This window comes from Rhinolophus hipposideros, assembly GCF_964194185.1.
Source record: "Rhinolophus hipposideros genome assembly, chromosome: 19".
Lineage (NCBI taxonomy): Eukaryota > Metazoa > Chordata > Mammalia > Chiroptera > Rhinolophidae > Rhinolophus > Rhinolophus hipposideros.
The window spans coordinates 1,343,303-1,476,431 of NC_138065.1; the positions used below are offsets into that span (position 1 = coordinate 1,343,303).

Sequence of the window (133,129 nt, forward strand, 5' to 3'; positions counted from 1 at the left end):
AGACAGAACCTCCTTTTGTTTCTGAGAGCCCCACACCTGGTAGGTTCTCAGTAATTGTGAGGCACACTGTCCGGTCCCCTAGGAAACGTCATCGCCTTTTACGGAGTCTCAAGCCTCACTGAAATGGCTCCCTCATCACACGACAAACTCGAACACTCTACTACCTGGCTGAAGGCAAAGCGGGCCTGTGGAGGCCCCGAGAGCTCTGGGCGCTGGAAAGCAAAGGTGCACATGAGCTCTCTCCAGTCTTCATGGCTTCCATCTGCCCCGCCCTGCACCTCCTGGGGAAGGATACCAGAACCACTGGCTCACACTGTCCATCTCACATACTGTCTGACTTCCCTGGTTCCAATCTGGGGCTGCTGGAGTGAAGGCTGCCCCTCCACTTCTCCAGAAGCCTCAGCTAAACCTCTTCTCTCTGAAGGCCTGAGACCAGGTGGAGCTGGCCCTTCCCAAGATGGAGTCAGGCAGAAGCCCCGACCCCCAGCCAGCACCTGGACGACGTTAGCTGCTGCTGGTTGCAACCTGCTACAGCATCAATAACCAAGTTTATTAATGGTCTTAATTAGCAACTGCCGACAAGAAGCCCAGAGTTAATTTCAGCAATGATGGAGGCTTGCCGGGCGTGGAAGGAAGGGTAGACTCGCAGACCCTGTACAATGCTGCGTCCGGCTGCAGCAGAGGCCAGCCTGAGTGGCTGCAGAGATGGGCAGAAGGGGCACCCTGCCCCCCACCGGCTCCCACACCAGGGTTCCTTGACCCCCCACGATGCAGCCACCTCATATGGTGTTGGGACAAAATGAGGCGTGAGAAATTGTGGGGCGGGGGAGGTACGGTGGGGGGGACACCTCTGTCTGAGCCTCAGAGTCAGAACTCAGACTGCAGCCCGTGGGACGATGGCGGGTCTGTGAAAGCCAGGGTGAAATGAGCTAGAAGGGGATTGGGAACAAGCCCCCCAGTGTCCTGGACACACATTCCTTGCTCTGAGGAGACGGAGATGGATGGTGCTGAGCTGGGAAGGAGGGGACCCTGGACCGCGCCAGGGGGCAGGGAGCTTCTCCAGCTGAGGGCTCTGCTGCCTTGAGCAGCAGGGTGGGAAAGTGAGTTTAGACCATGCAGTCCCAACAAAGCCCACTGCCTCTCTTGGCCTCAGAACCGCGCTAGGCCGGCCTGGGTCCTGCTTAGAGACCCGGAGACCAGCCAGAGCAGACCTAGGGGGCCCTGGAAATCCAGGCCAAAGAGAGAGGACTGCCTCCAGGGCAGGGAGCTCTGGCCCACCCTCCTCTATGAACTGCCCAGAGCCAGTGCTCTTGGGGTTGGCGTGAGGGGTTGTGCTCTGGGGTTCAGGCCTTGCGTGTAGACCTGTGAGGACGTGGGTTTGGCTTCTTTCTGAGGTGGCTCTCGAGGTCTCCGGGTGAGTTCATAGGAGGCTGGGTGGCCCTAGGTCACAATGCTTTGCCTCAGAGACCCGGACAAGACAGCAGTTGGGGAGGAGCAGCAGGAGGGTGGGGAGTGAGGGTGGGCGGGGCTCCCGCTGTTAATGCCTCAGCCTGTGTCCCCTGACTCCAACTTTCCTCTCACCTGATAGTCTCCCAAATGCTATCCCAGGAAGCCAAGCTCCACTGCCCCCCACCCCCACCTCAACTCCCTCATGAAGGCCAGGAGGGAGGGAGGGGAAGTGTGCCATGTTGGTGGAAAGCTGGGCCAGCCCAGAAATGAAAGGCCTGGGAGGCAGCCAGAACGCTGCCTCCTGGAGGACCGCCGGCCCCCAGCACCTTCTCTCTCCTCCCTGGGACCGCAGACCTGAGCTTCCGGGACAGTCCTTACTTTCCTGATGCCCCGATTGACTTTGCCATTGCCCTGCCCCCCACCATGCTGAGCCCTGGGCATCCCTGCACCGTCTCCAAAACGGCTTGTCACCGGAGTGGCCTCAGCCCTTGACCTATGTTCTCATGGGCGTTTAGGAAAAAGGGCCTCCCTCGGCTCCCTCACTGTGTGGGTTCTCAAGTCCGTTTCCTGGAGCTCAGCCTGTAGCGTCCAAGATCAGAGCCCGAGTTCCCAGCTGCAAGGGACTCTGCTCCAGCACAGAGCTGCATTGCCCACTGTCCAGCTATCCTCCTCCAGGGTTGGACCAGTACCACCTGTCCAGTGGACACGGGCTCTGGGCCGAGGGTGGAGGGATGCCCAGCTTTCACTTGTGGGAGGGATGTCATGTGGCACCCCCACACACTTTACATCATTGGGCACATTTATTTCAGTCCTGCCAGGGCTGGCCTTTCTCCTGGTAAAACGCCAGGCTCCTTAACTGGTGGTGGACCCAGGGTCAGGCAGGGAGGCCTGGCCTGGGCCTGGGCTCGGAAGTCAGAGAGGATCCCTACCTAAGATGTCTGTCGGGTAACTCTGGGGACACCAGGAGTACTTCCCTCAGGGCTCTGCAAGGGAACTGCTCCAGAGACACGGTGGGAGTCCATTGGCTGAATGTGCTGTGCAAAAATGGACGGAGATTGGGGAGGGGCGTGGTTCACAGGTAGGGAGCGTGGGAACAGCACCCGCTCCCGGCCAGAGGCAGAGCCTCCGAGAGACGCACTGGCTTGTGCGTCGGGCAAGCTGGGAGCCCTGCACGGTCTGACCCCACGTCAAGGCTCTTTGGGGAGAGGGGTAGCTATGGAGGGGACAGGTGACCAGCCCTCGCGGGCCCCAGGGCCGGGTGTGGGTCACCTTTGCCTCCCTCCCCGGGCCGGCGGACTGCGCTGGCAGTCAGGCGGTGCAGACAATGGCGCTCTGTCCCTGCGGCGGGCGCTCGGCCGGCCGCTCATCCCGAGGCGGTGACCGCCTCCCCCACCCCGCCCGCCCGGCCGTCAGCCCCTTTCAGGCGGCGGCGGGGATTCTCACAGGCCGTTGGCATTTGCATAGTCGGCTCGCCGCCGGGAGACATTGGCCCGCATTGTTCCCTGAGGTTCCCGGCGGGCGCATGGGCCGGGACGCGGGGCAGCGCGGGGACCCGGCTGCGGGCCAGACAAAGGAGGGGGGCGCAGGGCCGGAGGCGGCGGGTGGGGAGACCCTGACAGTGGGAGAGAAATATCGGGGTGAGGCGGGGGGACGCGGCTGCCGGGTGTGTCTGCGGGGACGGCCACCGCCCCCCACTTCGGACACCCACGCCGTGTCTAATTCCTCCTCCCGCTGGGGCCGCCTCCAGCCGTGATGTGAATCCCAATGGTGGGGGTGGGTCTCAGGCCTTTCCCAGGCGCCGGTCCTCCAGAGGTCACAGGAGCAGCTCCTAGCTGCCCGCCAAGGGGGCTCTGGCCACACAGGCGCAGAAGCAACCTGAGGCCCCTGGGGAGCCCCCGTCCAGCTGTCTGGGCAGGTCCTGTCGCCCACACACACTTGTGCCAAGCCAGGACACTGGCCACTTCCAGAGCCCTGCTCTCAGTGCCTCCGGCTCTGCGGGCTTCCCACTGACCCCGGTGCAGCCTGTCTCCCCCCATCAGTGGGGCCCCATGTGCTTGTCCATCATTGTCCCCAGAGCTCAGGCATTGGGGCTGGACAGAGAGTTCATGAGTGGCCGAGTGGCCAATTGTCCTGCACTGAGAGGAATAATGGTGGTGATCGGAGGGGCTGTCCCTGAGGGGTGAGGAAGGAGCCATTGTCACCCTGTTGACCCAGCCTGAATGGATGGGCCACCATGTTGGGGACCAACGGTGCTGAGTCAGGAACAACGGAGGGGACCAGGGAGAAGCTCGGTCCTGGTTCACAGAGGGCTCCAAGGGTACCTGTCTTTCCTGCCCTCTGGGCTCCCTGGTTGAAAGCAATGATGGGGTGAGCACCCCATACCCAGCCCAGAAATGATGGCTCAGTGCAATTCACAGAACGGTGTATGGACAGCATACCAGGGTGCTGGCATTCGAGGTAAAGTTGGGGGAGGGAGAGAAGGAAATGCAGAGTGAAAAACCAAGGGCCTGTTTTAGGAGAGTTCAGCTCGGACAGTCCCCTGAGCCGTGGGGGCCAGAGCTCAGCAACTTCTCCCAGGTCACGGGACGACTCCTGTGGGTGACAGAGCTTGGAACTACCTGGCTACAGGAGATGGAAGACCATCTGGTCTGTCCTTTCACAGGGACCTCTTGGTGGGCGGTCCTGGGAACTGCGCCCCCCTCAGGGCTCAGTTGCCCCTTCTCCAGGAAGCCTCCCTGGATTCAGACGTGAGCAGCCCGGGCAGGAGCAGCCCATTTTTTCAGGCCTGGAGGAGGAGGTTTTGTTGTGGTGAAGGAGGAACCCACAGTGGAGAGGGTCAGGTCAGGGAAATGGTGGGGGAATGAGGAAGTGAATCTTCTCAGCTTTCCAGGGCAGAATGAGTTGGGGCAGGCAGGGTCTCATCCTGTCCTGGAATCTCCCCTTGCAGGTGCTTGGGGGGCTCTGGGGCGGAGCAGGTCAGCAGGACTGGGAGCTGAGGCCCCAGAAGGTTGAATAGAGCTGGGGCCTCAGCTCTCCCAAACTCCCTCCCTCCCAGCAGGGGAGCTCGGACAGGGAACCTCTTTGCAATATCCACAGTCAGCCTTCTGCCTCAGCACCAGGATGTCCCTGACATATCCAACCCAGCCAGCACTGGGCCGGGAGGCTGCGGAGGAAGGAGAGCACTGGGGGGGGGGGAGCATAGTGGGGCTCTGGGCAGGGGTGGTTCCCACTCAGCACTTGTCCTTCTGCCCTCCCCCAACTCTGTGCTTGGCCTCTTTGCCAACTGAACTCAGTCCCTCCAAACACAGTGAGAGCGGGGCCTGATGGGACACCTGTCTCCATCCCAGGGCCAGGCCCGGGAAATCCCTCCACTGCCTCCTTGGGTTCCTAGGTCTGAATGGGTTTTGGTCTTGAGGAAGAAAGTTCTGTGGTCATGCTCAACTTCTGCCAGAAACCTGGGGGAAGGACGGGAGAGGGCAGGGCGGGGTCCCACTCCTTCCCTGGCAAAGAGGCTCCCAGCCTCCTGGAGGGACGTCTCTGTTGCGTGAGATCTGAAGCTCCTAGTGCCCACCTGAAATGTAGTGGTGGCATGAATGGTGAGGATCAGAGCTAAAGAAGAATGGAAGGCGCTTAGGCTATAGGAAGGACTTCCATTCTTGATAGAGGCTGGAGCTGCAGGAAAGCCACATCTTCCTCTGCTGGGTCTGGAGTGCCCTCTGGTGGTCAGATGACTTGAGGTCGTTGGAGGCCCTGGGCCTGTCCTTCCCCCATCTTTTTTCAGAGCTAACTCTCGGGGCTGGTCCACACCTCAGACTCGGGACAGGGATAAAAGGTGGTGCCTGGGCGCTGGCTGCTTCCAGCCTCTGAGGAATCAGTGGCAAAGAACTCCTTATGCCACTCAGGTCCTGCGGGGGCCCTCTTCCCACTCTGCTTAGAAGCCACCCAAGTTGAGGGTCAGAACGGCAGTGGCTCTGGAAAAGGAAGAACTTTGCAGCAGCCCAAGCTGTCCCATAACAGACACAGGCTTTCTAGGAGAGAGTGAGCTCCCTGTCTCCAGGCAGGCAAGCCCAGGCTAGTAACCCACCTGGGTAGAACACAGCATCCTTGAGAGAGCTCCACGGACCCAGGGAGGAGGGATGTCCCCACCCTGAGGTTCTAATGCCATGAGTTAGAGGGTGAGAGGAACTTCCCAAGTTCCCAGTGCACGCACGCGCGCGCGCGCGCACACACACACACACACACAGGCAGAGTCCTTGGTGACAGTGGGGTTTATCGCCCTGGCTCTCCCGTGGCTGTGTGACATTGGACCAGGGGGTCAGCTGTCACTCGGTGCCTCACTTGTAGATGGGGCGTGGGGGTAGGGGGTGAGTGGCAGTGAGGCTGCTGGGAGGTCCCTCCCCCCGCCCACCAAGGCCAGTTACAGCCCTGCTCTGGCAGCTTCTCCCAGAGCCGCATAAGGAAGGGAGGCTCCTTCTGGCTGGTGACTTCTTCCCGCAGCAGGTGGGATGGGAACTAGAAAAGGGATTCCCAATGGTCGCCAGTGTTCATCTTCTAAAAGGGGAGCGTCCTCTCCAGGGCTGGAAGCAAGTTAGGCCTGAGTGTCCAGTTCCTCCGCCCTCAGAGGTCCCTGGGCTTCATCCTCTTGCTCCTGGGGCACCTAAAGGGCAGGGTGGGAAAGTAGGTGGAAGGGTAGGTCCAGGGCACTGGGGGCCACAGCTCAGGGGTGAACCCCACAGGACCATGAGCAAGCAAGGAAGGGAAGAGGCAGCTGGGTCATAGGAGGTGAGGCAGGGGAGGGTGAGGGGCTCTGAGGGCCTGAGGGGCTGCAGCGTGGTCTCACCTCCCAGTACATCTGGTCCTCGTAACACTGGGAGTCTGGGGGGGCATCCAGGAAGGGCAGCCTCAGGAGGAACCCTGGTGGTGGGTGGGAAGGGAGGGTGTGTGAGGCTTTCGGTCACCCCCAGTGCCACAGGGCAGCCCTGGGGCGAGTGTGATGCCTAGCCCAGGCACGTCACAGCTGTATTTGTTGAGCACCTACTGTGTCCCCAGCCCTATGCAACGCGCTTGACAAGCATTGCCTTCTGGAGTAATCACAGCAACCCTGAAGGTGAACTGACCCCCACATTACAGAGAAGGAACTAGGGCTCAGAGAAGTTAAGCAACACACTCAAATTTGCAGAGCTGGTAACACACCAAAGAATGATTCCGTCATGAACCATATCCGCGGAGCTCTCTTTGGCCTCCTTTCCAGGAGGGGAGCAGAAAGTGTTTATTGAATGAATAAGTAATTAGATAAATGAACAAACGGAACCTTGTTTGGGAATGACAACGTCACGTTAAGGACAAGGGGGTGAAGACAACCACAGGTTTTATTTTGAAGGCGAAAAGGACTAAGGCCAGACAGCAGGCAGCACTGAGCAGTGGGCAGTCTGCCTCAGTTGCAGGTTCTGCAGTCCAGTGGTGAGCCAGGCCCCTTGGCTCCCTGGCCCTGTCCCCACCAAACACAGATAGCTCTGCACCTGTTCAGCGCCTCAGCCTGAGGTTGGACTGCCCTCTAGTGGGAGGAGGGAGCAGCGCAGGGAAACCTCAGCCCCCAGCGGGCTCCCACTTGCGTTTGGCGCCAGGAGGGAGCGAGTGTCCACCTGACCCTCCCCACCTGGAGTCGGTTACCCCTGAACCCTACAACCCCACCCTGCACAGGCACCAAGTAGGCGCTCGATAAATAACTGAGTAAAGGAATGCCAGGGAGTGGGGTCCCGTGGCCCTTCCTCTGGAGAACCCCTTCCTGTCTTCTGCCCTCCCTGGAGCTCCTGCCAGCCCCCAACCCCCGTCAAGGTCACTTACCTCCAAGGCTCCCACCCACAGAGGCAAACAGCAGTGTGACAAACAGCCCGAAGAGCTGGTACATGGCCTGAGATCTGGCACTGCGCCGGCCCTCAGCTACGAGTGGAAACACGCTCTGTAGGCTGCAGGAAGGTTGTGGGGACATAGGGGTGGCACGTGGAGCCAACAGAGTGGCCTCAGGGGTCTCAGGGGAGCCCCCAGGCTGAGTCTCGTCCCTGGGCCTTTGCTCCAGTCAGGTCCACAGCCTGGAACCCCCTCCCACCCTCATGGGACAGCAGACACCCACACACTTTTCAAGACTCAGTTTGAGGGTCCCCTTTGCCTGCCCTCTCCTCTGAGCCCTGATGTGCAAACATGGATCGTAAGGGTCATTATCTCTTACTGACCCTTAGTAACATTATGGATGAATGAGTGAAGATAGACACTGCTTTGGTTGGTAGTGCACAAAGTGGGGAGAGAGGGAGGGGGTCACTCCAGGGCACAGTGACTTCAGGGTGGGGGTGGGGGAACTCACCCATCTCCGTAAGCTTCATGGGTGGCCAGCCCAGCCACAAGGACCCCCAGAAGGGCTCCCAGGACCCCCGGCATCCCATGGAGGTTATGGACGCCACACGTGTCTTGAACTTTGAATTTTGACTCAAGGACGGGCTGGAGTAAGGAGAATAATAAAGAGTCCTGCGTGCCCCTCCTCCCCCCCCAAGGGCCTGCTGGGGAGGTGAGAGAAAAGGCCCTGAAGACCCGTTTTGCCCAGGGCTAGAGAGGCAGCTGTACCGTGAAGAACTTGTACCCCAGCGTGGAGACAGTGCCAGCCAGGAAGCCAGCTGCCAGAGCCCCAAAGGGTGTCAGCATCATTTCACTTGACGTCCCCACCACAACCCCTCCGGCCAGTGCTGCATTCTGGATGTGGACCTAAGGAAGCAGGGGAGAGCAAGGCATTGGAGGCCCTTTCACGTCGTCACACCCACACCTAACCCAGCACAGTGGGCACCAGGCTCCCGGAAGCCTCTCCACCATCCAACCTCTAACTTTCCCGCTGTCGCCTCACTGCCTCTCGCTCTGACCCCTCCATGTGCCTGAACCCTTACCTGTTCCCCTGGAGAATCCGCCTGGCGGGGTGTCGGAGCTCGCCCCCCTCCCGGGGCCTCCCTCTGTCCTCCCAGGGCCCATACCATGTCCAGCTGCCCATGCCCCCCGACAAGGGCTGACAGGGCGAAGGTGCTGAGGGTGCTGGCGCTCAGGGAGTAGTACGTGTTGAGGGCCGTGCGGTGCTGCCCGTCCCCCAGCGTGGTGGGCGCAGAGTTGAAGCTAGGCCAGAATATCCACAGAAAGATGGTCCCTAGACGGCGGGCAGGCAGAGTGAGAGGAAGTGAGTGGCTCCCCCACGAGCTACCAGCCGTGGGCCTGCGGGCAAGTCATCTCCTCTCAGCGGCCTCAGTGTCCTCGTCTGTAAAGTGGGGATAGTAACACCTCCTTCACAAAGGGAGGACGAAAGGAGGGGTTGCAGGTGACGTGCACAGCCCAAGGCCGAGCATAGTAAGTGCTCTACAAACAGTCGCACTGGCAGCCCTGGCAAAAAAGGGAGCTAGAGATTGGAAACCACAGAGGCTGAGAGTCTAAGTATCAGGAAAGGAAAGAAGAAGAAAAGGCCAAGTGCACGGCATGGCAGGTCCTGAGCGGGGTACTTGACATCTGTGTCAGGAAAGGAATTGGTTTTAGAACCTCGCCGACCTCTGAGAGGGTGGACCCTGCAGTGTGCAGGAGAAGGCTCTGTCTGCGAGCCCCGGATGGGCCAGGGGTAAGAAGTGGGGGCTCTGTGGGCCCTATTGCCTATGTGAGGTACTCAGGTCAATCCTGGAGGGAGAGGGAGGGGCAGCCAGGACACAAGGTGAGGGGCAGGCTGGGACCCTGTAGGGTGGGGCAGCATGGCAAGGGGGCTGGAGGGACAGCCCCTTCGTCCTGAATGGTCCTTGGTGTGCCACGGAACTTCTCCTGCACCCCGCCATCTGCTCTGCAGTAGAACCCACACACTCACACAGCAGTGCTCTGACGGGAGGGCTTGAGACGGATCAAGGAAAGGCCGGTGTCCTGCGGGAAGGTGCTGGGAGGCAGAGGAGAGCTGAGAATGCAGGAATCTTGGGGAAGCCTTTGGACTTGAAGCCAAACTTATCTGGGTCTCAAAGGGCAAGGAGGCCTCAGCTGCCCTAGGGTTCTGTGTGCTCTATTTCACAGCAAGCGCGGAGCAAGAAATACAAAACCAGCCTCTCTTTTTAGTGTAAGAACAGGCCCTCGGTCGCTATTCAATACTGCCCATGAAAAAATCAATCACCTGTTTCCTGTTTGCGAAGGTAGAGAGGGGAACACAGGCCAGGGTGCAGGTAGGTGCTTAGAAGAAACAGCCGGTGGTGCCGGTCACACCCTACTGCTCCTCGGGCAACCACGACCTCCACCCCCAACCCGGGTGCAGGGGCTTCTGGGAAAAGGGCCTGGGAGGAAGCATGAGGACAAAGGCCTGGGGGTAAGCGATGGGAGCAGCTGAGAGCAAGTGGGAGGGAGGAGAGGAGGGTGAGGGCCTTATGCCAGGCTAGGAGCCTGCTTTCTCACTTGTGGTGGGCCCTGGAGGGTTTTGATGGCCCCTGGGGATGGGTCTCGGGCCTGTGCATACCCAGGGCTGACTTCTAAGAACCCGTCTAAAGCTGTTGAGAAGGAGCACAGATCCGGGCTCTCACAGGAGAGTCCACATGGGAAAGGTGCTCCCTGCCAGAAGCCCAAGGACCACAGGCAGCACCCTGCGACCTGGCCTGGAGATGGCCCACCTCAGGGGTGCCTGGGACCGGCCCCCAGCCCACCCCACCTTGGAGGCCTCACCAATCATGGCAAAGAGGTCGGAATGGTAGATGGAGCCCTGGCGATGTTTGCTCTTCTCCAGCTGCGGCCTGTAGAGGACCCGTGACAGGACCAGCCCAAAGTAGGCGCCGAAGGTGTGGATGGTCATGGAGCCTCCTGCATCCCTCACCTGGGGGCCCAGAGCTGAGATGCAGGGCAGCCCCCCTAGGCCTGGCTTCCCCCAGCCCTTGTCCCAACCCCTCCAGACTCACCTCCAGGAGACTAAGCAGCACAAATTCATTGATGCCAAACAGTGCCACCTCCAGCAGCGCCATGAGCAGCAGCTGGGCGGGCCCTGTCTTGCCCAGGACAGCCCCAAAAGAGATGAGCACAGCGCCCGCACAGAAGTCAGCATTGATCATGCTGGGGGGGGGACAGTGGAGGGGATGAGAGGGGGCCAAGACAGGGGGCGGGGGAGCCCCCACCCCCCACCCGCCTAAGCACCTCCCTCGTAGGCCGGCAGGGTCACCTCGCCTTTTGTAGATGGGGAAACCCAGTGTCTGGGAGGTTCTGGGAAGCAGGGAACGAAGCCCATCGCAGGTGGAACAACCGGTCTTGAACCGGGAGCTCCCCAGACCTTGCCCCTCCCGTGAAGCTGTCTACCCTCCCAAGAACTGGTGAGTAACAGGGGTCTGAAAACGGGGAGGTGTGGCTGAGTGTGCCGTCGGTCGGGCAAGAACGGGCAGGGCACCTACAAGAAGTAACTGCCGGCTGGGAAGCCTGTGCCAGGAGCAGACGTGAAGGGCAGGCCTCAGGCTGGGTCCTGAGGGCAGCGGCCTCCCAGCTAGACCCGGGGCGGGGGCGAGGGGGCGCTGCTGCCCACCTGTCCACGCCGACATGGATGTGGCCATTGTGGAATGAGTGCAGGAAGCCCTGGACGAGCGTGGACCACTGCAGGGCCAAGGCGGCCAGGAGGAAGGTGAAGCCCACACTGCTGAAGCCGTAGCGCTGCAGGAAGGCCATGAGGAAGCCGAAGCCCACGAATACCATGGTGTGCACGTCCTGGAAGCCTGTGGGCACGGCAGCTGCTCTGGGCACCGCCACCAACCCAGCAGCCACCCTGCTCGGCCCCCAGCTCTCATCAGCCAGGGCCGCCTTCAGGCTGGAGCCCAGCCTGTCAATCTCCCCAGGCGTGGCGGGGCCTCCCAGCCGGGCCACCTGTGCAGAGCTGGCCAGCTCGGGGCAGCGGGACCCAGACCATCCCCGCTGTCCCCACGGCAGAGCAAGGGAGTAGGACCTTCTGCTCTCTGCGCTGGCGCCCTCCCTTGCCCTATCCTGGGGAGAAGTCCGACCTGTCTCTCTCCTCCTGCAGGCCCTGTCCTGCCCTGCTCAGAATTCTCGTCCCCTCCAGGCCTCTCTTCAATTTTCCCTTTCTGCTGGAAAGTCCTTCTTTGTGTCTGACCTCCATTCCTCATACTTCAGAATCTATACCTCTCCATTTGGAGGATTTTACATTTAAAGAAAATAATTTACAGACTAGCTTTAATTTGTTAGCAGAGATTACCTCAGGGAGAAGGAATTGAAGGGAGGGGAAGGCCTGCTCCCTCCACCCACCCCCCAAACACCCACACCCACAAACACTCCAGGGCAAATGATGCCCTTGGAGTTATGCAACTTGGCACCTCTGGGAAGGAGGGTTTCACTTCTTACTCTGTTTCCTTCTATAGTTTGACTTTTTTAATTTTATAGGTGAATTACTTGAATTTTTTCAAGTGTCAGTGGGATTTTTGGGCAGGGAGATTTGGGGTCTTTTCCGTTTGCTTTCTATTCTGTGCCACTGTGCGGGGAAAAAAAGTAAGCAAACAAAAATAATGTACAGTGATACTGACGATGTGATTAATACAAATGATTTGCTTCAGTATGGTTCTGTCCCCCTCCCCACCTACTTGTAAACAGGGCTTGAAACAGCCTCCGTGCTGTTCGGCCCACACTTGGGTCTGTATGTAGGAAGTACCACGTGCTATATATGTATCTTTGCTGTAACTGAAAACACCAAAGAAAGAGGACCATGAGGGCACTTCCTGCATTTGTTGTAAATAAGTTATTGAGAAACAGGGCCATCTATGACCCGAAACGTGCCCCTTGTAGAGCTGCACACAAGAAATTTCTCTTGGAACAAAGTGCTAGGAAATGTCACTTCCCCCGAGGAACCGGTCTGCTTTCCCGCACTCATGTGACAGATGTTTACTAAACACTGGTACATCAGGCTCTGGGAATGTAGCTGTCATCAAGTAGCCACGGTCCCTGCCCTCACGGGGAGGGCATGGAAGACACACATCAAAAAAGCAAAGAGTGCATATGCGAGGCTTCCTTGGTTCTGATGAGAACACAGAAATGATCATATTTCCTTTTTTACTTTGGCTGCCTGGAAGCTCAGAGCTGCACTGGAATCTCAATTGCAGGCCCTTACCGTGGTCATTCCTTATGTTCTACTTCTCTGCCTTCCTTTCCTTATACTCGTGTTTTTGTTGTAAATGACCTCAGATCTCTTGTAGAAAGAGGCAGGTGGTCATAAAGGAAACAAAATTATGGTCATCATTTTTTAACCTGGTGTTTTGACAGACGAGATTTTCAGGGTTTCACAAGGGCCAGATTTTATTTGAATTACTCAAAAGAGAAAGAAACTGTTTGAACACAATTTCCAAGAAAAAGCACATCTGCTCATAAATAATGAAGTCTTTTTCACAGGCACCTCAGAAGTATACAAAAGAATTGGTCATCATTTTTTGTTTAACCTGAAGAAGCACCCACAAGCCCAAAAGTTATTATATTATTGAACTTTAGAACGTAATCCATAACTTGGAGAGAAGCAAACTCTTATGCTTTTTTGTGCTGTGTATGGAATGAGTTTGCAAGTCCCTGGCAGAGGGTTGGGTGCGTGCTGGAACTGGAGGTCTGCAGCTCACAGCAGCCAAGGGCGGAGAGGCTCTAGCGGCCCACTGGCCTCCCTAAATGTCCCCAACACTGCCCCTTCTTCAGCCCTGCTCTCTACCCACACCACCCAGACTTCTCTTCCTGATCAGAGGGCAGCGGCTGTGCCCACTCTGGCCCCGATCCCATCTCCTGGGCACAGGGACAGGTGAAGCCGCGGCTCATCAAAGCCCTGGGCTCCCAGATCTTAAAACCCAATAGAAAAGAAGAAGCATCACTTAAAAGTTAGCCCACAGCCTAAGTTCTTTTAGGCCTTACTGCCTGACTTCCTTTCTCCTTGTGCAAATAACAAAAGGCGTGCCATGTCTGTTCTTTTGCTCAAGGACAGCAAGATAACACAGGGGGCCAGGTCATAGGGCTCCATGCCCACTACTTGCCGAAACCCACCTGGGTTTGTTTGGACTCAAAACTCAATCCCTTGGCCTTTCAACTGGAGTCTAAACATCAGAAAACCTCCCCCCCTCCCACACCCGGAACGTTCCATACAGACACTCTCCATGGGCTCTTCAGAAGCAGGGAGGGGATACGATGACCCCTCGTAGCCCCTTCAGGGGTGCCCTGTGGGGGCAGGATGGAGTCCGGTTGGAGGAAAGAGAAAAGCCTTCTAGAGCCACCTATTGACTTTGAACAAGCCGCTTAAGCTCTCTGAGCCTCAGTTTCCTCTTCTGTAAAGCGGGGTATAAGAAGAGCAGGGACATGGAGTGGTGAGCTGGGGAGGGTGCCCCACCCCTCCCCCACCTGCCTTTAAGGGGACAGATGGGCTGTGTTCTCCTGGCAGAGGTCACAAGCCACCCAGATCCTTGCCACATCCCCCTTCCTCACCTGTTCCGAGAAGATCCCGATTCTGCTATCCTAAACCCCTCTCCTGGTGAGTAAGGTTTCAGAGGTGTATAGAAAAGGACCTGCCAGGCGGCCAGATGGCTCAGTGGTTACAGTGCAGTGTTCATAACACCAAGATTGCTGGTTCGAGTCCCACATGGGCCAGTGAGCTGCACCTCCCCCCCCGCCCCCCCCCCACCCGCCACAGCTAGATTGAAAACAATAGCTTGACATAGAGCTGATTGGTCCTGGAAAAACACACTCTTCCCAATATTCCCCAATTAAAATAATAAAAGGACCTGCTCATATTTTTCTTCTGAGAACCCTTTCTCATGTTTCCTCTTATGGCCCCTGTGACCCTGGGCTTTTCCCTTCCTTCTTATTTTCCATTACTCGCCTCATGGGGTAGGAAGCTTGCATGTGAGGGAAAGGCCGCAGATGGGTCAAGAGACCTGGTTCCAGCCTGGCTAACTTGCTGTGTGATCTTGGGCAGCCACATGCCCTCTCTGGTTCTCTGCATGTCTGAGAGGAGCAGACTGGATGGGCTGAGAGCCCTTCCTACATAACGACAGAACAACAGGCCCTCAGAGCAGCCATGCCCTTGGCATGGGCTAGTGCCCCAGCACAGCAGCAGATGCAGAGCTGCCTTTCATCTCCCAAATCAAAGGGTGCCGCTACACCCACTTTGGCCCCGATCCCTTCCCCTGGGCACAGGGACAGGCGAAGACGCAGGTCATCAAAGGCTCCCGGGACCTCACCCTTCCATCCTCCCCAACCTTCCCCCACACCAGGGTTCCAAGTCCACAGGGGTGGATACCTAGGGCAGAAAACGAGGGAGGACTCCCACCGCCATTCCTCTTACTGCAATCCAGGGCGGACAGCTGTGTCCAAGGAGAGCCCACCATGGCGGCAGAGGGGTGAGAGGCTGGCAGGTTGCAGGGAGACTTTGAAACAAGCAAGGTTTGGAGGCCTTGCCTGAGACTCAGGGGAGAAGCAAGTGGGGGTTCGTGGCAGGCAGCCAGGTCAGGCCCTTGGAGAGGAGCTTACTTCTCTCAGCCTGTGGACTGTTCCTCCCAACTCCCTATGTCTCTGGACAAAGCACGACCCCACGAGTCTGCCATCCCAGTTTCCACGGCTCACTTTGTCCAGCGGGGCTGGGGTAAGAGATGGGGAGGGAGGCGCTGTCGCTCACTCCGCCCAGGATGGCTGGGGGTTCTGGTGCTTCGTGCCCAGGTACAAACCTCCATCTCACCCTCTAGGTCCTCAGCACTGTGAGCTCCCTTTTTCAGGCTGGGGCTGGGACAGGGGACAGCTTGCTGCCAGCTCTGCATACAGAAAGTAGGGTAATAATGGCCTGGGATTTTTTTTACTGGCGACTCTTACACTCTGGGCCTTGTTTGAATGTATATTCTTTAAACTGAGGCATCCTTCTCCCCATTGCCCAGATGGGGAAAACTGAGGCTTAGAGAAGACCTGCCAAGCGCTTGTGATGAAGTCTGGGAGATCTGGAGTCCTTAGTTCCAGCTGCGCAGGGCCTGAGTCACAAAGTTGGGCCCCCAACCTAGAAGGAGAGGCTCTGTCCCCAGCAGGGCCTTGTCAGCAGGCAGGTGAATTGTGGGGCAAGGAGCTTGCGATGTCTGAGTCCCAATTCCAGCTCTGTCACTCAGGAAACGGGTGATCAGGAGCAAGTCACAACCCCTTTGAGCCTCAGCTTCCTCCCCTGTGAAATGGGCTGATGACCTTGCCATGCCTCCTTCTCAGGGCTGGGGGCTGCTGCTCTGAGGTTGGCTGGTAGGTAGTTGCATCATTTTTTCTCTGACTCTGGGAGGGCGGGTGGTGTTGGAAGACTGGGGAAGAGATGCCTGTCGTCGCTAATACCTGCCATTACGGCCTGCTGCACCCCACTCCCTAACCCCCATTCTCTTTCCTGTGGTCAGGGTGCAGGCCCCAGGTAAAGTCTCCGGAGCAGCCCAGCAAAGCCCAATTAGGCCAACTGGGAGGTGGGGCACGGGAGCAGTTAAAGCTGGGCTGGGGCTTCCCATCTGGGTTTGAACCCCAGCTCCCTCAGTTCTGACAGCGTGACCTTGAGCCAGCCACTTAACATCTCCGAGTCTCAGTTTCCCCACCTTTGTCTTCTTCATAGACTAAATGCGATAAGGCATGTGCCGCCCCCAGCACAATGCCTGGACCGTGGCAGACACCGAAAGCGTGTTATATTAAGTCGGGCACCTTCATCTCAGAGCCAGAGGGTTAACCACGGAGGGCTAGACCTGGGCACCCAAACGCTCCCTCCCAAGACACCGGGGAGCTTGGGGTCTTTGCTCCCCGAGCGCCCTCACCCGCACTCACTTGGGTAGCGAAAGTAAAATTCATTGTCCGCGTTACTGTGGTTGCCCCAGTGCCAGAGGGCAGCGTCGGTTTCGTGGTTGTAGCGGACAAACACCGCAAAGAGGATGGCGGTGGCGACCTGGACGAGGAGGCACAGCAGGGGCAGCAGCAGTCGCCGGCCCGCGGCGCGGCGTGGGGACCCGGCCATGGGACGGAGGCTACGAGTCTCGGGCTCCGGCTCTGGGCTCGCGGCGCGCGGCAGACACTCCGGGGCGGGCGCAGCAGGTTTCACCGGAGCCAGGCCCCGCCCACGCGGAGGCCCCGCCCACGCGGAGGCCCCGCCCACGCGGAGGCCCCGCCCACGCGGAGGCCCCGCCCACGCGGGGACGCCCTCCGCTGCTCCCAGCTCCAGCCCGCAAAGAGGGCCCGAGACCTCAGGTGGGGCAAGGACGGGGAGGGCCGGGGGCGCTCGGACACCCGGGTCCTGTCTCTCTTGGCCCAGCTGACCCTGTTCCGGTTGGTCCCGCTCCTTGGGAGTGACCCTGGAAAGGCACCCCGTGTTCTGCCTGCTGAGGCACAGCGGCGACCTGGCCGGTGCGGGAGACCAAGGGGGTCGACCTGCCCCCCCCAAAAAAACGGTGTTAGTTTAGAGCGTGTTTCCCAAGGACTAAGCGGCCCTTAAAGGCCCGGCCTGGCCCCTCCAGGGTTAACGCAAGAGAGAGTTAGTTGAGGAGTTACTCAACCTTTTCCCAGCTGAAAAGCGAGATGGAGGATGTTGATAAAGAGCCGGCTCTCAGGGCGTTGATGGTTAACCCGGCCCCGGGCGGGCCCCGGGCGGCAGCCTCCGGAGGTCTGAGCCTCAGCTGTCCAGCTGCACCCCGCTCCAAGCCTGCTCAGCCTCCCCACCCCCAGCCCGCACCCCACCACAGTCCCAAAGGCCCGGCAGGGGCTGTGCCGACCCCTGAGGTCCCTGGGCCACCCAGTGTGGATAGGAGGGCTTGGGCTGCCCCCACAGCTGGAAAGAAGGGAGGCGAGGTGGGAGGAGGGTCTTCTCACTTGGGGTTGAGTCTCTTGTCACCTAGTAAGATCTGCATCCCCGGAGTCTTGGGGGACAGTCACCAGGAGGCACTTCCTGTGAGCTGAGCTTGGAACACGAGCCCAGAGAGCCCTCACTCCAGGAGCCTCTGTCCAGTTGGGAGACAGACAGGAGGGAATTGATTACTATTGGGGTAAGTGTGTGGCCTTGGGAAGTCCACAGGCTGTGGCGGCCCAGGAGAGACGCTGCAGAACCCACAGGAGTGGGGATGGCGGAGGGATGGAGATGGAGCATTGCCTCCTGTGAGGTCATGTCTGCAGGCGGTCTAGGAGGGCACCCCTGGAATTGGGCAAGTGAAGACAGAAGAGGGGCCTTTAAAGAAGGGAAGCCTGGCTGTGTGAGTGACAGTCCAGTGTACTCAGGAACTGGGGCTGGGGCGGGAAGGCTAGAAAGGCCTTGGAGACCTGCTGAGGCACATGGCCTGACCTAGAGGCTGCTGGGCCACCCGAGGGCTCCACACAGGTGGAGGGCCTGGCACAGCTGGTCCTGCCATCCGCAGACCACAAGGCGGTTAGAGGAGAAAAGCTGAAGGCCAGTCTCTACATTGCTGCCTCTGTCAGAGGGAGCTGTGATGTGGGAGGGGCTTGGGGGTGTTTGCAAAGCTGTCCCAGGCCCCTGCCTGAGTGGAGAGCTGCCGTTCCCAGGAGATGTGGTCCAGGCTCAGAGGGGCCAGCCACTCCCCAGAGCAGGTGCAGAGTGGGGCTCCTTCTAGGAACCGATCGCCCCTTCTCAGGAACGCGCAGGGCCCGAGGTGACCCTGCCTTCACCTTGCTTTCCCTTCTGGCCTTTCCCCAGTTCACCTCCTCCCTTCATGGGCTTCAGCTCCGGCCCAGCGTGGGTTCTGGGGTCAGCTGCACTCCAGCTGCCCAGCTTCCTGACCTAGGGCCCAGCCAGCGAGGCATGGGCGGGCCTGGGTCGGCCTTTGGTAGTGCTGCTCCCAACAGGCCAAGTGGGCTCCCTAGTCCCTGCTGGCCCCTGGCCCCTGGCCCACAGGCTGTCTCTACTTGGTCACCAGGACAGCTGTTTTCCAGCTCCTTCTGAGGAGTGGTGGGGGCAGTGGGAGTCTGGTCAAGTGCTTGGGTAATGATTCTTGGATCATTCAGCATCTGGGTATCCCCCCAGGCTCGGTGTTCGGCCCCAGGGACGCAGCCTGCTTCTGGAGCCCGGTTTGGTGTGGGGGTTGCCCAGGCAGGCTCTGGACAGGCCCTCTGAGGGGAAGCGCCCTCAAGAGCTACAGAACCAGGGAGAGCAAGGGCCAGGCAGCTGGGCCTTGCCAGCCTCTTCTGGGGGCCCCCTCCAGATCGTAGCCTCCTCCACCTCTTTCTTACCTATTGGCTCTCTTAGCCTCTCTAACTTCCTTGGGCTCTCTGATTTTCCCTCTCCTCTGTGGCTCATCCATTCATTCAACAACTAGTCATTTAGTGCTAATCCTGGGCCAGGTCCTGGAGCTGCGACCTGAGGTTCTCACCCTCACTTGTAAGAGGCCTGGGTCCTGGAGGTCCCCAGCCCTGGCCAGCGTTAACCCTTTATTTGCTGGATGGTGGCGAGGTCTAGAGAGAGCCCCTGAAAGGGCCAGGATAGCTGGGCCAGCCTCTGAGGGGACACTCGGAGACCTTTGGGCCACAGATCTTTACCAACCTGTATAGGAGGATGTTGATATTTTAACAACTAGCGGGTACCAGCTGGTATTGCTCTGGGGCCAGCAGAGAGCCAGACCCTGACAGTCCTCCGTGTTTGAAGGCCCCCTGGCCCACCCTCCCGCTCTGAGGGCTCTCTGGCCCACCACCCGCATGGAGAGGCTCAGCTCATGGTGTTCTTTTGGATCAGCGCATGATGGCAGGTCCTAGGCTCTCCTTCCCGCCTCCTCTGGCCTGAAAGCTCTGATGGTATTGGGGGCCTCATCTCCCAGTCCTCCCTCTCCCCCTGCCCCGACCTCTTCTTAGGGGCCCCTGACTCTGTTACCAGCTCCCATCCTGCCTAGCCTGGGGTCTGTCCAATCTATGACCTTCCATCTCCAGTTTCCAGCTGTGACCAGCTGAGTGCCTGAAGGGTGGCCAAGGGAACCGGTGTCTGCTGCCCGCCCTGGCCCAGCCTGGCCAGGCCATGCATGGGGACCAGGGCTTGGGTTACTGAGTAACCCGGGGTTGCTTGGTGCTGCTCTTTATCAGGGTCACCTCCCCCTTACTCCCTGCTCTCTGGGCTCAGGAATAACCCCACGCCACTTGGCTCCTTTGGGCCCACTGAGCTATCTCCAGTGTTATGGGGAACAAAAGAGAAAAGTAGCAAAGCACCCAAGTCATTGGGACACTTGTCATTCATTCATTCATTCCGCATTTTTATTGGATAACCTTGGGCACGTCACTGAGCCCTCTTTGAGTCTGTTTCCTCATCCAGAGGAGGAATGCTGTTCCCTTTGCGGGATTGTTACAGCTACAGCAGACAATTGATGGCGAGTGCTGACATTTTCACACACATTCAGCGGAGGTGATGATTGTTACTGTTCTAATTGGCTGGGCAGACAGGACAAATGGGGGGCCGGCTGGAACACCTGTGGACGCCTGCCTCTGGGGACAGACGGACGGAGGGGGACAGACACAGTCTCAGTGCGTCCTCCCGTTATTGGCTGGAGGGGTTGAGCAGCAGGGGCCAGGGGTGTAGGATAGCACACGCAGGAAGGGTCAGCAGGAAGGGTCAGGCCAGCAGCCCCAGGGACATAGCAACTCTTGAACAGAGGAGACTGGGAAAGGCAGAGCCTTCCTCCATTCAACAAATATATATTGAGCACCTACTGTGTGCCAGGCACTGTGCCATGTGCTGGACATCCAGGGGAACAAGACAAAGCCCCAGCCCTGGGTGGGGACACGCTCTGGGGGAATGTAAATGAATAGGCAGAGGGCCACATGGGGGAGACCGGTCCTGCGGGGTTGCACCCCGCGATAGAGGTGGTCAGCGAAGGCTTCTCAGAAGAAGTGGTGCCGGCATTGAGACCTGGCCTGATTTCACAACTGGCATGGAGGAGGGGATTCCTTTTCATCTGACACTCTGGTGTGAAAATAGAAAAGAGGCTATATTAGAGAGTTCCTCGGTGCCCACTTTATGGCAGTGGATAAACCCCAGACCTCAGTTTCTCCTGAAAACCACAGCCACTGCAGCATGGTGCAAAATATTGTTGTGTTTGCTACATGGCCTGGTGAAAATTAAATATGGCTTTTCTTCCCCCAAGGGCTCACCATATTAGACTCCATGTAAAAATTTGTCGGAATCAGATTACTTATGTTAAATTAAAAAAAAAGAGAGTACCTTGAAAAAGAGTTTGTCAGGAGGCAGTGACCTGGAACCAATGTTTTTATCATTCATTTAACACGTGCTGTTTGCACTCCTTCTCTATGCCAGGTGCTGTGCTGGATTCTGGGGAACTGTCCTCAGTGCCCCAATCTGCCACCACCACGTGGAACAGACCTGGGTGAGACGTGGTCTCAGTTCCTGAGGCCTGACTGCGCCCTGCTTCTGTGGTACAACTCTTGCCTGTCCTTTCGGGGTGTGTGGTCAATTCCTGACCAGGAAAAAGTTTTGAAACAGCCAAATGCAGAAGGTAAGAGGGTGCGCTCAAAAGGAATGGGTGATAGGTCAGAGTCCCAGCTGTCCAAGAGCAATTTTGTCAAAGGTGAGAGATTTAGACGACCTGAAGGGAAATCCTTCTGGTGCCTTGAATTTCAGTTTCCTCGTCTGCCACACGGACATGATAACAGTGCCTCTCCCACAGGCCCGTGCGAAGGTTCACATCCACACTGCCCGTGGCGTGCAGGACGTCTGTAGTGTCAGTCATGGTTATTCCTGCTACTAAGAAGGAGCCTTGTAATAAATGCTGTGGCCATTTCTTTCTTTCTCTTCCATTCCTCCTGTTACTGGCCTTTGGAGAACTTAGTTAACTGCTGGGAATGGGACAACTGGCCCTCAGTCCTTAGCTTTGGAAAATAAAGAAGTGTGTTTGGTTAGCTCTCAAGAGCCCGCCTGGGGCCCCTTCCGAGAAAAGGCCAGGAGGAGATCCAAGGTACTGGGCTTGCTTCTAGGACCGGGTCCCAGGGAGGTGGCTGCCGTCACAGGGGGAGGGGCCCAAGAAGCCACCTGCCCACCTGCCTTCTCTTCGCCAGTTGTCTCAAGGATTCCGCCACTGCACCCTGCACAGGCAGATGGCTGCCCCATGTCCTTCTGCTTCTCCCTCTGCCAGGAGCTGTTGTGCAGGCATCATAGGATTGGCCCTGGCTTCCTCCCTGCCTCCCCAAACACAAGGGACACTTTTTTTTAAATTGGGGAATATTGGGGAACAGTGTGTTTCTCCAGGGCCCATCAGCTCCAAGTCATTGTCCTTCCATCTAGTTGTGGAGGGCGCAGCTCAGCTCCAAGTCCAGTCGCCGTTTTCAGTCTTAGTTGCAGGCGGCGCAGCCCACCATCCCATGCGGGAATTGAACTGGCAACCTTGTTGTTAAGAGCTCACGCTCTAACCAGCTGAGCCATCCGGCAGCCCCGCAAGGGACACTTTTTGATGAACACCTGTTTTCTCTAGAAAGGGAGCTGCCGAGCAGAAATGTCCTTCACATCTGACTGGGGACAGTGTTTGTGAAGGATGGAAGCACATGTCCTCTGCCCAGGACCTGGGAAGGGACCCGGCACGGCAGGGTGGGAGAGGCCAGAGTGAAGGTGGTGATGTGGGTCCTTAGGCTCTGAGCAGCTCAGGATGCAGAAAGGGACAGGACTGGGCTCCCTCTAGTGCGTGTGTGGGGACATGGCCTGTCCGCTCCAGGTCGCCCTCCGGTGGCCATGCCGCGGGACACGTGAGAGCTCGGTGTGTTGAAGCACAGCCCGCCCGCCGGTTCAGCTCTTCCTTTCATAGCTATTTATTGAACCATGTGTTGCAAGGTCAAGCAGGCCCTGCTTTCAACCCCGAGAAGACAGGCATGGACCGGGAGGGCCGTCTGGCCAGAGTGAGCTGAGCACATGCAGGGCTCAATGCCCTGGGAGGGAGTTGGGGCTTTCCTGGAAGGATTGTGGGAGCCAGTAAGGGGCCAAGATGGGTAATGTTGTCTGAGTAATTATTTCAAAGGATTTCTCCGGCTGCCTGGGGAGCAGGGACCAAGGGATAAGTGGAAGCAGGTGGCCAGCGGAGGGGTCGCTGGGACAATCCAGGCAAGAGAGGTGGTGGGTGACCATGGAGAAAGCAGGAAGCAGTCAGTTTCCGGCAGGACTTGGAAGGGAGAACCAACAGGGTTCACTGAAGGTCTGGGTCTGGGATAAGAGAGAAAGGAGTTGTGATGGATGGAACTGTGTGTTGAAACCTCCAGCCCCAGTGGGATGGCATTTGGAGACGGCCTTTGGGAGGTGATGAGGGTTAGATGAGGTGATGAAGGTGGGGCCTTCATGGTGGGATTAGTGCCCTTGTAAGAAGAGACACCACAGAGCTTCCTGTCTCTCTCTGCCACGTGAGGACACAGCGAGAAGATGGCCATCTGCAAGCCAGGAAGAGAGCAATGGGACAGTAAATGGAGAAGGATGAGGGTGCCAGGGAATTTCTTTTTTTTTTTTTTTTTAATAATAGGAGATGCTCAGTGAATGCTTGTGGAATAAATGAATGAATGAGGAATGAATGAAGCAAGTGGAGGGAATGCCCAGCGGTCCAGTCAGGTCCTTTGTCCTCCCATGGGCAGTGGCCCTCTGACCGCCATTCCTACAGATGCTGAGAAGCCCATCTGTGGTCAAGGCAGAGCCAGAGACACACACCACTTCCCCACCTGTCCCACCTCTGTCTCCACACAGTGAAAGGAAGGTGATTTGGTGCTTCCATTCTTGTTTTCCTCTTACGCTCCCTTAGCCTTTCCAATCCAAGCTGGGGATAGCAGCGTGACACCCCCTCTTCCGCTCACACAACTCTGTTCTCTGTTCTCTCTCTCCTCACCCCCTAAGCGATCAATCTCCTCCTGTTTTGTGGCTTTCAATATCATCAGTGCGCAGATGTCTACCAAATTTTTGTCTGCTCCCCAGACCTCCCCACTGAATTCAAGTCATGTATGTAGCTGCCCAGTGGACATTTCTACTTCAACAACTAATGGGCATCGCAAACCTGACACAGTCTAAGCCGAGCTTCCGTATCCCGCCCCCACCGCTCCCTCCCCCAGGTTTCTCCGTCTCGTAAATGAAGACTCTTATTCCAGATGTAAACAGTCGGAGTCATCCGTGCGTCCCTTTCTTTCACACGTCACATCCATCCATCACCGAATCCTGAGAGCCGTACCTTCAAAATATATTCAGACCCCAACACTTGTCACCACCTCCGTGGCTGCCACCTTGGTCCAAGCCAATGTGTAAGAGAAAGCAGTGACCTCATGTGGCTCCAATGGCTAAGCCAACATCAGCTGTGCTCCTCTCAAATACTGAAAAACTCGTGCTAGACTTGGCTCCTCACTAAAGCTAAACTGACTTCCCAGTTGGAAATTTCCAGATGCTTGTCTTTCTCTCCTGGTGTTCCAGGCTCAAAACTGGTCCTTCTCTGCAATATAGCTCAGATTTACCCACTGCCCATCTTCATTTCCAAATCCTTTATCCAGACCATGGTGGATTCACATCAGATTACTGTTATTAATTTATACAGGTCTCTCAACTTCCATTCTCCCTCCACCCAAAGTGTGCTGCCCATGGTGTTTCCATTATTTTCTGTGTGCTCGGCATGGTGTGAAGGCTTCCTATGGGTCTCCAGGGCTTCAGATACAATCAGAGTTTCTACTGCTGGCCGTCAGAATAGTTCCTGGAGAAAGCTGCCTCCTCTGTTGTCAGCTGCTGTACACTGTACCCTATTCTGGGGGGTGGGGGGCGAACCTCTTCTCCTAATTTCTGATGACTTATTCTCCTACCTCTAGGTGTTTGTCCAAGTTTCCCAACTGACATGAAGCTACCTTACTTCATCTGTCCATGCCACACAATCCTGCCCCTTCATCCAGTGGCGTCAGAAGGCCACTTCCTCCAGCAAAATTCCAAGATTGGTCCAGATGTACCCTAGTAACCTCTATCTCTCACCCTCCCCATTACTGTACCCCCTCAATGTACTGCCCTAGAGTACCACTACATTTTGCAATGAATTCTGTGTCATCCACCTTATCAGACAGCAAATCCCCCCAAACTTCTCTTCTGTAACATGGATCTCTAGATACCTTGTACAGAGCTCTGCACTTACTATGAACTTGTGACCTAAGCCACCATATGTCGGATATAAGATAAGAACTGGGAAAGAACACATGCAATAACTTTGTTTCATAATTCATTCACTGAACCGGGCAGCTGATGCACACAGACCAGGAGCTCAGGCTGGGAGTGAAGACTCCTTGCTTTCCCTCCCAGGAGCCAGTCGTGTTATGGATGCTTGTAAATGTTCCAGAATAGCCATCTGTTTCTGGGCCAGCTGGGTCTGGAGCAGGAGATTGGCATACATACATTCCAGGAGTCCTAGGCATTCCTTAGGCTTGTGGTCAGCTCCTGCAGGAAGGGCAGTGCAGGACCAAAGGGGACAAGAGAGAGACTTGTGACTGCGGGAGGGGCTCCAAGATGGCGCCTCTAACCTTTCCAGGCGCGCGCAGCTCAACCCAGACACCTTTGCTCAGCCGGCTCCTTTTCAGCGAGGCCTGCCTGGCCACCCGATTTTAACTGGAAACCAGTCGCTGGAATTTGTTACCCTTCTCCCTTGCTGTACATATTGTCCCCACAGTATTAATGGTCATGCTGCCTATTTTGTAATTACTTATTTAATAGTTGTCTAAGCCCCCCTTCTGGAACGTAAGCTCCAGGAAGGCAGGGAGTTTGTCTCATTTGTTCACTGCTGTGTCCCCAGCACCTGGGTGAGTGCCTGGCAGATAAGTAGTCAACAAACCCTCGATGAGTGGATGAAATGGGCTGGGAATGGGGCCTACCTTCCCTTTCATGAGCTCAGGGGGTGCTCAGCCTTCTCCTCCCACCTGACGTAGTGTCTCATTAGCAGTGACCTGAAGTTCTTCCTGCTGTCTAACCTCAACCAATCTTGCTGCATCAGCCCATTTCTGCCCTAATGTTTTCAGCTACATTAAAGGCAGCCAGATCTTCGTTCACATTGGTAGTTACATTACCTACGGTGTGTGTATTTATTGGTCTTGACTTCTGAGGTCCTTAAACTCTGAGGTCCTCAAAAATAGGGGTCATGACTGTGTAGTGCCCTGTTAGGCTGCCCACAGGTATGCTAAATACCCACTGATTTCACCATGGGGGGAAGAATAATAGACATTCAAAGAAACTGAGCTAATAGTTACTATTTCCTTCCCTGGCCACCATTTAACATTACTAGCAAGCAGTAGAATTTTCATTTCAGTCCTGCCTAGTCTAGTCGAGGTGCTAACCAGGAAACAACACAAGCAGTAGAGTCAGGAAGAAATCTGTAGAACAAGTAATCGGTAAGCTCCCAATGAAACACCTAGAGGTGTCTGGACTCCAAGCTGGCTCCAGGTCAGGGGGAGACAGCTCAGGCCTCCTGCTCTATGCTTGGCCCACCCGGCTGAGTCCACCTGGGAAACCCTCCCTGCACCCTTACCTGAGTGCAGCTTGGTAGTCTGGATGTTCAGGAAAGTAGCTGGTGGGGCACTGGCTTGAAGATTAATAAAGCTGGGGGAGGCTTTGGCGCGACAAAGAGACACAGCATCACCTTCCTCTTTGGCTGGAACAAAATCAGAGGCAACTACTCGGAGCTCACCCCAGCAAGGCATGGCCTTTCCAGGCAGATGCCTGCAGCTGGTCTATCCACGCGGGGGCTGAGGCTCTGCCCTGAGTGGCTTCAAGGAAAGTTCCATAAGACACACAACAGAGAGACCAGAGTGGGGCTAAGGGGAACCGAGCAGAGGTGGGGTAACAACTAAGGCCTGGCTTTTAAGGGAGGGGGAGCCTCCGGCACACACCTTTTCTGTTAGTACGGTGCTCCATGTGAGCACCAACAGATGTGTTTCCAGATGCCTGGAAAGAAACATCGGGTCACGTGATCAACACCCATGCTGTTATTTTACTGTTGACAATTTTCTAAGTTCTCTCCAGCAGATCTCAGGCTGTTCCAATTTGGAGAGGAAAAAGTGGGACAGGGTGTACTCTTCTATTTTATGGCCAAATGTTAAGTGACTATTCATGGATTGTTCGTTCTCTCGTAGTCCCTTCACTAGTTTGGAATACAGCTGTTTCCATTGTTATTGCTTCTTTTTTTCCTGGACAAAACAGTAATGCATCCAAACCCCAACCTTCAGAGTCTCCTACGAACGGGCAATTAGTCTCTGTGTTCTCTCCACGTTTAATTTCCGTATCAGCCCTTTTCCTTTCCTGCAAGGTAATTGAAAAGCTCTGGCTCAGTCATCTCTCATGAACTAGCAGTTGAGTGGATGTCAAGAGGGCAGGCGAGGCAACGGGCGTGGAGAAAAAAATCTCAAAAAAAAACCTCAAAGCCCAACGTGGAACCCTTGAGAAAGTGTTTTGGATGGAATGACGGGGAGAGGGGGTGGGGGGTGGAAAGGAAGCCATCACCCTCTGGCGCCGCTCACAGCCTCGCTCAGCAGAAAGCACTTGCCTAAGAATGGTAAGGTTCCCGCACAGCAACGAGCGCAGAGGAAATAAACCACAACTCCCAGCGTGCCCGACAGGACTACAACTCCCATCTCTCCCCGCAGCCAACCCGCCAGGTCTTCCCTTCACTGCAGGTTGAAGTCCCTCCCTTCTATTCCTCCCCGTAGCTAAGGCTGGATCGAAAGAGTGGCGGAAACTGTCACTCCTTTCTTGACCTTCGCGGCCTGAGAGGAGCTGAGGTGCAAGCCAGTCTAATGCCATCACCTGCGGTGTTAATTGAAAGCCACAACCCCGCGTCCACCCTTGTAGCCGAAACACACGCGCAGCGACGTGCCGGCCAACTGCCCGAGCCTGGGCGCTTGCGCCGAAGCTCGCGCCGCACGCGGCCGGGAGCGGCCACCCTATTGCGCAAGCGCCGTTTCCATCTTCGTGCTCTCTCTATCTAGCTTGCCCAGCCGTGCTTGGGTAGGAGGCGGGGCTAAGAATGCCGATTGGCTTAATTTTGTGCCGGTCAGTGAGGTGGGTGCGCTGATTGGCGGCGACCCGGAAGGTAGCGGGTTTAGGTGTAAGCCCTGAGGAGGCAGCGTTTTCTGGGCTTCGCTCAGGTTCTCTCTCCAGAAGCTTCTGCCGGTTCCCCCAGCTCTGGGTACCGGGCTCCGCATCGCGCCGCCATGATGGGCCATCGTCCCGTGCTCGTGCTCAGTGAGTTGTGGGGAAGCCGGTGGAGGGACCCCCTTTTCGCTCCCCGTCGGTCTGCACTTTTCAGGGTTGCCGCAGCCGGGTCCCGCCGTGGTCCGGCCACGGAGCCTTCCAGGCGTCCTGGTGCGGGAAGCCCTTTCTGCCGCTCTCCCGTCGCCCCTTCGCCCGTTCCGCGGTCCCCGCGGACGCAGGCTGACCCGGTCCTCGCGGCTTCCGGCCCCGGAGCCCGCCGCGCTCGGCCTTCCGTGCGGCCCCTGCCCGCTGGTCGGCGTGGGCTGGGCGTGCGGGGGATGGACGGCGGGGTTGGGGTTGGCGGCGCTTCGGAACCCTGGTGGGTCTGCGCGGCGCTCGTCCTCGGCCACACGGCCTAAGCGCGTCCGTCTGTCGTGTTGGGGTGGCGGCGAGGGGTCCTTGTCGCCGTCGCGGGCGGCCCTCGCGAGCCTCCGCCCGGCGGCGGCCCCTGTCCCGGAAGTAGCCCCGCTCCCCCCCGGTCCGTCCGTCCGTCCGTCCTCGAGGTGGTCATTCCCCGTGTCGCCTGCGTTGTGACCCTCCCACGAGCCCGCGTGGGGTCCCCAGACGTGTTAGCGGGCTCTCCTGACCCCTGAAAGCATCCCGCGTCTCGGTCCCACCGACGACTGCCTCCCCCTCGCCGTCCCCTGGGTGGTTGTGTCGCTTCTGGGCCACCTGCACGGCCGCCTGAGGTCCCCCACTCGCCGTAGTGTCGTCTGTCTGCAGAACGCCGTTCAGAGAGTTTAACCGTTTTCCCCAAACCTAGGAAATAACTGGGTTTTTTTTGGGGGGGGGCGGATCACGTAACGGGAAAACGCCTGTTGTTTCTGATGAGTCCGTGAGAAAGGTTCCTGCAGGGTCGTCACCGCGGCCCGGAGCCCGCCTCCTGCGCGGGGCAATGGGGGCTGTTCAGGTTGGACGACACTGGCTCGGACGTTTCTCCGATTTAGATGGTTGGCAGGAAAACGTGCCGTTTGGGGAGAGGACGGCCAGGCGCGTGGGTCGGTTTGGTCGTGGGCCCCGGGCTCGTGCGCGGAGCGGCCGCTGCGGGGAGCCGAGCGTCCGAGTCCTTTGCGGGCCGCGGTCACCCCTGGCCTGGGTGGCTGTCACCGCCTGGGTGGCTGTCACCCGCTGGGCTCCTGTTAAAACAGGTGACAGCTCTTCCTGGCGGTACGCGGACGACTAAGGCAGTCTCACTGTAGCCAAGCGTGGTGACTCGCTTGCAAACGGGACACACTTGAAGAGTGTGCTCTCACCCGCAGCGCACTGGGGGGCCCATCAGTGATTATGCCCCGTCTGTCGGGAGTGATTCTCCCTCCCAAGTAGGGAAGATGAACCCCAAACTCCCTTTTACATAAAGCAGTGGTTTCTGCTACTTTTAGGGTCACCGGCCTTCTGGGAATCCCATGAGAGGCTGTAGACCCTTTTCCCAGACGAAGCCCCCGTTTCCCATATCAGCTCAGGCATTTTCACTTGGCCACAGAGGCCCACTCACGAATCTCACATTATGAATCCATGCTGTAAACACGTGGGTGTTTGCTTAGAGGCAAAGTGATGACCAAGATTCCCAAGTTGAAGCACCGTGGGTTGTTTCCAACAGTGTTTCTGAGGTGTAATCATACAACAAGCTGCACATATTTAAAGTGTACAACTGGATAAGCTTTGATCTGTGTATACACCTGTGGAACCTGTGTATTTGTTTCTATTTTCAGAAGTCGGGGAGTAAATAGTTTATATATAATGGGACAATCCCACACTGTTGTCTTATCTATTTTAGGCCAGAACACAAAGCGTGAATCTGGAAGAAAAGTCCAATCTGGAAACATCAATGCTGCCAAGGTAGCCTGTCCATGAAATTGTTTACAGCGTGGTGGTTTTCCTTCAGCTGCCTTCCCTAGTACTTCTGTATCTGTTTGCAGTTAGGCAGAGGAAAGGTCGACTTCCCTTCTTTTAGGTCCTTTCCTTGATAGTGGTAGAGAGAAGGAAGCCCTTTCTCTGTGCATTAGGCCTAAGCATTTTCTCATACTGACATAATTCCATCGCTTTGTGTTTTATAATAATACCCTATTTGTGTCTGTCTACTAGACTGAGTTCCCTGTGGGCAAGGACTGTATGTATCCCCTCTTGTATTCCTAGTGCCCAGTGTAGATCCCAGGTAATACCCAGTATCTTTGGCATAAAAAGCCCTCCCTGGGTCTGATTTAGCATGGTGTGGAGGTTACTGTGATGGAAAGAAATCCTAAGACATGGACGTGCCTTTAGCTGGACTGCTGGGAAACTGAAGATCTGGGAAGCTTGTCCCCTTTTTTCTTGTGAAAAGTCATTTCTTTCTACCACCACCCTGAAAGCATTCCCAAAGGGGAAAACAGAACAGAAGCGGCCACACGGCGTGCAGCATCTAAGATGCTTGCCAACCCTGCTCTGGGGGGGTGTTGCTTGCCCATCAGTTCTGTGGGTCCCTCGTGCCCCTTTCCTAACACAGACACTCACCCTGTCCTCTGACTTGTGCTCATGTGTTTATATTTTCTTTCCACTAGACCATTGCAGATATCATCCGAACATGTTTGGGACCCAAGTCCATGATGAAGGTAGGCTCCTCTCTTACTGAAAGCCTTCGACTACAGATTTTCCCTTTCTGGTATCTGGAAAACTTAAATATAACTTTTGCTTGTGTCCTAGATGCTTCTGGACCCAATGGGAGGCATTGTGATGACCAATGATGGCAATGCCATTCTTCGAGAGGTGTGACTGACTTTTCATTCTGATTTCACACCTTTATAAAGGATCCAGAAAGATGTATTGATGATGACTAGTTTCTTAGGGCTGCTGGAACAAATGACCACAAACTAGGAAGCTTTAAACAACAAAAATGTGTTCTTTAGACTGGAGGCTACAAATCTGAAATCAAGTTGTCAGCGGAGCCATGCTCCTGAAGGCTCTATGGCAGGATCTTTCTAGCTTCTGATGGCTGACCATATCCTTGGCCTTCCTTGGCTTGTGAATTCGGTCTCCTTCTCATTTGTCATGTAGAAGTCTCCTGTGTCTCTTACTATGAGGACACCAGTGGTTGGAGTTGGGGCCTACACTGATTCCATATGACCTCATCTTCACTTGATTACATCGTCAGTGACCCTATTTCCAAATATAGTCACATTTGTAGTTTGCAGCGGGTAGGACTTCAGCATGTCCTTTTGGAGGACACAACTCAACCACCACAATGGTGTTCCCAGTAAATAAAAGATACTGTTCTGTTGTCAGAAAAACTGTAATAGGTCAGTTGGCCTAATACATTTTCCCCAAAAGGAAAGGGACTTGGAAAGGTGGTTTACTTAGACATTTTGGGGGCCACTTTTAATCTTTCAAGCTGTGGTGAAACAAGGGAAAAGGGAATAAGTATGAAAGCGCGAGAGAACCTTAAGGTTGGGGCCAAACAACGTGAAGCGGGCTTGGAATCGTGTTGATTCTAGCGGCAAGCTGCGTGTTTCTTTCCAGATTCAAGTTCAGCACCCAGCAGCTAAGTCCATGATTGAAATTAGCCGGACGCAGGATGAAGAGGTGGGAGATGGGACCACATCAGTAATTATTCTTGGTAAGAGGAGCATGGAAGGGTGGTAAAGAAAATTTGATTGAAACTTGAAGATTTTTGCTAGAAATAACGTCTGTGTCATATTTTGAGAAGGAAGTTGTTACCAATCCACTAATCACAGATATTAAATAACTTCTTGCTAATTATCTGTGTTCTCTCCAACTGAGTATAAAACATTCATCAGTAGTATAGAATGAGCTCTGTAAATCTGGTTGAATAAAATACAGTTGATTTTCATTAGTCACAGTAAGTTTTATTCTATAAAGTCACCACAAATTGAATTAGCGAATGCTAAACCATCGCTCTTAGGGGAAATAATGGGGTTAGGTTCCTGAGAGCCTCGGGTCGTATTCTTCAACTGAGAAATACATACCTTATTTTACATGTTTTGTTTTAAACACATTTTTATCTAATAATGTTGATTCATTAATACTGAGCTCATGGCCAGTAGCACTACAACTCGTGCCTGAAAAGAGCTTATCTAATGTTTTCTCTGTAAGGCACATCACAGCCTTGTTCCATTTAGGAAAACTATACCACACTTTAGCGCTACACTTGGGGGCCGTTTTAAACAGTGAAATCACCAAGATGTACAAAAATGTGAAAACATGGTACTAAATGTACCACATAAAGGAGCCTTGATTGTAGTGAGAGCTATAGTGAGGCAGTGTTGTTCAGCTGCAGCTGGGAATGTATTCCTTGGGCGACTCACATGTTTTATCTGCACATGTCTGACCACGATATGTGCAGATACCTATTTGGGGTTACAAATAACCAAGCAAGTAGTCAGAGTGACACTTGGACTCTTGAGAATGAGTCTGGACCACAGAAGTTTTAATGACTACGTAATCTTTCCACTTCCTATAGGATCACAAAGAGTCACTTCTGAAAACTTGGCATGTTGCTTTTATTTGTATGCATTTTAAGTTGGTGAAATTTCTAAAATCGAAACATGCATTTTAAAAAATCTGATTGCAACAACACGTTGTTAGGAAATGAGAAAACCACCATATTTTAGGGTACCAATTTATAGTGTTGGCCAATGTGCCTAAAACAGAGTTCTTAGAATAAAATTATTATATGAACTTTTTAAAAAATTATTTTTATTGGGGAATATTGGGAAACAGTGTTTTTCCAGGACCCATCAGCTCCAAGTCAAGTTGTTGTTTTCAGTCTAGTGGAGGGCGCAGCTCTCCCATGTGGGACTCGAACTGGCGACCTTGGTGTTATGAGCACTGCGCTCTAACCACCAGAGCCAGCCAGCTGCCCTATTACATGAACTTTTTAAAAGTGACATTTTAATTCTAGAATGCTCTTGTGCTGCATTTTGAGAATGGTGAGTTGGGTGGGAAATTTGCATGAGACCACCAACTAATCACCTCTTTAGATTTAATTCTTTTGAGGATTGAGAATTACATACGGCCATTTCTGTAGTTTGAAAAAAAAACTTGGAGGATGAAAGAGGGAGGAAACACTTCATACGCTTTCTTACTTTTTTTGGTAGAAAATGGGCTTTAGAGATCAGGTAAAATTTTCTAGCTGTACTTTTAGTTGAATCTCCTGGAGATACTAGATAGGTTAAGTATCCATGAGCCTGGGCGTCTCAGGTATAGGTTTCTTTTTTAAAAGAAAAAAAACTGCCATCACTTAGACACCTTTCTTCCCTGTTCCTGTTCTATTTTTTAACTGGGCATATCCTTCCTAAGTTAACTTATTCAAGCTCTTTTTTATTTGATTTTCTTTTAATATACATGATGGTCAGTTAGGAGTTGGTATAAAGTATTGAATTCAAACATTTGGGCACATGTCAAAGTATACATGTGAACTTTGGCACATATGTGTAAATTTTAAAATTAGTGCTCATGGTCAAGTAGTACAAGCAATCTGTGCAAAAGGCTTTCTGTGACCAAAAAATCACATTTCTCTTGTTAAACTTCAGGGTGTTTGTGTTTTTTTTTTTAAGAAACAATCATTTTCATGTGTGAGTCTACATATGTGTTATTTTGTGTGTGAATTACAAAGTAAAGACAAATTTTAAAAGAAGAGGGCATTTTACCAATAATCCCTCAACCAGAGGGCAAATTATGTACATTTTTGTGGGTGTTCTTCTAGGTGGAAGGTTTTGTGTGTTTTGTTTGTTTTCAGTACCAGCAGTTTGCATGTTAGCTGTTGAGATAATAAGTCAGTTTTGTTTTTTATTGACTTTTTGAGTTAGTTTCTACACATTAGATATAACAACCACCTGTTTTCTGTTATGTATTTTTCTATTTTAGTCTTTGGAAAAATGTTTTTCTTTTGTTTAGAAAACTGGTAACAAATACTTAGTTAGAAAGATCAAGAGACTTAAGTAAACCCTAGGCTCAATCTTTGATCATTTAAAATACGTGCAATGAGGATGTTTTCTTTATGAATTGGCTTGTACAGAGTGTAAAATTGGGAATAGTATTAACAGCCAATCGGCCTGTGTTTGAGGAGATTTTATTTTAGGAAGAAAAGTATCTTTAGAAGTGTGATGAAGTTGCCTTGAGACCCAGGTACTTCCTAAGACATTGTGGTGTGTGCCATCTTTCAGCGGGGGAGATGCTGTCTGTGGCGGAGCACTTCCTGGAGCAGCAGATGCACCCGACGGTGGTGATCAGTGCTTACCGAAAGGCCTTGGATGACATGATCAGCACCCTTAAGAAAATCAGGTACTGGGGGGCAGGGAGGCAGAGCGGCTAGTGTCAGATATGGGGGGCTGAGAAGACTGGTCTGTTCTTCAACGGTGAAGGAAGACCAGGCATGTCACACACACAGTGGTTTCACCTGTGTCATTTTGTGAGAAGGAGAAACGGGAGAGCAAGTGAAGAGAAGGAGAAGGGAAGTAAAAGCTTCAGAAAATGGCAAAGGATACAAAGCAAACAGAGGAGCTGGATTTAATTCTTCAGAACACTTTGGTTACATGCTGTCTTCTTGGTTTCACGTTAGGCGCTGCCGTGGGAAATGTGTAGTGATTAAGATTGGCCTGCCTTTCAAGAGCTGAGATTCTTTTTTTCTTCTTCCACCCTCCCAGTCAAGCGGTTGTTTCTCAGACTAGTTGTGTAAGACATAGATCCCTGGCCTATGCTGGTATCATGAGCCTTGAGCTCCCCGGGCTGAGGCCGTCGGTCGATGGTCATTGGATGGCCGCTCACGCTGGCTGCCAGACACTCGAAGCGCTGAGATTCTAGTGGGAAGGACAAGCAAAGGACTTGGATGACTAATTATTCAGGATGTAAGATCCCCGCCATCACGTACGGGGTCTCATCCTAATACAGCGCTGTGCGGACGCTGGCCAGCAGTTTGCAATTAGAAGCGGAAAGACTGGGACTGAAAGTGCTGCTTGAATCCCATGTAGTAATTGAAGGACTTGCTGTTAGTCTGTTTGCTGAGCATTGACGGTAATGGAAGGAATGCAGAAATGCATGATTTCACTCAACTTTCTTCAATTAAAAATTTTTCTCTAGAAAGTAAAGCCTATAATGTTCTACCTTTTACGTGGTTGGGTCATTGGATACGTAAGTCTAGTAATTTGGTGAGTTTTGTGTTGTATTGTCTGCTGTTAATAAACAGTGTACGGTAATGGCTCTATCTGGTACTCTCGGGGAATGAGGTATTTGATTTAAATCAGTTCTATGAAGTAAGCTCTGTAAGAAAGTAGTGATAACCATAGGATTTATTGCGTGTAAGGCGCTGAATTGTTAGAAAGTGTTTTTTTTTATCGAGCAATAACTGCATGCATGTCTTAGATAATACTTTTGGAGCTATTGCTTCTTCTCTAAAATGCAATTCAACGATATTTAATGATGGTTTATTATGTGCCTTACACTGTTACCAGAGGGAGTTCAGTAGTATGAAAATGGGGACAAACTGGCATCCAAGGACTTTTGTAATTTCATTTTATGGTTCTAAATAGTCTCACCATGGACAAATTTATTATTTTGTTAGGGGAGACTGACACATAAAAACAGTGAACACTGGTGCACCGTGTAGTTTTAAGATGCCAGAAGAAGTAGAATCAGGTATCCAAAGATGGTACAGACCAGTGCATGATTGAGGAGCTCAGAATTTGGTAGGCCTAAGGCTTCAAAGACCAAATGTGTCTTGAGCCAAGTTGTCAAGTTGGAGCGTTTATTTGGTTGAAGCTGAAGGTAAAGAACATTATTTTACCGTCAGGTGTGTGTATAAGTGTGGAGGGTTGTCAGGCTTGGGAACACATTACTGGGGATTTGAGATACCTCCCGGGGATGAGTTAGCTGTAATCTTGCCAAAAGGCAGAGGGATGGACCAGATTACTACTTTTTTTTTTTTAAGTTTGTGCTCTTTTTATTTATTTTTTAACTTTTATTTATTCAAGTGTGTTTTACCAGGACCCATCATATCCAAGTCAAGTAGTTGTTTCAACCTAGTTGTGGAGGGTGCAGCTCACAGTGGCCCACGTGGGGATCCCACAACCTTGGTGTTATGAGCACCGCGCTCTGACCAACTGAACTAACCCGCTTCCCCGACCAGGTTACTTCTTGATGTCATTCTCACTTTCTTGCAAAGGAAGATTGCCCTGGTTTTGTCTGTTGGGCCGTGATAGTCTCTGAGATAGAGACAAGGGACTTCCTTAAGTGTCCAAGCTCCCCCTGAGCCTATCACTCGTTTTTCTTTTCTCCAGTACCCCCGTCGACACCAACAACCGCGATACGATGCTGAACATCATCAAGAGCTCCATCACTACCAAAGCCATCAGTCGGTGGTCCTCTCTGGCCTGCAGCATCGCCCTGGATGCTGTCAAAACTGTGCAGTTTGAGGAGAACGGCCGGAAGGAGATTGACATCAAAAAATATGCAAGGGTGGAAAAGGTAAGTACTTGGAGACAAATTGTTTCCTTGTGTGAGTCATCCCACTTGTAGAGGAAATAGGTTTAAATTAGATCAAGGTATCTTTGTAGTCAGAACAAGGAAGAAGAATATTTGCTGCCTGGAAAACAAAAGCTTGAAAAGGGGGTTATTCCTGCAATAATTCTGTTACTGTCACTGTTGTCCCCACACAAGGCTTCCAGGGGCGAGGGAAAGGCTTATTGGTGTCTGTGTGTTTGGTCAGGATATAAAAAGGGCTCTAAGGAATACTGTTAATACACCCCAGAAAGCTCCTCCACCTCCTCGCTAATTGAAGGTCAAAAAGCAGCATTAATACTTTGTGGCCAGTAGATGGAGCCCACGCCTAAAATTCTGTGGGAAGATCGTTCAGGAAGTAGAAGAGATCTGAGCCCCTTTATTAAATCTTTGTCAGTTGCTGAACTGTGAGTCTCAGCTGACCTTCAAATTAGGTGTCATGGGCCAAGATTGGTTTACTTTCTAGAGGGAGAAAATGTGATTGCAACAGCACTTGTGTTTTGAGGTTCATGAAAGGAAGATACTTTAGAAACCCGAAATAGTGGTCCTTCGGGAAGGATGAGCATCTGGGAAAGGAGCTGAGAAATTGTCTCCTACCGGTTGTGGATTGAAGTGGGTCTTTGCTCAGATTCCCGGGGGCATCATTGAAGACTCGTGTGTCTTACGTGGCGTCATGATTAACAAAGACGTGACCCACCCACGGATGCGGCGCCATATCAAGAACCCACGCATCGTGCTGCTGGACTCGTCTCTGGAGTACAAGAAGGGGGAGAGCCAGGTAAGGGCTCCGGCCTGGCCTGGAGCTGACGTGAGAATCCACGACTTGTATGTGCTTGTTACCGTACATGTCTGCTCTGTTGGTTACTGACCTTGACGTGGGATCTCCGATTCGTACACCAGCCTTTTAAAACTGTTGATCATGACTTCCATTTCACAGAGGAGGGGTCTGACACTCAGAGAAGTTAGGTTAATCGCTTGAACACAGCTGGTACCGACCGAATCAGGGTTTGAACCCAGCTGTGTTCGGCGTCCGTTCCACACTCCCATGCCACCTTTCCTAATGCCTCCTCATTCAGACAGAGAGGAGGGATTAATGTCTCTTCTAAGGGCTAGAGGAGAATTTCCAGAGGGCAAGAGGCTCACGGGGCTCCGTCACCCTTGGTTAAAACGAGCTGATTGGAGCTTATTAAACAAGGATTAGGAACAAGACTCAGTGGATTGGTGGGAGAGGTCAGACCAGAATTGCTGTGCGTACTGACAGGCTAGAGGTGACACTGAGCCAAGTGGTCAGAGACAGAGGCCCCAACTCCACTAATTGCCTGGTGATTTGGAACTCCAGTTGCTTTATAATGAAACAGAGGAGTTAAACTGGTGACTGCTAGAACTCAATTGGCCTCCAGAGGTGTGGGGTCATGGCTTTAACCTTATTCTCTCTCACGCTTTCGGGGACACGGGTGAGGGCTGCGTGGGGGAGTGGAGGAGTTCCCGAAGAGCTTCACCAGTCCAGGATTGTTCAGTGACTTGTCTTCACCACACAGACTGACATTGAGATCACGCGAGAGGAAGACTTCACCCGAATCCTCCAAATGGAAGAAGAGTACATCCAGCAGCTCTGTGAGGACATCATCCGTCTGAAGCCCGACGTGGTCATCACAGAAAAGGGCATCTCAGGTGGGGCCCGCTCCTTGTCCAGCCCGCCGTGGAGGTGGGCGAGGGGGGCTTTGTTTCCTCGCCTGTGGGCGTAGGCACACAGCACAGAGGGGGGCAGGGGTGCGTGCTGAGGACATGAGGAGGAACTGGGTCTGGACTGGAGTCCTGGCTTTGAGCCGCCGCCTCCACTCGGGTTTGCAGATTTAGCTCAGCACTACCTCATGCGAGCCAACATCACAGCCATCCGCAGAGTCCGGAAGACAGACAATAATCGCATCGCCAGGTGAGTAGGCCGGTAACACACGCACGGGGCTTCACGATGGCGTCGTTACCTGAGAGGTGGTGAGGGAGGGGACAGTCAGCCAAAGCAGTTAGTGGAAGTAACCTGGGTTTAGCGGTCTGCCGTCTGCAGAAATCTTGTCCCTAGTCCAACACTCGTCCCCTGCACGCGTCCCTCTGTACTGCTCCTACCCAGTAGTGACCAGCTTATGCTTGGAAATCTGCGAGCGCTGCCTTGGCCTCGGGGTCCCTTACAGAGGGGTCGGCTTTTAGCTGCCTCAGAATACAGCTCAGAAGAGCTGCCGTTAATGCAGCTTTTGATTGCATTCATGACTTCTGCTCGGGTACCAATCACTTTGAATGCAAGGTTATATTTTTAAAAAGGTAAGTCTACCCCAGCGTCACATAACCTAGATCCAATCCAGTTTGATTGGTCTGCTTGCTGTGAAATGGCTTTGGGCGCGTGTGTATGTATGTGCAGAGTTGACTCTGCCCGTGAGTGGGGGTAAGAGTGGCGGGTAAGGGATTAGTCCTGCATTAAAATTGGGTCCGACTAGATGCGCGTGCTTAGTCACCTTTTTCCTTGCTTGCCTTGGCATTTTCTTTAGTACAGTCCTGTGATTGATTGGCTCTCAGCTCTAACTGGGTGGGACAAGACAAATTCTATCTAGAAATGACCATTGTGGGATGTACACATTAGATATGCGTAGGAACTCTTTTGTCCATTTAATATTCACAAATATACTTTGAATTGAACTGTATCTGGTCATAGTAGTTGCTTTAGGTATGTGCACTTTTATTCATAAAATCATACTTAACGAAACGTCATGTGTTTGAAAATCTATTTCACCAGGCAGCCAGGACCTCTTGAGTTATGTAGCAGTGTTCCTAGCAATCCACTTTTGCCCTCTACCCAGCCACAGGCACCAGGGACTAGAGAGATGGATAAAAGTATCTGAAATCATGTGGTTCTCCCTCTCCCCCCCACCCCCAATCCATAGAGCCTGTGGGGCCAGGATAGTCAGCCGACCTGAGGAACTGCGAGAAGATGATGTTGGGACAGGAGCAGGCCTGTTGGAAATCAAGAAAATCGGAGATGAGTACTTCACATTCATCACTGAGTGCAAAGACCCCAAGGCCTGTACCATTCTCCTCCGCGGGGCCAGCAAGGAGATTCTCTCGGTGAGTCGGCCTTGGGAGTGGGACTGACGGGACGAGCTCATTCTTTCTGGAGTTTCCCAAAGGGCCTAAAGTCACGCTGTGGCCTCTGTATCGCTCTTTTGATCCGTAGCCAGAAACGTCTGTGTCTCCTGCTTGCTTTTTTGAGTATATTTACACTTGTGCGGCAGATGTCCGGACCTTTCTCACCTTGCGAAACTGAGGCACTGTATCCATGGAACAGTGACTCGTCGTTCCCCAGCCCCTGGCAGCCACTGCCTCCGTGGTTTTTAAGTTGACGTTATAAATACTTTTTCCTCAGTGAGTTTAACTTACGAAAGTCACAGCTGGTAAGAAGCCTGACCACGAGTGACACGTCCTGCCGCAGCGCAGCCCTGCTGCGGTCGTAGTGCTGTGTCTGCCCAGGTGATAGCACCTGCCTGGCCCAGGCGGGATCGATTCCACGGCCTTTCTTAGTTGCCCTCCTTGCTGGTTCGCTGCACTTGGCAGTCAGGAAGCCCTGTGTGCCTCCGCTCTGTCCCCGGGTCATCACACTGGCTCATCCCTCTGTCTGCTTGCCCCAGGAAGTGGAGCGCAACCTGCAGGACGCCATGCAAGTGTGCCGCAACGTCTTCCTGGACCCGCAGCTGGTGCCGGGGGGCGGGGCCTGTGAGATGGCGGTGGCCCACGCCTTGACAGAAAAGTCCAAGGCCATGACTGGTGTGGAGCAGTGGCCATACAGGGCTGTCGCTCAGGCCCTGGAGGTCATCCCTCGGACCCTCATCCAGAACTGTGGGGCCAGCACCATCCGCCTACTTACCTCCCTTCGGGTGAGTTCCTGCCCTGCTCTGCCCTTGGGTTCAGCCTAAGAAATGATCCGCGTCTCTCTGTCTGGGTTCTCCTTTAAGGCTTGTCCCTTGGAAGCGCTTCTCCTAGTTTTCGACTTGTTTGCTCTCATTGCCATTTGCTCTTACCCCTTTCTTACCAAGCCAGAAGTTTGGGTTTCGCTTTTATCTAACGTTCCCTGCCAGCTGGCTCGTTCCCAGTATTTCCCCCTTTAACTTACACCTCGCTCTTGTTCCGGTGACAGGCCAAGCACACCCAGGAGAACTGTGAGACCTGGGGTGTCAATGGTGAGACAGGCACTTTGGTGGACATGAAGGAGCTGGGCATCTGGGAGCCACTGGCTGTGAAGCTGCAGACATACAAGACGGCAGTGGAGGTGAGGCCCGCCCGGTGCTTGCTGTGCGGTCTGTTTCCAGATGCCCAGCGACCCCAGTGGTCGGTTCCTCCCTGAAGGGTGGGTACAGAGGCAGAGTGTCCCCCAGAGGCCTGGCGAGCAGCCCACCCTCCTCACCTCCAGCTCACGGAACGAGCAGGGCAGGGTAGCAGCACGAGCTGCGCGCCTCGCGTAGGGAGAACTGCATTTTATAATCCATTTGAGACTCCAGAAGGGCAGCTTTCTGATAAAATGGCAGTTACGTGGGAGGAGCGAGGAGGTGATGTGTAAGAGGAAACAAATGTCCGCCCCTTCTCTGCTGACCGGTCGGGGCTGTGGTTTTCCTCCTAGACGGCGGTCCTGCTGCTGCGGATTGATGACATCGTCTCAGGCCACAAAAAGAAGGGCGACAACCAGGGCCAGCAAGGCGGGGCTCCTGACGCCGGCCAGGAGTGAGGGGTGGGCCCGTGGCCTCAGCCCAGAGCCAGCAGCCCCCTCCCCGCCAGACTGCTGGACACTGTGGGCGTCTTTGTTTGGAAGGGGTCAGGTGGCAGGGCAGCCCCAGGCCCTCTCTGTCCCAGCTCGGTTTGCAAAAGGCACTGACATGTAATTCTTCTCTATTGTAAGCTTTCCATTTAGTTCGCTTCCGATGATTAAATCTGAGTCATTTGAGACAGTTGTTATGTGTTTTTCAGTCTTGGGTCATATCTCTGCCTGTTGGCAAAGAGGGCGGAAGCAGGACACCTTGCTGGGGAGGAAGGGAGCTGGGAATGAGGTCACTGCTTCAGCCTTCTGAGCAGCTGCTGGGTGGGATGACCTGGGGTTCACAGGACGGCACTTACTGGGCAGCTTCAAGCAGCACCTCTGCACTCACCTCAGAACAGGAGGAACCTGTCCAAACCGGGGGTGTGCCCCGTCTGTGTGTGTCTACAGCCAGCACCCAAGCCCTGCTGGGCCCAGGCGTGTGGTTGTCGTCCTGTGTCCTGTAGCTCCGAGTCCTTCCTGTATCGCCTGGTTCCAGCCTCCCCTGGCTTGGCCTGTCGTCAGGGCTGCTGGTGGCACAGTAGGGCATCTTCCCTCCCAGCTGGGAGGTCGCATTCTGTGCTTTGTTTTCATCAAGGACAAACCTGAGGAGTGGCCTGGGCTGTGGGAGGCTAGGCGGGTGCCTTTCATGTTTTCAGTGCCCTTGGGGTTCATGGGCTGTCCACCCCATCCTTGTGATTTATGCGGTCAGCCTTGAGCTCCTCCTGATCATGGCGCTTAGTGTTAAGTTGAATATTAGGTCGAACAGTAATAACAGCCCGTGGTGCCGACTGTGTAATAGACACGTTCTGCTCACTGTGTACATTAGCTCCCCTCACACCCACCCTGTGGGCTGGGGACCTACAGCCACGGAGCTGGTAAGTGGCAGGCAGCTTGGCTGTGCTGGCTGGACCGAGGTGTGAGGCGGAAAAGGCCATGCTGGTCATGCCTAAACTTCGCTTCCTGCTTTGCCTAGTGTGAAACCAGCTTCTCTGGGGCCTCTGAAGTAAGCCTGCCCACTTGTGCTGAAATCCTGCCTCTCCACTTGCAGTGTTAATGATTCCCTCAGTTTTAAACCTACAATTAGTAGAGTAATTCTGAGATAAGTAGAACAGATGTTGAAGAAATGGTGTTGATAAGACCTGAGAAATGAGGGAGGGAGGAAGCCAGTCACCCCGTGGATTCCCCATTGCCATTAGTTCCTCCCTCCTCTAGGGCCATTCAGGTTTCAACTCCACAGCCAGGCACGTGGGTAATGTACGTGGGGCTCCCTGTAACATAGGAGTTCACTTGCGCTGTCCCCGAACCCGTGTGGCCTCCCGCTGTGTTAGGTCAGTCTGCACTCCAGGCAAGGTTTCAGAGCCCGTGCTGCCCAAAGCCTTACTGGGACACTGATTAGAAGCTACCCAAGCCGTGCCTGAGCCCTGATCACTGAGCTTGGGGACCCTGTGAGTACAGCTTGCCACCTTCTTGACTTTGCTCATGGCTCTGCCTACTGTTAAACTCCTAGGTTCGGCCAAATTCCGTTTTCCCCCATTGACACAAAAGTCTTCAACATACAAGTGAAAAAGCAAACAGCAGAAGTCCACTCAGACCCTCTACTCAGCCAAGGCTTGTCTTTAGTCCCCCTTATGAGGTCCCAGAGTTGACACTTTGGAGGATACAAGTACTGCTTTTTTTTCTCAAGAAAAATGAAAGTTTTTGAGGGAACTTGAGTTCATCCTAGAGTAGTCACTTGGGGACGGGAATGAAATTGGATTCTTACTTCATTCCATCAAAATTGATTCTGGGCAGCGGAAAGACTGAAATATAAGAAAGTGAAACCATGAGTACTAGAAGAAAACATGAGATTTGAAAATAATATCAGTGGGAAAAAATAATAAATGCAACTACATTAAAAATTTTGTGTGGCAAAAAGGGCACAAACGGGAGAGGGAAGATGTTTCTACAACACGAGAGTTGATTTCCTGAAAGAACTTGGCAGTGGAGATCGGGCCTGCAGAAAAATAGGCAAAGGGTATAAATAGCTCCAGAGAAACAAAAATACACGTCGTGGAGAGCTGCTTCCCCGTATTCCCAGGGAAATGCAAATGAAGTCTGGCAGACACTCAGGCTGTGGGAGTGGGCTCTCAGACACGCGGTGTGAGCTGCAATTGAAAACCCTCGGGGACGTATGGCCTGGCAGTTCTACTTTGGTGTTTCCATGGGTGCAAATAGATAGGAAAAGCTGTGCATACAGGGGTGTCCTTCCAGCAGCGCTGAATGTTGAAACGCAAGGTTCTGGCCAAATACCCAGCCCCTCCTGCACCGAAGTGCGGCGCAGAGCACACAGCTCCCAGGGCATCGCTCAGCAGGCCTCCCACACGTGAGAAAGCAGAGTGGGCGCCACTGTGCAGCCTTCACGTGGGCACGTGCACGGCTCCCACTCCTGAACACGCAGAGTACCTTAGGATACCGCGGAACGACGGTTGTCTCGGGGAAGGGGCCAAGTTGCTGGACAATGGGGTGGCACCTCAAGAATTTTGTACCACGTGCATTTATTAGTGAAGATAACTTTAAGAATAAGCAAAAAACGCCCAAGAACAACACTGTTCATTCAGCCCGACGTGAGATGCTTTCGACAACACGTTTTGCTCTCACCTCCTGTTTTCTGAGGTGTCTTTTCAGCTCCACCTGGGGGCTCAATAAATACCAATAATGGACAGAAACAAAAGAACCTTCCAGGGGGCGCTGTCTCCGTCACAGGGTCCCTTCCGATTCCTCGCGGTGCCTTCCCCATCAGTCATTTATTGGGCTCCGTCTGGAGCTGGAATGGAGACGTCATGCCCACTGACAGGTGACGAACTGTTCAGTGCGACCAGTCGCGTAGCAGAGGTTGGCCGGGGCTCTGCATGTCGGTCCAGTCTGGGCTGTCGCTTGCCAGCCCAGCTGGGGGCGAGGGCCTCCGGACGCTCTGACCCCCTTCTCGCTCAAGCCTAAATCTGGGTGAAAGGAGCCTGTCTCTTTAAGAACTGGAGTGACGGCCCCGCCCTTTAAAGACGTCCGCCGAGTCTGTCAGTCACATGACCCGGGTCTTCCGCCGTCTGAAGCTGCGGCTGCATGTGCAGCTGGGAGGAGCCCCGCGGGGGCTGGGGGCGCGGTGCCCCTGGCGCCACGCTCCTCCTGAGTCTTCTTCTGTCCGCGGCCCCGCTGGGCCTGCGGGGGCAGGAGGCCCGCCAGGTGAGGGCGAGAGCGTGCGGGCTTCGGGACGTGCTACCTTCCGGGGCTGGTGGGACTCGACGGCCACCAAGGGGCGGGGGCGGGGGTGGGGGCTGCCCCGAGAGGAGTTCCTCACCCCGGGGGTGGGGGCAGCCTTGGGTCCTGGGGCGGACTGTGGAGCAGTGCGGTGTGGGGGCTCCCCGTCCTCTGATGAGGGCTGGGCCCTGACTCAGCCCCGAGTGACCCAGGTCCCCGCGGACCTCCGTCTTCTTCCGCTCAGCTCTGCCCCGGGTCGGGCCAGCCCTGGCTGTCCGGTTCCTGCACCCCGACACCACGATTCCCTGAGCTCCCGCCCGATTTCTCTTGTCTGCACCCCTGAGGTCCCACCCTGTCCCCAGCTGTCCCACGTCCCCTGCCCCTACCCCCAAGTCTCTCCTGTGCCCCGTGTCCCTCTCTCACCCTGTTGTCTTGACTGCTCCATGCTCCAGGTGTCTCTGGAGGTCATTCCCGACCCTACAGGGCCCCCCGAGAACCTGCTTCATATCCGGGCAGTGGGCTCCAACTCCACCCTGCACTACGTGTGGAGCAGCCTGGGGCCCCCAGCAGTGGTCCTGGTGGCCACCAACACCCCCCACAGCGCCCTGAGTGTCAACTGGAGCCTCCTGCTGTCCCCTGAGCCCGCCGGGGGCCTGGTGGTGCTCCCCGAGGACAGCGTCCAGTTTTCTTCTGCCCTTGTCTTCACCAGGGTGAGCCAGTTGGGCAGAACCAAGGGGGACGGGAGAGTGGTTCTCATATTAGAGGGAGGAGCTGAAGGCTGGCTGGGGGAAGTAGTCAGGTATAAGAGCCCCGGGGGGGGGGCAGTGAGTGTGGGGGTGACTCAGGAGAAAGCTGGCCTGCAGCACGCCACCCCCACTTACCCCACCCACCAGCTGTTTGAGTTTGACAGCACCAACACTTCCGACGAGGCGGCCGAGCCTCCAGGAAAACCGTACCCCCCTTACTGCCTGGCCGAGTGGTCCTGGAACAACCTCACCGACTCACTGGATCCTGCCACCCTGAGCGCCACATTTCGAGGCCACCCCATTCATGACCCCACCGGGGCTTTTGCCAATGGCAGCCTGGCTTTCAGGGTAAGAGTGTGGGGGAACCAGAACTCGAAAGGCTGGCTTAGGATGCTGGCAGTCGCTGAGGGGGCAGCCTTCCAGCACAGGCGTCCGTCGGCCTACGCCACCCGGGGCCTCTTCCATCCTAGGTGCAAGCCTTCTCCGGATCCGGCCGGCCGGCCCAGCCCCCTCGCCTCCTGCACACGGCGGACACCTGCCAGCTAGAGGTGGCCCTGGTCGGGGCCATTCCCCGCGGAAACCGCTCCCTGTTCCGGCTGGAGGTAGCCACCCTGGGCCAGGGCCCTGACTGCCCCTCCATGCGGGAGCAGCACTCCATTGATGATGAATACGCACCTGCAGTCTTCCAGGTCAGGCTCCCAGGGGGCGGCAGACGGTGGGGATGCAGGAGGGACCTCCATGGGGACCTCAGACAGTCTTCAGCCACTTACCATTTAGCAACACTGTTCAGCCTTTGCACGGGCTGGGTGCCATGCTTATGACCCTGGCCCCGTCCCTGCCCCTTCAGTGGAGAGGACGGAGAGCGAAGGCAGCCGTGCAGCATGAGTCGGTGCTCTGGCAGGTGGCACGTGCCAGGGCCGAGGGGCCCAGAGGAGGGAGCTGAGTGGAGGCTTGCCGAGGATCAGGGCTGGAAATACACTCAGCGCCATCCGGTCCAACTGCCCTTCCTACAGAGGAAAGATTGAGGTCCCAGTGCAAATCGCCCATGAGTTCTAGAACCAGGCTTGTGCTCAGCACGAATGGTGACAGATGGGGTCTGGAACGGGGGAAGGTGGACAGAGTTGGGCTGCACAGTTGGTCCTCCTCACCCTGCCTTGTCTCCTTTCTCCCCAGTTGGACCAGCTGCTCTGGGGCTCCCTCCCATCAGGCTTCATGCAGTGGCGGCCAGTGGCTTTCTCCCAGAAGCAGGGGGGCCGAGAATCATCGCTGCCCTGCCAAGTTTCCCCTCTTTACCCCACCTTGGCATACCTTCCCCAGTCACCCATTGTCCGAGCCTTCTTTGGGTCCCAGAACAACTTCTGTGCCTTTAACCTGACATTTGGGACTTCTGCAGGTCCTGGCTACTGGGACCAACACTACCTCAGCTGGTGAGAGTCGGGCCTGGGCCGGGTCGGGGATGAAGTGGAGGACACTGGGCCCTGTCAGCCTCCCCTCCTAAGCCTGTGTCTCTTTCTCACTCTGCTTGTTCTAGGTCGATGCTCCTGGGTGTGGGTTTCCCTCCCATGGATGCCTTGTCCCCGCTAGTCCTGGGCATCATGGCAGTGGCCCTGGGGGCTCCAGGGCTCGTGCTGCTGGCAGGGGGCCTGTTTCTGCTGCTGGGCCCCAAGCGGTACTCAGAATATCAACCCATAAATTGAGGCTCACTCTCTGGAGAGAAGGACATTAGTGGACCTGCCTTGCTGTGCCTCAAACCTCTGCAAGTTTGAGGGTCAGTGTTCCCAGCCAGGTATTCCCTCCTCCCATCATGCTTTTCTGCAGAACCTCAGAGATGAGCCTGAAATCCTGACACCACCAGGTGGGGTTTCTTTCATACTCTGGCGAGGGACCAGGCACAGGGTTATTGCTAGAGGGAGGGTGCCCTTGGAGTTGCCTCCTTGCTCCTCAGCCCCCATTTCCCTTGAATGGGACTTGCAGGCTGAAATGCAAGGCCTTCTGACTGGCTATCTGTCTGGGGGGGCCTTGAAATAGACTTATTTCTTCCACAGGGCTGGTCTCTGTGTGTGAGTGTCTTGGGCTGGTCCCGGGGACTGAGAGGGCTGAGGGCTGGGCCTGGAAGGCAGGTTTCTGTGTACGGCCCCCCTTCCTCACCAGGCCCAGTTCTCTGTCTTGGCGTGGGACGGAGGCTCCCGCCAGCCCCTCCCCGTCACGGGGCAGGGAGGTTCTGGTGCAACATCAATCACACAAGGAAGGGACACTCCGGGTGGGGGTGCAAGCACAAAGAAAGAGCCAAGTAAGACTGTGGTCCTCATTTATTGTTACACACACATATTCACATGGGGTGAACGCTGGCCACTGTGCCTTCCAGCTCCTGTCAGCCACCACATGCGTGCACATGGACACACACACGGACACACACACACATTCAGACACCCGTGGGGGGCGGTTCCTCTCCCCTCCCGGGCAGTGTGGAGAGGGGGCTTTACGGGGTTGGCAGGGAGGAGGCAGCAGCTCTGAGCTGGGGCAGCTGTAGTGGTCTTGTCTGAGGCTACAGGGCCTGGAGGGTCCGGCGTAGAGGGTCCTGAACCCAGGCCCCCCAGCAGGTTTCTACCCAGCCAGCAAGTCCTGTTTGATCGGCCCGGTCTTTCTCTCTGGGCATGCGCAGTACTGCCAGTCTCCTTGAGGCCCTCTGCTTGGACCACCCGCACGGAAATGGTCAGGGTTTGGGCTGTGCGTCTGCCTCGCAGGAGGCTGGAGAGGAGCAGAGCCAGGCACTGGTGGGCCCTAGTGGCCGCGGTCGGAGCCCCGTGACCTCAGCATCCTTACGGGACATGGCTGTCCACCCCTTCCTCGCGTCCCTCCCTCAGGATTATCCCGGGCTCCAAAGGCGAGGGCCGGCGCCGACTTGGAGCCCGGGGGACAGTCCAGGCTCACTGGATGGGACCCTGCCGGGGCAGCAGCGGGTTGTTCCCGCGGAGGTTGCAGGCGGGGGCGGGGCGGCTCAGCCCCAGGGGCGGGGCCTGTAGTCGGAGCGGGCGTGGTCGGGGTAGTCCAGGCGGCTCTCGGTGGCGGTGAACATGCGTTCCGGCTCCACCACAAACATGTAGTAGAGGTTCCACACCAGCATGGACACCAGGGGCAGGAACGTCAGGCCGTAGCCAAAGCCTCGGAAGGAGCGGCCCACGGCGAAGGTCAGCCAGTATATCAGCCTGCGGGCGAGAAGAGGGCAGCTAGCGGGCGGGAGGCGGGGGCGAGGGGCTGGGGGGCGCGACCGCTACTTCTAAAGCCACTCGCTAGTTACTCTGGGGCACCGTTGCATTGACACGTCCCCGCATCGCTCTGAAGTGCGTTTATCGTTCCCCTCCGTCTTTTTGTTTGTTTATCTTGCAAATTTTAACTAAAAATGTTGAGTAGGCAAGGTACAATCGCCTGGCTCAAAATACGATGCTACCGCGTGTAGTAAAGGGTCGTCTTCCCTCTGCTGACCCCCAGCCACCCTGCTCTCTTCCCTCACCTCTCCACTCCCCCCCCCCAGATCCAATGTTATGGTATCTTGTACGGCGAGTGATTTTTTTTTTTTATGCATATGGGAGCAAAAAAGATGTTTTCCTTTGCCCCCTTTTTTGAAGTTTGGTAGCATATGCTTTAGACTCTTCTGCACATTGACTTTTTCCCCATTTAACATATCTTGGAGGTTATTTTTATCGATCTACAAACAGCTCTCTCATTCTTCTACAGCTGCAGCACATTCCACTGTATTTATTTCCCATTTTGCAGATTAAGAAACTAAGATCCCAAAGGGGTTAAGTAAGACTGGTCCAAGGTCACCCATCTGGGAAATAGGAAAAGCGTGATTTGAGCCCCCCCGAATCCTCACATCCTCTCCTGCCATTTCAGACAGGCAGAGGGAAAGAAGAGAGTAAGGAAGCCAGCTTCGATAGGGCTTGAAGCCCCCAGGGACAGGTCACCCACAGCAAAATGTCTCCTCTTGGAAGATCCACTCAAAATACACACCCCTTCCCGGAGGAGGGGGGCAGCAGCTTCCTCTAATAGGTGAAGGACCACTGTTACACAATTGAGGTGTCCCTCCGTTTTTGCCTGTTAAACAGAGGAAAGAAAGAGTACCTGCTGCATCTCTACTGCCCCAGGAGGCAGCGAGTTGTAATAACAATAAAAGTTCCCAGCAAACCCTTACCAAGCGCCAAAGTGTTGTACGCACTCTACAAGAATTAACTCATTTAATCCTCACAACTCCAGTTCAGAGATGATGAAGTGGAGACACAAAATGCTTAAGGAACTTGCCCGTGGTAGAGAAGAAAGCACCTTGGATGAGGGAGGGAAGAGACCTGGATTCTAGTCCTGCCCTGTGATTCCCCGGGTCTGTCGTTTCCTCTCTAGGAAATGGGTCAGCTGCACCAGACAGTCGCTGAGTCTTTAGCTCCCTGAAGAGTCTTACCGCCTAAGCCAACGTCTACCTGACACCAGCACTCCAGAGAGGGAGGTGGCGTTGCAAAAGGTGCAGGAACATTTATCTCGGGAAACATCTCCTGGGAGAAAATACAGGGCTGTGTGATGGTTAGGAGGCTGAGAGGACAGAGGACAACTAGACTACAATCAGAAGTAACAGGAAGACAAATGTTAGCTCGATAGGAAGACTTTTTTAGCAGTTAAAGATACTGGGAATTGTATATTGATAGTGACAAAAGGAAATGTATTAGGGGCAAAAATGGAAAGACCTGTGTTTATTTTGCTTCAGAAATTCAAAGGTGCCTTCTGGGTTAACAGTAGTTCCCATGGAAACACCCTTAAGGATTTCATGGGACTAAATTTTAAATGAGAGTAATGAGGCCGCCGTGAGAGCTAACGTGGCCTTGTTTTGTATGAGCCGAAGGCCAATACCCTTCACCAGCCCCCCACCCTCACCCCATTTGACCAGCAGGAGAATTTCCTGCCCATAGGGAAGAATAGTGAAGGGGTCAGGGCCACTTAGCAAAGTAAACACGGGAGCAGGGTGCTGGAGTGGGAGAACAGAGCTGTTGTCAAATATCCGAATGTGTCCTAGGCAATTCCAGAGATCAGGGTCAGGGCAACAGTGTTTAGCACAACACAAAGAACTTCCTAATAACGAGAACCTTTGAAAAACAAAACAGACTGCCAGATAAAGAACTGAGCCCTTGGTCACAGGGGGTGTTCAACTAGAGGCCAACGGCTACCTGACCAGAGTGTCACCGGTGGGTGGCTGCAATGACACCTGGAAGCCCTTCCAGTTCTAGATGGTATACGAGTCTCCGAAATCGGCTTCCTGTGGGAAGACGTTTGAGCTGATCACCTGCTACCAGGTGAGGTAAGGTGCAAGGGAGAAAGTGGACTCACCTTTCCAGGGCGCACATTTGGGCCAGTGCAGGATCCAGACAGCTCCCGGACCCCAGACCCCGGCTCTGCACATTCACGCACCTGGGTCCCTCTAGCGCCATCACCTCCCCTGTGCCCCACCCCAGCCCCAGCTCACCGGGAGATGGCGAAGAGGCCAGTGAGCAGAGGGAGCAGTTTGAGGGTGTCTTGGGGCAGGTAGGTGGAGAGCACGGCCAGGTTGAAGAAGTAGAGGATGAAGAGCTGGACGGACTGGGCCACGTACTGCCGGTGGATCTCTACCTCCCGCCGGGGCTCCCCAAAGGGCCGCAGGGCGGAAAAGCACAGCAGACTCAGCCCGTACACCAGGAGGCCTGGCAGGGACGGAGACGCAGGGTCAGAGAGCACGAGGCAGGAAGCGGGGGCAGGGCGCATGGTGGAGAGCTCATGGGCATGGGTCTCCACAGTGGGGCCTGGGGGCCTGGGAGGGGCAGGCACACAGGGTGGCAGAGCGAGCGAGGCGAGGCCCCGAGGGTCCAGCCTCAGTAAAGGGAAACTTCTTCCCCAGCCAGGCAGGCCCTGCCCTCGAGTCCAGCTCCCAGATGCCCCTTCCTTCTCACAGGGCCCACGCTCACCCAGCACGATGGGGAAGGTGGCAAAGACCCCGCAGCGCAGTGTGTAGACGAGGCGGGAACTCATGGTGGGCAGCCGAGGGGCATCAAAGGGCAGGAAGGCGTACGCCCCGTACAGCAGGCAGGGGAAGAGGACCAGGGCAGCTGCCACGGAGGCCACAGCCCTCAGCCCCTCGTGGCCCCCGCAGCCCCCACAGGAGCGGCCGGGCGGCCTCACCACAGCCTCGGCCCACTTGCGCTCTGAGGGCTCAGGAGGGGTGGCTCGGGTGGGCAGGAAGGTCCGGCGGCGCTCTGCCTCGCCGGCCTCACAGCGCACAGCGAGGTCCTCCTGGGGCCGCCGCTCGATGCACTGCAGGTCAATGGGCACAAAGGCCCGTGGCGCCTTCTCGGGCAGCAGGTCCACGTCATTGTCACGCAGCTCCTCTGGTTTGCCGGGCGGCTCTGACTCCAGGAGCTCAGGCCCCATGTCCCGCCAGCCGGGGGGGTCCGGGAACGGGGCAGTGGCCTGGGGGCCAGTACCCCAGGGCAAGGTGGCAGCCTCGCTTACTGTGCTGTTCAGACCATCCTCTGTCCCCTCTCCAGCTGTGGGAGACCCAGCTGAAGATCCCACGCTGGAGGGCTCAGCACCGGGGGGCTCGGCCCCACTTTCCCCTTCTGGCTGCCGGCCATTGGGGACCAAGGCTTGGGGTGAGCTCTTCTCCTGGGCCTCTGGCCCCTTCACTTCCAGCAGGGCCAGGGTCTCGGGCTCTGTCATCCTGGGACCTCAGTTCTGGGGTCTACCGTGAGGTTGTGTCACCCTGGAGGTTAACAGGAAAGCTCTGTCAGAAGCTCTGTCCTCTGGCCCTTAGGATGGGTTGACAGAATCGGAACTCTCCAGGGCAATTGGCACCATGGGCTTGAGCCCCTTCTGGGACCTTGGGGAGAACATGGCATGCAGGAAGGTGTTGAAACAGAGTGAGGAAGAAGAGACGTGAGCAGCTGAAATGGAGTCACCCTTCCGACATCAAACGCCAGCCAGCAGGAGCGGGTGAGTCAGGGGGCATAGGTCTTGGCAGTTGTGGCCTCAGCCAGTCCCCACCCACGCCTTTTGCTCCCCTCCACCAAAACCCCTGGAGTCACGGCCACCTTCATGCAGGAATGGGAGGGAGAGGAGGTGCCTAGAATTTTGCCAAGAGCTGCCGTCCCACTAAGGACCTCCTTGCAGACAGAGAAGCTGCCCCTTCACCTTCAAACGTCGCCTTCCCTGCAGATCCCTGCTTGGAACCCTCCTGGTAACTGATCCCAGTGATTTGCCAACAAATCTGTCCTGAGGAACTGGCATAGCAGTGCACCCTGTTCTTTCGTCTCCAGTCCGGGGACATGGGCAGTTGCCAAACTCCTCACTAGCCCACCTCATTCATCTGCAGAGGGCCTGGGTCTGTCCATTCTGACTTCTAGGTCCTATCATGGCTGTTCCCCATGCCTCCTCTCCGGTCTCTCCCTTCCCTGCCGTCCCATCTGTTCTCCGTCTCTCTGCTTCTTAATGGGGCGCACCCCCTCCCTCCACCTCCACAATGGCTCCCTACCCCTTGCCATTTGGGCCCATGACACCCTCTTACTTTCCATCTGGAGAGAGACGCAGGGTCCCCAGTCCCCACAGTGCCTGGGAAGGAGCTGCCCGGCTCCCTGCTGGCTCTGCAAGTATCCCTCTGGTCTCCCTCCCTTTACCTGTGTCTCCAAACCAGTCTGACCGGAGCAGGTGGGGCCCAGCTTAAAGGGGCAGGCCCCGCCCTGCTGAATCTGCCGACAGAAAAAGCCTTAGAGGTTGGTTGCCTGTCATCCTTTCTGAAAGTGGGGGTGCAGCTGGGCACAGGAGTAAGCATGTGTTCTAGGCAAAGGGCATGTGTAGGGCTCCTGGCTCAGGAAAACAGAGGGGGACCATGGGGTTTGTGCATCACAGGGTGCTTGGAGTAGGTTGGAATACCCAGAAAAAAGATGGAATTTCTACACTTATTTATTCACATTTACTGAGCACCTATTATTAGCCAGGCACTGTTCTAGGCACAGACTCCAGGGACAACAAGATAGCAGGCAAGGGCTCTGCTCTTGAGGAGCTCGTGGTCTTGGGGTCACAGATAAATGAGGAGTGTGAGTGTTGCAGGCAGTGGAACAGCAAGTGAAAGGCCAATGAGTGAGAAAGGCTGGCAGTTTCAGGAACAGAAAGAAGGATGGTGGCTGGAACCAGCAGCACAGTGACACGGGGTATTTATGTTCCCGTTTCAACGCGTACACAGCCCCCCCCCCCCGCCCCAAATACCTTGCTTTTTACCTTAGGTTTAAGGTCAAGAGAGCAATAGGAATCCAAGGTGATCTTTTCAATGGGTCGACCAGGGGGCAGAAACCTGAGTGAGAGAGTGGCTTCTCATTCCTGTGGGTCCTTGCCACTAAAGGCATTTGAGGGTTGTTTTTTTTTTAATTTATTGGGGTGACAATTGTTAGTGAAATTACATAGATTTCAGGTGTACAATTCTGTATTATACCATCTATAAATCCCATTGTGTGTTCACTACCCAGAGTCAGTTCTCCTTCCATCACCATATATTTCAGGCATTTGAGTTTTGTGAAATTGTTTTTTCTAAAAAATTCTGACGGTAATCTGAAAGAGACTCGGCTCAAATGGAGTGAGGGGAGGTGAAGGGGCAGAAGGATGGATTATAAATGACCACCGTAGGACAAAGCAAAATCGGCTGCCAGCTCCTCGCGGGAGCCCCTTTGCCCCGTTGCGCTGAGCTTCACCCTTCTGGCTGGGTCCGCTGTCCGTTCTCCGGCAGCTTTGTCAATAAAGTTTTTCGCAAGGGCTCGCAGAAGCCGGAAAGAGGCCAGGCTGCCCTGAGTTAGTTCTGGCAACTTCCCGGGAGGGAAAACGAGTTTCGCGAGATTTGGTAGCAGCCGGCCACTGGCCCGCCGCTGTGCCGCTGCTATCGCGAGATTTGGCCGGCGGAGGAGGAGTCGCGGGCAGCCGCCTCAGCGATGGCGGCCGAGCAGGGCCGGCGGCGGTGGCGGCGGCGGCTACGGCCGGAGGCGGCAGTGGTGGAGGTAGCGGTGGGTGGCGGGGGCCTGTGACCGGAAGCCGCCCCCGGAGCCGGGCACCATGAGCCAAGGCCCCCCCCCAGGGGAGAGCAGCGAGCCCGAAGCAAAGGTGCTCCACACCAAGCGGCTTTACCGGTGAGCGGGGCCGGGGCGTGAGTGCAGCCGCGGAGGGACGTGGGGGGACAGCGAGGGGCGGGGCCTCCCGCGGGCGGGGCCCGGGGGCCGGGCTGGGGCGCGGGCCCGGGCGGAGGGTGCAGCTTTGGAGGGAGCGGGTGGGGGGCCCCGTCACCCGGGACGGAGCGAAAGACGGGGTGGGGGGGGGCAGGAAGCACGTGGAGGGAGGGGTCCCCGCGGCGGCCAGCTGGCGGCGGTTTGGGGGTCAACAAAGGGGGGGCCTGGAGGGCTGCAGGGCTGGGGAGGGGAGGGTGGAGGCGGGGGTGGAGGAAAACCCGGAAGGGACGAGCACCCCGAGGACTGCGACCCGGAGCCGGGGTAGGTCCGGCCGGCCGCGTCTCGGCGTGACCTTGGGCCTGAGCGTGCTCGTCCTTACACGGAGGCGCTGGGGTTTGATACGCCCTGAAGTCCCTGATGGCTCACGTTTTAGGGATTCCGAATGGAAGGAAAGAGGCTGGAGGACGGTTGGACCGAAAGGGCCGTGAAGGACTTGGAGTCCAGTGTCCTGCGTTCACGGGAGCGCATTGCGGGGCACCTGGGGACTCCTGACTCCCGCCTGCCCCCCAGCCTCGTGACTCCGGTCCTTTGCCAGGCTCCCTCCAGTCGTGGTTTCTGATTTCCGCAGTGCACCTCGCGCTCCTCGGCATTGTAGCCCTGCAGTCCTCTGTGGGGACCCGGCCGGGACGAGCTCTCCCCGCCCTGGGTCAAGGATCTTGGGCAGCGGGCACATGGGCTCTAGAACTGGATGGAAGTAGAATGAAGCACGGAGACTCCAGTTGGGTTTTCTCCTTTCTGGTAGGGAGTAAGGCTTGCGGTTTTCCTTTGGCTCAGGCTCTGTTGAACAGAAGTGTTTGCACGAGAGATCGACCTTCGGAGCCCTGGGCCCTGGCTTGGCAGTGAGAGAGTCAAGAGCATGTTGTCGTTTCCTCCGCTGAGTGGGCATCCTGCCTGCTGGGCTTCAGACACAGGGGAGTGTGGGCTGCTCCCAAAATAGAAAAGTGATCCAGTCCCGCAGCCCCTGGGCTCCCACTGTGGGCTGCCCCCAGGTGGCACGTGTGTCAGAGCTGCCTGTCAGGCAGAGCGTGGGCAGTGTCTGCAAGATGCCTTACTTGTCTCCAGCCTTGGTAAAGGCTCTCTGGTCATCCTGATCGTTCTCAAATCTCGTATTTGTCTCAAGCCACTACCTGCACAGGACTGATTGGCTTAAGCCAATGTGTGGCTGACATGTGTGCCCATGGAAGTCTGCCTGCAGTTGTGTGGTTGTGGGCTTTGAGCAGCGTGGGAATCGGAGGCAGCGGGTCTCTGTTTTTATAATTTATTATAGCAAGGGTGGGTGGAGAAGGAACTGGGGCAGGGAGGTCTTGTTTCTCTGCCCCACATAAGTGTGTTGTGAGACTGGAACTGTCACTCTGAGCTTCAGTAAATTTGGGACTTTCCCACAATCTAACGGCTTACAGAAATGAAAGTCTGAAATGTTTTCAGCCCCTCAGAAGACAGTCAGCTGGAGAAGGGATGCTGAAAGGGACACAAGCACCAATTAATTAGGCCAACAAACTAGTTCTTAAAAACTTTTTTTTTAGTAAAGGAGGTTATATTTTAATTTATTTTATTTACCAAAAACCATGTGCACTATTTCCTCCACGAGGGAAAAACATTTTTCTTTTTTGACACTGTTCCAGGCCTGGGAGTACAGTAGTGAATGAGACACAAGACAGTTTTTGTGTGTTTTGTTCTACAGGAGATTACAGTCGAGTGGAGGAGCTTATGGTCTGTTGGGGAATGGAGCATACAGTGCTGCGTCCTCACAGGTTTAAGAATTTGCAGTTAGAACTTCCAGAGTAGTGATTATTAACCTTTAGAATGGAGGGAGCACTCTGGAGCCTGTCCATAAACACACACACACACCCGCCCACATCTGTCTAGGGCACTGAAGTGAAAAGCCCTGCCCTGGGGACTAAGCTGGCATAGAGTAAATCCCTGACGACTGCCTGTGCCTGTGGCATCCAGGGTCAGGCTGGCTACAGGGCTTGGCTCCCACCTCTGGGCAGCCCAGCGTGGTTGGAGAAATGCTGAGCTCTCAGCACTGCTTGTGAGAAGGCCTGATTACCATCCCACTCACTGTCACTCTGCCCTGTATAGGGCAGCTTTTAGTACTGTACGCCCTGAGCCCCCACAGGGCGCCCGCCTGCTGTGTCCCACTTTCCCCAGTCCAGCAGCACGTTTCAGTCTTCTGGAACAATCCGGACTGTTCTGGGAATCATCACTCCCTGGGTACTGGTTGCTTTTGTGTCCAGAGCTGTGCCTGATTCACCTGTTGTCACAGCTGCTGTCTGTCACCCTCTGGGTTTTACCCTTCCAGAGATGACACCTACCTCTGGAACATCTTAGCCATCCATCGAATTTCCTTGGCCTTTTCGCTTAGCGTCTGGTGTCTCCTCCTCAGCCTTATAACAAGAAGGGTGAAGGTCAGACTTACTGGGCATTTGCTGTGTATGGGCCACTATCATGAGTGCTTTCTGCATTAGCCACTTTAATCCCCACAAAATAGGTGATAATGTTATTCCCATTTTATAGATGGAAGAACTGAGGCATAAGGAAGTTAGATAGCTATTTTGCCCAGGACCACATAGCTGGTGAGAATTAGAGCCAGAGCCTACACTCTGTACTAAGCAAATAGTTTGTTCAGCAGAATCCAGGAGCCCTTATGATGAAGCAGCTCAGGAACCCGCACCCTGCTTTCCCGTACCCACTATTCCAAAGGAGAACTCCGTGCTAGGAATGCCACTCCTTTATGTCAGAGATAAGAAGCCTTCCGTGATCATTCATTCATTCCTTCACTTGTTGACTGCCCGCCATAGACCGACGTTGGATATAGGTTATTTTATTTCATCCTCACGACAGCCTCTGCTGCATATATTATTATCTCCATTGCTGTGGGTGTGGTAACTAAGGCTTAAAGAGTGATTTACCGCAAGTTACAGAGTTAGGGAGGCACAGCCAGGGCTCAAACCCTAGATTTTCTGCCTGTGCTTTTTCCCCTGGGAGAGTCCACTTCCCGTGTCGCAGGTTCCTCGTCCTTGGCACTGTCAATGTTTTGGGTGGGGTAGTTATTGTGGTGGTCTGTCCCGAGTACTGGGGGTGTCTAGCACCCCCACTAAATGCCACCAGCCACTCCTCCCCCTGTACCACCCGCGTCCCAGTTGTGACCATCGGAAATGTCTCCCTCATGGCCAGCTGTCCCCCTGGGGCGGCTGCTGCACGAGGATGGAGACGGTCCCTCTTGTTTGGTGCAGAGCTCAGCCTGCTGCCTTCCTGTCCCCACCCTGATCCGTGCGCCGTCCCTCTGGGCTCAGCATGAGCGTCCTAGGGGGGCCGTGCTCGCGGTTCAGTGGCCTGGGTCTCCCCGCAGGGCCGTGGTGGACGCAGTGCATCGACTTGATCTCATTCTTTGCAACAAAACCGCTTATCAGGACGTGTTCAAAGCAGAGAGCATTAGCCTGCGGAACAAGTAAGCTGGACACGAAACCACAGGCCCTCACAGCTCCTCTCCCTCTGTTCCCCCAAAAGGAAGCCTGTCACCTATGAACACGCGTTCTCTCACCTCCCGCCCCCGTGTACAGTGAGGGGCTAGGACGTCTGGCCCTCCTAGGAGGAGGCAGGCTCCCTCCCTCCGTCTGCAGCTTACACATTGGTAGACTGGTGCCATTTGAGCTGGGGCAGCGGCCCTACTGATAATGAAAGGAAAGGAGGAGGGCACACAAAGGCAGAGAAAAGGAGGGTGGGCTGCAGGGGAGAAAGTGCAGGTCATTAATTATCATTCTAACTGCTCCCGTCTATCTTTTGGGGCACCTCGTGCCTGCCGGGACTGCTGCATCCCGGTCACACTGACTGACCCTGCCTGTCTCTGAGGAGGCCGGGGAGTGTGTGGGGGGGGTGTTGGCAGGTGCCCTGCGAGGCCTGGGCAGCCCCTCGAGCCTGCTGCGCCCCTGCAGGCTGCGTGAGCTGTGCGTCAAGCTGATGTTCCTGCACCCGGTGGACTATGGGAGGAAGGCCGAGGAGCTGCTGTGGAGGAAGGTGTACTACGAGGTCATCCAGCTCATCAAGACCAACAAGAAGGTGGGTGAGGCCAGGGCTCAGCGAGGGGCAACTAAGGAAGGAAGGGCCAGCGCGTGCGTGGCTGGACATGGGGGCCCAGGAAGAGCTGGCGGCATCCGGCGGAATGAGGGTGGCGGAAGGAGGGATGCTGAACCCAGATGGGGAGACCTAAGGGTGTGACGTGATTCCTGAGAGGGAGGAGGAGACGTGGGGCGAGTTCCAGAGCCAAGAAGAGAAGTTCATTTCCTCGTGAGATGCAAAGGGTCAGGGAGGGGGAACGGTCCCCGAGCTTGTCGTCAGCCACGCCTTCCCCTCCTGTCCCAGCATATCCACAGCCGGAGCACCTTGGAATGTGCCTACAGGACACACCTGGTCGCAGGTATCGGCTTCTACCAGCATCTCCTCCTCTATATCCAGTCCCACTACCAGCTGGAGCTGCAGTGCTGCATCGACTGGACCCATGTGACCGACCCCCTCATAGGTCAGTGACGTCTCGCAGAGGGGCTGGAACAGCCAGCACCTGGGCCTCCACTTCGGCCCTCTCGGCCCGCAGCTCGGCCCTGCAGCTTGGGACCTGCCAGGCGGGCAGGATTCTAGCAAGACCCACAGATGTCGTGCAGTTTGGGTTTATGCAAACAAGCGTATACATTCGGGTGAAGGTCTTAAGGGGAGACGGGCCTGCGTTGGTCTGGATTGCGGACGGATGGAATGAACTAGACTAGGTCTGGCACTAGAGCATTTGTTTCTTCTCCCAGTTGGATTTGGTTGGCACTGTTCCTTTAACTTCAGAGGTTGTTTCCCAGGGTTTGATGAAAGTATTGACATTTTTAGAAATGTTGGGGACATTGTGGACACTCTTCCAACATAGGGTAGTCTCTCCAGCCACCCAGCTGTTGTGCTGGCAGCCGCACTCGGCCTCCGCTTCTGGTTGGGGGTTTTTCTTAAGCTGTGCCACCCTTTAGATGCCCTCCCCTTCTCCCAACCCTTGCTCTCCAGGCCCTGCGCCCCACACGCCAGCTCTAGGCCCAGCCCTCACCAGGGCATAGACACTGCATCAGAGATGGAGGTGCTTTAGGGGTGCTCAGCCACCCTTTAGAGTTCCTCCCCTCCTCCAACTCCTGCTCTGCATACCCTGCCCCCAGCCACGCCACGCCCCCTCAGCCCCACTCCCCCCTCAGCCCCACTCCCTCCTCAGCCCCGCGACCCGCCCCCTCAGCTCCACTCCCCCCTCAGTCCCACATCCCACCCTCACCCGTACATGGGTGCAGCTCAGAGGCAGGGTTGTGTCCTTGCACGGCCTGGAAGCAGTCTCTGGACAGAAGCACAACACTGCATTTTGTGCATTTCAAACAAAACAGCATTCATCAGAGACAGCGTTCGTAGGCTTTATACCAGATGGCCCAAGGATCCAGCTCCTAAAAAAGGATTAAGGGCCCTTACTTACTTCAAAGGTTGATTTCCCCGGATCTCCAGTTTTTGTCCTTCTGATGTTTTCTCCATTCAGCTAACTAAGAGGGGTCTCTGTAGCAAACACTCACATGGGGGCTGCATACCCAGGAAAGCGGTTGCGAGGTGGCGTAGAATTGAGGATTGTTTCCAGAGCCAGGCTGCCCTTGGACCTTCCCCACTGTGGGACCGATTTCCTCAGCTGTACAGTGGGAGTGGGTGAGAGGGACAGTGAATGGCCACCTCGCAGGGTCGCTGCAAGGCCCAGCCAGGGTGACACTGGAAGACACGAGGCCAGGGCCCAGCACACGGGAGCTGCCCCCCAATACTCCTCTGACTGAACTTATACGGAGGTGTGAACCCAGGCACCCCATCCGCGGGCATGACCAGCACGCCTTGTCTCCGTCCCGGGCAAGCTCCAGGCAGCGACCACGGCGTCCTCTGCGGTCCTCGTCCCTGGAGCAGGGCCTCCTTCACATCCCGTCCTCACCCTGACCTTCCTCCTTATGTGGGAGCTTCCACACCTGCACCCGCGACTGTCCTGACACTTTGGCCTCAGATCCTCTTCCTTTCTAGAAGCCTCCCTATGATGATGTCCATGTGACTTTCCCCCAGGGAGCGGTCCTGGGTTGAGGACCCTAGCCCTTCCCATCCAGTTCCTTCCTGTCCTGTGAAGGAGTCTGCTCTGTCTCATAAGACGCTGTTCCGAGACCAGCCTGGCTTGTTCCTTTCTCCACCCGGGAAAGGTGTCTCCCCACAGGTAGGGGACCAGGCGTGGGCTCACAGATCTGTCCCCTTCTCTCTCAGGATGCAAGAAGCCAGTGTCTGCCTCAGGGAAGGAGATGGACTGGGCACAGATGGCATGCCACCGATGTCTGGTGTACCTGGGGGATTTGTGTAAGAGTCAACCTTTTGTTTTCTCTGTTTGGGGCTGCAGGACAGGCTCCAGCTGCTTGCATTGTAGGTACCACCCTTTACGGGACTGGAGAGCAGGAGGCGTGGTTTGGCCTCTGATAACTTTCCATTTCATCTGCTGAAGCAGAGTTCCCCCTTTTCATTGCCCTTCCGTGAGCTGGGGAGAATCAGTGAGTACAGGAAGAAGGAAAACGTCTGAGCTTTGGGAAAGTCAGGGTGATAACTGCGTCTTAGTAGTGGTTTGGGAAGATACCAATTTCTCCTCCTTTGGGCTTTTCTGTTCTCTCCATGGACTCCTAGAGGAAGTGAAAGCAGGCCTCAGGGAGGACTTCTTGCCTGACAAATGTTTCTCAGTGGAAAAGCACCCTCTCCCGCTCTCCATGGCCCCGGCAGACAAGCGTGGTCCTCAGGCCGTGCGCTTGCCTCCGTCCCCTCCGTCCCTAGCTCCTGCCGGGCCCTCAGGCAGTGTGCGCAGACAGTGCTTCCCTCAGCCGCCTGCCCGAGTGCCCTTAGCAATGGCATGTGCTGCTGCAGCTCCCTTCGCCAGGAGGAGATCACCAAGAAGAGCCTGTTTACTTCACAAACGCTAAATAGTCCACATCTTGGACTTAGCACGAGGGAGAGAGTTGAACAGCAGCCATGCAGGTTAAAGGCTGTGCCAGAGGCCCAAGCAGCCCGCTTCCTGGCTCAGGTGTCTCCTGCCCAGGCTCCTGTTACAGCTCCTCAGAGGGGGCGCCCCGGTGAGGGGAGGTTCTCCGGAAACGCGGGCCATGCGTCTTCCTCCTCTGTCCCCTGCAGCCCGGTATCAGAATGAACTGGCTGGCGTGGACACCGAGCTGCTGGCTGAGAGGTTTTACTACCAAGCCCTGTCGGTGGCCCCCCAGATTGGTGAGTGCAGCCCCTCTGGGGCCTCGCAGCCCAGCAGCAGTTTCCAGGAGGACGACTCCCCTGAGGTGGCGGGCGGGCCGCCCTGACTCTCCCCTGGTCACTGCCTTGTGATGCACCCTTGGAAGGTGGTGGAAGGGGAAGAGAAAGGGGAAAGTCCTGGCCGGAGAAGGAGGGAGGCAGAAGGGAGGGGGGACAGGTGGCGTCCCTGTCGCTGAGGTCTGTGTGGAAGGGGGAGACGGTGTCCTCTGCCCACAGGAAGCTGAGGGAGAGAAGGGACTGGGTTCCGTCACAGGGACAGATGGGAGCGGCATGTAGGAAGGAGCGCTCAGAGTGAGGGACCCAGCTGGGGGCAGGACAGCCCCGAGCAGCTGTCCCCCGTGAGGGAGCCACAGCTGCCGCTGAAGGAATGGCGCCCATCAGAGCTGCAGTCCTTGGCGGCCGGGCGGGAACAGACTGATCGGAGGGGAGTCTGTGGCCGCAGCCCCAGCTCCGCTCCCCACGGGTTCTCTGATGCCGCGCTGTGGTCAGGCCTGGCAGCTTCCGGTGCGTCTGTGGCTCCAGCCGGGGGGCTTCTCTTTCTCTCCAGGAATGCCCTTCAACCAGCTGGGCACACTCGCCGGCAGCAAGTACTACAGCGTGGAAGCCATGTACTGCTACCTGCGCTGGTGAGTACTGGGGTGCTTGGCTCGCCCCAGCCCTGCGCTCGTGTCCCTACTCCTTTCTCTCTTCCCTCCCTCCCTTTGCCAGCTCTTGGCTGAAGTAGGGAGGGGAAGGCTAAGATTGAGGGGTCCCTTCCCACATAGCCCTGCTGCTGTTTACACAGCCATCTGCATTTGTAGGCACGTGGTTAGCTGACATGGCTGTCCGCTATCTCATGCAAAATACAGGATGGCTGTGTTGAAGGAGAAAATCAGTTTGAGAGTTGAGAAAATGTTACCAGAGTAGCCTCTGACCAGAACCTCGGATTGTAGAGCTTTAGTGTCTCGAGGGGATGACAATGTGGGGGGCCAGCGTAACAGCAGGCGGGTCATAGCTTCCCCAATCTGACACTCAGCTCTGGGGAGAAGAAGCATATTTTTCAGGGCACCCGAAGTTGAAGAGGCTTAGGGCACTGAATTCCCATCACCACATGCACATGAGACTGACAGGTGAACTGGGGTGCTATTGATTGCCTGATGGTGACCAAGAATGGCCAGGGGAGCTGGGAGACACACTGTCGGCCCCTGATCAGGGCTCATGCCTATGTGAGGACGACGTCATTCTCAGAAGAGGTTGTATCGTGAGTTGGACTTCTCTGAGCAAAGGGACGAGGTGGTCTTGTTTGCTTAGGTGGTCAGAGTGGAACAAAAAACGCTGGGTTCTGCCCAGGATCCCACGATCCTGGGCTCACCTGGTTAAGGAAACCTGGTCCCTATGAGTGGGGTGTTCGCTCCCAGTGTGCCCCATCTTTTCTGATCAGTACAGAGTGGCCCCTCTTGTCGCTGTATTTACCTCTCAGTCCAGTTACCGGGCTTTCCCACCACTCATGTGGCTTGTCCTGGACCCCCCCATCACATTCATACCATGATTTAGGGTGAGTCATTTCCTAAGAGTCCAGCATATCCCCGTTCGGGGGGTACCCGCTACGCATAAGTCCTACCCTGCGACCTAACTCGCCTGTCTCGTGGTCTGGGGCTCAGGCGTCTGGCAGGGCTCCGTGGGGCCGCTCTCCTGGTGGCACCGCCTGGGGTTAGTCACTGGGACTCAGCAGCCCTGGAGGTCTCAGCTGGACCCTGTCACTGGTCTCAGTCTCCCCCTGTGGCCTCTTCCTCAGGGCAGACGGCCTTCTGACATGGTGACGAAGACACACACACACACACACACACACACACACACACACCCAGTACATAGTGACCTGGGAGCCTTGGGAGTAGAATCTGCCAGTCTCCTAAGACCTGGGCCTGGAAACTGGCAGAATCACTTGTATAATATCCTGCTGGTCAAAGCAGTTGTGTGGTCCCCCCCAACCCCCCTCCCCAAGACTTAAAGGTCCCAGGAGACAGCCCACTCTCAGTGGAAGGAATACCCAAGAATTTGTGGCTACCTTTAATTCACCAGAGACGTATTTCTTCTTCTTTTTTTTCTTTTTTTCTTTTTTAAAGATTTTATTGGGGAAGGGGAACAGGACTTTATTGGGGAACAAGTGTGTACTTCCAGGACTTTTCTCCAAGTCAAGTTGTTGTCCTTTCAATTTTAGTTGCGGAGGGTGCCATTCAGCTTCAAGTTGTCCTTTCAATCTTAGTTGTGGAGGGCGCAGCTCAGCTCCAGGTCCAGTTGCTGTTGCAGGGGGCGCAGCCCACCATCCCTTGCGGGAGTCAAGACCAGCAACCTTGTGGTTGAGAGCCCACTGGCCCATGTGGGAATCGAACCGGCAGCCTTCGGAGTTAGGAGCACGGAGCTTTAACTGCCTGAGCCACCGGGCCGCCCTATTTCTTCTTTTCTATACCTTGCTTTTCATAACTAAAAGGTTGTTGAAAAGAAAAGGTTTAAAAGTACAGCGCACTGTTACGGAGGAGCCAGACTTGGGGGGCAGCCTAGCTCTCCCCTGTGTTAGCTGTGTGACCCGGACAATGTGCTCGCTGTCCCGGGCCCCGTTTCCTCATCTGTGTATGTGGACGGTAGTGGGTACAGGGCCTGACACAGTGGGCGCTCAGGACATATTTGCGTTTGAATGACTGTTGCGAGGCGCAGCTGAAATAGCGTATGTCCATGTCCTCGCACAGAGTAGGTGCTTGTTAAACGCTGCCTACTAAGTGCTAGTGACTGAAGAAGAAGAAGAGTATTTCAGGGCTGGTGACTAACTTAAGTTGTAACAGAGTAGGATTGCTTTTCTCATTTCTAGATGCGCAGGAGATGCAGGCGTCATCTTCACTGATGAATCTGGAGGTCGCTGTGTGTTTTCTCGGGAGAGGGCTTCCACCCGAGTGTGTGTGGGAGGGGCGGCTGGGGCAGCCCTACCTATGGCAGCCTTGTTCCCAGAGCCCTGGCAGGGCCCCCGACATTTCCCCTCCCCCCGTCTGCCCTGCCAAGACTCAGCAGCCCGCCTCTGTGTCCTGCAGCATCCAGTCGGAAGTGTCCTTTGAGGGGGCCAGTGGGAACCTCAAGCGGCTGTATGACAAAGCTGCCAAAATGTACCACCAGCTGAAGAAGTGCGAGACCCGGAAGCTGTCCCCCAGCAGGAAGCGGTGAGGCTGTGGGAGGGAGCAGCCCCTCTTGTGCAGTTGGTGCCGTGGCATCCAGGGACTCGGGCCACTCACTGTCCTCTGGGCTCCTCATTGCAGATGCAAAGACATTAAGCGGTTGCTGGTGAGCTTTATGTATCTGCAAAGCCTGCTGCAGCCCCAGAGCAGGTGAGTGGGGTCTGGGGTCAGCCACCATCTGGGGGCCAGGGGCCAAGCAGAGACGGGCTGCCAGCTCCTGTTTCTCGGGCGCACCTCTTCCAACCACTTAGCTTGTCTTGACATCCCTCCCCGTCTCGCCCAAGGGTGCTGTGCCCGTTCTCCGGGCAGCTCTCCTCTGGCACAGAGTGGGCTCTCACTGGACGTGGAAGGAGCGGCTGAGCGGGAGGAGCACCGCCGCGCCTCTCCGCGCCTGCCCTCCCCCTGCTGTCCTGTGTGCTTTGGGGATCAGCCCCGCGTCCCCCTGCTGCGCTCTGGTCTCCCCGTAGGACCCCATACTCTTGTTCTGAATCCCATATCCCTGTCCTCTCGCCCACCCCCGCCTCCATCACTGACCCCCTGTTACTCCCACCCCTCCCTAGCTCTGTGGACTCAGAGCTGACATCACTTTGCCAGTCGGTCCTGGAGGACTTCAACCTCTGTCTCTTCTACCTGCCCTCGTCACCTAACCTCAGCCTGGCCAGTGAGGAAGATGAGGAGCACGAGAGTGGATATGCGTTCCTCCCGGACCTTCTCATCTTTCAGATGGTGCTCATCTGCCTTATGGGCGTGCATAGCCTCAAGAGAGCAGGTACCTCTCCCCGGTGCCTCTCTGCCACCCCTGGCTTCTGGGAGCCTCGCTGCTGCGGCCCTACTGGCTGTGGGCAGGCAGGGCCAGGGCCCAGGACCTTCGCCACGATGGAGCTGCCGGTGAATGAACAAAGGCAGCGGCCCACTGCGTCCCCTCCTCCCCCTCCCACAAATGCCCGGCCAGGCCTGCCTGGGTGGATACAAGGGTCCGCTCTGCAGACCCCGCTGGCGGGTGTGTGTGGAGCCAGTTGGATGTGGAGGTGCTGGGGTTTGGGGACGGGCCCGTGTCAAAGCCAGGGCAGATGAGGCGGGCGGGAGCGTGCTGAGGAAGCACCACGAGCTGGCGCGTGGGCGGCAGAGCCAGGACAGGTGTGGCCTTAACGCTGAGGGTGCGTCGTCCTCAGGCCAGGCCCTGACACCTTCTCCCCTGGCTCTAGGGTCCAAGCAGTACAGCGCGGCCATCGCTTTCACGCTGGCCCTCTTCTCCCACCTGGTCAACCATGTCAACATGCGGCTGCAGGCGGAGCTGGAGGATGGCGAGAACCCGGTCCCTGCTTTGCAGAGTGATGGCCCAGGTGTGTGTGGGGCGGGGGTGGGGAATCGGGGGTGGGGGGGTGGGCGGGCCGGGCAGGGTGGGCTCGCACGCAGGGTCGGGGCACTTTCCAGCTTTCTGATCAGCCTCTTTCAAACACAGACGAGCCAGAGGGCAAAGAACCCTTGGAGAAGGAAGATGGCCCAGGGGCCGAGCCCCCTCCCGCAGCTCCTCAAGCGGGCGAGCTCAGAAGGAGCCGGAAGTTCTCCCGCCTGTCCTGCCTCCGTCGCCGCCGCCATCTGCCCAAAGCCGGTGACGACAGTGACCTGAGTGAGGGCTTTGACTCTGACTCGAGCCGCGATTCGGCCCGGGCCAGCGAGGGTTCCGACAGCGGCTCGGACAAGAGCCTCGAAGGCGGGGGCACGGCCTTCGATGCCGAGACAGACTCGGAAATGAACAGCCAGGAGTCCCGATCGGACCTGGAAGACATGGGGGACGAGGAGGGGACACGGTCCCCAGCCCTGGAACCCCCGCGGGCTGGGCCCGAGGCTCCTGAGGCCATGAACGGCCCCGTGGGCCCCAGCGAGGCGAGCATCGCCAGCAGCCTGCGAGCCATGTCCACACAGATGTTCCAGCCCAAGCGCTGCTTCCGGCTGGCGCCCAGCTTCAGCTCCCTGGGGCTGCAGCCCTCCGAGCCGCGCTCGCCCTGTGTCAATGGGGATGTGGACAAGCCTGCAGACCCAGGTACTGGGCCTCCGACCCCGCCGTCCTCCCCAGCTCCCAGCCGTCCTGCTCTCCTGGTTTCCTGGTTTCGGTCCTCCCCTGCACCCCGCCCAGTGGGTGTGGGGCTGCCTCCCCACACGACGTGCTCCCCGGGGCCCTCCCAGGTCCCATAGCTCCTGAGCTAGAAAAGCCAGCAGCAGCCAGGGCAGGTGGGTCGGAGTAAGATTCCTCCCTGAGGAGGGGGCACCCGTCGCCGGCAGCCAGCTTTGGCGGAGCCTCTGTGTGGCCTTGTCGCTCACCGCTGTGCCTGGCACAGCCCTGGTCACACTTCTCTCGCCCCGAGCCTGCCGCTTGCTGATTCTTACTTGCCCTGTAGATTTTAGCTGACAAGTCACTTTGCCTGGGACTTCCGGGGCAAGGTGACTGTCCCTTCCTCTGGGCTCCCACAGCCTCAGCACATCCCGGCTTCCAGCCCTTTCCCAGTCACGTGAACGTGTGGCTTGTCTGTCTCCCCAGCTAGCCTGTGAGCCTCTTGAGGGCAGGACAGCCTGTTTTGGCCTCAGCGCCTGGCGCAGGGAGTGGGGCACTTAGGAAGTAGTGAATGAATAGAAGACATGAGGCTGGTGCTCGGAGGTGGGGCGGCCTGCTGTGTTCTGAGCCGTGGGACAGAGGAGCCGGGAGCTGGAAGTGGCTCCTGTACCTGTTGCCGCCTCCTGCCCCTGTGGCCCCTCCGGCCTGCCCTGCCTTCCCGCCCCGGGAAACACAGCTGGAGGGCAGCCTCACACGTCAGCACACGTCTGAGAGAATCGTGTTTGAAAACGGCGCCAGGCTCTTTGCTTAAGTCACCAGTTAGACGCTAGTGGGCCTGGAGAAACGGGGCCAGGGTCGGAGGGGATCCCATCTTCCCCCCGAGAGCTCAGCAGTCGGGGCAGGGCGGGCACGCTCGCCTGTGCACAGCCGAGCTGTCACCACGTGCCCTTGGTTGCTTAGCCTGGTGCCCTGTCCCCACCCCAGCCTCGGAGGACAGCTCTGAGTCCGAGGGCAGTGGGTCCAGCGGGCGCTCCTGTCGGAATGAGCACAGCGTCCGGGAGAAGCTGCAGGTACTTGTGGCCGAAGGCCTGCTCCCTGCCGTCAAAGTCTTCCTGGACTGGCTGCGGACCAACCCCGACCTCATCATCGTGTGTGCGCAGGTGGGTCGCTCCGGCCCCTGCCCTTGGGCAGGTGCCAGCGGGGGCGCGGCAGCAGGGATGGTCTGGCCAGGACGGCAGTTCCCGCCACACCGCTCTGCGCTGGGCTCCCCTCTCTCCAGGAAGAGCAGGCTTGACCTCTGCCCTGTAGGAGTCTGGTCTGCGATGCAAATTGTGTGGGTGGGAAGGGAGCTGCTTGGCCTGCTCTGTACCCCCCGCGCCAGGCGTTGCACCTGCCCTTAGGAGTCCTGCTGAGCGTGTGTGTTCAGTCCCGAGGAAGGACGGGACGCTGAGCACTGATGGCAGCAACTGGTCTGGGGAGCGCTGGGGCTTCCGGTCCACGTGGAGGTGCCTCGTCCACAGCCTGAGCCTCTGGCTGGGCGATGGCAGCCTTCTCCCCAGGTCCGGGCTTTCAGGGGGAGCTTCTGGCGCCGAGAGGCTTGTTTCAGTGTTTCTCCCCCAGGAGCACACCTGCCCTGTGTGGAGGCCCCTTCTCCCGCGGTCGTCCCCTTCCCTAGGTGACAGTGTTCAGGGCCAGGCACGCCCTTGGGTGTGTGCTCGTGGTGGTGACAGTCTAGTTACTCACGCACTTAGTCATTGGGGAGCGTGCTAAGACGGAGCCGTGGGCATGGAGGGCGGAGAGGAAACGGGGCTCCGCGGGGAGAGGCCACCACCAAGGTCAGGACAGTCCCTGCTGTGGCCACGCCTCCTCTTTCTGGGAGGCCTTGTGCTGATGCTGAAGGCTGCCCTCCTCCCTCACTGGACCGGCCCCCTGTCCCCAGGTTCCCCACTGCCCCCGGACCTCTGTTGTTCACTTTCTATCTGTCCCTCTAGGCTGGTGACCAGGGCCCTAGGCCCCCAAGTGTAGTGCTCTGGCTCACCGTCACCCTGTGCTGTCCCCTCCCCCACCCAGAGCTCTCAGAGTCTGTGGAACCGCCTGTCTGTGTTGCTGAACCTGTTACCAGCGGCTGGCGAGCTCCAGGAGTCTGGTGAGTGCGTGCGGCCGTGGCACTGCTCTCCTCCCTGCCCTCATTGGCCCCACGGAGCCTGTCCCCCTTCCTGGTGACCTGGCCCTCGGGGTAAGGAGGTTAATGGCATTCACCACCCAGCCTGCCACACACAGCGGTCATTGTGGCCTTGGCCTCTCGGGTTTCTCACCCCAACAACGCCCCACGTGGGCAGGTGGCCTGGCCTGCGGGGGTGCTCCCAGGGGAGGCAGTGCAGTGGCTGAGCAGCGGCCTGAAAGCCAGCCCCAGGCGCTGGTGCCGCGCTGGTGCCCTGCTCGGGGGGAATCGTCCTTGACGTCCAGAGCTGGAAACCTCCATGTCCCACCCAGGGCTGTTCATTCCTCTGTCTGGGGCCCCTCCTCACTACCATCCAATGTGATTGCCCTGCGGTCGGGGGCCTTCCCAGTCCTGGCCTCCCCACCTGCCCTGCTCCCCCGGCCGTCCTGCTCCACGCTTCCCGAGCTCCGCCTGGCGGCCCCGTGTGTCTCCCTTTCTTTTCCTCCCTCCATCCCTCCCCATTCTGTCTCTTCAGCCTGGGGCCTCCCCCAGGGCATGGTCTCAAGGGTCCTCTTTCTCCCCAGGCCTGGCCCTGTGTCCCGAGGTCCAGGATTTCCTTGAGGGCTGTGAACTGCCTGACGCCCCCTCTAGCCTACTGCTCCCAGAGGACACGGCCCTTCGGAATCTGCCTCCCCTGCGGGCTGCCCACCGGCGCTTTCACTTTGGCTCGGAACGGCCGCTGCTCAGCACCTTAGAGGAGGTGAGGCCCTGGTGTGTCGGGCCAGGCGCTGCTGTCAGTCCGACGGCAGCAGAGCCGGCTCAGGCTCAGGCGGCCTCCCCTCGGGCTGCAGGCTGTGCGTCCTTTCGCTCCCAGAGCCGTCTGAGCTTCCTTCCTTCTTGGCAGGGTGGCTGCCCTGTGTGGGTCTGCTGTTGTAGAACAAGCCTCGCTCTTTAGGCCCCTTTTGTAGGAACCAGAGCATGTGGGTTATTAGGGCTTTGAAATCTTCCATCTTTTCTGCTGTGGGCCCAGCCTCCTCTGAGCTGAATGGGAAGCAGCCAAAGTTAGAGCTGGAAGGGAACATGCTGCCCACTTGGTCCAGTGACTTTCAGCCTTGACTCTGTCAGCACATGGGCCATGTGGGGGCAGCTGGGGAGGCGAGCAGGCCACCCTGGCCTCCTTTCCAGCCAGAGCAGCTTGGCTGTAGTCTGGTTGACGTCTGAGGGTTCTGCGTAGGGTTGCATGGGGAGGAAGGTTCTACTGACTAAGTAAGCTGGAGGTGTTGATGCCGTGCTGCCCCCATGTTGCACGAGGAACTGAGACGTGGGGAGGTGGCAGCAGGAGCCAGGTACCCCGTCCAGCCCGGTGCCCGGCTCTGGGCCTCGGCATCTCCATGCCCACTGCAGGCCGGGAGGCGGCGGCGGGGCCCTGGCAGAGGCACTCGCTCAGCGGCCGCTTGCGTGTCCCCACAGGCGGTCGTACGCGTCTGCTGCATCCGCAGCTTCGGCCACTTCGTCGCCCGCCTGCAGGGCAGCGTCCTGCAGTTCAGCCCGGCCGTGCGCATCTTCGTGAGTGCAGCCCCGTCTGAGCAGGACGGCCTGCTGCAGCAAGCGCAGGCCCAGCTCCGCATGGTGAGCCACCGGGACACCCACCGTGCGCCGGGAGCCGGGCCAGGCTCGGGCGGGAATGGGATGTGGCCGGGCACTGGGGGGGCTGCGAGCAAGGCAGCCTGGCAGCCGGGCACCGGACCTGTGTCCACTGCTGGGGCTGAGGGCGGTCTGTCACCTCCTGGTCTGTGCACGGAGGAGTCACCTACCCTGCTCAGCTACGGTAGAATCGGCTTTAGGGACTGTCGTGACAATAGAGTGAGTGAGTGCCCATCCAGTGCCTGGCACGTGATCTCGGGTGTGTGCTCAGAGGGCGGAGACAGGCTGGGATGCAGGGCACTGGTGTCCGTCCCCACAGAGGCCCGCGAGGAGGGTGTGGCCTGTGCTCGCTCCTGTACGTTCAGTAAGTCCTGTTCACGCTCGCTGCACGTCGCTCTGCTCAGACCCGGCTACCCCAGGCGCTGGGGCTGCAGACCGAACAAGATGGGCCTTTCTCTCTGAGGCCAACACTTGGCGGCAGCAGCCTGGCTTCCGCAGTGGGGCTGGCACAGCCCTGGGCGCAGCTGGCACCGATGTGTTGGGGGTGTCTGACCCGAAGGCACAGCGCATGCAGCTCGGCAAGCCCCAGCTTGTCAACCCCAAGCCAGTCCCCTCCTGTGTTCTTCCTGGGCGCCCCTCTCTGAGCACCCCTTTCACCGTCTCCCCAGAAACCCCCTTCCTGGCTGTCTTAAAAGCAAGGACATTTTGTTAAAAAACCTTTTGTGTTAAGGCCTTTATTGTTCTGTAGGGAAAAACACGGGGTTACAAAAATCATGGGGAAGTTAGTCACAGGGCTGCAAAAGTGCAAGAGGTTTTGGAGGCATTCCCCCAGCCTGAAGTTCTTGACTCCTCCTGGGGGCAGGGGTACCTGCGAAGCCCTCACAGGGGTACCTGTGTGGTGCTGGACAGCACAGGCCAAGGTGGCCATGGTCTGCTGGGGCTGCTCCTCTCATCTGTCACCGAGAGTTCTGTTTGTCAAGCCTGGTTTGCACGGACATGTCATTTCACTCTCGCAGCAGCCCTGTGAGGTGGTGCTGACACCCTCGTTTTACAGACGAGGAAGTGCAGGGTGACAGAGGAGAGGGCTCAGCAGGGCAGGTGGGCGCCCGAGGCTGCTGCTCCTGCTTGGGGTCCAGCGTCTCTCCCCTGCAAGACCTCGGGGTCCCCAAGGAGCACGCCGGCCCACGTCTCTAACTGCGGGGCCAGCGGTAGCAGAGCCTGGGTAGCAGCTGCTGCTCCTGGGCCCAGGTGGACCCCACGCACTTGCGTGGGTCTCTGGGATACTTACCCTAGTGCCCCAGCCCCTCTCTGGAACATGGGCTCAGGACTCCAATTCCAGCTGAAAAGGAAGATTTCTGGGCTGGCTTCATGCAGTGAGAAGAGGGCACTGCACATCCTTGCTGGCCTGCCCAGGGCTGTGGGGCAGTGGGCCCCCGGGGACGGTGGCCATGCCTCCCTCCCTCGGCCAAGATAACTGAAGGGGACACGGCAGTGTGCAGGATGGGGGTGGACCTCGCACAGCCGGTGTGTGAGGGTGAGAACCAGGGAGAGGGGACGGCAGGGCACCGCACTGGTTTCCCCACTGCCGGCTGTTTCCTCTGCCAGGGTCCCGCCTGCCTCTGGCTGTGTGTCCTTAGTTAGTGCCCTTCAGCCCGTGACAGTCCCTCGGTCTCTCTGAAGAGTATTAGTTATTCTATAGTGTCCCTCTAAGGGGCTCTGCCGGTGGCCTCATGCTCACAACAAGGTGGCACCTCCACATTCTCATTTTAAAGCACCACCCCGATGGCGGTGCCACTCACTTGTCACAGCCTGCACTGGCCTCCCATGTCCTGTAGGTACGTCCCCACCTGGAAGCCCTCCCTGTCCACTGTGTTGAGGAATTCAGCCTCATCCAGAGACGGAGGAAAAGCAGCGCAGGGCTGAGGGTTGGTGTGCTAGACACCAGGCCGCTAGGGGGCTGGCTGAATAGGGCCAAGTCTACTTCAGTGCCCAGAATTTCTCCGTCTGGTTTGCTGGGGAAAGGAGTGTGACCACAGCAAGTTGGCCCAGCCCGAGCTCAGCGCTGATTTTCCCCTCACAGGCACAGGAGGAAGCTCGGAGGAACAGGCTGATGAGAGACATGGCCCAGCTACGACTTCAGGTAGGACGACTTCAGGTAGGACGGGTGGCAGACCCAGATGCCCCTCCTGCTCTTACCTTTATTGCCTAAAGGCCAGGCCGAGCCCGGCCCGCTCAGCCCCGCCCCCCGCTCAGCCCCGCCCTCTGCTCGGCCCCGCCCCCTCAGCCCAGCCCCGCCCCCTCCTGGCCCAGGTCCCTTCCTGGCCTCTCAGGTCTTGGTCCCTACGCCCATTCTCCGTGGAGCCCAGGCGTCCTCTTCTGCCTCCACTTCTCTGTTCCTTGTCTTGTTCCCTTAAGCCTTGTTTCTACCCCTGTACCCCTTGGCAGCGGGAAGAGCCCCATAGGAGCCCCCTTGAGCCCCACCCGCCCCACCCGGCTGCTCCAGCCGCTGCCTTCTCTCACCAGCTCGAGGTGTCTCAGCTGGAGGGGAGCCTGCAGCAGCCCGAGGCCCAGACAGCCATGTCCCCCTACCTGGTCCCCGACACCCAGGCCCTCTGCCAGCACCTGCCTGTCATCCGCCAGCTGGCCACCAGTGGCCGCTTCATTGTCATCATCCCAAGGACAGGTGAGCACATTGGGGAGGTGGGGGGACAGGCGGAGTGGCTGACACTCTGGCCTTAGGCTGGGACCCTTCTCTGGGGCCGTTCACACAGCGGCCTTGGGCGAGTCCTTGCTCCTATGAAGCGCAGCCACTTTGTCCATGAAATGGCACGACGGTCTGCTGACCCGCTCAATCCCTGACTCAGGACAGTTGGAGAAACGTGGCAGATCTCCGGGAAAGAAAGTACTTGGGAAACTGCCCAGCACGTGGCTGGCAGCTCACTTTGGAAGGACCGGGCGCCCTGTGGGAGCCACCGGCCTTCTTGTCCCACAGGCCTGGGCGAGCACAGGTCCCCTGCAGAGCCCTGGTCACCGCAGTCTGAGCTCACCTGTTCTGTCCTTCCCCACCCCACCTTGCACACCAGTGATCGATGGCCTGGATTTGCTGAAGAAGGAACACCCGGGGGCACGAGATGGGATCCGATACCTGGAGGCAGAGTTTAAAAAAGGAAACAGGTGAGTGCAGGCCTGCTGAGTCCCGACTGGCTCCCAGACCACAGGTGGTGTGTGTTCCTCGTTACCTGTGCGTGACACACACTAGCGGTAGGTTCCCTGCTCAAGGTTTGCTCACTGCCTGGGGGGAACCAAAGACATAATTCGAAGTCCAGGTCTTAGGTGCTGAAAAAGAAGTGACCTGAAGAGTCAGGAACCCTGTGGGATCTCTGACCTGCTGTTTGTCTCCCTCACGGTGCAGAGGGCAGGGGAGCGGACACCCCTTGCCCGTCCCGTGGGCACCTTTACAGGGGTTTCTCTGGCTTTAGGGTTGGGACGCAGACAAGGTCAGGTCTGCAGGGTGGGCGGGCGTGCCTTCCTGAGGCGGTGGGGGCTTCCCACCCCCCACTGTGAGCTGAGGGCCCCATTCAGGCCGCTCTTTCTGGCCTCCCTGCTGGCTGACCCCCCCCACCCGCCACCGGCCTTGCCTGGCCAGGAAGCTGCACAAAGCCCGCTTGTCTGGGCCTTGTCCCCAGAAGCGTGGCTTGGAAAGCATCTGCTCCTGGCTCCCAGCCCCTCCCCCTGGGAGGGACCAGGACTCGATGTTATCGGAGGAAAGCGAGCTGGGCTCAGAGGCCAGCAAACTGCGAAATGGCTCCCAGTGATGGGAGAGACGTGCCCCCTCCCTCCTCTTAAAACCGGGCCCCTGAGCCACAATGGTCGGCTTTGTGTGGGGCGCCCGCCCTTCACTCCCCTGTGTCCTTTGCAGGTACATTCGCTGCCAGAAGGAGGTGGGGAAGAGCTTTGAGCGGCACAAGCTGAAGAGGCAGGACGCAGATGCCTGGTAGTTTCAGCCCCGCCTCTGCCCCCCCGCCCCACACACACACACACAGGGGACGGGACAGGGCCAGCGAATTCTGAAACCGGTGGCCAACCCGCCCAGGGCCCAGAGATGCTTGGGCCCTCGCCAGCCCGCTCCCCATAGCCCATCTCCGGTGCTGGCTTGACCCGCCCGCAGCCCCGGCTGCCTGGTGTCTGTCACTCTCAGCTGGTGTTCTCCCCATCCCTGTCCCCAACTTCTGTCCTGGGAGGCTTGTCGTTTCGGCCAAGCTCATGCCTGCTGGTCTCCCTCCTCTCCCCACCAGGGCCCTCTATAAGGTCCTGGACAGTTGCAAACAGCTGACTCTGGCCCAGGGGGCCGGGGAGGAGGACCCGAGTGGCATGGTGACCATTGTCACCGGCCTTCCACTGGACAACCCCAGCGCGCTCTCAGGCCCGATGCAGGTGGGTCACGGGGGAGGGGACTCCTTCCCTGCCACACCCCTTTTCCCCGGCCTTCCCGCAAGGACAGGAGCTCAGCTTGTCCCCGTCTGTCCCACCCCTGTGTACAGGCAGCTTTGCAGGCCGCTGCACACGCCAGTGTGGACATCAAGAACGTTCTGGACTTCTACAAGCAGTGGAAGGAGATTGGTTGAGACTGAGCCCCGGGCCCTGCAGTGGGGCTGACTCCACATCTTTCCTGCCCTCCCCGGCAGCCAGGACCACCACCTGTAGTCACCCCACCGCACGCAGACTCAGCACGCACTAAGGAGGGCAGCCCGCAGCACGCAGGCTGAGGGAGGGCTCCGGAGCCGGCGGGGGTGCGGTCCCCTGTTGCTAAGACGATGTCAGGAACTGAGGAAGGTGCTTGGGGCAGGAGAGGCCTGTGGGCCCTAGTCAGCCTTCCTGCCTCAACCCCCTGCTGTCCTCAGGGGCAGGTGGCAGGCATGGGTGTCTGCGTGTCATTGGAAGGGTTCTTGGACCTCTGAGGGGAAGGGACAGCAAAGGGGCCTCCTCCCTCCCCCAGGACGCGAGGTGGTTGGGACTAGGAGTTTGCAGCCGCCAGCCCTGGGGGAGAAGTGGGTAACCCCACATCCCTGGGTGGCTCTGCAGACCCTTCCCTCAAGGACCACCTGTCCCCATTTCCCTGCGAGGGCTGGGCAGCTCTGGGGCCTTGGGGGCCCTTGAGGAAGAGGGACCTGGCGCTGGCTGCACCAGTAGCAGTCGCCCCCTTCTGCCTCTGCCCCCGGCTAGCTCCCAGGGCGGGGAGTGGCCCCAGCAAGGGCCGCAGGCGGACTGGCCTGTGTGCTCGTGAGTCCTGTGCCCAACAGTCCCAGTCACCGCTTTGTGCTCTTTGCTGCTGTGCTGGGACGGGGGGTGCCAGTGAGAGGAGAGGGGGTACAGTGAGGCCACCACCCCGACTGGATCACGGAGAGGCCCCTGGAAGTGGCCAGTCAGGGGGCTCCCCTACGTGGGCTTCCCCAGCCTCGCGGTGGAGCCGAGCATGGGCTCGCTTCCGGAATGGAGGTGACTGGGGAGCAGAGCACGACTGGCTCAGGGCAGTGGGCAGGGTGTGGGTGGTACTTGGGCCAGGATTGCCTGGCCCCCCTTGGGCTGGGCTGGGCTGGGGGGGTCTCAGCTCTGTCCCCACCCCAGCGCTAGTCCAGCTTCCCAGGCTGTTCTCAGGAGCAGGCTTCCTGCCTCCTTCCTCCGAGACAGCCTGGGACAAGCTGGCAGGGACTGAGACAAGCATCACTTGATAATAAAGACCCCGAAGCCCACCGTGTGTCCTGGTGTCTGTCCAGTCTTGGGGGTGGGAACGGCCTGCTAGAACCAGCGGCCTTTGGAAAGGTTCCTGCGAGGGGCCCATTGAAGGCCCAAGTTGGCGATTCCAGCCAACCGTCCAGAGGTGGTTTTGTGACAGCCTGTGGAGCCCCTCGGCCATGTGTGATGAGCTGGTGCCTTCGGGTGACAGCGAGAACAGGGCTTGCAGCTCCGGGCGGGTCTGCAGTCTCCAGCTGGGCCGCTGGAATCAGAACGGCCTCCGGGGGATACGGGGTGGGCCTCGAAGCCAGCCCAAGTCCTCAGCCTGTCCCTCGGCAAGGCCCGGCACCTCCAGTGTATGGCAGTGAACCTGGCAGGTCCCTTGAGGCCCAGCCAACACGCTAGAGGCCTTTGCCCTGGACGGAGGCAGTGAAGCAGAGGGACGGGTGATCTCTGAAGTCCAGGCCTGGGATTGGGGATTGTCCGCCCAGCCACAGGCAGAGCCGACCCCAACTGGGAACGCTGGATAGGGACAAGCCCGGCCTGGGGGAGCCGGAGCCCTGGCTAGCACCCCAGCCTGTGCCGGCCGGTCTGATCCCCGCTTGGGTCGGGCTGGAGGGGCTGCTGTGTGCAGGCGGCCGAGTGAGCTGCCTGCTAATGGGCCTGGGCCACCCCGCGCTGCTCCCTGGAGGCGGCACAAGGCTGGGATTGTTCCCTGGCTCCCCTTTGTCTCCCACACCCCGCCCAGGCCTGGCCGGCTGGCCTGCCACTTTCCTCTCCCTGCTGCTGGCCTGGCGGCTGGAGCACCCCGGGCCTGCTGACCCACCAGCTTAGGAGCGTCAGCCCAGCTCTGGGTAAGGAAGCTCACCTGGGGCTCTGCCCCCGTTGGGGGGGGGGGGACAAGCTGGGGCAGCCCCTCCCCTACCTACAAGGCTACAGCACACATTCTAGTCCAGAGGCCTTAAGCTAAGGGAAGGGACCCTGAGCTCAGGGGGCTAGAGCCCAGCCAGCATCCTGCCCGCCCTCCCCCAGGTCGCTGGGCAGCACTCGGCACGGGTGGGAGCACCCCCATCCTGCTCCTGGGGAGGGCAGGGGGATACCTTTCGAGGCCCTATCTGTCTTAAAGCTCGGCCGGGGTGCAAGGACTAGGGAGCGGGTGGGTCTGTCTTGTTCCCAGCCAGGCCCCCAGCACCCACCCCGCGCAGAGGGTCCCCGAACTGTAGAATGACAGGAGCAGAGGCTCGGGGGACCGACGGGCGGCAGGGAGAGGGGCGGGGCTAGGCCGCGGAGAGGCTTGGAGGTTCTGGCCGCGGGAGGTGGGGGCGGCTCCCCGCCCAGCGGGCCCCGCCCCTCCGCCTGTGCCAAGGAATGTGCCTGCGGGAGGGCCCGCGCGGCCGCGGCCACCGGACGCAGCACACAGGTCTGGGGCTGAGAGGGCCATGGGGTCAGCAGGGGCACAGGGTAGTCCCCGAAGCGCCAGGCGTCCCCCTAACTCCGTGCCCCACGGGCGGGCGTCTGGCGCCCCGGGAACTGTCCCCGCGCACCGTGGACCGAGGGCTTTCCGCTGGTGGTGGGTGGGCTGAAGCTCTCGGGGCGGACCTCCGCGAGGCAGGCTCCTGGGACACACTGCGGGAGGGGGCCTGGAGCCAGGGTCCGGGGCTACTGACTGAGGAGGAGGCCCGAGCAGCCCCCGGTGGGCTGGCCGGATGCCCCGGGCTGGGATGGGGAGGGGTCAGGCGGCCGGGCCAGCCTCCCCCGGCCTGAAGGAAGCCGCGTGCCGGCCAGTACCGCGCGCACGCATGCGCGCACAGCCCCCGGCGCTGACCGGCCCGCCCGGACCTGGTGCTCAGGCGCCTGGACGGGAGCAGACCCCTGACCCGCACGCCCCCCCCTCTGTGTCTAGGTCAACGTGGAGGTGCCGGGCCACCATGCTCAGCCTCAAGCTCCCCCAGCTCCTTCGAGTCCACCAGGTCCCCCGGGTGAGGGCTGCACCCTGCGACACCCACTGTCCCGGGACTGACCCGGGCAGGGGCTCTTAGCGACGGGGAAGCCGCTCCCGCAGGCTGACGCCCACCCCTCCCGGTGCAGTGGGCGCGCCCCGGGCCACAGTGCTCCTCCGAGCCCCCTTCCCGGAGCCCCGGCCTGCGCGCTCGGCCGCCGTCCTGTGTGGGCCCCTGGCGCTGGCTCGCGTCTCCTCTCCGCTCCGGGGCTGGCCCCGGTGCTACGATGGCAGTCGGCTTTGGGGCCCCTGGGACCTCCAGCCCACGGCCCCCGAGCCTGCTCCCCTAGCGCGGGCGGAGAGGGCGGGTCCGCACCGCAGTGACCCCCTCTCCCGCCCGCCACGGCCCCAGGTGTTCTGGGAAGACGGAATCATGTCTGGCTACCGCCGCCCCACCAGCTCGGCCTTGGACTGTGTCCTCAGCTCCTTCCAGATGACCAACGAGACGGTCAACATCTGGACTCACTTCCTGCCCACCTGGTGAGGGGGGCTGTCCCCGCCCGGAGGGTGCGCGCACGGGCCGGGGCGCGGGCTGAGCACGTGCCGCCGCCGCAGGTATTTCCTGTGGCGCCTCCTGGCGCTCGCGGGGGGCCCGGGCTTCCGGGCGGAGCCCTACCACTGGCCGCTGCTCGTCTTCCTGCTGCCCACCTGCCTCTACCCTTTCGCGTCGTGCTGCGCGCACACCTTCAGCTCCATGTCGCCCCGCGCGCGCCACATCTGCTACTTCCTGGACTACGGCGCGCTCAGCCTCTACAGCCTGGGTGAGCCCCGCGGGCGGCGGCGCGGGGGCGGGCGGCGCGGGGTGCGGGGAAGGGTGCGTCCTAAGGGCTTCAGCTCCGGCCGCGCCCCCTGCTCCCCAGGCTGCGCCTTCCCCTATGCCGCCTACTCCATGCCGGCCTCCTGGCTGCACGGCCGCCTGCACCAGCTGTTTGTGCCCGCCGCCGCACTCAACTCCTTCCTGTGCACGGGTCTCTCCTGTTACTCCCGGTGGGTTCTTGGCCCGCGGTGAAGGGGAGGGCGGCGGGACAGGACAGGGCCCCGGGGATCGCCCAAGCCGGCCAGCCAGCGCGAGCCTGGCGCTAGCACCGTAGCTGCACTTCGTTCTCCAGCCCCCTAAGGGGCGGACGTCTTTAGCCCCTTCACAGGTGTGGTCATTCACGGAGGTCAAGTGCAGCTGCCCATGAAGGGCTCGCAGAGCCACTGAGCTCCGTGGGCTTCCCTCTTCCTCTGGCCTCACCCCAGCAGCAGCGTGGTGACCAGCTTTGCCTCCTGCTCCCCAGGTTCCCCGAGCTGGAGAGCCCTGGGCTCAGTAAGGTCCTCCGCACCGGCGCCTTCGCCTACCCCTTCCTGTTCGACAACCTCCCACTCTTCTACCGGGTAAGGCCCCTGGGTCCCGGCCCGGCCCTGCTGCCCCCCTTCACCGCGGCCACTGCCCCAGCCCCTCCTGCTCAGCCCGGCCTTTCCTTCGGCAGCTGGGACTGTGCTGGGGCGGGGGCCACAGCTGTGGGCAGGAGGCGCTGAGCTCCAGCCACGGCTACCACCTCGTGTGCGCTCTGCTCACCGGCTTCCTCTTCACTTCCCACCTGCCCGAGCGGCTCGCTCCAGGACGCTTTGACTACATCGGTGAGAGCAGGCCCGGCCTGGGAGGGGCGCGGAGAGACAGCTCCCCAGAGCAGAGAGGCCACTATGGCCAGAGGACATCCTGGGGACCTCAGGGTCCAGGCCCACCCTCCACTTTGTGGGTGACGGCAAAACTAGTAGCCTGTGTGCCAAGGGTTTTGTGTTTCACGCCCGTCCGCTCATTCTCTCCTCCCCGTAACTGGAGTCAGCCTTCCTTCTTCCTAATTTTGGAGTACTAGCAGGCCCAGAGGATGGGCTGCCTGCCATGGGTCCCCGGGTGAGCCAGGGCTGCCTGGGGCATGGGGTGTGTGCCCTGACCTGCCCACCCTCCCACAGGCCACAGCCACCAGCTCTTCCACGTCTGTGCGGTGCTGGGCACCCACTTCCAGCTGGAGGCCGTGCTGGCTGACATGGGGTCTCGTCGAGCCTGGCTGGCCACGCAGGACCCCCCGCTGGGCCTGGCGGGCACGGTGGCCACGCTGGGCTTGGCGGTGGCCGGGAACCTACTCATCATCGCGGCCTTCTCAGCCTCTCTGTTCCGGGCCCCCAGTACCTGTCCCCTGCTGCAGGGTGCCCCGCTGGAGGGGGACACGAAGGCTAAGCAACAGTGAGCCCATCTCTGAGGCTGCCCTGGAGGGAGGCAGGGGCCAGGCCCTGGTGCCGGGGAGGAGCCCAGACCCAGACCTGAAATGTGGGGGTGCCTCTGGGCCTGGAACCGAGTGACTGAGGAGAGTGCAGAGGATGGGAGGGGGCGCGCAGAGAGCAGGAGGGTCAGTGAGCTGTGCTTGGTGGTGCTGGGCAAGTGCTGAGGGTCTGAGAGGGGACGTCGTGTGTCCAGGCAGGAGCCCGCCGACACTGGGATGGGCAGGTGTGGGGGGGCTTGCACCAGGTCCCCTGTCTGCTGCTCCAGGGACGAACTAACACAACTAACCCAGGCCTGCCCTGATCGCTGCTAACTGGGGTGAGGGGCCCACTGTCGCCCCCGCCCCCAACCAGGCAGTGCCGCCTGCTGGCAGCTCTTTGCCTGGGCCCCGAGTGTGTCCTGGTCACTGCTGTGCGCGCAGGGCGTGCAGGCCTTCTGGTGTGTCACCGACAGTGCAGTGGCTGAGGTGGGGGGAGGGTGCTGGGCTAGAGCGGGGACCCTAAACTTTAGAAAGCCACCTTCAGTGCTTCTGGAGCGAGGCAGGTACAAATAAAAACACCCAGCGCTTTGGGAAGCACTCGGACTGGGGACGTACAACCCTGGCAGCGCCGTCCCCCTCCCCCCGGCAGCCCCCCCAGACGCACAAAGAGGCGGAGCCCCCCAGTTCCTCTTCTGGATTTATTCTGGAGTAGCTGGGCCGGTGGGGACCCCACACTGGTAGGGCAGGGGCGAGGGGAGGCAGCGGCGCCCATGGGCAGGCGGCAGGCGGGGCACGCTCTAGGCGGTTCCGGTTCCGTAGAAACGAGCATACGCCTCCTGGAAGCCGATGTGGTCCGCCAGCTCGTCGCAGTCCGGGTTGAGCTCGCACACCTCCCTCTTGGGCTCCAGGGGGTCCGGGTAGGGGCCTGGGGCTCTGAGAGTCCCACACAGCGGCTTCAGTCCCTGCCACCCCGAAGAAGGCCCACCTCCCCTCCCAATGCTCCCACCTCTTCCTCTCACCCCAGCCCCTGGTCCACGTAGCGACGGAGTCTCTTGACCACCTCACTGCCCTCCTGCCTGGACACGAAGGCTGCAGAGAGAGGCCAGGGGTCGGACAGCTGCCAGTTTGGGGGCACAAGGTGGGGAGCGGGCTGAAAGCCTGGCAGGAGGGCTGCGGCTGGGGACAGGGGTGGGCAGCACCTTCGGGTGATGGGCACACGGCCGCCATCAGGCCTGCGTCCTACCTGCTCCTCGGCGGGACTCTGCACGGCTGGGCTTTGCACCTGCAAAGGAAAGCAGCCTGGTTCAGCCCTGCTCACGCCCAGGCCCCTCTCCTGCCTCTGGCAGCTGGGGGCCCACAGGGCTGAGCCTGAGGGAGGGCTGTTGGGGAGGCCAGGCACTCTCCCCTCGCAGCCCCCTCCTCCTCGGGCGGGTGGAGTGGGGGACACTCACCTGCCTGGCCAGCAAGGCAGAGTACGGCCAGGGCCAGCAGGGCGACAGTCATCAGGGGCCTCATGATGTCTCCGCGGCGGCTGCTGGGATTCAGCTGGCCTGCCCGCAGCCTCCAGCTACATTTATACCCTCCGGGCTGGACCCCAAAGGCTGGGCGGGGGGCTGACCACGGTGCAGGCGGGTCACGGGGGACTCTGCCAGGGCTATTTGGGGGTCATCCGCCTGGCTCTACAGGCCAAACCCCAAAGGATGTTGTGGTTGGAGCTAGGGCAGGCCCCGGGGAAGTGAGGGCGCAGGGTGGGCAGGCAGCCAGCCTCTGGGTGCCCCAGCCCCCCCACTCCTTCAGCGGGGGATGGGTGTGGGGGGCCTAGAGGCCTAACAGATTGCAGCGTACTGTGATTTCCACTGTCAGCCGTGGGCAGGAGCCAAACCCCAGGGAGGGAGTGCCGGCCGTGTCCTCATTCACCCTGCGAGACCAGCCGCAGGCCTGGCGGGGCCTGGTGGGGGCGGCTGGTCTCGGCAAGCCAGGAGGAAGGGCTGGGTAGCCCAAAGCCAACAGAGGTGGGGCCAGCGAGAGATTAGGACAGCCTGAGTCTGGGGCAGGCAAGGGGGTCAGTGCGATGGGGACCCCCATCCCATGCCCCTCCCAGGGCCTTTGAGTGCTCCTGACCCCCGATCCTGGTGGGAACAACCTTGGGGACCTGTTCTCCAGGGGAAACATCCAGCCTGAAAAACCCTGTCCCACAGCTGAGCCTGGAGAGGAGGCAGGGTGACCCCTCCCCGCCCACTCACCTAACAGCACCCGCCACCCCACCCCAGCGCCTGTGGGGGGCGAGGGGGCACCTGCATGTTTGCATGCTACAGCTGCAGGGCACAGGAGAGCCATGGGCTCGATGCAGGGGGCCAGGGGGTGGTGAGCAGGGGCCACCTGAATTCTGAGTGTCCCCAGGGCTCCCACAGACCCAACGAAGCCTGTTTCCAGTTAGGGGGAGAACCTCACGAGGGAAGAACGTTTTGCCCACCTCCCCTCCCTTCTCCTCTGCCCACTGGTCTGGAGGAAGCACTTTTCCCACCTTGCTAAACCCCCATACCCGCTGGCCCAGGCTGCATGGGAAACCAGAAGCCCACCTGCTCTGTGAGCAGCGAGGCCCCCCCCCCCCGGAACTCTCCTCAGAATTAATTCAAACCATCAAATTCAAGGGGGGGCTGGGTTGAACAGGGACACCACCTGGAAGCTGGTCCTCACCTCAGGGAACCCCAGGGTCCTGGTTTCTGTGACAAGGGGCTTCACCCCCGCCATCCCACCGAGCCTGGAGGCTCTGGACTACAGCCGAGACCCCGGGGAGCCCAGGAGGGGCCGCGGCCGCGAGACGCCCCAGCGGAAGCCGCGTCCACACAGATTACAGTGTAGTGGAGGAAGTTTATTTAGGGATGTGGGGATGTGGGCAGAGCACGGCCAGGGGCCTGGGGCTGGCCGGCAAGGGGGCAATCAGTGGTAGGTTCCCCAGGCCAGGCCAGAGGGAAGGCTCGGGAACGGGAGGGGGACCCAGAGGAGCGAGGCATGGAGCCTGCGTCCCAGGGTGGGAGCTGGTCACCCCTCCATTAGAAGACGACAGGATGGGATCTGAAGGTAGCGCGTGTGTGACCCCCCAGGAGCCCCAAGGCACAGTGGTGATGGGGCCTGTGCAGGCTGGTCCCCCAACTCATTCCATCACTGCTTAGGGACCGGGCACCGCGTCAGCGGATCTCAGAGGCGCATTGTGCTCCTGGTCCCTGCCGGCTCCCTCACTCGGGCTCCTTCAGCACGGCCACCAGCTCCTTGCGTCCTTTGTGTAGAGCCTGCCATCAATGGGAGCGGAGAGACAGGCTGGGAGGGGAGACGACCCACAGCCTTCCCCTGCACGGCCTCCCGTCCAGGGCCACTTCCCCAGGCGCAGCAGGCACATGAGAAGTCCCCCCTCAGCAGGTGTCTAAGGCAGGCCGGTGCCTTAGCCACCCAGCCAGGGCCTCCCCAGGGCCCCCAAAGTGTCTCCTTCCGTCTCGCTGGCAGGCTGGCGGCAGGACCGCACTATCTAACAGGAACGTCTCGAGTGTAGCGAGTGGACTTCCACTGGGCCAGACACGGGTACTGGTGCAGACGTGCTCTCTGCAGCTCCGCACGGTTCTCAGCAGCGACCACGCCATCAGCCGATGGGCCTGGAGCTGCCATGGCAGAGGCGGCCCTGAGAGCAGGGCCCTGGGCGTCAGCATTTGGCCAACTTGGAAGCCAAGGCCCAGACAGGGGAGTGACTGGGGCCTCATGGTGACGGAGTGGCAATAGCATAGCAGCATCTGGCCAGGGGACTCAGCGGGGTGGCCCCACAAATGCCCAAGACACAACTCTGAGCTGCAGGAGCCACCCCACAAGACAGCAGCAGGCTGGGAGCTTTGGTCGTCTTGCTGCTGCCCCTCAGTCCCCCAGGGCCGGTCTGTGATGTGGGGACGAGAGGGGCAGAGCGAGCCTCCTGCTGCTGCCCAAGCCTCGGGGCCCTGCTGAGGCCGGGGTGGGGTCCTGAGGCTCAGCTGCCGGGCCTTGGAAGAGAAGTCCGAGGAATCCAGGAGCTGTAGAGGTGGGGCCCATTCCCCTGGGAACAGGAGGGTCTGCCCCAGGACGGGAGCCATCAGCTGGCTATAAGCTGGACGTGACATGAGGGGTGAACGGAGAGGGGTGCCACTGCTCAGGGCCTCCTAGAAACCCTCTTCTGGAACCGCACCGTGAGCCAGGAAGCAAACGCGTGTCACACTCTGCGGCCACACGTGCCGTCTGTCAGCCGCCTGAACACCCTCTTCCCCTTATTCACCAACTGGGCCCCAAGTGACCTTGGCTGCTTCCAAAACTTCAGTCCATCCTGAAAGGACGCATGTTGCATGCAGAATGTTTTCAATGGGAAGCCCGAGGCCACCACATTGCATGTGTGGTGAAGGAAGTAGACGTGGAGCAGCGGCCGGGCTGCAGAGGGTCACCCCATCACCCCACTCGGACATGGAGCCGCCGGGCCTGCTGCCCCCTTTGCTGCACCAGGGGACAGGGCCTGAGCGCAGGGCTGGGACACCCACCTGCCAGGCCTGCCACCGGGCCTGGCCCTGTAGCTGCAGCTCCTGCACCTGCCGGCGCCCAGCCAGGACGGCGTCCGCCAGCTGTCTGTTCTCAGCCTCCTGTCTCTGCAGCCGGTGCTGCAGGGCGTCCCGCTGGCGCAGGAGGCAGGGCACGGTGACACTGCACAGGTCCTTCTCCGGGATCCCACTGGGGCGCCTGGAGGGGGCAGGGCACGGGGCGGGCGCAGCGGTGAGGATTCTGCCTCCAACCCCAGCAGGACAGCGGGCACGTGGCAGAGCAGCCAGGGGCCCGGGCCAGCCTCATGGACGCGACCCCACGCCCGCTCTTCAGCCTCCTCCCACCCTTCCCGCCCCTTCTCCACGGGCCAGAGGGGCCCGGCAGCAGCCTCCCCAGGAAGGCCCCCTCAGTCCACCTCAAAGCCCTGGACGATTCGCGCTTGCTGGGGCTCCTGTCCCCAGAGGGCACCGTGGTGTCACAGTTTGGGGTCCCCCCGGCCCCTCTCACCAGGCTGGCTCCTTGCGGCCTCGGCCTTCTTCCACAATGGTGTCCAGGGCGTTCAGGACAGCCTCCAGGTTCCCCTCCGCTTTGATGTCAGACACCTCCTCCTGAAGGGCGAGGAGGAAGCGGGACGGTGCCGACAAGCCCCGAGCGGAAGCACGCGAAACTGCCAACTGCGCGCGGCCAGGTCAGAGCCAGCTCAGTGCTGCTGTGTCCTCAGACAAACACCCACCTGCCCACATGTGACTTCACAGCAGAAAGGCCAAGATGACAACACTGAGAGCGCCTGCAGCGGGCCTCGGTGCCACCCCCACCGGGCACTGGGGCCTGACCACACGGACCCATCCTGGGCTGTGACAGCAGGGGTTTCACTCTCCTCTGGGACCAAGGGACAAAGACCTTTTCTGGGTCCCCTCTAGTGCACAGTCCCATGAATTCAACAACTGGCGAAACGCCCCTCTGGGTCAGGCACCAGGCGCTGGAGACACGAGAAGAGTGACCCCCGTGCCCTCGCTGACCTCACAGAGCTGGTGGGCACACAACATGTCAACACTCAATTCCCATCCAGGACAATGAGAGGGCACTGAGGATACCCAGTCATTTGAAGGGACAGCTGTCACTGCAGCCTGCTGGACACGAACACTTCTAGGGACAGCAGGACCCAGAGGGCAGACAGTAGGGGCCCTGCCTTCAGGGGGCTGGCAGGCCGGCGGCAGGACGCAAGCCACCAGTACCCGCTGGGCTTCTTGCCACTCACCCGGATAGATGTCTGCAACTGGGTTACCAACTTGTCGTAGATGCGCCGTGTCACCTCCGGCTGCAACTGGTAGAAGCACTTGTAACAGTCGGTGAATCTCTGGTAGCTGGAGTGGGGGAGACAAAGCGGGGAGTGAACCGCGGCCAGTCACCAGTCAGCGCTCGTCATCACAGGGTCTAGGCTGTCATCGTCCCGGGTAGCGGCAGGGACGAAACACGTCTCATCTGCAACACCAGCCAGTCACAGGGGACGGCTCACGCCTACCAGGCCCCCGCTTTCCCGCAGCAGAGTCCCAGCTGAGTCCAGGTGACCATTAATCCAGCCACATTTCTGACTCTTAAACTTTACTGACCATTAAACCAGCAGGAGGACCTGTTAGATCGCTGGGCCCCACCCTGTTTCTATCAAGCTCCCAGGTGCTGCTGGTCTGGGTACCACACTGGGATGACCTCAGGCACCCCAGGCGCCTTGCAGGCCTGGCCTAGGACGGGTATGTGGCCTCTGTGAGGTTTCCTTGCTCCTACAAAGAGCCCTTTCCCTGGGACGGGACCGTACCCAGGGGATGCCGCCAGCTCCCAGCGGCTGCGGGCCCTGGCCTGGCATAGTTTATCCCTCAGGAGGAGGCTGAGCAGCAAGAGGCAGGAATTGGGGGTCTCCAAAGACATCGTCTTGCTAGTGAGGTAACAGATTTCCTCATTGTTCACGCCATTTCAAGTCAGGCATCTGTCATGGCAGCCGAGAGCACTGACCCACATCCCTTGTAGCTGGAAAGGTCAAAGGGTACCCAGCACACTCCCAATGGCTGTTGCTGGACAAAGAAATCCTGGAAGTTAATGACTCTCCCAGCTGTCTTCTCTTCCTCCTCCCGTTTGCTCACACGCTCCTCTGCCTCTCAGGCCCTGCCCTTCCACGATCGCCCACTGAGTACCCGTGACACCCACCAGGCAGGGGGTGGCGCGGCCCCCGGCGCTGCGGTAGACGTGGCAGCAGACAGAGACCCTCGCGTGAGTGTGGTGATGACACTTGTGGAGGCTGCCGCTGGGGCTTACGGGGCTGAGCCTAAACCATGGGCTCATCGTTAAGCTGAGGGGGTGGCTTTATTCTTGGAGAGCCTTCAGCAGCACGCCTCTGGGGGAGGGTGACAGTCGCTCACCTTTCGGATGGTACAGATTTGATCTGAGTACACCCTGGAGGCTAAACCGAGGCACCAAAGGACAGACAATGGGCCTTTCACCCTCAGCAGAGCCCCAGGCATCTTGTTGTTCTGCTGCTGGCCCAGCAGCCACACAGTCTGGCTGCACGGAGGGACGTGGGAGGACGCGTGACGCCTGAGCAAGTGGGGCTGAAGTTGAAACCGGGTAATTGTGGCTTGAAATGGGTTTGGCTTGGATGTGGAAGATCCTGTCCCTCCTCCCAGCCCAATGACAGGCGGGGCCTGAGCTGGGCACCTCTCAGTTCAGTTCGGGCAGCTGGCAGGGGTGAGGCAAACTCCGCCACCAGTGCTGCTCAGGAACTCTGCTGTCCCCCGTGGGGTCTGAGAATGCAGTGAAAGGGAAGGACCACATGCTGCAAAGACAAGGAGGGCAGGCGGCCAGCCGAGGCCAGCGCCAGGGAGCACAAAGCAAAGCGATTCCTCACCTTCCCCCCAGGGTTTTTGGGTGTGGACCCCCAGCCCGGGCATCTACGCTACAGGCGCCCAGCACAGTGACCTGACTTCCACGGACTGTGAGACGCTTATTGCTAGTTTAGTGCAGCACACCCTTCATCAGCTGCAGGGCCCTGGACACTTTCCTTCCCTCTGCAAGCCCCAGTCCCTCCTCTGCGGCGTAAATGATGACCACCGAGAGGATTAAATGAGGTTACGGGAAGGGCTTCGCACACGCCCAGGGCAGGGGTGCTGAACGCCGTGAGCTGCCACTGCTCCCACCACTTCAGAGCCCTGCCCCTGGGAAGTGCAGGGCGCTCAGGCCCGGGGCGCCCCACACTTGAGACGTGTCCTCCCCTGCGGAAGGCAAGTGCTCGGTAAAAGGCACCTTGGGGACAGTCACGTGTGCAGAACAGGAGCCAGCTGCAGGAAGAACCCACTGGCTCCCGCGAGAGAAAAGGCTGTAGTGTGCCCCCTCCCTCACCATGCTACATTTATCATTAATTAAAAGCAGCTTTTACGAACTGCAGTTACCAAGTTTCAAAACCAAGATGACTACGTTCACTGATTTAAACCAACTGTTTCCTCTTGCATACTTAGGCGCTGACACCCCCCACACTGGTTTGAACTCAGTGATAAGGCATTTCATTTCTTGCACTAAAAGCTCACTGTGAATTAGCACGTAACTTAAAAAAAAATGACGTCAAAATATCGAGCCCAGGGGCGGCTGGATGGCTCAGTTGGTTGGAGTGGGAGCTCTGAAGAGGGCTGCCTTTTCGATTCCCACATGGGCCAGTGAGCTGCGCCCTCCACAACTAGACTGAAGGCAAGGAGCTGCAGCTGAGCTTCCGGAGGGGCGGCCGGGTGGCTCAGGTGGTCAGAGCGCCAGCTGTCAGCAACAAGGTTGCCGGTTCAATTCCCATATGGGATGATGGGCTGTGCCCTCTGCAACTAAGATTGAAAACAGCAAGTGGACTTGGAGCTGAGCTGCGCCGTCCACAACTAAATTGATGGGCTCTGGAGAAACACACTGTCCCCAAATATTCCCTAATAAAACTTAAAAAAAAAAAATCGAGCCCAATCGAGCTCTGGTGATTTGTTGATTTGTCAGTCTGGCGGTTTATGTGCTAAGAGACTGCAGGCAGGGAAAGGTGGGAGGCTGGACCAGTAAACACGAGCCAGCATGGCGGGGCTCAAGGAGCCCGCTTGCCCTCCGCACCATAGGAACAACGGAGCGCCCATGTCACACACTGTCCACTAGAGGGCAGGCGGGGACTGGCGCTTCAGTCCCAATAAAGAAATGGGGCAGAGAAGAGTGAGATCCAGACAAATAGAAGCTTTGGGGCGGCCTGGTGGCTCAGTTGATCCGAGTGGGAGCTCTTAACAACAAGGTTGCCGGTTCGATTCCCACGTGGGCCAGTGAGCTGCGCCCTCCACCACTAGATTGAAGATGACGAGCTGCAGCTGAGCTTCCGGAGGGGCCACCAGACGGCTCAGTTGGTTAGAGCGTGAGCTCTTAACAAGGCTGCCAGTTCAAGTCCCCCATGGGATGGTGGGCTGCAGCCCCTGCAATTAAGATCGAAAAAGACAGCAACTGGACTTGGAGCGGAGCTGCGTCCTCCACAACTGGAGCTGATGGGTCCTGGTAGAACACACTGTTCCCCAATATTCCCCAATTGAAAAACAAAACAAAAGAAATAGAAGCTGGGGATCACTGTGACAGAAATTCATGCTCTCCACCTCCACCTCCACCGCGCCCGTTTCATTAAGAGATGTTTCTCTCTTTGGTCTTTCTCCCTCTCCCTTCCCCAGCTGTGTGCGCTGGGCAGCCCGTCCTGAGAAAGGAGAAAGGGAGGGGAAAATAACAAACGGAAACGTTCACTGTTTTATGAGAACTGATTTATGATGCAGACTGCATTAAAAAGTTATCTTTTAGAAATTAATCTGTTACAGCTTTAGGTCACCAGGTCTTAGGTTAACCTTTTATTGCTTGGATTTTTTGGAAGCTGCTAGAAACTTAATAGTGAGAACGTGAAATTGGGACACTTTTTCTGAAAAAGAAATAAAAAGAATTCTGATTTGATAAATGTTAGCACAAAGGTTTAAAATATCATTGGGATAACTGTATTCATATGTTCACTTGACAAACACTGAGCACTGGCCAAACCAATTCTCCCTAAGTTGATCTGTAAGTTCTTTACAATCTCAACAAAATTGCAGCTGAGTATTTTGAGGAACCAGAAAATTTACTTTAAAGATTAAAAGGAAAAACCGAGCGGACGGGTAGCTCAGTTGGTTAGAGCGCACGAGCGCTGGGCAATGGGGCTGCCGGTTCGATTCCCACACGGGCCAGGGAGCTGCATGAAGTTAATGACCTGCAGCTGAGCTCCCGGGTGGCTCTGTTGGTTGGAGCGCGTCCTCTCAACCATGAGGTTGATGGTTTGACTCCGGCAAGGGATGGTGGGCTGCGCCCCCTGCAACTAGCAATGGCAACTAGACCTGGAGCTGAACTGTGCCCTCCACAACTAAGACTGAAAGGACAGCAACTGGACCTGGAAAAGTACTGGAAGTACACGCTGTTCCCCAATAAAATCTTTTATAAAAATAAAAAGGAAAAACAGCTGGGGAAAAGAGGGGGGTTCGTCTGTACCACATTTAAGGTTTGTTCCAAAGGCCTGGTGTTAAGAGCCCAGTGCACTGGCACAAAGACAGGCAAAGGGCTGAGTGGGGCAGAAGAGAGGCCCAGGCGTCCCACAGACGGGGGCTCCTGAGAGCAACGAGGACGGGTGACGGTGAACTGTTTAGGTGACAGTGCCTGGGAAAGCTAGAAAAATGAGACTGGCCGAGAGCACCACCTTACCCCTTAATCCAGGCAGATGGAAGATTAGAGAGTACAATGATAACATAGCCAACGGAAGAAAACATGGGGGATTATCTTTGTGACCTAGGTGTGGGGGTAGCCTCTAGAAGCAAGATCCCAAAAGCACAAAACCATGGGGGAAAAGCATAATTACATGAAGAGGAAGGGCTTACAAAGTAAATCATTAGGCAACACTTAACAAGTTACTATGACGGAGGAGTGCTGAGTTAGTCTGCAGGCTGGGAAAGGAGCGTCACGGGGCTCCAGCCAGCTTGGGGGGGTCCCCCTTTATGCTTTATCCTCCTGGTGTGAAACGCAAACTGCAATCTGTGTTATTTTTTGACCTGGTTGAAGATTTCTGTTCCTCAGAGGACGTTACAGACGCAGTCAACACCTCACAGACAGACAACGAACTCTCCTGCAGTCTAAAACCGACAAGCAGTTGATTCCTAGACCACAGCAGGAATTCCAGGAAATCAAGATAAAAACCCCAACTAAAAAAAAAAAAAAACAAAAAAAAAAACGGGGGGGTCTAGAAAAAAAATAAAAAGCTGGAGGAAATGAGTAGGCAGTTCCCAGAAGAGGAAACCAAACGACTCCCAGGCACCACAGGAAATACCCGAACCAACAACACGCCGATTCAAGTGACGGACAGCGGTCGCGCCTTCGGGGCCGCGGGGGTTGGGGTGGCAGACGCCGGAGACGGCGCGGGGCTGGCGCGGGGCGCAGCTTTCCCGGGGCGCCGCGCGACAAGACACGGCCGGGGCAGCCGGCTGGGCCCGTCCCCCTGCGTCACCGACCCCCCCGAGATTCTCGCGCGCGCGGGGGCAGCCACCCGGCAGAGCCAGGCGCCCACGGGAGGCAGTGGGTGAGCGCCGCGTGCGTATCGCGGGCGGCAGGTCCGGGGAAGCTCTGAGCGACCTGTGCTTACAGGGTAGGGTTCGCTCTTCTTTTTTAAAAAAAAATGGCGTGGAGTGAAAAAAGGCAGCACAGTCATCTTTCCTATAAACCTAAAACGTAGACGGCGAAACCACGTATTTTGCGCGGAAACAAACATTCCACTGTGACTTCCTCGCCCTCGCCCAGGGCCTCTCCCCACGGCCCCCTAGTTCCTGACCCCGACTCTTCTCTGCACCATGAAGTCAGGGACCTCCCTGTCCCGACCACTGCTCCACGTCCAGCTCCTAGAACAGGGCCCGGGACGGGGCAGATGGTCGATAAATACGGGTCCGCGAGCAAGTGACTAAACAGAGGCCACGGAGCAGCGGAGAGGCGGGGCTCTGAGGAGGGAGGAGGGGGGCAAGAACGAGCGGGGAAGAACCAACCAATCACGGGCGGGACGGGCCTTGACGTAATAACGAGTGTGCGTCGCGACTGGTCCATTAAAAAGAGGCGTTATCGTATCAGATTCATCCGCGCATCTGCTCAGTGACCACAATTCCCACCCCAACCCCGGGGGAAAGGGCCTCCCGCCGCCGTCTCACGGCTGAGGGGCTGCGGCGCCGGCGGCTCAGCCCCGCTCACGGACGCCGGGCCGTGCCCCGGACCCCGGCCTCCCTCCCACGCCTGCATCCGCCCCCCGCGGCCCGCGGGTCGGCCCGGGCGCGCCTCGTCCCCGGCGGGCGCACACGTCACGTGACGCCCGCAGCTCCGGGAGGCACCGCCGCCGGCCACCCCGCCAACACCGCGACCCACGTGACTGAGCGGCCGGTCGGTTCACCGCCCTGGTCTCGCGGGATTTCCGCGCCGGCGGGCGCAACTCGCTCCTCCCGGCCTCTGCCGCTGGGAGACGTTCTCAGCCTAACCCTCACTTCCTCCACCTTACCTGCCGGCGGCGACCAGCTTCTGGAGGAAAGTGTCCACCGTGGTGTCGAGGAGCTTCATCCTCGAAATGGCCGTGTCGGGGGGCACCGATTGCGGGGACGACCCCTCGGGCCCGTTTTCCTCACAGCCGCCGCCTGCATTAACATCACTGGCTTCCGCCATGTTGAAGGGAACCGCCAAATCTAACTGGCGCGGCCGCCCCGCCCACCGCAGCCCCCGATTGGCTGCTCCCGGCACTGGACGCCCCCGATTGGAAGCAGCGGAATGTCTATCTCCGAGCCCCCGGCGCGGAGGGGCCGGTGCCCGAGGCGGGGGGCTGTGCACCGGGGAGGAGCCGGGAGGAGCTCCAGTGCCGTCCCCGCAGGCCGGCGAAGGAAGCGCGCGCCGAAGCTCAGGGGCTCGATACAAACGTTTAATTACACTTCCGAGACTTCGTACAGTGTAACAGTGAACGTCCACCGTTAATATTCACAAGAGTCCATTTGATCAAATGCCCGGCGCCGCGGCATTTCCATTCCCGTCCCGGGGTGCTCCCAGCAGCTTGCCTGCCGTGCCCCGTCTCCCAGGTCTCGCGCCGTTTCGGCCAATAAATCAGCCTCCAGCTGGTCTGGTCTGTGGTCCCATCCCCACTACGCACTGTCACTGCCCCCGATCCCGTGCACTAGCAGGGGCCAGGGGTCTCGCACTATGCGCACATTATCCTCAAACTGCGTGTGGGAGGGGGGAGGGGGGAGGGGGTCAGGAGGAGGGAAGAGGGGGAAAGGAGGAGGGGGGAGGGAGGAGGGAGGACGGAGGAGGGAGGCACACAGAGAATGAGCGAACGACTGCAACACCGTGAGAAAGCAGAGGGAAGGGCGTCTGGGAGGGAGCAGCACCCCCGCGGGAGGCAGGAGACGACCCGCCGCCCGTGATGCTGCACCCACCGGGCCAAAGTGGGGAAGGACGGAAGACAAGGCTCTGGGCGGGGAAGGCGCTGAGAAAACCAGTCTCCAGATGTATCACTAGAGTGAGCTTCAAGAAAGAAGGGGTCCTTGGCTGCCGTACGTTGGTGGTTCTTAGGGTAAAGGGGGGACGGGCAGGAAGATTCAGTGATCTGTGGGCCCGACCCTTTGGATCACCGTTTATGGACAGAAATGGGAGGACGCTTGATAAAGTGCAAGGGGAGACAGACAAAAATAAGTTAAAGGGAAAATAACCTTCAAAGATAAAAAGACCAAGACGGGCCGTGGTGGTGGTTGAAGGTAGAGAAACGTGGTTTTCAGATTCTGATGTGGCCAGGGTGACAGATGGGACAGTCATAAGAAATAGCAAAGCTTCAGGTAGCTAGCACCTTTCACATGGGCACCATGGCCTTTCCCAGAGGGTGGGACCAGTAAGGTCTGGAAGGTCATCCAGGTCAAATGCCTCAAGGAGAAGTGCAGGCATTGATAGGCCTTCTCATTCCTTATGCAGCACCTCCTCCTGCGACACAGGCTTGGTAGCTGAAGTGGGGAGGGTGAGGATGGAGGAGCGCTCATCCTCTAGCTCCTGAGCTCAGCAGGTAATCTCGGCAGTATCAGGCTGGTAAATGCAGTGGTCCTGATGTTAGGTGACTTGCTGACCCCCTCTTTACCATCTTCCAAGTGGCCTTCTAGCGGGTACGGTGCCCAGGAAGACTTCACATCGGGGAAAAGAAAAACAAGCAGTTCCACATCTCAGAGATTCCCATCCGGAGACAACGTCCATTTCCATGAGTCCAAGCGACTGGGGTGTGTGTGTGTCATGTCATGACTGCCTGGGGTTGAGAAACCATGCCCTCTCCTAGGCCTGGGCACACAGACCCTCTTGTTGCTTTCCAAACCAGCTCCTCTCAACCTGACTTCAGGGCAGTGTTCCAAGCCCTGTGTGCCCCAGATAGCCTGCCCTACTGAGAACTGTGCCCAGCACGGCAGCCATCTGGGCCAGAGGAAGCCCCAACTCACATGTCCTGGGACTGCTGGGACGCGAGGGACATGGAAGGCACAGGGAACTGGGCCGGAGGGAAAAGCTACATTTTCCACCTATCTGAGGAGGGGGTGGGCTCTGACCGCAGGATGGGTGTTTAGCAGGACGAAGACAGTAGCTTAGTTCACAGATGTTAAAAAAATATATACACACAAAATAAAGTATCGACATTTCTCCCCAACCTAGTAACTCTCCACAGAGAGGACGAGTGCTCTGGCAAACCAGAGGTTTTTGCGGCTGTTACTCCCTGCGCAACCGTGCCTGGCACTTTGTCCCCAGTGGCAGGGAAAAGCAGAGTCGTCTGGTGGGCAGCTCAGGCCCAAAATACAAACAAGCACGCCTACAAGATGAAGCAGGAAAGGGCTGGCGGCAGCTGCTTAGAACCGGGGCTGGAGGCTCAGGGGGAAGAACCAGTGGGAGTGAGGAAGCCCCGCGTACAGCTCCACTCAGGATGTCAGGGACACGGGGAGAGTCAGATGAAGGGTCGGCAGGGCAGGCGTGAAGTGGGGCTGGCGGGGAGGACGGGTTTCCTTAGGGCAGGACGGAGTACAGGGACTGAGGGAGGGAAGGAGCCATTTGGCAAAAAAATGAAAAAGAACCGGGGCAGGGATCCCGGTGGGCGCCTCTCCAGCCAGAGCAGCTCAGCTTCCGTGCCTGTCCCGGAAGGGCACCTGGCCCCGGGCAGGGCTAGCTGTGTGGGGGGGCACTTGGAGAAGGGGCCCCCCGTCCTCTGCCCCAGCCAGGGGCAGTGTGGAGGGCCGCAGGCTTCTCTCTCCCCGTGGGTTACCAGTGTCTGGAGTCCACCAGCTCGGGTCGCAGGCTGAGCTTCTTGAGGCTCTCGTAGCCCACCACAATGACAATGGTGGAGGGCGTGGCGGAGATGATTCTGGCTGAGAGGCCCTTCATGAGGCCCCAGGGCCCCTCTTCTGCCATGAGCTGTCGGAAGGTCAGGATGATGGAGTTCTTGCCCTCGACCTGGAACCATCAACACAGCGGAGGTCACAGTCTGCAGTCAGAGCCCCTGCTGGGTCTCCCCTGCCTTAGGCAGGAGTTGGGGCTTGCCTCTGCTTCCGAGCGCCAGCACGGCCCTTTAGGATGGGCTCTGGTGCCAGGCTGCCTGGGTCTGCATTCTCCCCAATTTACTAGCAGCATGACCTCAGGTGATTTACTTCCTGAACTCTGCACCTATAAAGCAGTGATGATCGTTCCTATGCCATGTGGCTGTTCTGTGAGCAGTAAACAAAAGAATACTTGTAAATGATTCTTTTATAAGAATGGAGCCTGGCAGACAGTAAGTGCTCCGTAAACACCAGCCAGTGCTAACACCAGTAGGGAAGCTGCGCCCTCACGAGTGCGGAGTGGGTGTTTCCCTTCCACCTCAGGGAGGCGGGATTCAGTCACCTGCAGCTAAGGTCCTCCACCAGTCTGATGTTGACTGGTCACTTCAATCCCTCGAACCCCCATGGCTAGAGCCCTCCCCTCCGACCCTGCTGGCCCCCAAGCACCTGTCTTCAGTGTCACAGTGAAAGCCTTACTGAGGCAGAGAACTCCTCTTCTCAACCTTCCCCACCCCTCATGCCCTGCCACCAAACTTTGCCTTTAGACTCCACGCTCCAGCCCTCAGCCAAGGCAAGGGAGCCCGTCCCGTCCCCTGTGCTGTGAGCGTCACAGGTGACCCCATCCAGGCTCAGAGCACCTGCCCACTCCACGCTCCCTCGGCCTCTCAGTCCTCGCATCTGACCACCCTGCTGCCCTGGCCCCCCACGGATCCACGGCCTCGCAAAGGCCCTCCAGCTATGCCCTCTGTCTCCTGTGGCCTGGGAGCACCTCCAGGTAGAGACCTGTCCTTTCTCTGATCTCCTTGGGGGACATCCAGAACAGGGCTCAGGAGAGAATGAGGACGGAACCTGCGCACTTTGGCACTTGTGAACCAATCAGATGCCAATTTATTCATTTTCAAATGTGTGTGGCAGGAGGGAGGGCACTGTCTTCCAGGGGCAAAAATACCTCGATTTACCCGCCACGTCCACCCCCACACTGTGTATCATGGAAACTGACTGCCCCCAACCTGCTAAGGTCGTTTTCCTTCCCTCCATTCCTCATCATAACCAAATGACGCCCCTCTCCTGGACAGCTTTCCTCTTCAGCTACCCAAATCAGACATTAAAACCCCCCATTCTCTTGACCTAAAGCTTTATACAGCAAAAGCTGCTGTATATTAAAATATAAAATGCATACATTACATAGCATCGTTCAGATTCTATTTCCTCATACTAGGTGCTGTGAAAGTGTTTCTGAGCTAACTAAAGACAGACTGTAACTTCTGGACACCACCACCAAGGGTTCGTCAGCGTTCCTGCCGAGAGCGCACAGTACCATCTGTGAAACCTGTTCCAGAACAGTCACTGTCACTGTAGAAAGCTCATAGCCCCACGGAGAAACCAGACAGACTTAGGAAATTAACTGAAATCGGTATTTCTAACCACCACCACAAATCTGCAAGACAGGAAAAGGTGGTTGATAGGCTATGCTAACAGGATGAAAGGCTGGAAGCAGTAAGAATTCCTAGAGGCCTGCAAGGCAGCAGACAGGATGAGAGAAACACGCGAGGTCCTTCAGAGTGCTCGGCTAGTCTCTAGACCGTACGTCATAACACACAGAAGGGGCCTGGATGACCAGGACATAGAGGTCAGGGCGAGGAGGCCGGGCCTGAAGATCACGCTTCTAACGGCCCGCGTGGGAAGAGGAGGCTGGTCTTACCTGCACTCGAGTTCGGATGACGTCCATGGGATTGGTGAGGATGGAAGCAGTGGCGGCAGCCAGGGGGCCTGAGATGGCTTGAAAGACAATGTGAGGACACTCCTTAGGGCAGAGGCACGAGAGCTGCTCTGGAGGGAGGGAAGACAGCGCCTTAAGACATGGGGCCCCAGCCCGGTCCTCACACTGCTTCTGCCAACGAGGGCAAGCCTCAGCCACCTAAGAGGTCCCACCCCCAGTAACTCCCATCTCTTTTTCTCTTTGCTTCCTTCTGAACCAAGAAAAATTTTAAATCTCAGGCCTCTTCCAGAAGTGGTTATATCACTGATTCTGGACAAAATTCCTCCGGAGGAGGGATTTCAAAACCTCTTTGGTGGGGGACGGCCCGTTAGCTCAGTTGGTTAGAGCACAGTGCTCTTACAACAAGGTTGCCGGTTCCATCCCCACATGGGCCACTGTGAGCTGCGCCCTCCACAACTAGATTGAAACAACTACTCGACTTGGAGCTGATGGGTCCTGGAAAAACACACTTACAATAAAGAAAAGGTTTTTTTTTTTTAAAAAAAAAACAACCCTCTTTGCTTGCTGACTCCCTTCATATCCCATGGACAGAAATCCTCCCTGATGGGAAAATCCTACGCAGGTGCTCTACTCCTCCCAACTCTTAGGCTACAAAAGCACACACTACATTATTTTCTACTACCTGCACTGAGTAACTGATAGGACACATTAAAAAGCGGTGACCCTGACTGTCTCTAAGGAAGGAAGCTGGGTGACTAGTGGAGGAGGAGCCTTTTCACGACATACGTTTTCCTACCTTTTCAACTTTGAACCCACGTGAATGATTTTACCAATAACAACAATTACAAGGGAAAGTCATATCCTATACGGAGGACTTTTCTCCAGCTTATATCAAGAAAGAAAAAATCATTTTTCAAAATGCTGGTGAAGATGGGCTAGTACCCAGGTTCACTCGTCCCAGTACCAGTAGGAAGTTCACCTGCAGTTGAGTGTTTTGCTTTACCCTCTGGAGGCGAAAGACAAGTTCATTCATTCATTCAACAAAGACGCACTGAGTGGCGACCATAAGCCAGTGCCCCTGGGTTCTGAGAGTATAACAGTGAATAAAAGAGCCTCAACTCCCACCTTCCTACAAAGTTTACAGACAGGCAATAAATAAGCCAGCAAAATACATCGCTATATCAGAAGGTGATGTGTGCTAGCTGTAGATGGAAATAGAGCCAGAAAGGGAGACCGGAAATGCCAAGGATAGGGGATGAAAGGGCTGCCATTTTAAATAAGGTTGCCATGGAAGCCTCTCAAGATGGTGAAGCTTGAGCAAAGACCTGAAGGAGAGTGCAGGCCATGTGGCTCTGGGGAAAGAACTTTCCAAGCAGAGAATATCCTGTGCAAAGGCCCTGAGGAACACAGCTGGAGTCTTCCAGGAGCAGCAAGGCCAGTATGCCTGGAGCAGAATGTGAGAGAGAAGAATAGTAGTTGAGGTCAAAGAGACTTGTCACTTAGGACCCTGAGGCCATCGCAAGGCCTCGGGCTTTTACTCTCAAGGATTCCTTTTCTCTCTACACTTCAGCTGCCATAATACCTTTAAGACTTCTCTCATGTTTGGGTAATTTGTAGTCAAGCAACCAAAGACAAACAGCATGGTGAGGGTTGGCATGGCAGAAGCAAGCCACGTGGCAGTGGCTCTTCCCTCAGTCCTACCAGAGCCACCTCTTCCCGGATTTGTAATCACTTTCTCCCCAGGAGCAGCATACAAACAAAGTGAATTGGTGGTTCCACCTCACGGGCATCCTGTTTCTCTTAAAAGAAAGCACTTTGCAACCATTAAAGGGTAGAGTCTGGCCTGGCACTGCCAGCCTCCTTGGGCCTGTCTGCACTGGCCCCAGGCCTGCGAGCTGTGGCAGGATCCGGACTCCAAGTCTAGTCACGCACACAGGCCACCTTCCTGGGGCTTAGGAGAGGATGGAAAGACCAAAGGCAAGAAGGTGGGGAACAGAGGTCTTCCTTTCTCCATTATTCATTTAACAAATGTTTACTGGGCACCTACTATCTGACTTAAGTCCCTCCTGGCTAAATGACTTTGGACAAGTCATAAAAGTCAGTATTTATTTAATGCTTACTAATGCCAGCCACTGAGATAAGCACTAGATATAAAACAGAAATAGATGGGGAAATGCCTTCATGGAACTTAAGAGTCTAATTAAGGAGCTGGGAGTGGGAATGAAGTAAATACCAATCACGACAAGTGTTATGAAGTAGTAAGGTGCTGAAAAAGAAAACAGAAAGTGTCCTCTTTCCAGCTGGGTAGTTAAAAAAGCCCTCTTTGCAAAGGTGGCATGGAAGCTAAGGCCAGAGGCCTGAGAAGGACCCAGCCACGACAGCGAGAGTGGGGAAACGTATTCCAGGAAGAGGAGCCTTGTCTGCAAAGTCTGAGGTGCGAACAGAGCTTGGTGAGCTTCAGGGACCGAGAGAGAGACAGTGACAGTGGCCCAGAGTGAGGAAAGGGAGAGCAGCAGGAGATGGGGCTGGAGAAGCAGACGGCTCGTCTACACCTGTGTTCTGTGGGACGCACTAGATTTTATTCTAAATGCCCATACGTCAGCATGGGTCTATTTTAACCAAAAGGGAGTGATGAGAACCAGTCTACTCATTCAGCAAATACTGAGCACTTTGCCTCACCAGACCCTGAGACACACAGTGGTCACAGCCTGGCCCATCGTGGGTATTCAGCAGATGTTAGTTTCCTCCCCCTTCCAAGAACCTTTCCCTTCAATTCTATCTCAACAGAACTGGAAAAATACGCGTTAAAAAATAAAAGGCCTTTCCCCGCGGTAGAAGCGCTAAGGCCCACGCGAGTAACTCCAAGGCAAGTGTTACCGCTGCCTTCAGAGGCCCGGCTCCGCTTGTCTGACGCCCCCACTCTAACCTAAGCTCCTCCGAGGCAAGGGCCGGGTCCTCGTCACCCTGGGTGCCTCTGGGGGCGGCTGTGTGTGGGTGAACCGCCCCCTCTCCCACCGGCCTCCCACCGCAACCCACACCACGAGTGGGCGCGCCCTCGCGCCCCCCTGGCCCGGCGCACCTGCGTAGAAGTGATAGAAGGGCCACCAGACGGCGCTGTTGGGGATGTAGGTGAGCAGGGAAGCCACGTAGCCTCGGTAGAAGCCCCGGAGCCCGTCGGCCCGCAGGATCTGCCTGATGATGTCCTTGGTTTGGCCGAAGGCGATCACGCCGTGTCCCCGGGCGCTGCCCCGCACGTGGAAGCGGCCCGCGCTCTCGCCCTGGCGCTGCATCATGAGGTGCTGTGACACCACGTCGATGGGCACCGTGATGCTCTGGGCCACCAGGGAGGCCGAGCCGCCGGCCACCAGCGACTTGACCGTGTTGCTCTGGCTGTAGTCGGCCACGAACTTCCGCGTGAGCTCGTAGGTGGTGACGTAGCACTGGCCCGAGATGAGCGTGAAGGTGTTGACCAGGAAGCCGCGGTAGAGGCCGGCCACGCCGTCCGCGCGCAGGATCTTGACGAAGGCGTCGGCGGTGCCCCGGTACAGGCTGCGGCCCTTCTGCACCTGCAGCCGCGTGCGGATGAGGGTGAAGGGGTACACGCTCACGCGGATGGCCATGGTCATGGCCACGCCCAGCACGTAGAACTTCCGCTTGTCCAGGTGCTCCCACTCGATGATCTGGATGTTGCGCTTGTCCTCCATGGCGCCGGGGCCCTGGGACGGGGGGCGGGTGTGAGCCGCGCTCGCTGCCCCCTCCCGCCCCCGCAGCCGTCCTGCCAAGGCCAGAAGCCGCTCCTCGCCGGGACGCCCGGCCCCCACTGGCGCCCCGGCCCCCCCGGCCCCATCACTCCGCGTCTGCCTCTGCCCGGCTCCGGGCGTCACGGCCCCCGCCAGGCAGCGCTCCGCGTACTGCGGGCAGACCGACCACCTGGCGGGATGCGGGCCCGTCCGCAGGCTGGGGGGGGGGGCACCCGTGACATCTAGGAGGAAAGGAGGAAGCGCTCCACGTTTGAGGCTCCAGGCCAACGAGGAGGCCCTGCCTCTGGCCCCGCACCCTCAGCGGGGGGCCTCTTGTCACCTTCCCAGCTGACTCGCCTGACTTGACTTCTGGTTTCCAGCCGGCCCCCCCTGAGCCCCCCAGCCCACACGCACCACACTTACATTTTCTCCAGTCTGCTTCAGGAGAAAGTGTGGGGAAGAAATTAAGTGGGGCTTTCACACCACGGGGGGGCACGCATGCGCGCGCGCACACACACACATACACACACACACCTCCCCTCCCTCCAATGAAAGGAGTCAGAACATTAGGAATGAGGCAAAGGTCAGAGTCCTCTTTGGTTATTAGATAACTCACTCTAGAAAGGAAAGAACCACCTGATGGGTCTTGAGAACTCCAGGGTAGAGAACATGTTGGTCCCTTTCCCCCTAAGGACGTAAATCATAACCTCAGTCCCACATACGGAAGGGAGAGTCACGTAACAGAAAGGACACACTCTGCCTTCGAGAAACTCACAGTCTGTTCCAGAAGACACACTATCCCTCTGGAGACTGGATTTCAGCTCCAGAGAAACCAGGGTAAATGAACGTACATGTGGCCCTCCTGTCGTGTGTTAAACAGTTATGTTTTCTAACATAGTAACTACCAAACCGGGAGCTGTCCCACGAGAGGACGTCCTATATTGTACATACTCTTGGTAACAATGGAGTGTGCTCCTGTGTAGGACACTGGACATTCTCAGCGAGAAGGGGAAAGGAGGGAAGTTCAATTCCAAGAAGTGAAAAGTCAGGGACTCCCCAGGCTTTCAGAGAAATCCCCAAGGGCTGGGAAGACAGGTGGCCGCATCACAGGGACACCTCTAGAGGGCCGAGACATTCTACACAAGCAGTCCTGGTGAGAGTGACTTGACAAACCTCAAGTCAAGTGTTTCGTCAGAGTCCATCTTCAACCACCTTCCCCAGCCAAAGGTCCCAGCTAGCCTGAGTAGCTTCTTGCTTTACCATTTACTATGGAAGTCAGTGGGGAAGCACAGTTAGCATTCTAGAATTCCCTGAGCTGGACTATCATGTTCATGAAAGTACAGGATACCTGCAGTGCTTCCTGGAGGAGGACGAAGTAGTCTGAACGAAGTGGGGAATGCATGCAGACAGTGAAAGGAAAAGAACAATGGCTTGGAACAAGTGGGTTGGCCACGATGGAGAATCCAGGCTGTGGAAAATGAGCTAGAGGCAGGGTTCCAGGAGGAGAACCCCTGGAACGCTCATGTGCCACTTGCTGTGGGCAGAGGTGGCCCTTCCTCCCCAGCCTCAGCCTAGGCCATCCAAGTCCAGTGGGGCAATCTGTCCCTTAAGGCCCTTCAAGAGCAGATGGTCACTGTGTCCCCTGCCCCCGGTGACTGTCATCCAGTTACAACTGAGATGCAGCAAGACTAGGATTTACTGAGCACGTACCTATTACCTCCTGTGATCCTCATAACTTAACCTGTGTAGTTAGACACTTCTGCTAAATGAGGAAATAGAGGGTCAGATACATTAACAGGAATAGGCCCAAGGTCACGCAGCTGGTCAGTGGTGGAGGCAGGATCGGAGCCAAGAATTCTCTACTCCACCTTCTACCCTGGGAGTTGGGCAGCTCCAGCACCAGTCACTGCTCGCTCTAAAGCTGCCATTCCCACACGGGAGGCAGAATGCATGCCCTCAGTACTGCTGGTCACCCAGGGATAAGCACAAGCTTCTTGCCCCTCCGATGCCCAGGGTGTTCTCTCAGCTTTGTTCCAGAAACATCAAGAGCTGCCTCTGCTTTCTCTGTGCGTATGGACTGAGCAAGCTGAGCAGCTGGGCAGGCACACTGTTGCACAAGACAAATACCACAGGGCCCAGGCAGGACGGCCTCCTGCAGGGCTCATGCAAACTGTGTGCTAAGCAGCGTGCAGAGACAGAACAAAGGGTTCTGTTCCAGGACCGGTTTCGGGGGCATCACCTCAACTTGTCAAGCTGAATCACGAAGCACCAACATCTCCTGATGAGAAATCCTAAGGCAGGAGCCAGTGCCCACTTTGCTCCATCTCTGACATGTGCCAATCTTATTTTAAATTCCCAGAAGAAAAGGGGGACTCTCCAAGGCTGGGGCAGGGATCTCCCGCCATTGCCATGGTGACAGGAGAAGCCACTAAGGGGCATGCCTCGGAAGGATAAGCCTCTAGTGAAGGAGAAGAGGGCATTGCATTCACCCCCGCTACCCCTTCAAAAGGTGGGGCTGTTCCTAGAAGGTGGGATCTCAACCTGCTCTTTGTTGTTATGTGACCCCCAATGCTCCTGCTGAACTATCACCACCAGATCCTGTCCGACCTTCTGGAGAGCCCTCCTTGCAGACACGTGTTGCAGACTTCCTCTAGCCTGCCCTTCTCCCAACTCGATCAGCCCACCTCATCACAGCTCTTCCCAAACCCCCATTTGTATGCTTGGCTGCAGTTCTGAGCTGCCCCCATCTTTTAACATTGCTGGGGCACAAAGGCTGAAGTGCTGCCTATGGGGGCCCGACATGACCTACAATAGCCTCAGGTCATCAAATGGGATGTCACAGGCAGAACCCCCACTACCAAGCCCACACATGCAAAGGGACACAAGTAGTGGGCCCGGGACACCACCACTCTTCTTCCACTTTGTACCAGAAAAGTCACACTAGACTATTTACCAGATTCTGAGATAAGGTTCTGGTTCAGACAAGGCAGTGTCACCTCGAAGGCAAGGTCATGCAGTGGACGGAACACTAGTAATCCAGTTTGAGCTCCAGTTCCATCACTTACTGGTACGACTGGAACCAAATCACTTCAGTGAAATTGTTTCCTCATCTGTGAGATGGGGCTAATCAAGCCTGCTACAGCTCTACAGTCACACACCCCTTAACGAGAAGGATGCATTCAGAGAAATGTGTCATTGGGCACTCTGGTCACCGTGCGAACATCAGAGGCCCTCACACACACCCAGGTGGCATAACCTGCTCCACACCCAGGCCATGCCTGCGGTGTGGCCTATTGCTCCTGGGCTCCAAGCCTGTACAGCAGGTCATTGTACTAATACTGTGGGCAATCGGAACACAATGGTGAGTAGTTGTGTATCTAAGCATAGAAAAGCTACAGTGAAACTACGTTATAAAAGAGAACAACGGCACACCTGGATAGGCCACTCCCCACGGCTGGAGCCTGCAGGACAGGAAGCTGCTCTGGGGGTCAGTGAGGGAGTGGGGAGTGGCTGTGATGGCCTAGCCTACTGTAACTCCTGCAGACTGTACACACACGTACACAGGCTACACCACATTTACAAAACAACACGTGATGTGGGAGGCTGCTGCTGGCGTGACACAGCTCGCTGTTTCTGCAAACTTTGTATAAGTAGAAAGAGTACAGTCTAAAATGATGAAAAAGTACAGTGTAGTAAACACATAAACCAGTAACCCTCGTTCATGACCAAGTATCATGTGCTGTACATGACTGTGTGTGCTGCGCTTTATACAACGGGCAGCGCGTGGGTCTGTCTGCACAGCGTCCCCAGGCACGTGTCAGGACAGGTAGGCGGTCACTGGGCCACAGGAAGTTTCCAGCTCCAGTACAGTCTTATGGGAGCACCGTCGTACATGCGGTCTGTTGTTTACAGAAACGGTATGCAGTGCACGACTGTAGAGCAGTGTGGAGCTCATGTGTGTGGAAGCCCTTGTTAGCAGCAGAGAGCCGGCACTGCGGCAAGCTCTCCTGCACGGAGCTGCTCTCCATCCTCGCCACTCAGCCTGCCGCACAGACCGGCAGCATGGGTGAGAAACGCAGACTTTCACAACGCACGCTCATCTGCTGAATACGAGCCAACATTTTAACAAGATCCGGAGCGATTAACATGTGTATCAGTTTAGGAAGCACTGCTTTAAATATGAAGGACGGTCAGTATTGTAACAATAACAACCACCCTGAAAGTGCAGGACCGTTATGACTGGGTTGGGAGCCCTGACTCCACCCTCCTGACTGGTTACCAGTACTGGGCCCAGGGATGACGAGTGGACTCATGCAGATCACAGGCAACCACCCCTACACACTGTCACCTTCTGTAACCCCCAACAAGACACCCCTGGGGATTGGGCCCCGTTTCTCCGCTGCAGACGAGAGCTTTGCTTCCTCCTCTGTTCCTCTGTTCTCCCTAGGCCCTGTGCGGCAGCGCTCTGCATTCTGGAGCTACCTACACGACTGTGAAAACATTTACACGCTTGCCCACCTGTCTAGTGAACGTGCATTTCCTTGGGGAGGTCCCGGGGGATACCTCCCCCCTGGGATTCGGTGCAATTCCCAACCAGCCTGGCTCTGGTGCTCAGTAGGTACCCACGTGACGCCTCGTCGCAGGCACCACGTGACAATCCTCTCCACCCACCCCACAGGACACCCCTTCATACAGCGTCTGTCCTGCCCGCACAGCCTCTGGGTCCTCGGACGTGCCAATCGCCACGAAGAGATGCCTCGTCAGTCGTCCTTCAGCCCCACAACTGCGTGGCGGGCTCCCGCGGAACTGCAGCGGGACACCGCGGACACCGTCGCCTCCTTGACAGGTCCAGGTCCTCGGAGACCTTAGTCCTCAGGCTCCCCAAACCAGTGGTTCCTCACCTTCTCAGATCAGGGCGGCCCCGCCGCGCCTGAGGCGAACTCCAAGCCCAGACCTCTAGGCCGCAGCTCGCACCCTATCCTCGGCTCCCAGGGACTGCCGGCCTCGGGTCGCATCTTCCTCCATCTCCGCAGGACTCCGGGCACTGCCGGAACCGGAAACTGGGGCGCAATCACTCCCGCCCCCCGAGGATGAACGGTGAGCAACTGCACCAATAGCGTCTGAGCTTTGGAGCCTCTCCTCCCGGCCCTGGGAGCTGGGGGAGACGGGCCTGGCGGCCATGTTGAGTCCGGGCATAGGCCACGCCCCCACTCGCTTCGCCATGCCCTCCGCTCTACGGCGCGTGCGTGTCCCTTCTAATTCGCGAAAAGCCAGTCACCCGGTGCTTCTTGACCAGCCAGGTCTAAGAACGGGTCACCTTGTGTTTGGGGTCTGTTAGAATCCTTAGGTTCAAATCTAATCCGTAATTTTCGTGTCACTTTTCTCATCTATGACCCCCAAACAGTAGAGGCCGATGCGCTGCAGGAGGAACTAAGGGTAGACAACCAATTTTGAGTCTTGGGAACTCGAGAAATTGCAGGAATAGGGGACACCCTGGGAGTGGAGTACGTGACATTTATTTAGAGTCTCTTTCAACTCTGAAGCGATTTGCCTGTACATGGATTTAAAACACGAGGAAGAGCTCTTTAAATAGAGGGACTGGGAGACCTGGAGTGGAATCAATTCGTTTCAAAACAGGTATTTCTGCAACTCAACAGCAAAAAGACAAACAACACAATTTAAAAATGGGCAAAGGACTGGAATAGACATTTCTCGGAAAAACATGGCCCACAAGCACATGAAAAGGTACTCAGTATCATTAGTCATTAGGCAAATGCAAATCAAAACCAAACCGTAATGAGCTCCCCTTCACACCCATGAGGACAGGACGGCTGAAATTAAAACAAACAGACAGAAACCCAGGAAACAGCAAGTATCAACAAGGACGTGGAGAAACTGGAACCCTCAGACATTGCTTGTGGGAATGAAAATGGTGCAGCCGCAAATGGTGCAGCCGCGGTGGAAACTAGTTTAGTGGTCCCTCAATAAAGTAAACAAAATGACCACATAACCAGGCAATTTCATTCTGAATATATACCCCCAAAGAACTGAAAACAAGCGTTCAAACTCCAGCTGTACACGAATGTTTATAACAGCACTATTTTCGCAGTCGCCAAAAAGAAACAGGTGGTGGTACACGCCCACACAAGGGAATATTACTCAGTAATAAAAAGGAATGAAGTACTGACACACCTACAACATGGACGAACCTTGAAACCATGATGCTAAGTAAGCCAGACACAAGCCACATATTGTGTGATTCCATTTACATGAAATATGCAGAATAGACAAATCTATAGAGACAGAAACCAGATTAGCGATTGCCGGGGACTGGGGTGGGGGGAGAGACAAAGAATGGGGAATGACTGCTTAATTAGTAAAGAGTTTCATTTGGGGGTGGTGAAAATATTCTGGAGCTACAGAGTGGTGATGATTGTACAATACTGTGAATGACTAAACATCACTAATAGTAAATGTTATCTGTATCTTACTACAATAAAAAAAATTGGGGGGGGGATGATACCTCTGGGATAGATCCCTGCTGATTTGTGTTTACAGTGCTTCAAAACATCTAGTGGATATTTCGAATTTAATGTAATGGTTAGTTTCGTGTCAGTTTCACTAGACTAGCATACCGAGTTATTCAATCAAACGCTAATAGGTATCCTTGCGGTGAAGGTACTTGGTAGGTGTGCTTAACATCTACAATCAATTGACTTCAAGTAAAAGAGATTAGCTTGTTAATGTAGGTGGGCTTCATCTAATTAGTTGAAAGGTCTTTAGGGCAAAACTGAGGTTTCTTTGAGGGGGAAATTCTGCATCAAGACTTCAGTATCAGCTCCTGCCCCCAGAATTTCCAGACAGCACACGTGCCATACAAAGTTCAGATGTGCCAGCCTCCACAATGGCATAACCAATTCCTTGAAGGATATATACTGGAGAACCCTGGCAGATAATTAGCATGTCAAAAACTGAATGTCTGTTCTTCTCCCAAACCTCACCTACCTGCTGTCTTCCTCATTTCAGTTCATTGGCAACTCCATCCCTTCCATTTGCCCAGACCAAAAACCTGGGAGCCATCCTTCAATGTTCTCTTTTTCTCACATGTCCCATGCAACCCATATCAAATACCATTGGCCTTAACAATATGTCCAGAGCTTGACCACTTCCCACTACCTCCATACTACCACCTCGGGCCCAGCCACCATTGTCTCTCACCTGGATTATTCCAGTAGCTTTGTCACTGGTTTCTTTGCTCCACCCTTGCTTCTGCTACATTCTAATCACAATACTCAAGATGCGAGGCACACAGATGCACAATGACACGGCGACACTGTATGCAGAGGGTTACACTGAGGCATGCACAGGGCACTGACTCCGTGTGGTGTGGGAGGTTAGAGAAGAATGCACAGACGACCACGTTCCAGGTGGAAGAAGTAGCACGCCCAAAGGGGCCTCACTGTTAGCTCCTGAGGCAAGATGGCTAGTCCTGTCTGTGTCACTGAGGCCTGGGAGGATGCTGAGCACCCAGGAAAGGTTTCCATGACACTGCATGGAGGGCACAGAGACTGCAGTGGTGCCAAGGTGTCCATGAAGGAGCTGGAGGTGAGGCAGGCCATTGGGGTGTGTGTGTGTTATTCTGAATTCAGTGAAAAGCCATTCAGAGTTTTAGGGAGAATTTTGTTTCTTAGTAAGCTCCCCTTGAGCCTGACCAGAGAGGGCTGCATGAATGGAGCAGGAAAAAGAGGCAGAGATTGGTTAGGGGTTGGCTCTGGTTGTCTCAGTCAGGTGGCCTGGGCCTCCTGGGACTGGAAAGGTGCTGAGGAATGTCAGGGAGGGAGGAGGAGCAGGAGATGGGACCAGTGGCCCAATCAGTGTGGAGGGGGTGAGAGAGAAAGTGTAGTGGGGCCAGCCTGGTGGCTCAGGCGGTTAGAGCTCCGTGCTCCTAACTCCCAAGGCTGCCGGTTCGATTCCCACATGGGCCAGTGGGCTCTCAACCACAAGGTTGCCAGTTTGATTCCTTGAATCCACCCCCTGCAACTAAGATTGAACATGGCACCTTGAGCTGACCTGCTGCTGAGCTCCCAGATGGCCCAGTTGGTTGGAGCGCATCCTCTCAACCACAAGGTTGCCGGTTCGACTCCCGTAAGGGACGGTGGGCTGTGCCCCCTGCAACTAGAAAAATGGCAACTGGACCTGGGGCTGAGCTGTGCCCTCCACAACTAAGATTGAAAGGACAACAACTTGACTTGGAAAAAAAGGCCTGGAAGTACACACTGTTCCCAAATAAAGTCCTGTTCCCCTTCCCCAATAAAATCTTTAAAAAAAAAAAGTGTGGGATGAGCCCCAAGCTTCTTCCGTGCTGTGTGATTAACGGGCGTGAGGTGCGCCCTCCACAACTAAGATTGAAAGGACAACAACTTGAAGCTGAAGGGCACCCTCCACAACTAAGACTGAAAGGACAACGATTTGACTTGGGTGGAAAAAAAAAAGTCCTGGAAGTACACACTGTTCCCCAATAAAGTCCTGTTCCCCTTCACGAATAAATTGGGGGAAAAATCTTTAACAAAAAAAAAAAAGATAACAGTAGCTAGAGAGAGAGGCAAGAAGCCTGAGCCAGGGACACACTGTCCCCGGTCCCTCCCCACCAGCTCAGCTGGGCTCTGACTGTTCTCAGCCCGTCCCTATGGCTGGAAGGCAAGCCCTGCGAGGGCTGGAAGCGGGTCTTATTCAGGTGTCTCCCCAGCTCTCTAGGTCAAGTCTGGAACCATCACAGGTACTAAGTGAGTGTCTGCCGGACAGATGTCCTTGGCTAACAGGTGCGGTGATGGTGGGGGTGGGGGGGCAACAGGCATGGAGGACATGTCCAAGGGGACTTTTAAGGGGGACAAGAGAGGGCGCACTTGGAGGAGACAGAAGCAGTGGCCAGCGAGGTAGGAGGGAAGCAAGAGCACTGCAACCAGAGGCCAAAGGACAGGTGGTACTTGAAGGAACTGTCACCAAGGTCAAAGGCTGCAGAGAGGTCGCATAGGGAGAGACTGACCAAGGTTTGCTGTCATGAATTTGCAGGGGCCCCTGTCACTGTAGCGCCTGCCTCCCTCACAGTGATGGGGTCAGGATACCTCCTGTCCCCAGGGTGGGGACAGTCCAGCTGGGGAAGCACGTGTACCATTATGGTTGGGACTCAATTCCTCCTGAGTGACACCGCCAGTGAGTGCTGGGGAAACTGGGGCAGAGTCATCAGCCAGTCTGGGGCAGGCTGGAGAGAGGTGTGGAGGAGAGCGCCTCTGAATTGTACGTGACAGGGAGGAGTGCTGCAGAATCACGGGGGGAGGCAGAGAAGGGGAGGGACAGGGAGGGGTCCGCAATGCTTAAAGCAGAAAGCTTCCTGTCAGGGCCTTCCTTCCGACAGGTGAACAAACGAGGTGCAGACTGGAAAGGCTAACGGCAGGGAAGGCCCTAGGTGCCCTTTCCACTGCCCCACGCTGCCCCACAGCCCCTGGCCTTCTCCGTCATCGGGGAGCCACCAGAAAGGAAGTTTGGAAAGCGTGCTTGGAAAACAAAAGCCAGGCCTTGGGGTAACAGTGTGGTGGGTAATGGGCAGAGGAGGCAAAGGGGCCAGCAGGGGAGAAAGAACTAGAAAAGCCGAGGAACTCCAATCAAGGAGCCATGGCAGACAGGGTCTGGAAGACACATATGCCTCATGCCCACGGCGGCATATCCACAACTGCCGAGACGAGAAACAACCTACGTGTCCGACAGCAGGAGCGTGGATAAAGAAACTGGGGTCTCTGCACACCACGGAGTATTATTCAGCCTCCAAAAAGGAAGGAAAGCCTGTCACAGGCTACAACGTAGCTAAAGCTTGAGGACATTATGCTGAGTGAAACGGGCCAGTCACAGAAGGACGGATACTGTGTGATTCCACTGACACGAGGGACCTCGCATCACAGGGAGCGGAATGGCATGGCGGTTGCCAGGGGCTGGGGGAGGGGGCTGGGAGCTGCTGTCGGGTGGATACAGACTTTCAGTTCTGCAGGATGGAGGCCTTCTAGAGAACTGTTGCACAGCAAAGTGAATACACTTACCACTATGAACTGTACACTTTCAAATGGCCAAGAGGATACATTTATAGTATGTGCTTCTTACCACAATTCAAACTTTTTTGAAAACTAAAAAAAGAAGCCACAGTATCAGAGACTTTTGAGATTAGGGTGGCCAAGGTGTACAGGCTACATAGAAATCAAGGTGGTCAGGGCTTATGGGTAACTGGGGAGAGTCCTCTGAGCAGAGGTGGGGAAAACAACCAGACCGCAGGGGATACAAGAGGGTGAGGTTGACACTGTGGTGGGGGGGTGGAGGGGTAGGGGGGGGGAGGCAGCCAGCAGGGACCCTCTCTGGTGTTTGGTGGTCACAGGAAAGGGTAGGGTGGGGGGTAGGTTGAAAGGGTGGAGTTGGGGAGGTTATTGTTTTGGTCTTTTCCTGCAGCCTACACCTGAGGGTAGGAGACGGGCGATTAAGCTGATTAAGCCGAGGGAGTGGTGAACTGAGGGGAAAATGCTGGGGCTGTCTGCAGAGAGGGGGAGGCAAAGGCACTGCTTAGCTTGGGTGGGAAGAGGCCCCCGTGCCTTTGTGACAGGAGGGAGGGGGGAAGGTGGTGTGGGGGTGTGGACAGAACACGGATTGTCAGCTACCCAGAAGGATGTGGCCAGGCCAGGTGGGGGAGGCTGCATGGGCTTTCTATAAATTAATCCACCAGGAGGTGGAACCAACAGCAGGAGTGGAGAAGGGGGGTTGAGTTGGAATCACAAGAAATGTGGGAGACCTGGGGACAGCAACTGTGAGGACACCTGCCAAACCATCACCCAGCGATGGATGAGGTGTCGCCTGGCCAGCAGACACAAGCTGAAGCTGGTCAGCACAGATGTTAGTGTGAAAGGCAGTCTGACGCACTCTAGCAGTGGCCGGAGCGGGGGAAGGGCACTTCCTCTGGTTCTAAGGGGCAGCTAGCAGGGCAGAAGTTCAGGGGACAAGGACCCCACCAACCTAGCCCTCTTCCCACTGATGTACTCAGATGCTGGTCTCCTTACATCTTGCAGTCCTCTGCTGGAGCATTCTGCTTCAACAAGAACAGCACCGGTCATAAACTGTATTTTTAATAAAAAATAAACTGTCTGGGAGAAGTAGCTTTTGGAATACCAAAACAAAGGAAAGGGGAGAGGAGAGAAGTCAAAGGGTCACTGTGAACAAGGCTCAGATTACTCCTGCCATTCTAGCCAGGCTAGAATGGATCACAAGCTCCCCCAACTGAAACAAGAAGAAAGATGGTCAGACTTCAGGAAGGACTTCCCGGGGGTCAGTGGTGCACAGTTGAAAATGGGAGCAGGAGGGGACAGCTCCCTGAAGAACCCTGGGAGAGAGGAGTTTGGTGTCCGAGGTGGCGCTGCCATCCGAGTGGAGTCCCCAGGAGCGACATGCTGTCTTGCGGTTCTTCAGATACTTGGTGTTATCACTGGGTCCTGCAACAGTCAGACGTTCTAGGGTTTCCTGGAGCATAAGTTTGCAGAGGGTCCCGGAACAGCCAGAAACGAAGGAAGCTCTCCAGCGCCGTCTGTCACTGCGCAGGGCCAGGTCCGGGCGGCCCCCCTTGGAGAGCTCATGTGCTTGGCAGAAGGGAGTCCCACGGGGAGCCAGCCTCTGCGCCCAGCCGCTGAGTGCCATGGGTGGCTCAGGGTGGTGGAGGGGCTCCTCTTGTGGGAGGAAGGTGGTGTGTTGTGCAATTCCCATCCCAGTCAGGCATGTACTGCCCCAGGCCGCCCCGTCAGCATGGCCAGGCGCCATGCCCGACCTCAGGGCCCAGCCTATGCCTGGAGGTTAAGCCACCTCGGTGCCCAGGCAGTGGTTGGCATCCATATTGCTGGCAGAGGTCCTGCATTCCTTGGGAGGTTGAAGGTGATCCCTGCTCAACGGGGCCTTCTCCCCGGGGGGCAGGGTCCCACAGCCCTGGACCTTGCCCCGGGCACGGAGTGCCCCCAGTGGGGAAGAGAGGAGGAAGATGAGGGCTCCTGAGAGCACTAAGGTGAGCAGCACGGTAACGGTGAGGAAGTGGGGCCAGTAGGACCGCTGGGCAGCCAGGGTGGCCCCGCCCCTGACCTTGGTCAGCGGGGTCTCCACGCGCTCCCGGGGGATGCCCGCCAGTTCAGGATCCAGGGCTGGGGGCTGGTCCTGGAGGCCCACCCAGTAGGAGACCACGGGGTATGAGAAGCCATTCTCTGTGGCCCAGCACTGGTAGAGGCCCCCCACCCCATCGTGCAGTACCAGCAGGAGGGAGCCATTGTAGACCACAGAAGAGGCTCCCAGGTCCGTAGCTGCCCCCCAACTCCAGCGGTAAGAGGCCAGGGCTGAGAGGTGGGGGCAGGGCAGCTCCAGGATGGAGTTGGGGGCAGCAAGAACTTCTTTAACTGCAGGTGAAGGAAAAGGGGCAAAGGTTAAGGGTGATGGGGAGGAGCAAGGCCAGAGAGCATCTCTGCCCTACATATGGATTCCCAACTCTCGTCTCCAACTTCCATTTCAACTCTCAAACTCAACTCTGACCCCATCCCTATCTCCAGTCTGGAGCCCAAACTAACCTCCAGCCCATCCAACTCCAGCTCTGACACCAAAACCCACTTTACCCGCCATCCTGAATCCCAGCATAGCATTCCTATCCCCTCTGCCTACAGCCAGGTACCGAATCCATCCCACCTCCGGGAGCTCAAGACGGGCAGATGCTGGGCAAAGAAACTGAAGCAAGAATGCCCACCGCTGCCCGGAAATCCTCCTGAGCCCTGGCATGGCCCCTGGTGCCACACTTACTGATCTGGGGGCGGCTCTGAGACCGCAGGCTCCTGCCCATGGGGCCACTGGCACACAGCCACTCTGGGTTCCCTTGCTCCATGTCCTGGCCCCAGGACTTCCTGAGAAGGCAGGGAAATCACAATCACCCCTTGAAACAAACAAAGGGAGAAGAGGAGGGAGGGCAGAGTGGGGAAGAAGGCGATGGTGGGAACACAGGTAGAACAGAGAGGAGGAGAAACCCAGGACGCTGGAACAGCTTCACAACTGCTGGGCACAACCCCCCCACAGGGGCCCCCCACAGGAGCAGGTACTTGGAGGGAACACAGGCTGGGCAGAAAGGGCCCGGCACCATCCAGGACCGGCACTCACGGGACGGGGGTGGGCAGGAGGCGGCACATTCGGGACTCAGGGTCCCAGGCGCAGTGGGGGTCCCGGGCAAGGATACAGTCCATACAGCTCTCGTAGACACTACAGTTGGCTCGGGGAATCCTCAAGACACCTCCTGAGAAGCCTGCAAACAGTACACCCTGGAAGAGAGATGGGGAGTGTTAGGGCGCTCCCACCAGGCCTGGCAAGGACCCAGCCCCCCACGCCCACCCCATCGGGTCCCTGCCCACCTGGGTCGGGGCCAGCTGCAGGTTGCGAACAGGTTCAGGGGCAGGAAACAGCTGGATCTCCTCCACCAGACGGGCCCTGCCGTCCCCACTCACCACAGCCTTGTGCAGGGACCCTGTGGCTGTGGAAACAGAGCGCTGAACTCACCCTCCTCCCCCTCCACGACCCCAGATGGCCTCCCAGCTGTCAGAAAGGTCTTTCTGAAGTTCATGCCCACTGGACACAGATCTGTCAGACCGTGTTCCTCTGTGCCATGAAGATGGAACACCCTTGGGGACCCAACTGTCCACAATCTCGCTGGACACAGGGCCATGGACAGCGGAGCGCTTCTGTGGAAAATCCCATCGCCAGGCTCCCTCACCTCCATCAAGTGTTTCTACTCAAAGGGATTCCAGGGGATTGTGCCCCGACGGGCAGTGCCGCTCCCTCCAGCCCCAGCCCAAAGCTGGACTGGGTTCCTAATGGCATACATCCTAGTCACTGCGTCAGGGAGTTTTCTGTCTCCAGGCACCCCACAAGGTCAAGCTTTCTGTCTGTGTATACCCCACACAGGCACATAGGGTGCCTCGTGAAGATCCTAAAAGAATGAATGAATCTGGTACGTTTCCTCCACTAAGCTCAAGGCCACCACCTCACCAGGCCCTCCAAATGCACGCTCACCAATCTCCCACGTCCCCGCTGTGCTCCCTCCCCCCGCCCACAAAGACCACTTGAATCCCCTGCTCTCCTCAACCCTCCTACCTTGTCTGCCCCTCATTCCCAGCTCATCCCTCCTTCAGAGAGAACACAAAGGCCTTCACATGAGGCGCCCTCTGCTTCCTGCCCACCCGTCTCACCCCTCCTCGCCCACCCCAGCGGGGATGTGGCTCTCCTGTTTGGGCCAGTCCCTGAACTCTGGCTTCCTGCTCCCTCTGCAACTTCCTCTGCCCACTAGCCCCGTGTGACAAGCTGTCCCCTGTTTAAGAAGAGAATGCTGTTTGAACCCCATGCCGTCCACCCGGTGCCCCCTTCAGCCAAGCTTCCGGAAGAGTCACCTGTGGACATGCTGTGTGCAGCTCCCGTATCTCCACTCTCCACCTCTCCAACAGGGCGTCCCCCAGAAGATAAACAGCCCTGGCGAAGGCCACCAAAGGCCTTGTGTGTCCCTCCCCAACCAGAAAGGACTGGGACTGGGCTGTTCTGTCTCCCCACTGTATTTTCAGAGCCCAGCAGGGTGCCAGGCACATAGTAGGTGCTCAGAAAATATTTGTTGAATGAACGTATGAGTGAATGAACTCAGTTTTCCCCCAAGTGGAGTTGCAGCTCCTGCCCTCGTCCCCTGGGGGGTGTCCTGGAGCCTTTACTCACTGGTGCCCAGGTACATGACCAGGTAGGTGTGCCCATCCAGGCCCTGGGCTGTCTCCACCGCAAGTCGTGTGTACTCCACCCCGGACTTCACTAGCAGGGGCTTCGCCACCACCTGCCCATCCATCAGGAAATGGTCCTTCATGAAGGTCAAGGCTTTATCAGAGGACGGGCCCACCGAGCACTGAAGGGGGAAGGAGACAGGTCGGGTCAGCTTCCCTGTCCCTGAAGCTCACCTATTGCCTCTTCTGTCTCTCCTCCCGCCTCTGCTAATCTCCTCTGCTGCCCTCCTTCATGGCAGCCCTCATCTCCGAATGGTGGTTAAAGGTGGGACTCCAGAGCTGCCTGGCCTGGAATTCCAGCCTCTGCATGCCCGAGGGTCCTGAACAGTGACATGGGCACACTGCCAACCCACGTCAGGTCTGCCGTGAGGATGAAATGGAAAACACATGAAAAGTCACTGGAACAGTGATTGAGTGAATTAAGGGCTCAGTAAACGTCCGCTGTTCTGACCTTCCTCCTTCTCACCTTCATGGAGGAGGAGTTGTGACAGAAAGCAGGAAGTGAGAGGGGGACGATGACAATGACTTTGCAGGCTAGGACCATGTTTTACTCACGTCTGAAGCCTCGGCTCAGCACACAACCTGGCACACAGCTGGCATGCAATAAATGCCTGCTGAGTCATGACTGAATAAGAGATGTCACAGAATGGGGTGCTGCGGCAGGGAGCATGTCTCATCACGATTTTGCACGGACTTGCTGCGTGACTCGGGGAGAGTCCCCTCCCCCTGGGCCTCCTTCATCTCACCCATTAAATGAGGGGTTGAACAGGCTGTTCTCTGAAGGCCCTGCCCACACCAGCGTGCTGCGGCCCAGTGACACCTGTGTCCCGCTCTTTGGTCAGCACCCTTGCCCTCCACACGCGAGAGTGGTGTCTTAGGACCGGCCCCAACTCTGTCACCTACGGGCTGTGTCCTCAGACGAGTTACCTCACCCCATGAGCTTTATATTTCCTCATTTGTAGAGTGAGGTAATAATGTGTGTCTCATTCTGATGCCAGAATCTGCTCATGCACCAACTCTCACTTCCCTCCCAAAGGGATTGTTTTAAAGGCATGAACCAGGATCAAGAAAGAGGACAAAGGAAACAGAAAAAAATGAACAAACAAAAATATGAGAGAAAACAGAACTGTTGCAGAGAACAAGAAACTTCCCAGCCAAGAAACATTACTATCTTAAGAGAGAGAAGTGAAGATAGTGGAACGATGAGACAAGACCAGAAAGATAAAGAACAGGGGTTCTGACTCCAAGAGGGCAGCTGGACATACGTATGTCCTAAAGAAAGGACCCAGGATGACAAAGTAGTCTGGCCCCTGAAACCAAACCGATCAAGTCTCTAGATCCAACTACCGATTTACAAAAAACATTTAATCTCCAGCACCGCCATGCAAAATCAAGATCCAGATGGTGGAAAATTCTACGTGACAAATCAATTGCAAGAGACAAAAAGAAGCTAGAAAGGGAACAGCTAAACGAAAAGAAACTTAAAAGAACAACCAATCCAAATTTATCAATCTTATTTGGATTTTGATTCAAATAAACAAACTATATTAAAAATACTCTTATGACGTCTATCAGACTGTTAGAAATGCATATTAGGTTAAGGAGTTATTAAGGAGTTACTTTTTGGGTGTAATAATAGTACTATGGGTATTTTTTAAACCCTTATCTTTTGGAGATACATACTATAATATTTATGGGTGATACAATGGGTTGAATGGTGCCCTACCCCAAAAAAACATCCATCTAAAACCTGTGAATGTGACTTGATTTGCAAAAAAGGTCTCTGCAGATACAATTTAAAACCTCGAGATCAGCTCATTCTGGACTACTATGGGCTCTAAATCAAATGATAAGTGTCCGTCTAAGAGAAGCGGAAGAGACACACACAGGAGAAGCTGAAGTGACGACAGAAGCAGAATGGAGTGATGTGTCTACCAGCCAAGGAATAGCTAGGACGGCCAGCAGCCAACCAGGAGCTAGGACGGAGGCCTGGAACAAATTCTCCCTCAAGATTCCAGAAGGAACCAGCCCTGCCGACACCTTGAATTTGAACACCTGGCCTCCAGAAATCTAGAATAAATTTCTGTTGTTTTCAGCCACCAAGTTTGTCATTTGTTACGGCCCTGGGAAACTACAGGTGCAATTTAATGAGTCCAGAATCTGCTTCAAAATAGTAAGGGAGGAAGTGGGTGGGGTATAGATGACACAGGTTTGATTGGCTATGAGTTGAAGCTGGCTGATGGCTATATGGAGATCCAGTATGCACTTCGGTCTACTTTGTATATTGAAATTCTCATCATAGAAAATTTTTATAAGAGATATTTAAAGCTCAAAAAAGGTGGGAAATTACATATTTTAGCAGAAATTAAAAATCTGATAGGAGGATCAGAAGATAAAATTGAGACACTCTCCCAAAAAGCACAACAAAACCAAAGCCTTGGAAAATAGGAAAAAATTTAAAAAGTTAGAGAACCAATCCAGGAGGTCCAGAAAGCAGTGAGAAAGCATTCTAACTCTGGCATGTCAGTTCCTTGAGGGACTTTTGTCTGTTTTGTTCACAGCTGTGTACCCAGTATCTAGAACAGTGGCATGTAACCTCAAAAAATATTTGTTGAATGAAAAGGAAATAGGAGGAAGTAGTTTGAGAACACTTCTTAGAACCGAAGGAAGTAAACTTCCATGCTGAAGGGGCAGACTGAATATGCAGTACAATATATGCACAGAGCCCCACCAAAGCACAAGATTGTGAAATTTTAGAGCAGCAGGGGACAAAGAAAAGGCATTACAAGATTCCAGTGAGGAAAAAAACCCACAACCAAACAGGTGGCATTCAAAGAGTTAGGGATCAGAATAGCTTTGGACTAATAAACAATGCCACCCCCATAGATTTAATACAAATTTAAAAAGATAGCTTTGGACTTTTCAACAGCAGGGCTGGAAACCAGAAAATGGTAGACAAGCGTTCAAAGTTTTGAGGGAAGAGTATTTCTAGTCTGGACTGACATGTACCTAGCCAAACTGTTAAATGTGAAAGCAGAATAAAGACATTTTTAGACACTCAAGGTCTCAAAAGATTTTACCACAATATATCCTTTTCCAGGAGTCTACGGAGGCTATCCTCCACTAAAATAAGATAGAAAATAAAAGCAGCAGCAGCAGCAGCACCAGCCGCTGCCGCCGAGGGAGGCAAGAAACATGAGATTATCACAAGGAAGACGCAAAGGGAATGTCCAGAATGATGAGAGAGAGTCTAGGACGGCAGCAGTGCCCGGATGCAGGGAGCCCGGTCCAGACTGTGGCAGGCAGGCAGGGTCTCCAGGAAGATGAAACCATCAGAATACCTACGGGGTCTGTCTCAGAGGAGATTCAGATAATTGAGAAGAGTTTGGGGTTAAATTAAAGATAAGAGCTTACGGCCGACCGACAACTGGTGACCAACTGCCTCAGCCGAGGGGAGCACAGGGCTCATAAAGCAGCACGGGCCAGGGAGCTGTGTCCTACACAACCAGACTGAGAAACAACAGCTTGAACCGGAGTAAAGGGAGTGGGCAGAAGAAAGGGGGGGGGGGGAGATAAGAGCTTAGAAAACAAAGCAAGCAAAAAAAAAAAAAATCAAGATAATTCCTAACCCCAGAGAAAACAAAAAATTATGCAAAAGCAGAAGTAATTATGGCCTGGCTCACTACTTGGCTGACCTGTGAATTATAAGAGTCCTAATATAAATATTGCTCTAACCGAAATTACTATAAAACTGTGCTGGGAGACGAGGGCTGGGTGCACCGGTGTGCTGACAGGCAGCTCTGGGGCGGGCGCGGGGGGAACCCTGATTTGCAGTGTGAAATCCACCGTGGCCGATTTCAACCTACCGATGTAATTAATGTCACTGGACATGAATTTGGAGAGAGCTGTGCAAAGAGGGTTCTTGCTAGTTGCTGCAAGCCAGCTCAAGAACACCCCTGGTGAGGGGGGTGGAGTGGGGGGTGACGGGGTGGGGAGCAAAGTTAAAGCCTCACCTTCCTGAACGGGAATTCAATAGATACTGCCTGAAACTGAAACGTCCAGAAGTAGCAATAAAAGTATATTATTTAGACATTTGGAGATAAACACCAAAAGAACCAGCCAAGAGAGTTGAAGATGGTTGTCCCTAGAGAGGAAAAAGTGGAGGGTGCGGAACGAAGCTGTTGTTTTGTAACCAACATGTAGAAGCATGTGATTCTTTAGGGTGTAAATACACAACTCTGACCCAAGACAAAAGTGAAATAAGACATGCACGGGAAGAGGCCCCACAAGGTCTTTCTCCCTTGTTCCCTCAGTGAGACACCCAGGTGTTAGGTGTGTACTTGGCTGGGGTCGGGGTGGGGCTGCACACCTGTGGAACGTGGGCAGCTGGACTCGGTGTATATCTGAGAACAAGGGACTGAGAGGTAGCACTAACATTTATTGGGCCCTTAGGACCACCATAGGTACTTTGACAAGCTCACTAGGTGTGTGTCTCTGTGGGGGCGGGGCTTTGCTCAGTGTGGGGGGTGGTACTCACGCTGCCTGGCCGGGGACTGATCCCATCGGGGACCCCATCAGTGGTCCAGCGTGAAGTCTCTTTGTTCAACCCCTTGTATTTCCCTTCAAAGACGTGCTCGATGTCCTTGAGAGAAAAGGCACAGACTGCGGAGCTGCTGGTTCCGCCGATCTGCCTGGGGACAGCCAGAATGGACATTGTCTGGATCTCCTCTGCTATATGCCCCATCCCTGGCCCATCCTTGGTGAAAAACCCCAAGAGGGCAGGAGCGTGGAGGGATGGGCCAGCCTCCAGCCGCCTCTCCTCCCCCCAGCTGTGGTAATAGGGCTGGAGGGCCCCAGACTCTGACCCCTCTAAGGATCTGAAGTGTGACCGTCGTTAATGAGAATTAACTGGGGCTCAGTACCCATGGGAGGGGCAGTGTGACCAGCCCCTGACAGGCTCCCGATGAAGCCGTCCTGCCTTAGGTCCCATGGAGTCCTGGTCCTCTATGGGACCTAAGAGAGAACCAACCAAGCCTGACGACAAGACTATTTTCATTCCTCAGCCCTGGTCTGTGGAAACAGAAGGTCTGTCTTTCTTTTTCTCTTTAAGCTGACAGTGGCACACGAAGTTGTCAGTTCTGAATGCCAAAGAAACCAGACCCTGCTTACACCAGGTATCTTTGGTACCTGACATGCTGTCAGCAGGTATCTAAAACACCATGGGGCCAGATCACAGCCAACCAGTTAACCTTTCTTAGCCTCCAAGCAATGGCTACATTTTTTATCTTATGATGTGTTTCCCTCTTTGCTCTGGCCACTAGGAAGCTCAGAGCTAAATTTGTGACCAGCATCCAGAGACTGTATAAATGACAACTATCTGTAATGTGCTGATCTTATCCTTGGCTTCTCTTATTCTCCTTTTATTCCCATTTCCTTATTGATTTTCTTTTCTTTTACTGGTTGCCTTTTGTAAGCTGCCTCCCATCCTTTTTGGAAGCAGGCAGGATATAAACTAATAAGACCCTTTCTGAACTTTATCTTTCCCATCTACATGAAGGGCACGAATCGAATGCCTTCCTATGTGAAGTGCGCCGTGTGTGTTCGTCAAACCAGGACAGCATCGTGCGGGCCCCAGATCCCACCCCCAGCCCCCCGCTCACCACTGAGAGCTGAAGACTGCGTAGACGTAGGGATCAGTGGAGAAACTGGCCGGCAGCAGGACAGCGTGGCGGATGACGTTGAAGGGCAGCTGCCCGGGCTCGGCACAGAGCAGCTGGGCCTTCAGGAAGGTGGTCCACTTCTTCTGCAGCAACTTGTCTCCGCCCATATCGTTCTAGGGGCACCGGCTGAGTCAAGGGCCACCCCAGACCTGCGGGCGTGTCCCCGCCCCCTGGCACGCCTTTCCCCTCGCCCATTGGCTCCACGCCCAGCCCCGCCCCCCGCCCAGGAGGCGGACCTTGCAGACTCTGGCCACCCGCGACGTGTGGAGCTTGTAGAAGAACTCAAACTCGCTGGCTGTCTCCTCGAAGAAGAAGTACACGACCTGGGTCGAAGGGAAGGCTGCCACGAAGGAGGCGTCCGCTGCAGGGGCGGGGCAGACAGGCTTAGGGATGGAGCCCCTGGGTGCCCAGGGCTCCCCTCGGTGGAAACCCTGGGGTTGGCCCTGGAGGCCGGAGGCCTCGGGTCCCCCCGCCGGTGGAGGGTAGCCGTGCGGGCTGGTGCTTTTTTATTTACAGAAGGCGAAAGCTTCAGGAGGATGGCTGCTTCGTGTTCTTCCCGCTGTACCCCAGTGCCGTGAACATAGTATGCCCTCAACAATTGAGAGCCCACGGGCCTCGGGGCAGGGGGCCAGACCAGGGCTGGCTGGGGCTCAGGTCCTTACGTTGCAGCCAGCGGAGGAAATTGTCGGTCTTGAGGACAGGCTGGGGTCCCAGCGCGCGCATCAGGATGGGCTCACTGCCCAGGAAGTTGTTCATGGTGCCCGAATAGAGCGTTCCGTCTAGATTGGGGGAGAGGAGGGAGACCTTGTCAGGTGGAGGGTGCCCTGCCCGCCTCTGACCTGCCTGGGGGACGTGGGCAGCATTCACACTAATCTCTGGCCCTCTTCATTTGTTCTTCACCTTCCTGTGGAGCCCAAAGCCCACATCACAGCCCCCCACTGAGCACCCTTCTTAGGTCCTCTGCCGGCAGCAAATGGCCAGCCGTCCTGGCCTTGGCCAGCCTTGTTCTGGCTACTCCCCCACACACCCAGCTAAACCACTTGCCAAGTAGAATCACTCATTGTTCCCAGGAGGCAGCTGTGTTTTCTGCTTCCATATTTGGGTCCTCCCCTTCTCTGCCTGGCACAACTTTCCTGTCCATCTCCCTGTGTTTCAAGGTCCCATTCAAAAGCCGAAGGTCACCTCCTCCAAGAAGCCAGGGTGGAAAGTCTAATGGTTTGTGCCGGGAGGGCACAGGGCCGTGACTTCTCTGTTACCCCACAGTTCTTAGCACACGGCCTGAGCACTGGAGGAGGTATTCACACACAACGCCTATTTGTTGAACTGATGGCTGGATCTCAGGCCTGGCCTCTTCTCCACCTGAGACCCCTCCCAGGCCCTCCTGCCTCTGTGTATTTCTCCACATCCATCTCTCTCCACCTTCTTTATGGCAGCTTCAGCAGGAGCTAGTGGTTGGGGTGCCCGATTCTCCCTCTGACCTTATGTCTGAGGCTCCTGGCTTCCCCTCCCTCTGTCAGATTCCATATGTCACAGAGTGACCTGGGAAAGCAGGTGTTGGGATGGACCGGGGAACCTGATACTCACCTACCAAGACAGCTGTGTGCTTATGGGCGGGGTCAAAGGGGCTTTGGCCTTTTCCCTCCACAACCTTGTCCTCAGAGATGGGCAACAGGTCGGAATCTCGGAGTTCCTGGGGGGGCGGGAAGTTGGGGGGCTAGAACACTAGAGTCTCACGTGTGGGAAATGAGGGGTATGAGGGAAGAAAGGAAAGGGACATAGGGGAAATTGGTCTAGAGCCAGGAAGCTCCCAAGGGTTCTGCGTCTGGAAGTCCAGAGGTTTCCAGAGCAGCAGAGGATGGGCTGGGAGTAGGTGTGAGGGCGGAGGCTTGGGGCCCGAGCAAGGTGGGTGCCAGGGAACTCACAATGAAGACACAGGCAGGGCTGAAGGCGAAGGTGCCGCAGGCGTAGAGGTGAGTGGCATTGAGGGAGACCAGGACACGAATGAAGTTGAAACACTGTGTCTAGGGGAGAAAGAGAATTCAGGCCTCCAGGCCACTTGCCCCAAACGCCTGGGCCCCCAGTGTCTGCCCCCTCACTTCCTAGTGTGGAGAAGGGCTGGGCAGTGCTGATGTGGTCCCTGTATGTCTTCAGAGGACAGGATGCAGATTGGAACCATACGTCATCTCTGCTGCCTGCCCTGCCTGCGGTCTGGGGACCTCAGTGATGGTCTTGGGACACAAGCCCCTGGACCCGACCTCTGCTTACCTCATTGCTTTTCCTCTTCAAGGCACAGTCATTCTTTTTTCTGTCACTGGCCGGCCAGGATATCTGAAGTGGGGAGTTGGGAGGGGGGAAAGGAAAGGACATGAGGTGTTCAGCTCGAGTTGTGACCTACCACCCCCTCCCTGGCTCTGCTGTAAGATCACCAGCAGGCATGGTGGCTGGTGACTGGCTGGTGAAGAATGACATCACTTGGTGACCAGGGCTCTTACTCTGATGATACTGATACTCGTTAGGACACAGCTCCGTGCTGCTAGAATGTGGCCTGTGGAATCAGACCTGAGTTTGTGTCTAGGTTCAGCCACTGACTGGTTGAGAGACCAAGGTCAATTTCACAGGCTTCTGGAGGGCACAACTCGGGGGCATAAGCAGAACACCCAAGGCAGCGCGTGGCATACAAGCAGCAGAGTTGTCAAACCACACATTTCCTGGGGAAATTCTTAAACGTGTCAGTTTCTGGGCCTTCAGGGAATCGGCATTTTCATTTTCAACCCATATCTCTATGATGCTCCAGAATTGCTAGCTCCCTCCCTTCCCTTTCTCCTTCCTCTTCCTTTTCCCTCACTTGATTGCCATTAGTAGGGTGACTATACTTTGACACAGAAGCCCCAGGGATTTCTCCAGTGGGTAGATAGCACATTATTGATACAATTTGAGTCGATGCGTCTTTCACAGGTCCATATCAGCCGTTTTAGCAACTGGCATTAGTCAGCCAGTACTCATACCAATGAGCAGTGAGGCCGCGATAGTACATCCTGTGTTATACAGACCAGCTATATATAACCAGCATTGATGGTTAGTGATGAAGACAGTTGACAATCGAACAACATCGGCATTGGGGGCACGCAGTTTAAAATCCACGTGTAACTTTTGACTCCCCAAAATTTAACTACAGTCGTCCCTCGGTATCTACGGGGGCTTGATCCCAGGATCCCCGTGGATACCCCAGTCTCTTTTATAAAAGAAGGCAGAACAATGCTTACAGTTGGCCCTCCGCACCCACGGATGTCCAAACATGGATCGAAAACACTGCTTCGATCTGTATCTCTGTATACTGTATCCCTGTAACCCCAGGGACACAGAGGGCCAACTGTATGTTTATTGAAAAAAATCTGCGTGTAAGTGGACCTGCAGGGTTCACACTCATGCTGTTCAAAGGTCACTGTGTGGAGAACAGCAATGTGTGGTGATTCACCCTGAGGCCGCCCAGGCGCAGGGCAGCTGCTGGCCCCTCCTCACTCCCAGCCCACGCCTTCAACCCCCGGCCTCCTCACCATTTTCTTCAGCTTTGGCACCCCTGGATCCTGGATGTCTAAGGCCAGAATGGCCTCTCGGACCCCCACATAGAGAGTGTCTTCATCACCACTCAACAGCAGAGTGTCAAAATCCTGGAGGCCCTTCTGGTGGAAAAGGCTAAGAGCCCTGCGTCCGTCACCTGTTGGGAGGCAGCGAGAAGAGGTGAGTGATGAGGAATGGTGGGCAGGCAGCTGATTTCTGAGGTGACTGGGGGGAAGGGAAGGCCTGGCTGAGTGTGCTCCCCAGGCCTTGGCCGCTGGACCCACTGTAGATCAGCAGCTCCCCCGCTCTCCCCACCCCGCTGGCAGCCATAGGAGCGTTGTGTATTGAGCCCACAGCAGAGAGGAGAGGGAGCCAGAGACAGGGGAATGACAGCCTGGGGCTGGGGGACAGCGGCCCACACCCAGGAGGTAGACAAAGGGACCAGAAACAGAGTGAGGCTCAATGGCTGCTGCGGGGGTTGGGGCTGTGCTGGGGGAGGACATGCTGGTCCCTGATAGGGGGGAGCTGAAGGCAGATAGATAAGAAGGTGTTGCCAGCCACAGACAGGAAAGCAGACACAGACAGGATTGTGCGTCAGCGTCTCTGTGGGTGGGTTATAGGGTCCCACTCACCAACCCCACTCCCTTCCCCCCGCTGTAGGAAATTTCCAATACTACACTGACTGCCATAGGCTGATCAGAAAGGAAACATTTTCCCTCAAAGGTCCAGTGGCCGTGCCTGGGAGAGGAGGGGAGCCCCAATTGCTCATCTAGTTCCTCTCCATCACCGTGCTGTAGTGATAGGGGGTACTCCCGCCCCACTGACCATCAGCAAGGGGCAGGGAGCCCCTCAACTCCTCTCTCCTGGGCACATCTGCTTATTTGCATTAGTTAGGGTGCTGCCAGGCTGTAACCTCTGGAGGCTCAGAGTCTTAGGACCGAGAGGGGGGCTGGGGGATCGTGTGTGGCAAGGGGCCAGAAGGGACAGCCCCCCAGAACTGTATAGACCCCCGTTACGGAATCGATCACCCTGCAGCATGACTGACTGCCCATCTGCTTCCCCTTGGGGCTCTGAGCAGGTTGAGGGCAGGAGCCGAGTCCTGTTCACATCCATAATCCCAGCACCCGACACAGATGGGCCTCCCCATCCAGGGGTGACATGCGTTGCCTTTACCATGTCGCCCCTGGAAGATGCTACAGACACAGTGGTGCCAGGAGCGCCTCCCCTACAACTCCTATAGGACCTGTGTCCCTCTGAATCTCCTCCCTGGAGGCGAGAGGGCCCCGCAGCATCAGTAACAAACCAGCCAAGCTGTGCCTCCAGCATCCTGCGGCCTGTCCCCCAGCCAGGCCACCCTAAGTTCTTGTATCGCTGGTGTCCACAGTACTGGACATAGCATGGTCTGTGTGGTTGGCCTGGGCCCACTGTGTTGGCATGGGCCATCTGGGCCAGCTGGCTTTGGGGGCACCTGGGGCTGTGAAAGCAGTTACGGGTTTGAGGTGCCGCTTGATGTCAGTGACATTTAAGGAGGGAAATGAACATCAGCAATTTTGGAGAACTAGAAGGAATGGTGCCCCTGGCCCCTCTCCTCTCTGTGCTCAGTCTTTGCCCCAAGTGGTTTGGTCTCTCACTCCTATCTCAGTCCAAACTTCTCTTTCTGGCTGTGTCTCTGTCTGAGACCCTCTCTCCCTGGCATATCTCTCGACTTCTCCACATCTGTTTTTGTCCCCTCCCACCATTCCTCTCTCCTTCCTCCACACCCCTCGGCTGATGACATCCCCATACTTCCTGGCCATCAAACACTTACCTGCATAGTATCTGAGCCTGGGCACAGGCCCCTGCCCACCTGCCCCTGCAGGGGACGGCGGCAGCAGCAACAGGAGCAGTTGGAACAGGAAAAGGCCCAGGAGACTCCAAGGGTCCAGGCCCAGGGCTGGAAGGGCCATGCTGAGCCAGAGACTGTCACCAGATGGCCCTGAAGAAATAACACTCTCTGGGCAAGGTCCTTACCACATCCCCCCTGGGGACCAATCGGAGAGCCCCAGGCAGCAGAAGTGTGTAGGGAGGTGCTGGGGAGGGCTGGTTTCCTCCCGTCAGGGAGTCTCACTTCCATGTCAATACAGGCTGAAGTCTTCCCCTCCCCTCTGAGTCCGTGGCGACCCATCCTGCCCTTTGGTCTTTTTTTACACCCAGCCCCGCTCTGCCTTTCGCACCTCACTCACAGAAGTCCTTCTGGCTTCCTTCCCTTTGCCTTCCTTCCTCCCATAGCCCAGAGCCCAAATCACTGCCCGCCCCCAGGCAGAGGGCTTCCTGGGAGTCTGCTCCTCAGACTCAAAGTGTAGATTCCTCAGACCTGCCACTCCAGGCACTTTCAGGTCTGTTGACACACTGACCTTCATACTCATCCCTGCCCTCTGCTGACCCAGGCAGGCATGGGCTCCGGTCATGGACACTCAGGCCTACCTGGCCCTCTTCTGGCAGGGAGGCCATGAGTGTCCAGCCCGCCACGCTGGCTCACAGCATTGCCCAGGAAGTGGCCCAGGGCATGGAGTGACTGGCTGTCTCCCAGCCTCTGCAGCTGCCCACCCTCTCCCTGGTCTCTGACCCTCGGGACCGCCAGCCTTCAGCCACCCAGCTCATCTCACACATACCCTCGAGCCAGCCAGAGTGCAGAACCCAGGTGTCTGGCCTCGGGCGGAGGTGCCATCCGAGAACGAAGGTGAGAGGGGGTTCCCAGACCCTGGAGTTCCGGGGACAGAGGCTCAGCCCGGCTGGGCCGAGAGTGAGACCCTCCAGGTACCCATCATGCCAAAGCCAGCACTGGAAGCTCTAGGGAAAGGGAAACCAGATTTTCCACCTCTCGAGTTCTGACAAATCCCAGGCTTGGCGGAAGTTGGCAGATGGGAGGGGAATAAAAGGAGACACGCCTCTCTCTTTCCCCCTCCTCTCACCTCTCTCTTTCCCGAAAGTTTAAAAGGCTAGAAAGTTTCTAGGTCATGTCAACCATTCCCCTGTCCTTCTGTCGTGTCACCTCCCGTCTAACTCGTAAGGTTTCTCCTCTTAATCAAGATTCCTAGGCATTCAAATATATGGTGATGGAAGGAGAACTGACTCTGGGTGGTGAACACACAATGGGATTTATAGACGATGTAATACAGAATTGTACACCTGAAATCTATGTAAATTTACTAACAATTGTCACCCCAATAAAATTAATTAAAAAAAACAATTCCTAGGCAGGAGATGACACGGTCTTTCATATTCCTCTTTTCACTTAACCACAAGGCGGGGTCTTTCCACTCCTACCTGCTTGAAAGTCCCTGCACTGGTCTAACCTTCAAACTTCCCGCTCCAGCGGGGCCATAGTCTAATTGCGTTAGGCTCTTATTTATGGCGTCGCTGAGGGAGTCCCCCTGTGATCTGACCTCCGTCAGTCTAGGACAGCATCAGGCCAGTGGGAGGCCCAGAAAATTTCCCACCTGAGCTCACACTTGTGGAACATGCTTCTGAGGCACCCAACCCCCAGTGGTGGCTGCTCAGCCCCCGCTGAAGCTCCAGGGGGCACCTCATAAAGCAGGGTAATGAGGCCTCTAGCACCAAAGGCTCCGTGACCTACAAAGGGGGTAGTTTGCTCCCACTCAGCCCGAGACTGAGAGACTACGGCTCAAAGGGCACAGCCATCCCAGGGCGGATCTGACTCTAATAAACCACCCACCTCCTTCTTAAAGGCACAGCCCTCACTGCCAAGAAGTGCTTTCTGTAATGTGACGTCCATCCGTCCTACCTCAGCATCAGCCTACAGGGTGATGGGACAGCCCGGGCTGTTCTGGAGAATTCCTTGTCCAAGGCTGCTCAGCCTCCTTTCCTCCTCCCTCTGCTGCCACTTTTCTTCCATTTCCCTGGGGGTGGTCTCAGCCAGACCCTTCCTGACAACTGTTTCTGTCAAGACTTGCCTCAGACTCCCCCAGACTCTTGCAGAGGCTGATTGCCAGGTCTTGGGGAGAAGCCAGGGGCCACGCCCCCCAGAGAAAGTCTTCCTGACTCTCAGAATCGAGGGACACTCCCACCTGGACCCCACCTTCTGTGTGTCCCCAGCCCCAGCTCCCATTTGGGGACCTACCCTGCCCCTGGGCCTCTCTGCTTGAACAGATTGGCTTATCTGGGTCGCTGGGAGGAGTTCTGTTGGGGGGTGAGGAGGAAAGAAAGTTCCAGCCTCACGCCCTGCAACCTGTTCCAGCCCTGGAAGTGTTGGGTGAAGGCCCTGCCCCTAGTTCCTCCTTCTGCAGAGACCCAGGGATTCTCCTGCCCAGCCTTCCAGCCAATGAATTGTCAGTATTATCAGGCTTTGGTCTGCCCAGTTCCGTTAGCAGATAGGTACCACCAGGCTCCCATTTCACAGGTGAGGAATGTGATCTGGGCCTCATTCCAAGCTCGCCCCTTAGCTACACTTCTCTGGAGTCTTGCTCCTGCCCTAGTCCAGGCAACGTAGCCTCTTGGACAGAGAAAGCAATTGTGGAGGGTGGAGAGCAGAAAGCTCTAGGTCCTCTGGGCTGAGAAACAGTATCTCTGGGGTGATTCCGGACTCAAGAGGGAACAGAAACCTCTGTGGGTAAAGGGTATTCGTCAGGCACCGGTGCCACCCCCGGTACCACCCCCTGGCCTCCACTGGATCTCCTGGTCCAGCCCCCTACCCACTGCTGCGCTTGCACCAGGGCCTCTGGAGTCAGACCCAAAATCGCACTGCCACCCTCCCTTGAGCTGGCAGAGCCCACAGCCAGGGCTGGCTTCGAGGGCACATGTCCTGAGCAGCCACACAAGGCCCCATGCTCAGGAGGGCCCACACTGCGTCTAACCCTCCACTGCGACTGGATCCTTTTGAACAAGGGCCCCATATTTTCCTCATGGACTGGACTGCACAAATGCTGTGGCAGGTCGTGGCCACAGCGCACTAGCTCTGAGCAGTGGGGTCCCATCCCCTCACCGTACAAATGAGGAAACGAGGCCAGGGAGGGGAAGTGTCTTGTTTGGTTCAGGTGACCTGGGGGTGGGAAGGGGTCAGATGTTCAGGGTCCTGGCTGTAGGGGCCGGGATATTGCACAGCCCCAGTGTGGGGGCTTCCCAGCTCCTTTGTCCCCACGGCATGGAGCCCGGCTTGAGCATCCTCACGAGAATGCTGCTGGCTCCAACCCCGCCCCTGCTCCAAGGTCCCCCTGCTGGGGGGGCCCCAAGGCCCCTAGACCACAACAGACAGTAGCCCCTTCCTGCCAGGCTTTCTGGCCCAGGGTAGGGGTTCAGATGTGGGGGTAGGGGTGAGAGGGGAGATGGTCACATCAGTCTCCAACCCTCCCCCATGCTCGCCCCAGGGAACCTGGGTACCTCGCTGAGGGAGGGGCTCCTGCAGCCAGGAGAGAAGCCACTCCAGACTTCACCGATGACCCAGCAGGCCCATGTCCCCTACCTCCTCTCCCTTCCAGCCTCAGGGGCAGCCCCAGAAGAGCTCAGTCCTGGGAAACTCAGCTTCCCAGCTCCCCTTTGCCAGCCCCACCTGCTCTGCCCCTGGTTGCCCTCCTTTTATGGTCACAAGCAAGTCAAAGCAACTAATATTTATTAAGTGCCTACTGTGTGCAAGGTACTAGGGATGTCCCCCAGCCTCTACTCCCCCGGCACTCCCCACCCCCTGTCTCCCCGCCTTCTCGCCCCCCCCACCCCCCAACCCCTTACCCAGCGCATCCAGGCTTCCTTCTCCAGTCTGACTGGTGCTGGAAGGCTGAGCTGACTACCACACACAATAGCCCGACCCCGTCTGTCTGCCCGCTCCTCAGGGCAGAGCCAGCGCCAGACAATGGCCTGCCCTCTCCTTTCAGCACTGTCCGCTCTCCTGCTCCCTTACCTGGCGCGTGGGGATGTCGCCGTGGTTCCCTCCCCCTGGAATGCCAGGCGTTTGGTGTCCTGGGGCTTCATCCCGCCACACCCCCGCCCCATCCCCAACCCCTCCCGCCTCACTGCTCCTCGGTTGCCATGGCAACTGCATCTCTAAGTGGGAGGGACTAGAATCTCCCCATATTCTTCCTCCTCCTACCGGTGTCCCCCTGCACCCCACCTTTTGTGACTCCTGGACCCACACGTGGAGGCGGTCGGGCTCCTGATGTGGAGGAGGCGGGAAGGCCACCCTAGCCCCTGGGGGCCATTGTTCAGTTCCCTCAGCCACTAGTAGGCGGGCCACACAGCTCCATGTCCCCCAGCTGGGCTCAGGGTCAGCTGGGGCCAATTCCTCTTCTGGTTGGTTCCTCTGGGCTTCCCTTTTCCCTGCGTCTATGTAGGGTGGTCACACCTGGACGCCAGCCAGCCTGACCCCATGCAAACTGAGTTTGCCAGAAAGGAAGCAAACGAACACATAAATATCTATGCAAATAAGCCAAGAGACATGGTCTCTTCTCTGTCCAGAAGCCTAAGCCCTCTTCTGGTAACAGTAACCTGACTTCTGTGTGGGGGGCCAGGTTCCCATCCTGCCGTTTGTTCCTCGGCCACCTTCCCAAGAACATGGCTTCTCCAGAAGCCGTCTTTCACAAACCCCCTGAGACCTATTGGGAGGGGAATGTTTGTGCCAAAATAAAAAAGGGATGGAGGGCAGACTTCTCAAAGGTCTAGACCAGAGAAGGATAAAACAAGACACAAGTCTGAGCTGGGTTTTTTCCCATCCATGAGGCAACAGAGGCGAGCAGGGATCTGGCTGGGAGCTCTGGGAGCTGGGCCTTGCGTCCTCTCTCAGCCCTACCCTGAGCTGCCCCAGCCTCTCCTGTCCTCTCTGGACTCTTAACTTCTTCACTGGTAACAAGAGGAGTTGAAAAAACCCCTTCCAGTTTGGCCTCTCCCCGCTTATGAGAAGTTTGTGAAAAAGGGGCTGGGAAGCAAGAGCCCTGGATCCCAGGACTGGCTATCTGTAACTTGCTGTGTGATCCTGAGCAGGGTGCTTGCCCTCTCTGATTCACATAGGTAAAAGAATCTCTTTGCAGCCCACCTGGGAGCCACATGGCTCATCTCTAGACTTAATAGTATTTGGGGAAGAAGTTAGTGTGCTGGTGCCAGCCCTGGGCAGAGGGTTTCACAGGCCACCATCTGGTTCCCTTTTAGGTCTGGGTTGGGGTGGGGGTTGAGCATTAGCCTAGGGCGGAGCAAAGAGGGCAAGGCATGTACTGAAAGCAGAACTGAATTCTGAAGTCACATCCAGAGGGCAAGGCATGTACTGAAAGCAGAACTGAACTCTGAAGTCACATCCGCCACCGCTCCTGACTCCATCCCCTACGCCTTTGGGCCTGCTAGTTCAGACCCCGTTCCCCCCTCCCCCCCGGGATTGGGACACAGGGTAGGAGGGGAAGGAAGCATTGGGAATCAAGGTCAGCGGGGGTGGGGATGGGTAGAAGAAAAGTGAACTAGTGTTGTCAGGGGAAGGAACTACTGCAGATAGACTTCACATCCTGGGAAGCCCTTGGCCCCACGCCCACCTCCTTCCCTGTAGGGGATTGGACCCCCATGTCTGTGGCAGACTTGGGAGAGGCTGCATTTCTTAATAGGCAGTAAAGTAAGGGGGCCTCCAGGCTTCCCCTGGCTCCACTTCACCCCAGGTTACCCAACTGGCAACCTGGGAGCCTCTCTTGGCATTGACCTATGGAAGGCTCTAAGCTGTCCTGCTGAGGGACTGGCCACCTAGGCTTGGTGGTAGCTGTGGCTGTAGTTAGAAACTTGCTGGGGTGAGCTAGA

The 133,129-nt window shown here is 56.7% G+C and overlaps 11 protein-coding genes across 28 annotated transcripts in view; 4 read left to right on the forward strand and 7 right to left on the reverse strand.

The window, feature by feature from the left end:
* Positions 1–5,698: 5,698 nt before the first annotated feature.
* RHBG (Rh family B glycoprotein) lies at positions 5,699–16,524 on the reverse strand. 2 transcript variants are annotated; one of them, XM_081025765.1, is made up of 10 exons: positions 16,276–16,524; positions 11,000–11,186; positions 10,389–10,539; positions 10,159–10,306; positions 8,463–8,629; positions 8,065–8,202; positions 7,808–7,941; positions 7,294–7,415; positions 6,290–6,363; positions 5,699–6,106 (listed from the first exon to the last, which is right to left on the reverse strand). In XM_081025765.1, the coding sequence occupies exons 1-10, from the start codon at positions 16,460–16,462 to the stop codon at positions 6,038–6,040; spliced, it is 1,377 nt and encodes a 458-aa protein (XP_080881891.1). In that variant the 5' UTR covers positions 16,463–16,524; the 3' UTR covers positions 5,699–6,037. The 2 variants fall into 2 exon arrangements, 1 of the variants encoding a protein (XP_080881891.1); XR_013991708.1 differs by having other exon boundaries at positions 5,701–6,106; positions 7,294–7,389; positions 16,276–16,508.
* Positions 16,525–24,698: 8,174 nt separating this feature from the next.
* On the reverse strand, positions 24,699–26,124 carry TSACC (TSSK6 activating cochaperone; the record flags this gene model as incomplete). Its single annotated transcript, XM_081025253.1, has 2 exons — positions 24,699–24,868; positions 25,953–26,124. 2 exons carry the CDS (start codon positions 26,122–26,124, stop codon positions 24,699–24,701), a joined length of 342 nt encoding a protein of 113 aa, XP_080881379.1.
* Positions 26,125–27,505: 1,381 nt separating this feature from the next.
* Positions 27,506–41,135, forward strand: CCT3 (chaperonin containing TCP1 subunit 3). Of its 2 annotated transcripts, XM_081025766.1 has the most exons (15): positions 27,506–27,664; positions 29,448–29,509; positions 30,208–30,258; positions 30,350–30,412; positions 31,163–31,259; positions 33,829–33,946; positions 35,938–36,124; positions 36,786–36,935; positions 37,696–37,828; positions 38,009–38,090; positions 39,088–39,268; positions 39,829–40,074; positions 40,335–40,466; positions 40,815–40,885; positions 40,970–41,135. In XM_081025766.1, exons 1-15 carry the CDS (start codon positions 27,634–27,636, stop codon positions 41,064–41,066), a joined length of 1,701 nt encoding a protein of 566 aa, XP_080881892.1. In that variant the 5' UTR covers positions 27,506–27,633; the 3' UTR covers positions 41,067–41,135. The 2 variants fall into 2 exon arrangements, with proteins under 2 accessions (XP_080881892.1, XP_080881893.1); XM_081025767.1 differs by having other exon boundaries at positions 40,815–41,135.
* A 2,847-nt stretch (positions 41,136–43,982) lies between these two features.
* Positions 43,983–47,011, forward strand: GLMP (glycosylated lysosomal membrane protein). The gene is made up of 6 exons (XM_081025994.1): positions 43,983–44,204; positions 44,672–44,929; positions 45,113–45,313; positions 45,436–45,654; positions 46,139–46,392; positions 46,497–47,011. Exons 1-6 carry the CDS (start codon positions 44,085–44,087, stop codon positions 46,660–46,662), a joined length of 1,218 nt encoding a protein of 405 aa, XP_080882120.1. The 5' UTR covers positions 43,983–44,084; the 3' UTR covers positions 46,663–47,011.
* Positions 47,012–47,259: 248 nt separating this feature from the next.
* TMEM79 (transmembrane protein 79) lies at positions 47,260–52,670 on the reverse strand. Of its 2 annotated transcripts, XM_081026224.1 has the most exons (6): positions 52,542–52,670; positions 50,947–51,740; positions 50,472–50,685; positions 50,176–50,264; positions 48,977–49,060; positions 47,260–48,171 (listed from the first exon to the last, which is right to left on the reverse strand). In XM_081026224.1, the coding sequence occupies exons 2-6, from the start codon at positions 51,695–51,697 to the stop codon at positions 48,167–48,169; spliced, it is 1,143 nt and encodes a 380-aa protein (XP_080882350.1). In that variant the 5' UTR covers positions 51,698–51,740; positions 52,542–52,670; the 3' UTR covers positions 47,260–48,166. The 2 variants fall into 2 exon arrangements, with proteins under 2 accessions (XP_080882350.1, XP_080882349.1); XM_081026223.1 differs by lacking the exons at positions 48,977–49,060; positions 50,176–50,264 and having other exon boundaries at positions 52,542–52,654.
* SMG5 (SMG5 nonsense mediated mRNA decay factor) lies at positions 51,862–76,381 on the forward strand. 6 transcript variants are annotated; one of them, XM_081026219.1, is made up of 23 exons: positions 54,012–54,147; positions 54,617–54,981; positions 57,596–57,694; positions 58,179–58,302; positions 58,606–58,762; positions 60,535–60,624; positions 61,441–61,530; positions 62,117–62,195; positions 64,629–64,754; positions 64,851–64,919; positions 65,330–65,538; positions 65,975–66,112; positions 66,232–66,813; positions 67,807–67,982; positions 68,893–68,968; positions 69,568–69,743; positions 70,454–70,612; positions 72,708–72,767; positions 73,151–73,310; positions 73,711–73,801; positions 74,547–74,621; positions 74,923–75,061; positions 75,169–76,381. In XM_081026219.1, exons 4-23 carry the CDS (start codon positions 58,204–58,206, stop codon positions 75,250–75,252), a joined length of 2,835 nt encoding a protein of 944 aa, XP_080882345.1. In that variant the 5' UTR covers positions 54,012–54,147; positions 54,617–54,981; positions 57,596–57,694; positions 58,179–58,203; the 3' UTR covers positions 75,253–76,381. The 6 variants fall into 6 exon arrangements, with proteins under 6 accessions (XP_080882344.1, XP_080882346.1, XP_080882343.1 ...); XM_081026218.1 differs by lacking the exons at positions 54,012–54,147; positions 54,617–54,981 and adding an exon at positions 51,862–51,970; XM_081026220.1 differs by lacking the exon at positions 54,617–54,981 and having other exon boundaries at positions 53,915–54,147; positions 58,644–58,762.
* Positions 76,382–76,797: 416 nt separating this feature from the next.
* On the forward strand, positions 76,798–81,205 carry PAQR6 (progestin and adipoQ receptor family member 6). 4 transcript variants are annotated; one of them, XM_081026566.1, is made up of 8 exons: positions 76,798–77,214; positions 78,264–78,339; positions 78,712–78,839; positions 78,915–79,120; positions 79,220–79,346; positions 79,640–79,736; positions 79,832–79,982; positions 80,316–81,205. In XM_081026566.1, exons 2-8 carry the CDS (start codon positions 78,289–78,291, stop codon positions 80,588–80,590), a joined length of 1,035 nt encoding a protein of 344 aa, XP_080882692.1. In that variant the 5' UTR covers positions 76,798–77,214; positions 78,264–78,288; the 3' UTR covers positions 80,591–81,205. The 4 variants fall into 4 exon arrangements, with proteins under 4 accessions (XP_080882692.1, XP_080882690.1, XP_080882693.1 ...); XM_081026567.1 differs by lacking the exon at positions 76,798–77,214 and adding an exon at positions 77,707–77,780; XM_081026564.1 differs by having other exon boundaries at positions 78,915–79,346.
* A 78-nt stretch (positions 81,206–81,283) lies between these two features.
* BGLAP (bone gamma-carboxyglutamate protein) lies at positions 81,284–82,248 on the reverse strand. The gene is made up of 4 exons (XM_081026571.1): positions 82,054–82,248; positions 81,846–81,884; positions 81,622–81,691; positions 81,284–81,535 (listed from the first exon to the last, which is right to left on the reverse strand). The coding sequence occupies exons 1-4, from the start codon at positions 82,115–82,117 to the stop codon at positions 81,400–81,402; spliced, it is 309 nt and encodes a 102-aa protein (XP_080882697.1). The 5' UTR covers positions 82,118–82,248; the 3' UTR covers positions 81,284–81,399.
* Positions 82,249–83,455: 1,207 nt separating this feature from the next.
* PMF1 (polyamine modulated factor 1) lies at positions 83,456–92,912 on the reverse strand. 3 transcript variants are annotated; one of them, XM_081026569.1, is made up of 5 exons: positions 92,736–92,912; positions 86,406–86,511; positions 85,655–85,755; positions 85,150–85,345; positions 83,456–83,892 (listed from the first exon to the last, which is right to left on the reverse strand). In XM_081026569.1, exons 1-5 carry the CDS (start codon positions 92,894–92,896, stop codon positions 83,839–83,841), a joined length of 618 nt encoding a protein of 205 aa, XP_080882695.1. In that variant the 5' UTR covers positions 92,897–92,912; the 3' UTR covers positions 83,456–83,838. The 3 variants fall into 3 exon arrangements, with proteins under 3 accessions (XP_080882695.1, XP_080882694.1, XP_080882696.1); XM_081026568.1 differs by having other exon boundaries at positions 83,462–85,345; XM_081026570.1 differs by lacking the exon at positions 83,456–83,892 and having other exon boundaries at positions 84,908–85,281; positions 92,736–92,909.
* Positions 92,913–93,112: 200 nt separating this feature from the next.
* Positions 93,113–109,550, reverse strand: SLC25A44 (solute carrier family 25 member 44). Of its 2 annotated transcripts, none has more exons than XR_013991766.1 (4): positions 106,137–109,550; positions 100,575–101,211; positions 97,478–97,600; positions 93,113–95,692 (listed from the first exon to the last, which is right to left on the reverse strand). XR_013991766.1 is itself a non-coding variant. In XM_081026572.1 (4 exons), exons 2-4 carry the CDS (start codon positions 101,197–101,199, stop codon positions 95,501–95,503), a joined length of 945 nt encoding a protein of 314 aa, XP_080882698.1. In that variant the 5' UTR covers positions 101,200–101,211; positions 106,137–109,550; the 3' UTR covers positions 93,114–95,500. The 2 variants fall into 2 exon arrangements, 1 of the variants encoding a protein (XP_080882698.1); XM_081026572.1 differs by having other exon boundaries at positions 93,114–95,692; positions 97,478–97,605.
* Positions 109,551–112,319: 2,769 nt separating this feature from the next.
* SEMA4A (semaphorin 4A) overlaps positions 112,320–133,129 on the reverse strand; it is a 22,258-nt gene continuing 1,448 nt past the window's right edge. For 2 of the 4 annotated variants that reach the window (XM_081025143.1, XM_081025145.1), the window contains exons 2-15: positions 127,179–127,346; positions 125,368–125,528; positions 124,079–124,141; positions 123,736–123,834; positions 123,398–123,503; positions 122,476–122,592; positions 122,050–122,174; positions 121,754–121,926; positions 120,631–120,784; positions 116,035–116,215; positions 114,690–114,808; positions 114,442–114,599; positions 114,091–114,191; positions 112,320–113,696 (exon numbers count right to left, since the gene is read on the reverse strand). In XM_081025143.1, the coding sequence (XP_080881269.1) occupies positions 113,110–113,696; positions 114,091–114,191; positions 114,442–114,599; positions 114,690–114,808; positions 116,035–116,215; positions 120,631–120,784; positions 121,754–121,926; positions 122,050–122,174; positions 122,476–122,592; positions 123,398–123,503; positions 123,736–123,834; positions 124,079–124,141; positions 125,368–125,528; positions 127,179–127,346 (2,312 nt within the window). In that variant the 3' untranslated portion in view covers positions 112,320–113,109. Of the gene's footprint in view, positions 113,697–114,090; positions 114,192–114,441; positions 114,600–114,689; positions 114,809–116,034; positions 116,216–120,630; positions 120,785–121,753; positions 121,927–122,049; positions 122,175–122,475; positions 122,593–123,397; positions 123,504–123,735; positions 123,835–124,078; positions 124,142–125,367; positions 125,529–127,178; positions 127,347–128,022; positions 128,201–131,261; positions 131,346–133,129 lie in introns of those variants that run through there. The other 2 variants (XM_081025146.1, XM_081025144.1) reach the window with 2 other exon arrangements.

Bases quoted from the DNA above. Each gene is read 5' to 3' on its own strand.
- RHBG (XM_081025765.1), bottom strand. From the start codon at position 16,462: ATGGCCGGGTCCCCACGCCGCGCCGCGGGCCGGCGACTGCTGCTGCCC. The intron at 10,307-10,388 runs GTGAGTCTGGAG...CTGGGCCCCCAG, and splicing joins TGCTGCTTAGTCTCCTGGAG to GTGAGGGATGCAGGAGGCTC. The intron at 8,203-8,462 runs GTATGGGCCCTG...CTGCTTCCTTAG, and splicing joins GGCATGGGCAGCTGGACATG to GTCCACATCCAGAATGCAGC.
- CCT3 (XM_081025766.1), top strand. From the start codon at position 27,634: ATGATGGGCCATCGTCCCGTGCTCGTGCTCA. The intron at 37,829-38,008 runs GTGGGGCCCGCT...TCGGGTTTGCAG, and splicing joins CACAGAAAAGGGCATCTCAG to ATTTAGCTCAGCACTACCTC. The intron at 39,269-39,828 runs GTGAGTCGGCCT...TGCTTGCCCCAG, and splicing joins CCAGCAAGGAGATTCTCTCG to GAAGTGGAGCGCAACCTGCA.
- GLMP (XM_081025994.1), top strand. From the start codon at position 44,085: ATGTGCAGCTGGGAGGAGCCCCGCGGGGGCTGGGGGCGCGGTGCCCCT. The intron at 45,314-45,435 runs GTAAGAGTGTGG...CTTCCATCCTAG, and splicing joins ATGGCAGCCTGGCTTTCAGG to GTGCAAGCCTTCTCCGGATC. The intron at 45,655-46,138 runs GTCAGGCTCCCA...CTTTCTCCCCAG, and splicing joins ACGCACCTGCAGTCTTCCAG to TTGGACCAGCTGCTCTGGGG.
- TMEM79 (XM_081026223.1), bottom strand. From the start codon at position 51,697: ATGACAGAGCCCGAGACCCTGGCCCTGCTGGAAGTGAAGGGGCCAGAG. The intron at 50,686-50,946 runs GTGAGCGTGGGC...CGTCCCTGCCAG, and splicing joins CACCTTCCCCATCGTGCTGG to GCCTCCTGGTGTACGGGCTG. The intron at 48,172-50,471 runs GTGAGCTGGGGC...TCTCGCCCGCAG, and splicing joins GGCCTCTTCGCCATCTCCCG to GCTGATATACTGGCTGACCT.
- SMG5 (XM_081026217.1), top strand. From the start codon at position 54,074: ATGAGCCAAGGCCCCCCCCCAGGGGAGAGCAGCGAGCCCGAAGCAAAG. The intron at 67,983-68,892 runs GTGGGTCGCTCC...TCCCCCACCCAG, and splicing joins TCATCATCGTGTGTGCGCAG to AGCTCTCAGAGTCTGTGGAA. The intron at 75,062-75,168 runs GTGGGTCACGGG...CCCTGTGTACAG, and splicing joins CGCTCTCAGGCCCGATGCAG to GCAGCTTTGCAGGCCGCTGC.
- PAQR6 (XM_081026564.1), top strand. From the start codon at position 78,289: ATGCTCAGCCTCAAGCTCCCCCAGCTCCTTCGAGTCCACCAGGTCCCC. The intron at 78,840-78,914 runs GTGAGGGGGGCT...CCGCCGCCGCAG, and splicing joins ACTCACTTCCTGCCCACCTG to GTATTTCCTGTGGCGCCTCC. The intron at 79,983-80,315 runs GTGAGAGCAGGC...ACCCTCCCACAG, and splicing joins AGGACGCTTTGACTACATCG to GCCACAGCCACCAGCTCTTC.
- BGLAP (XM_081026571.1), bottom strand. From the start codon at position 82,117: ATGAGGCCCCTGATGACTGTCGCCCTGCTGGCCCTGGCCGTACTCTGC. The intron at 81,885-82,053 runs GTGAGTGTCCCC...TTTCCTTTGCAG, and splicing joins CTGCCTTGCTGGCCAGGCAG to GTGCAAAGCCCAGCCGTGCA. The intron at 81,692-81,845 runs GTAGGACGCAGG...CTCTCTCTGCAG, and splicing joins AGAGTCCCGCCGAGGAGCAG to CCTTCGTGTCCAGGCAGGAG.
- PMF1 (XM_081026568.1), bottom strand. From the start codon at position 92,896: ATGGCGGAAGCCAGTGATGTTAATGCAGGCGGCGGCTGTGAGGAAAAC. The intron at 86,512-92,735 runs GTAAGGTGGAGG...CCCCCACTCCAG, and splicing joins AAGCTGGTCGCCGCCGGCAG to CTACCAGAGATTCACCGACT. The intron at 85,346-85,654 runs GTGAGAGGGGCC...TGCCCCCTCCAG, and splicing joins GGCCGCAAGGAGCCAGCCTG to GCGCCCCAGTGGGATCCCGG.
- SLC25A44 (XM_081026572.1), bottom strand. From the start codon at position 101,199: ATGGAGGACAAGCGCAACATCCAGATCATCGAGTGGGAGCACCTGGAC. The intron at 97,606-100,574 runs GTGCGCCGGGCC...CCCTCCCTCCAG, and splicing joins CTTCTATCACTTCTACGCAG to AGCAGCTCTCGTGCCTCTGC. The intron at 95,693-97,477 runs GTAAGACCAGCC...TGATGGTTCCAG, and splicing joins TCATCCGAACTCGAGTGCAG to GTCGAGGGCAAGAACTCCAT.